This window comes from Mytilus californianus, unplaced genomic scaffold, assembly GCF_021869535.1.
Source record: "Mytilus californianus isolate M0D057914Y unplaced genomic scaffold, xbMytCali1.0.p SCAF_13, whole genome shotgun sequence".
Taxonomy (NCBI): Eukaryota; Metazoa; Mollusca; class Bivalvia; order Mytilida; family Mytilidae; genus Mytilus; species Mytilus californianus.
This window is the reverse complement of record NW_026262615.1, coordinates 44753703-44897881: the sequence shown is the minus strand read 5'-3', so window position 1 is coordinate 44897881 and position 144179 is coordinate 44753703. Positions and strand designations below refer to the sequence as shown.

The window sequence follows — 144179 nt, the reverse complement described above, 5'->3', positions numbered from 1 at the left end:
ATATCAAATTATCGTGTTCTCGTCCTGAATATGCATTGATACACATATGCTTTGCTATTAGACGCTAAACAGTCTTCCATCATCATATTGCCGTCCTGAATTTGATTAAATATTTAGGTATTGGACAGTCATGAAACAACAGATAATCAATTAACCCTTTATTGATATTCATTTCTGTTATATTTGTCAGGTTGTATTTCAAGAATCCTGTTCGTCAGCACTTTCCTTCTTGACAATTTTTACTTTAAGTTTTAATTAACAAACCTTTATTTACTGGGTTTCCATACATGTATTTCAAATCGCTTTCTTGTATCAACTTAAGTCTTATGTCTCCGGTTAAACGTGCGTTACGACCTTTTAATGTTATTTCCGGTTCCTCTGCGGTGTCACACTTGACCTCAACTGGTAGTTTATGTTTAGCAATAACTTCATGAAACAATGCTGAACATTTCACTGAAATTGATATGAACAGATTAGAACAACCTCAGTGGTCGACTGGCAGCGTGATCGCCTAGTAGCGTGGTCGCCTGGTTGCGTGGATATTGGATACACCTAGCTGGCTTTGCAAAACCAAAGACTTTGACAGTTGACGATTCACCGCTAAGCTTGCGACATTCAGGAGAAACAACGAAAACTGGTTGGATCGGAGCAATATTATTTATGTATAAATATTAATTTTTATGTGTACGGAAAAAATGAGATACGTTTTACAGACTCTTTAACAATAATGTAAAAATAAATGGATAACGTGTCCATTGGACACAGATGATTACCCCGGTTGCACATAACGTTATCAAGATACATAACTAGAGAACTGTAAAATTGAAGCCATCCAAATTAGAACTTGATCTGTGTTTTATGGTAATAAGCATTGTGTATACGTAGTTTCATAACATTTGGTTGAGGCAAACTAATTTAAAAGTTAGAGAACGGAAACCAATTTTGGACGTACATACGTACAAATGGACGGACGGACAAAGGTAACGCTTAATGCTCCCTTCTCCTAGCGGCGGGGGCATAAAAAACGCAAGTTAAAAATCAGATTCAGCGTTTGGATATAGTTTAAAGCAAGTTCTTCTCCATATTATATTTGCCGCTTCACGTCCACCCATCCCTCCATCTATTGTAAATGTACATTTTTTTGTTTTTTTTTTTATCTTGAGTGAGGTTCAACACTTTGGTACTTAAGGATGCTTGCTCTTCCTTTTTCAAATAACAAGTTTTTTTTAAAAGACTGCTATAAAATGCATAGTGGTTAGATATTGGAACTTAAAAAGTAGAAAATAATGAAAGGACCGTGTCCTTGTTTTTGAGATATATAAGCAATTGGGAATTTGGCGGGAAATGATTCTCTCTAGATTTTCCATATATTTAACATTGACACCTTTCTTCTTTCAAAAACTGTGATAAAAACTGTGACTATTACACTAGTTAGTATAATAGTCCCAGATAAAAAAAAAGGAATTAATAATATTTTCAAAAATGTTATTTTAAACTATATGTAATAAAACTATTAAAAGAAAATTAGGGGTTAGTCGGCAAAACTTTTAATGACACTACATGGATAAAACAAGAGGATTTCGAATAGTCACATGACAAAAATTCAAAAACAAGAGTAGCGAACATCCTTGATCTCTACATTTATATTTTGATTTCTTTTGAATTTCTATAATCATTCAAATCTCATGAAGTAAAAGAAAAAAATATTATATTCACATCATTACTAATACCAAATGCAAACTTGACCGGTGTATAGAAAAAACAGTATCCTGAATACAAGTACTGCTCTTGGTTCTCAAAAGAGGCCGTGCTGATAGGGCTTCCTTTTGTGTGTTTGGGATGCATAAAGCACAGCAGTATCCGCCTGAGGATTCGCTTACTTATTGCAAGGGAAAATGTATGCCTTTTCCAAACATACCCCTTGTTTTAAGTGACAGTACAAATTTCCTTCCAATCATATTGGTCAACCAACTTTGTAGAATCTATCTTATGGATTTATATTTGTATCTGTACGGGTACTAAATAAGGATGAAATTTTCGCCACTATACGTTTAGCAAGCAACAAACCTGCATGCAGTTAATATAATATTTCGAAAGACTGATTTACATGTAAACAGTGTACATTTGAAACCATGTTTTCACAAAATGAACAAACCGGTTTGATTGCCAGTCATAATTACTAATCTATTTTGTATGAACTTGTTTTATTTGTATTTTTTTCCACGCTTTCACAGACATTTTGTTTTTGTAGATTGTAACGATTATCGTAGATCATCAGAAAAATATTTGTCATGAACATGCATACAATATTTGCCTTTGAACTTTAAGCAAGTCACAACCAAGCAATCAGACAAAAATACATTAAGTAAATATATAAAAAAAAAATTGATTATGGTTTTTCCTTTAACTTTTAACTGAGATTAAAAGAAGAATAATATCTACCGATATAATGAAACCATCGATTTAAAAAAAGGAATACTAACATTATTTAAACAAGTCATGTTAAATGATATTTAAGGGTCAATCACGATACCCATTCGACACATAGAACGTATATATTTAACAAAATACCGTAATATATACAAAAGATAAACGTTTTCATTACCTGGATTATTTCTTTTGATACGATACACTGGTATGTTACAATCTTGAGGGATACTGACTGAAATATCTCCATATCCAAAACATCTGTTGGGATCTTTTTTAACTATTGCTAATATTCTGGTTTGTTTGTATACACCATGAATTCTAAGTACCTGTATGAATACAATAAAAAATGAATTCATAACTTGATGTCGGTTGACTTTGAAGGTTATACATTTTATCTTTAGAGAAGGCAGATGTTCTGGTGATTTACAAACTCTAGCAACAAGTAAAACACAATCTAAGAACGTATTCAGAAGAAATGGGTATGACTTGTATCCAAGTTTAATGTCTTTTCGAACTTATTTTTCTGTACTAGTTGCGGCAATTTAACCCGATCAAGGTACAACAATCGGTGTACATGTACTTTGAATGACAATAAATTCACACCATAAAAATTATTCCAATATGTCCAATACGACACTACCTCGTTGGTCTAGTGTAGCTTGCTCTCCTTGGTTGCTAATGATTAACAATGTGTATTTTTGCTGTCTCCGCTGAGAATGTTACATTAAGGAGTAATACATGTAGAAAGTACTGGGTGGCTTGCAGTAAGAATAATAACTCCTGGTTTGAGGACGTTTTCATGCGTACTATTTCTTTGTGTAAAAGTCCTTCTGGGCGTGTTAGGATTGTACATAGCAGGGTTCATATTCACATGTAACATGACGTTATAGCGTGTAGTGTTGGTCACTGAATGAAGAGTATATCTTATCAGACACCAAGCAATCCAATTGAACAATGAGACAGTTACTTACGTCTACACCTTCATGTTTTATTTTAATTTATTATTTTGTTTTTTTTTTGTTTTTTTTGTTTTTGGTGTTTTATATTGTTTTTTTTGTTATTGTATACATATTTTTCTCTCGGAACATGTGATAAAACAGTTACTGTCTTTTGTTTCGGTTAATATGTGGTTAAATTTGACTTTTGAAAAACAAAGTGACATTCACTTCGGCCGTTGACCTCAGTGAATATCAGTTACTCAAAAGTCAACTGAAGTTAAACCACATATTTACCTCATCAAAATACAGTAATTGTATATAATCATTTATGTTTCAATTATAACATTAGATATTTCGGAATATTTAGTGTTAATAAAACAGTATCTGCATGAAGGGCATAAGTCGGTTTTGTTTAAGGCAGTTTCTAAATTTTTTTTTTTAAATATCACCGAATAGTTATCTCAATCGCCTTTCCTCGAATGAATGCGGCGAGGAGTAAAAAAATATAACGCGGTCATTTCAACATAGGTATTCTCAACTGGAATGCATTTTTCTCATTGTTGAGGGCCGTACAATGACCTGTAGTTGTTCAAATCACTTGGTTTTTGGTGAATTGTTGTCTCTCGGGAAATCACATCACATCTCTTTATATTCATATTGTATAATTTTGTATAATTTGAATCCTAACATCTCCCATACTCAATAATTTTTGAAAGCTACAATGTATATATTCAAGACGATACTTTTAAAATGAAACGAGTTCATGTATGTACAGATATCTTTTTACAAGACATAGCGCGAATAAACTCTATTGTAAAGTATCCTCGATGATTGATTTTGTAGTAGACACATGGTCTTCCATGGTTACAATTCGACTTCAACTTTGAATTTGAGTCTCATTTAGATTAAGATTTGAAGTTGAAATTCGAGTTATCTATTATGAGTTCTATTTAACTTTATTATCGCGGATCAAGGGCTTTTGCTCGAGCTTCCGAAAAGAGGGCTCATGAGTGGGTATGCGTACAAAAGATAAACAATGTTAGAGCATACAAAACACAGCATAGAAATTGAAATAAAGTTAAATGTGATGTGATTGCCAATAAGAAAATTATCCAACAGAGTTTAAATGCAGGGGATGTGACACAATAATAAAATAAAATTTATTAATGTAAGCAATCATAGGCAACCGTACAGCCTTCAACACACTGTATAGTCGGCTACAAAAGACCACCCCGTGGCAATGTAAAGCAATTCAAACGAGAAAACTAACGTATGTATTTGCATTCAGGTATCACAGATCAACTTTATTCGTTCACTGTGTGTTAATTTGCGTTATTTGATTGAGTTAAGCCTTCCAATTGATATTTTATAGTGTGTCTTTCTATGATGTGATGTTATACTATTGTTTCAGAAAAGGGGGAAGGTTTGGTACCATTAAAACGTTTAATCCCGCTGCAAATGTTTGCACCTGTCCTAATTCAGGAATCTGATGTACAGTAGTTGTCGTCTGTTTATGTAGTTCATACGTGTTTCTCGTTTCTCGTTTTTATATAGATTAGACCGTTGGTTTTCCGGTTAAAATGGTTTTACACTAGTAAATTTCGAGGCCCTTTATAGCTTGCTGTTCGGTGTGAACCAAGGCTCCGTGTTCAAGGCCGTACCTTGACCTATAATGGTTTACCTTTTATAAATTGTTACTTGGATGGAGAGTTGTCTCATTGGCACTCATACCACATCTTCCTATATCTATTAACGGTCTAATTTATAACTAAACAATCTACGAAAAACAAATACGACACACATGAAACAACAACAACCATTGAACTACAGGCTCCTGACTTGGGGCAGGCATACGGTATAAAGAAAGTGCGGAGTTTAACATGTATGTAAGCGCTAAACCCTAACCTAACCTCGGACTGTGGTGGTACTGTAACAGCACAATATAAGAAGAAAGTAAAGACAGTTTTGATTGGCTCAACTCAATAGTAATATAAATCCATCGGGTGCTCTCGGGTGCTTTGGAAGGGTAAGCGGATTCTGCTCAACTTGTGGCACCCGTCGTACTATTCGTGAAAGTACAAACCCAGTGATTTGGTTTTATTTGGTAGTTCACATTCGAGGAAAAGATGACGGCATACTGGTTACGACAACTGGAACATATCCGTCGTCACCTGTGACACATATATTCCAAAAAGTTTTTTTTTCAATTAGTGCGTGGTATATCAGATAAATTATGCAATTAATAAAAAAAAAGTTTGATATTCATATATGTTCAAATGATCATACACGCTAAAAAAAAAGGGAGAATTCTTATTTTATAGAATTGATGCTTTGTCGCTAAGTCCGCCTAAGATCGTTAGGTTTCTCGTTTAAATTGTTTTTATATTTTTCATTTCGGGACCTTTTTAAGCTTACTATGTGGTACGGGTTTTGCTAATTGTTGAATACCATACAGTCACATATAGTTATTAACTTCTACGTCATTTGATATGTGGTTGAGAGTTGACAATCATACCTCCTTTTTTTTTTTATTTTTCCTCTTTTTCATACCAAATAACTCTGAACAACAACTTACACTTTAATTTGAACTTTTACTTAATGGATAGCGGTACTTATCCATAGCGCATTACACAAACGACATATGGAAATCGGTCTAAAAATAGAACATATTTTTTTTCCGAAATGGTCACGTGGTTTTACCTGATCAAGTAATTGGATAACCACATAAAAAAAAATGACAGGACCACATCAAAGACTGAAACAAACACATCATGTAGTGTAAAATAGTCAAATTTTGAAACATCATTACGTAATTTTTAAGTCATATAAAGAATTAACAAAACCATATCATGTCACTGAATGTGAGACAATAAAAACAATCGTACCGACACCATAAACAGCACATCTAAGTTGTTTACTTTTGTATATTTTACAATGATTAATTAAATGAAAGTTCTTCCTCTAAATATATATGTTTGGCGGCATTCTTTTCGTGATATGGATGCTTAACTTTTGAAATCTTCCTTGTAATACAGTAAGTACGGTATTTTTCTTCTGACTACATGTAAACAGATAAGAAGAAAGATAGATAAGATACTTGACATGTAACTAGTAAGCTCGGTCACCGTCTGTTTTAAATGAAATATTTGTCATTGAACGTAAAACATACCAAAATCAAGCAATCGGTCTAAGTCCAATCTAAGTTTCACGTTCTTTAGTAAAATCGAAATATTTTTCTTTCTAATTTTGTGAAATAGATTTTCAGTCCATTGATTATCTTTGTATATATAACAATTAGAAGATGTTGTATAATTGCCAATGAGACAACTCTCCACAAGAGACCAAATAACATAGAAGTTAACAACTATAGGTCAACGTACGGCCTTCAACAATGAGCAAAACCCATACCACATATAAAAGCATCAGCTATAAATGCCCCGAAATGACGAAACGATATGTAGACAGCTCTCTAACAAGTCAAAGACCCTAACTGTAAAATATAAGGGATACACTACAGGCACGGGGACACATTCTACTACATCTACACAGCACGAGTAACAAATCCCTGTATCGTTTTGTTTCATTACATCTCTTTATTTGTAAACATAAATGGAGATAGATTGTGCGCGAATAAATACCTGTCCTGTATCTAAGGTATCATTTCAAGTTTCTCCTTGGTAACCATGTTTAACCATGACCAACTGTGGCATATCATTCTGATATTTGTCGATAAAACTTCCAACAGAATATTCAATGTCAGGTTGTTTCATAAAACATTGTTACAACTTCCGGGTTTTATTTTCACAAATGACATGTCGTAATACATATTAAAGTGTCCTTAAAATAGCATACCTTCAAGATATCAGTGAAGTATATACATGATTACGTAACAAACAATAAATCTATCTTTTAAAATCATGGGTATTTAAACTTTTATTTTGATTCCACAAGGACATATCATAATTTTCAATTGTGATAAATAATGGGAAATGGGATAATTGTCTACGATACCAGAACCAATTAAAACGAGATTTTGAAACATATATCTGTGGTACATTATGACAATTTTTTTCAAAATGTTTGGGGGTCGTGTCCGCAGCCAGGATGTCTCTGGGTGATATTTTCGGCCACGACGCTCTGACTATGACATGGCCGCAGCAAGGATGTCTCTGGGGGATATTTTCGGCCACGACGCTATGACTATGACATGGCATCAGCCGGGATGTATCTTGGAAATATTTTAGGCCACGACGATCTGACTATGACATGGCCGCAGCCAAGATGTCTCTTGGGGATATTTTCGGCAATAACGCACTGACTATGATATGGCCGCAGCCAGGATGTCTCCGGGGGGTATTTTCGATCACGACGCTCTGACTATGACAGTAAAACTCCAATCCTAATTTCGAGTTTAATTGGCGGTTTAAAAAAAATCAGAAGGGGTTGGTCCGACTCCCTCCGCCCCCCCCCCCCCCCCTGTTTTGTCTAATTGGTTTATATGCTCAACCCATCATCTCCATTCTATATATAATATATGTGTTTGTGTGTTACTAAACTTTGAACATACGCAAAGGAAAGATGTGGATGAAAGCAACTATGATAGGTAACCGTACTATGGAACGCCGTAACTGTCTTACAGTGTAAAGATAATGTGTTTTGTCGCTTTGTCTTTACGTCCTGTCATTTCTTCTTCATGTTATGTGTAAGTGCCTTTATTTCCTGACACAGCATCTCTGTGTTATGTCAAATTAGTTATTTGTTTTGTCAAACAATTGTATGATATGTCATTGCTATTCATTGTTATGTGCAATATGCATTACATTATGTTGTAACCAGGGATGGGCACGATTACTGACAAATGTAATCGATTAATAATCGATTACTTGGAGGATTTTTGTGTATTCGATTAATAATCGATTACTTTGATTTTTGTATGTAATCGATTGCAATCGATTACTTTATAAAAATTAATTACATTACTTTTCGATTACTGTCAATTACATGCTACAAAATTAAAAAAGAATAATAAAGAAAGTTAAACATAAATATTGTTCAACGTATGTATAGTGGAAATTTGGAACTTTATAAAAACAGCATTTAAAGCATTGTGTTTCAAATTTTAAGTTGACAGTTATTTTCTAGATGGAAGCTCTTACTGAGGATCCGAAATATTCAAAAATTCTTCAAATTTTAGTTTTCAACATGAGTGAGTGGTGATAAAGTTCTTGCAATGACATCACATGCATATGGCTTCAGTCATTTCTTTATATTTTAGGTTATTTTCTCCATATTTTGCAAATTTTTACTGTCATACTGACTTAAGTTAGGTATTTTGTATTTACTCATTTTTAACTTTATTTGAATATAGTTCATTACAATGTTGGAAGTTTCCTCTGGAAAAAATATAAAAAAGTAGAATAATTAACTAGTTCAGCTAATTTCAAAGATATAAATTTATAATTAATACATACATGCATTAATACTTTTGTTTGGATAGCCTCCCTAATTACAGGTTATAAAACTGCCAATAGGGTACATTTTATAACTTGGGGCAATATAATGTAAATCTCCTCTTAATTAGACATAATTGAAATCAAAACAAGGTTGGCATCTCATTGATTAGAAGTCCTTGATCATCTGATTAGTAAAGACAAAAAGATTGTTGAAAATGTGTTATGCTCTATTCAAAATTATAAACAATCTATATTTTTAGTGTCAAAATGGGATACATGTTTTTATTTCTAAACAAGAAATTGAATGCATAGCCATTGGTACATTATCAAAAGAATTTTGTGTACTTTCTAATTTTTTATATCATAATATTATGACGAATCAACTGTTTATCTATTCTAGCTAAAATTCCAACTCTTATTGAAAATTACGCTTCAATGTCAATGTAGTACAGAACTTATCATAAGACTCATTTCTTATTTTAATCTATTTTCTTATTTCAAAATAAAAGGTCTCAAAATTATTGACAAGCATTGAAGACGATAAAGTCAATTGTTTCAAAAGCTGGATATACAGTAAAATTTGGTAGGAGATCTGGTTGATCATAACGCAGCTTGAGACAATAGATAGAAATAAGGCATTTGATAGACTCTGAAGTCTTATTAATACATGCTATTTTATCTGTACTATAAAGTGATGAATACATACATATTTTCATTTAAAATAGGTTATATTTCATCAAACTGTTTTACTAAAGTAATCGAATGTAATCTAAAAGTAATTGATGATTACATCATAATTTTTGCTGTAATCGATTAAATTACGATTACATGTAATCGAAAATGTCTTCGATTACAGATTACTGTCGATTACTGGAAAAAATGTAATCAATTACAATCGATTACGATTACAGATTACGATTACCCCATCCCTGGTTGTAACTACTGTATATTCTGTGAATACCCCTAAACTTTATGATCAACCACCTTTACTTTCTTGCACATTTTCTCTATGTTGTGTCTATTCTTCCTTTAAGTAAGTCAGTTAATAATTGCGTCCTGTCTCAAATGGGATTGTTTTGTTGAATGTTTTAAACTTTTTGTTTTTATACATCTTTGTTCTATGAAAACCTCATAATATTATATTTTAATGGCTTTATGTTTTGTTTATACATATGTACCTTTTGTGAAAAATATCATATATCATGGTATGGTAACAGGTATTTGCCAAACAAATGATACTTTTTGTAAACATTCAAGATGTTATGTGAATCTACTGGTACGTGACGTGAAAACACGTATTACATTATATGCAAACACCTATAAAAGTATGTGCCAAGACCTATTACATTATGTACAAACACCTATTACATTATGTGCAAATAAAACATATAACATTATATGCAAACACCTGTTACATTATGTGCAAACACCTATTACGTTATGTGCAAACACCTTTTACGTTATGTGCAATCTCCTATTACGTTAATTACAAATACCTATTACATTATGTGCAATCACCTATTACGTTATGTGCAAACACCTATAACATTATGGGCAAACACTTATTACGTTACGTGCAAACACCTATTACATTATGTGCAAATACTTATTACGTTACGTGCAAACACCTATTACGTTAATGGCAAACGCCTATTACGTTAAGCTCTGGTCACAACGAACCCACGACACATCTTTGCAACGCCACGACATGAAATTTGGTCAAATCGCGGGTCATCTGTGATTGTCGTACGACAGTTGCACGACAGATGCACGATATTTTGAGCATCGTGGCGCTGTCGTGTGTCGTGGGACGAAAATTGGACATGCACCTTTTTTGCTCTACGATTTTTTGTCGTGTCACTGTCTTGTGGCTGTCATGAGAGTGTCTTACCACAGTCGTGTGACTGTCATGCGATTGTCGTGCGATAAACACATTGTCGTGGGTACCAACATTAACCATTTAAATAAAACAATCGTACGACTGTCGCACGACACTCGTGATACAGTCGCACGATTGTCTCACGAATACCAAATTTCGTACGATGCTCGCACAACATTGATTGTCTGCCGTACGACAGTGGTACGTTCGTCGTGCAATATATTTTCGTTTTATTTAGAATAATACAATTCGGCGGGAATGAATGCTTGGAAAAACATACCGTCTGCCGTTTAAAGAGGATGGATATTCCACCAGAACGATAACGCTTGGCCCTGCTGAATAGGCGCCTTGCTGGACTCCAACAAGAGCAAAATATGGTCCTGTTAGCGTTGATTCGAGCCCGTGAACATTATAGGAACCAGGAAAACTCCCGATGTTGGTGGGTTAGGCCATGTATCAAACGGTGCCTGATGTTTGGGCAGTATAGTACACTGATGCAAGAGTTGGAGCGGGAATCCGCCGGTTATTTTATTTGGATTCATGCGGATGGAGACTGGCATGTTTTAAGAACTTTTGCTGAGAGTCGCCCCTCGCATCACCAAGGGTCGACTGCGAGGCTGCCGCACCCCTCTTGAGCCTGGACTAAAGCTAGTCATAACCCTGCGCAATATGGCTACAGGGAACAGTTACCGCAGCCTAGCATACTCCTTCCATGCCCCCAACAACACCAACTCAGGGTTCGTTCCGGAGGATGCGCAGGCCATCGTTGATGAATATCTTGGCGAGACGATGCAGACCCAAGCACACCAGATGAATGGCGCCAAGTGGCAGACAGATTTCGAGCGCGGTGGATTATCACCATTGCTGTGGGGCCTTCGATGGCAAACATGTGGCTATCAAGGCACTAAAGAACACCGGAACCAAGCACTACAACTACAAGGGTTTCTTTTCTATAGTCCTGCTTGGAGTGGTCGACGGCAACTACAAATTTCTGTGGGCAGACGTTAGCGCAGGGGGATCCGCATCTGATGCTGGCATTTTCAACAACGACCCACTAAGAGGTGACCTTGAAGAAAAACGAATGGGCTTTCCCGACCCTAAACCTCTTCCTGGCGATGACCACAATATCCCATACTTTCTGGTTGGGAACGACGCGGTTCCGTTGCGGCCCTGGATTATGAAGCCGTACGGGGGAAGGGTGCTCGACCATGACGAGCGTATATTTAACTACAGAACATCAAGGGCTCACCGTTGGCGTGTTCTACTCACCACCATTCAATTGTCACCAAGACGTGCACAGAAGGTCACATATGGATGCATAGTGTTGCATAACCTTATGCGTGATCGCTATCTCGGCCTCCACGCGGCTGACCTTGACCAGGATGATGGGCATGGAAATATCATTCCGGGTGCCTGGCGTCAAAACGCCATGCACGAGGTCAACCAGGTGGTCGGCCTCAAGTTACAAAAGAAGGGAAACAGATTCGTGTTTATTTGAAAAACTTTTATAAGAATGAGCAAGGAAGACTTCCATGGCAGGATGTTATAATCTGAACACTTAACTATGAAATGTTAACTGTACTTGTCAACTTTGAACTAATGACCGTATTTGATTGTATATGAAATATTACATGTTTGCAATAAATTAAATGTTTTGATTTCTTTTGAAACAGTCTTATGTCTTTGATATGAAGAATAATGATCAACAATGCCTATTGATAAGGATTCATATAGACTGTGGTGCCTACAATACCTGTCACAAAAAGGGACATTTCAACTGTTTTAAACGCAAGAATAGACAACATAATCGATAGTCAAACAGATGGACAACGGAACAACTAAAGACAAACCCGGAAACAATAAAGAGACAAAAACACAAACAATAGACACTCAATACTGAAAACAAAAACAAAAATCATAAAAACGAACCCCTACATGACTGGATTGGCCTCAGGAGTTCCGGACGGGTGAACAGATTATGCTACTTGCAAGACACCCGCTTTTCAAGTTCCACATCTTTTGGCAATTATTCGGAAAACTATAGCAGATAAATGTGATATTCATTGTATCAGTGCGATTTCTGTGCAAATAGCCACAGCCACTACCAGGACACCAGGCGAGCTATATCTAGGCTCTTGGGAGGCTTGCTATAGTATATGTTCAAATTTTTTTTTCACAATTTTAATGAAACTTTTATTATAAGAAACAATTAAATGTATTATTATTAATATACTAATAACAGTGAACTCATACTAGATTTAAGTCTTATTCACACAGAGAAACGCAGTCAAATTTATTATAGCTCACACTTCCAGTTCCGCCGGAGTGAAAACTATTGTCTGACTATGTACCAACACTGATATGCTATGAGACACTGTCTTCTATTCAATATCATCCTGTTTATTAATCGGGATATCCTGTGAGTGTGGAGAGTCTAGCATGGTGTTAATAAGGGAGCTGATGTTGAGCGAGGATACTCTTGATGAGGTCACGCTGCTGGGGTTTGCGCCAAGACTGGATACTGTTGATGGCGTGCTGTTATGCTGATGTTGAGCTGCTTGGTCTCGCAGTATCGTATGCTCGAACACAGTGGGAATGTTTGATTCTTGTTGCGAGGTGGACGTGAAACACGGGGTGCCCTGACTCATCTGCAACACATTACATTGTGAATTAGTATGTAATAGAATTTATACAAAAACATCCAGACCATACAAGTATTGGAACCATAAGCGCGTGGTCCGACCAAATAAGTATACCAAAATTGTCAAGATCACATACTTATGGTCTAAATGTTCTTATGGTCCGGGACATTTATATAACACATATATATATAAATAAACAAGTCTAAATTGAAAACATATACATACTTACGTTATACCTGAGACTTATAAATTTGAGGCATTTAACTTAAAAGAATATTTAAATTATTGAATTATTGAATAAAAAATATATCTCACTAATGACGACTGCAGCAGTGGAGGGCCTGGGGCCATATTTGTGGAGAACGGCCAGCTGTTGTCGTGCTGTGGGTACTGCTGCTTATACTGACGCTGATGTTGTGCCATCTGCAGGTGATGCATGAAAGACTGTGACTGGATCTGGTCGGGGTCCTCTTCCCTTTCTGCCATTCCTAAATAGCGGTTCATGAGTGCTAACAAGTCCATTTGAAATCGTGGAGATTGGAAGTCTCCGAGCACTGATTGCGAGGGACTCACCCCATATGGCTGCATGATCCCTCTGCTGTGTCAAAGCAGACAGGGAGTCTTGCATCTGTAAAACAGAGTGTGTAATTGTATAATATTCAATACATCACAATAACATTATTAGTGTCAACAGAACGTGTTTGTTCACAACCACTATAGAAATACATTCTCAAAAAAATAATCAAATTGTTTAAATTTATTTATGATTAGTGTATAATACAAACAATGACATAGACTATATTGTGCTGATATAAATCTTCAAACTAGCTCTTTGTGCATGTTGGCCGTTTCTGGTGCTGTTTTCCAGAGGTACTCTGACAGCGCGGAATCCAGCGTTGACTTGGCAACCTTGCTGCTGCTAGCCCGAACCTTCGTGAAAGAACAAGGTGCCTTGCCCTTCCCATAAACCATTGTCTGGATATCCGGACTGTCTCTGTGAGAACTCTGCAGCGCGGCAGAGGCAGACACTGCTGAGGACACTATTGAAGCCCCGTCGTCCTCGTCATCCAGGACTTCTATCTCCTCTTCTTTGTCATCTTCTCCTTCTTGTACTGTTGACACACCCTGTAACAAAGACAAGGACCAATATATTGAATGGAGCATGGAATAGAATAAGAAATGAACAGAAAGGACATTTTTTTTATTTTGTTTTACATATAACGGAATCGAGAGACAATGGCGAGGTAGTAATGCACTCACTTTTAGTCATTCATCCTTGTAAATACTCACCCTGCCCATGATGACACCGGGGGTCTTGTTCCTCACATAGGGCTTCAGGATTGCCATGTGTTTCAAGATCCAAACAGCCCTGTACTTCAAGACTGGAGGGGCATTGCCTCTTTTCTGAAACTCTCTCTTTATACGTCCGTAGGAGGACCGCATGCGTTTGTACCAATTGTCTATCCTGATCCCTGCAACAAAACGAAAACATATCAAAACGCATTTCACACACTGAAATAACATTTGATTTATTAAATGGTACTCACATTAACAGGTCAAATGAGTTCACAGATAAAATATATATGAAATGTACACTCACCACTCAAACCAATTGTCGCCCCCAAAATCTGCGAACATCCTGTCTTTCTTTGCCTTGTTTTTAAAATCTTTAGTTGTCTGGTTGTATAGCATCTCATTGACCTCCACCCAGGCCGCGATCTTTAACTCCTGTTCCTCAGAAATATCTTCTGGTAGGGCGATGTTGATAACAGTACCACCTTCGTTGTCAGTGGTCTTGTTCGTGGATTTCGCCTGGGTAACCACGGGTTTCTTCGCTCTTTTGGGGACAGCACCAATGTCATTGTCCGTAGACTCCTCCCCGTCCCCCGTCACAGTGACGACATCATCAGCAGGGTCGTCTCCAGCAGTTTCCGAATCGTCATATGTTTCAGCTTGTGGTAGGGGGTCCTCCGTCTGATCAACATCATCCACGTTTACTGATACCACCTTTCTTTTGTTAATTTTTCTTTCGGGGGCATCCTGGTTTAATTCGCTGAACAATTATAATATAAACTAATACGAAAAACGTCGTTTACTTGGACCGAACTTATAATGATACTGAACAATATTGAAAGCAAATGGCAAATGGCACGCAATAAATCGGGCCTTCTTTATATACTAGTGGTTCGGAGTCAAACGCGCAAGTGACCCACGACTGTTGTGCGACAGTCGTACGACAGTGGCACGACAGTGACACGACAGTAACACGCGCATCCTATGACATGAAAACATGAAAAATAGCCAAAACAACTCACAATTGTCGTACGACTGTCGTACGACTGTCGCCCGACTGTCGCATGACGGACTTGAGACAAACCCACGACAGTACAATTACACTTCTTTTTTTTTCTGTCGTGTACCCATCGTGGAGCCATCGTGGACATGTCGTAGCTGATGTGACCACTCAAAATATTTATTGATTTTTTGCACGACAGTGCCACGACAACTATTCTATAGATATTCCACGACAAAAAAACGTACGATCTGTTGTGACCGGGGCTTTATGTGCAAACACCTATTACATTATGGTAAACGCTTTTTTAACACATATTAAAACAAAACACATCGATGATATATCACATGGCATTTAGTAATCCGTAATATATATTCATAGGCACTCTTAGACTTATTATATATATTTTTTTAACTGAAAATGCCTTATTCATCAAAACTTTCCTATGATTTGTACAATTATTGCACAGTTGCTAGACTTGCAATACAGTTTTTGTGTGCTTGTTTAACGATATGGTAATACTCCTGAAAAGCATCTACAAGCATCTATAAATTTGACATTAACTTAAATATCAACTGATACATAGACTAAGCCCAAAAGTTATCAATGAAACAGGATAGACAAAACATGATAGTAAAGATTAGATCGACAGTCATCTTTAACCTGTTGACAAGATTTCATTTTGTTATTTGTATTGTATTTTCGATCCCAATATTTCTTGGGATTCATTTCCTTTATCAAGAAATTGAATACAGAATTTATCACTATAAGTCGAACATGTAACACATGTAAAATTTGCACTTATTTTTTGTTATGATGAGCAATTTTTGTTATTTGAAAACTCCTCCAACTCATTTTTTGCTAATTATTTATTACAAAACATGTAAGTTTAAATATAAATTTAGGAAGGTGTGATATGGTTTGAATGAGACAACTTTATACCAGAGTCCGATGAGGTCAACGTACAAACTTCATATCGTATAGTACGCTATAAAAGGCCATAAAAAGACGAAGCAAAATGCAAACCAATTGAAGTCAGAAAATCAATGGCCTGATTTATATACTTATTTGACCTACAGAAACAAACGATAATTAATGAATTGGACTACTGACCTTTGAACAGGAACGTACCGAATGTGGCGAGTTAAACATGTTTTTGAGCACTCTGTCTCCTTAATAACATGAAACTTGGCGTAACAACACAACAAAAGAACCGCATTAATATCAGTAAAACGTTTGATTGACCACATAGACACAGAAAACACAAATAAACAAACGAAAATAAGGGACAAAGTACTTAACTTAGAATCCAGCAGTTACCGAAAACGAATGACAGACAATAACAACAAATATATCTAATATCTCAGATTATAATTCCAATCAGTACACACCCAATTGAGTAAGTTCATTATATTTTTCATTGTTTAAGAACAGTTATATGCAACCCAGTCGTTTATGTCTTTCATAAATCTATTTAATCGTAATGTCAAGAGTGTAAGTTTTTGTTTATAATCAATAACAGTTTTTTTTCTTTCTTAAATTGGACAAAAACAAGTTATCATGTTTTATTATCGATCATTTATCAAATCAGATTACTTTAAGGACAACTTTTGTATTTGGTCATAAATAGACTATACATCATCGAGACAGCAACTACTCAACAACAAAAAATATCTAAAACACAACAACATACAGCAAACAGTCTCCAACGCCATACCCCACACTTGCTTTAGTTTTTATTTGTACTTTAGCACTTGACAACACGTATTGAAATAAGCAAACCAATGTCACAATATTACAATCAAACAATAAATATGACACAATTGCATGTTTATAGTCAAATCAATGTTGCATTGCATTTTTTTTTTGTTCGATTTGAAAGTATACTTTTTTTCAGAGAGATCCTAACTGAACTTTTAAAAGTGAGTCAATGGTTAATTTGTTTGCGGCATATGCAGGAACTGTTTTTGTGTTTGTATTAAAATACAACAATCATTCAATCATTCAATCAGTTTTTCAAAATCCCCCTTCTTATGATTTAAATTAACAGATGATCAAACGCATGCATAACAAAACATGTATCTTTCTCTCAATAATAATTATTCGTGGCGAAATAGTTCATACAATGCATATGTAAATAGTTTTCATTATATCTAGACCTTCCGTATCATCATCACCGACGTCTTCACGTAATGACCACTTATATGATGCCAGTACCATTTATCTTTAGATGGACTGTTCAGAGCACTGTAAGAACATTCTTTAAACCACAACGGTCCAAGAGTCTTGGCACAGTTGCTACTGTGTAAATCATTATCCCTTTCAACAGTAGAGAACTGTATTCCGTTGCTGTAGGCCAGCGAATCTCCTTAAATTGAAATATTATATAAGATCACAAAAACATACATGAACGTTAACGATATCAATTGCATCAAATACGTTCCCACTTCGCCGTATGTAAAGTTTGTAACTGTGACTCAAGTTGTAGCTGTAAGTAAATCTTTATATGTGTAAGTTATTTACTTCGTTTAGAGGTTACAATCACGCTTTTGTTGTTGAAACAGTCATTCATGACAGTTCATTCAGTTGCAAAATTGCTTTTAAGCCTTTTTTGCTAACGATACAAATTTAACTGCACTATTGTGCATTTCGACAATTAAAGTCTCTTCAATAATGATAATGCACGAGGCGAAAATATTTAAAAATCCAAAACCCAGTGTTGAAGAAATGATAATACAAAAAATAAATAAATGTGAAGCGAAACTGTATTAGTGTAATTAAGATTGGAAGAAAAACACAACTGTTAAATGACAACAAAGTAAGGAAATGATTATTATTTTCTGTTAAGCTACTTGGGTTAAAAAAAATATCAGATAAAACACATATCCGCTTTCGTGTCATCACGAGTTGATTGACCATTATCGAATATCTGTTTCACAGATGACAACAGATATGTTCCAATTATCGTAACTACAATCCTGTCCCCTTTATCCCGAATGTGACCTTCCGAATTAGACTCATCATGGGACTGTACTTGCATGAGCAATACGACAGGTGCCACATGTGGAGCAGGATCTGCTAACCCTTCCGGAGCACCTGAGAGCACCCCAGTTTTTGGAGGGGTTAGTGTTGCTCAGTCTTTAGTTTTCTATGTTGGATTTTGTGTTTTGTTTACTGTTGGTTGTCTGTTGGTCTTTTCCTTTTTTAGCAATGGCGTTGTCAGTTTATTTTCGACTTATGAGTTTGAATATCCCTTTGGTATCTCTCACTCCTTTTGGCTAATAATAAAAATACAACTATCAAACCATAAGGATTTAAACAACTACAAATTATAGTATGGTTTCAACTATGAAAAAAAAAAACATACCGTATTCTAAGACAAAAAAAAAGCCTCTAAAATTCAGCTTACAAAAATATTTTACGTGCATTTCCGCTATAACCTCAAATTGTCAGCTTGCCCTCTGATTTCCAACGACAAATATCTTACCTGAATTTCCGCTATAACCCCAAATCGACAACTTGTATTGTGATGTTGCATCTCTAACAACAATTGTCTTACTTTCATCACCGCTATAACCCCAAATCGACAACTTGTATTGTGATGTTGCATCTCTAATAACAAATGTTTTACCTACATTTCCGCTATAACCCCCAATCGTCAGCTTGTACTGTGATGTTGCATCTCCAACAGCAAATGTTTTATATTTAGCATACTTCTTGTTATTGTTTTTATCAGTGAGGTCTATTCTCAGCTCGTATGTACCACTGGACGTCAAACGTTGAATATGTTTGTTGCCTAAAGACAGACGTATAACAAATAATCCCGGTATTTTAGTATATTGATGAAATGCTTTTAGTATATGTCTGGCGTTAATATTGGACAAATTGATGAACGTTTATATAAAAATAAGGAGATGAGGTATGGTTGCCAATGAGGCAACTATCCACCAAAGTTTAAATGAAGTGGATGTAAGCAATTATAGGCAACTGTACGGCCTTCAACAATGAGAAAAACCCATACCGTATAGTCGGCTATAAAAGGCACTGACATGAAAAATATGAAACAATTCAATTGAGAAAACTAACGGCCTAATTTGTAACAAAACAATTAATGAAAAACAAATATGACAGACCTGAACCAACGACAACCACTGAACTACAGGCTCTTCACTTGGGACAGGCACATGATGAATGTGGCGGGGTTAAACATGTTTGTGAGCGCTCAACCCTCCCCTAACCTGGAACAGTGGTGTAACAGCACAACATAAGAACAAGCAATAAAAATCAATTGAAAAAGGCTTAACTCCTCAGATCGATACAAAGCAGAAAAATATCAAACATAAACACATACTGGACGTGGCAGGGTATTTATCAATCACTCATCCATAACAACAAAAAGGACACTAAGTACAGATCTGAGAGTACTCGCAGTTACTGACAGCTAGTTCGAAGCCAATAACAACTGATAAAAAATCCAATGGATTTATGCCCGTGTCTGTAGTGACATAACAAAACTATTTAGTATGATTTAAATTTACTGATAACAAAATTAATATTTGTACCAATAAAAACAATATTCAAAGATCTAATTACAGTGTTGAATTGGTAACCTTTTAGAATAAGTTTTTTTAAAGAATTGATAAGTTTACCCGGATCGTATATACATTTCTGGGCTCGGTAAACAACATCACCAAACGGTACAGCCAAACTTGCAAACCAAATCTTTGTATCTATGGAAGAATTTAGTAAAGGTTTTAAGTAATTTGTGGTAACGAAATCCCTGACTTAAAAATTTACCAGTTATACATAGATTACGCTCATTGAAATCCAAAATGTCACTACAGACACGGGCATAATGAACGAGTTGGGATATATAAACATCGTAAGATGGTGCCAGAGTTTGGTTTTTATTAATAATTTTATAATGACGAGTTTACTTGAGAATCAAACAAATAATGAATAAGAACATGTCACAAGTACAAAGCCACACGATTGCTATGTATATTTGTTTTTCACACAAATGACATTTTGCCGATAAAAAAAACGTTTTTCTACAGAAACACAATAAATCCAACCGATTATTGAAATCGCTTATTATGGAATAATAAATGTTAGTCGGTAGAATTAAATTTAAGACGTTTTAATTATATGTTATTATACTTATTGGTTATATGTTTTGTATATACATACCAAGCCAATATTCCCCATTTACGTTACCGAACACGTTTTCGCGTTCTGTCCAAGTTCTCTGGAAGTTAACAGAATCGTCATATCGTTTCTGGATAATCTTCAATGGATTAATGAGATAGATATTTAAACTAAAATATTTATTTAAATATTAACATTTGAATTAGAATAACGTCACAGGTCCACTAATTTCTTACAGCGTAATATTAATTTTCAACATTTGCATTATCAAAATAACAAATAGGCGAGACATATCTCTGTGTTAACAGTTTATGATATCATAGTTCTATAAATTTTATGTATGCAGTCCATCATTTTACACAAATGGCAAAGAGGGACGAAAAATACCAGAGGGACAGTCAAACTCATAGATCAAAAACAAACTGACAATGCCATGGACAAAAATAAAAAAGATAAACAGACAAATAATAGTGCAGATGACACAACATAGAAAAATAAAGACTAAGTAACAGGACACCACCAAAAACTGGGGGTGATCTCAGGTGCTCCGGAAGGGTAAGCAGATCCTGCTCTACATGTGGCACCCGTCGTGTTGCTTATGTTATTACAAATCCGGTAAATAGTCTAATTCGGTAGGTCACATTCGTGAAAAGGGAAAGGTATTGTAGTTACGACATAAGGAACATATCCGATATCATCTGTGAAACGCTTATTCCATAACGGTCAACCAACTGGTGATGGCGTCCGTAAAATTTACGAAGGGATGATTTCAACTTCACCATTTGGAACTCTTAGTTTAATAGCTTCCTTGTGAGCAGCAATCGTCTATCAAGGAAATCATGATAGGAAATACAACCTGTGACCGTACCATGTGCCGGGCATCAAACGGTGGAATTCAGAGTTTTTATTTGTAAATGTTCAAGTGATCGATTATTCTCACATATTTTGTTCCAAAGACTGTTATAGTGGTTATCAACAATTACTGATTAGGGCATACGATGTAGTTGCATGAACAGTTAATAAGTTTACTCATCTATGTTTAACACGTTGTTTTTGCGACGTAACTAATAATATACACCCGAATTTCCCGGAAATACTCAGACTTTATCAAATCAGTTGCGTGAATATGATGCAGTCTTACAGGAAACCAACAGAAATACTGTTTATTAATACACGTAAAGTCAACTGTAGGCATATAGTTGCGGTTAAATAAACAACTGGTTTCTTTTCTGTCACCAAAAATATCCAACAAATGTCAGAGATTCTTATAACTGTGTGGTATAAGGCGGGAATGCTTGCTGAAAATATCTGTTTTCGTATAAAGTTTTTTTCAACGAAATATTGAAATATGAAAGTTGATTTTTTTTTTCACCAAAAACCAAAATAGTTCGAAAAGTAAGTCGTTAAGGTGTTTTTTTCTTTGTTCATCGACTCTGAGTCAAAATTTTAATGAAAATCAGCGATTATGTATCGTATGTCTTTAAGTGGACGATAGAAACCATCTTGATTTTGCTGTAATGTGAAACCTTTGAAATTATTGGCGAAAATGTTCTGTTAACTGCAAGGTGAGGACAGCAGCACAAGCTTTGTCTTGTTGGTTCATTATCGTTATTTCATAGTACAAGTATCTTCACTTGACATTTGTCTTGTTGGTTTATTATTATAGTTATTTCATAGTATAAGTAGATTCACTTGGCATTTTTTCTTGTTGGTTTATTATAGTTATTTCATAGTTCAAGTAGATTCACTTGACACTGGTCTTGTTGGTTTATTATAGTTATTTCATTTTACAAGTATTTTCACTTAACATTTTTCTTGTTGGTTTATTATAGTTATTTCATATTACAAGTATCTTCACTTGACATTTGTCTTGTTGGTTTATTATCGTTATTTCATAGTTCAAGTAGATTCACTTGCCATTTGTCTTGTTGGTTTATTATAATTATTTCATAGTATAAGTAGATTCACTTGGCATTTGTCTTGTTGGTTTTTTATAGTTATTTCATAGTTCAAGTAGATTCACTTGGCATTTGTCTTGTACGTTTATTGTCGTTATTTCATAGTACAAGTATCTTCACTTGACATTTGTCTCGGATACACATATCCTTTTTCTTTAATTGATGTGACCCCTTCTTCCGTGAAGAGGTTTTATTTGATATTTTAAGAGTGACAAAATATTAATAAGGGAAAAAAGTTAATGTACTTGTATTTATTTGTAGATACAAAATTAATTACTGATATTGCAGTGGAAGAGAATAGAAGCACGTCTAAAGATATATCAACAGAGTGTTCGGATCTTGATGTGACTGGTGGTATGGAACTGAAAATAGAAACGGCAAAGGACATTGTGATCGATACCCAAGGCAGAAGTACAGTATATGTTTGTAATGTATTATCAGAACCATCTTCAATTTTCAATACAGCTTCAATATTAAATGGAACTACAATAAGATTTAGAAAATTCCGGAGTTAGCGTTGTCAAAATCCTTAACAACACAAAGACCATTGGATTTGGCTATGAGAAGTATATCCAATAAGGGTAAAGATAACTAACAAACATTAGATATCTGCTTGGTTAAATGCTTATATTTAGAGTAACATGCTGCCGACTACCATATCGTTGAAATGTCACTTGTTTTCATATTCTGAGGTGTTATAAAATTTCATATACACTCAGTATCCAGTTAGGTATCGACATGATTTCAATAAAACTTTTTGAGATAAATTCTTGTCTTATGAATTATGATAAACATTAGGTTGCAACACCCTCAAAGTGGGGGATTGATTTCTGATGGTATTATATGATCTGTTGAGGGCGTTTGGTTTTGATGATACCAATCGACGTGTTGTGTATTAATTATCCTTCTATGGTTTTATGCATCGTTACTCATTAAGTTGTCTCCCTTTCATAAGCATACTGTCCTTAATGGGACACCCATAATTGTAATGGATATATTGTGGTTGTTTACCTTCCTAATATTGTCTTAACAAACGGCTTCATGTCTGGCATAGTACAGAAGTTTTGATTTACTCAATTCTTCCTACAGAGTTGAATGTACTTTCAAAAAACATCTTTATTCCTTTGCCAGTAGGCGTGTACTATAAATAAGATATATTCAATCATTATATTGTTTGACATGTTTGCATTTTATATCTGTTTGCTCACCCATTGTTGTCAATATAATGGAATTCTACTGTCATACAAATGAGAGGTGTAGCTAGCTATAAAACCAGGGTTAATCCATCATTTCCTACTTAAGGAAATGCCTGTACTAAGTCAGAAACATGACAGTTGTTTTCCATTCGTTTGATGTGTTTGAGCTTTTGATTTTGACATTTGATAATGGACTTTCCGTTTTGAATTTTCCTTGGAGTTCGGTATTTTTGTTATATTTTTTTTACAAATAGTACAATTTTGGTACATTGTGTATTACTATTCTGTAACAATTAATTGTTCTATTTACTTAATGTCTTTTTTTTCCCTTAAAATTTTGAGAAACTTCTAATATGATTTTTTTGAGAAACTTCTAATATGCATTCAATAGGACAATAGTTTAGTTGCAAGATTATCTATTAAGATAAAAAAAAATATTTTTACTAGACGTGTTAGATAAATGATTACTATTGACAAACATCAAACGAGAGTCAAGAGACGATAAACATTTTAAAGGGGTCGTCTCAAAAGACGTATTAATTTTTTTGTTATCTTTACCATAATGCATTGTGTAAAGTAATATGAAACATGATAAAGTTCGGATTTTATTGTTTTCAGTCAATTAAATTTTGCCATCTTTCTACCAAACCAGCGCAAAGTTCAACAATCTGATTTATTTTCCAGCGCGGATGACGCCATATTGTACTTTATAACATTTAAGTCTGCGAACAGTATGTAAGATATGGACTTGAGATAAAGGATACACCAGATACAGTTGAGTCTGTCTCATATCTTGACTTACATCTAGAAATTAACAATGAGGGTCGGTTGAAAACAAAATTTTACGACAAAAGATATGATTTCAGTTTCCCAATTGTGAACTTTCCATTTCTATGTAGCAACATTCCAGCAGCGCCTGCATACGGAGTATATATCTCCCAGTTGATATGATATTCCAGGGCTTGTATATCCTATCATGATTTCCTTGATAGAGGGTTGCTGCTAACAAGGAAGCTATTAAACCAAGAGTTCCAAGTGTGAAGTTGAAATCATTCTTTCGTAAATTTTACGGACGCCATCACGAGTTGGTTGACCGTTATAGAATATCTGTTTCACAGATGATGGCGGATATGTTCCAAATGTCGTAACTACAGTCCCGTCCCCTTTTTCCCGAATGTGACCTACTGAATTAGACTTATTACCGGGTTTGTACTAACAACGGGTGCCACATGTGAAGCAGGATATGCTTACCCTTCCGGAGCACCTGAGATCACCCCCAGTTTTTGGTGGGGTTCGTGTTGCTCAGTCTTTAGTTTTCTATGTTGTGTTTTGTGTACTAATCTTTTTTTTTAATGTTGGTCTTTTTTCTTTTTTAGCCATGGTGTTGTCAGTTTATTTTCGATTTATGAGTTTGAATGTTCCTTTGGTATCTTTAGCCTCTCCTTTTCGACATTAACTCTACATTCTCCAACGCGATGCGATGATTTGGCTTCTTGCATTTAGAACGGTTTCTTCTTGTTTCATGACGCAATTAGTGTCTTTTGTAAGGCGTCATTATTGGATAAAGGTTAACATATAGTTTATCTGATAATATAAAAAAGCTTCTATCGGAAATCAAGCTGAATTCCGTGTCCTTCCTAGAATAACCACTCGTTATGCGACGGCAAATGCAATAGAGAAAATATCTCCCACAACAACGGTACTATACCACCAATCGTATGTGACACAGTGAATGAAGAAACATCAAACAACAAAGACAAACTCGAATAACATGGATGTGGTCTTAGCCACAAATTACCATCAATAGGGGATTTCTGGGAGACCAGTTGGCATACGACCGATTCATAAGGAAGCAAGTGCTAAAATTTTAGAGGCTTTTGGCATTGTCTCAGAATCTGAATCTGATTCTAATTAAAATAAACAGAATATCCTAGTATATGACTCGTTCATATTTTTATATATCGCTATGTCATAAAAAAAAATATAGATAAAATACAGACGTTCTAATTCATGACATGTAGTTTGAGTCTTTTCTCTGAACTGCAAAACATTATCGTCGAGTGAGGTAGCATTGGCGTATCCAGAAGAGGTGGGGGGTTGCTATTTATGTGAACGTTTCAAAGTGTTCCAGGTTTTGGAATACCCCCACCTTTTCAAAATGGCTGTATCCGCGCCTGGGTAGCAATTTTAAACAGTTATTATTGTACTGAGTAAATCAATAACTAATTTAATCTTTTGAGATGGTCCCTAATTTAAATGTCTCAACTATAGACTCTCGACTCTCAATTGTCAACAATAGTTATTTATCTAACATGTCTACTAAATCGTCAAGTTTAAGCGATAAAACATGTAAACAACACGTTATAACTTTTATGCGTCCTAAGCGCTTTTCTTGATTTACTTTCATCAGGAACGCTAAAAGCTGAATATATAAAAGCCAAGGATGTATAAAAGACCGAAACAGTCGAAGATTTTCATTACCAAAAAGGACCTAAAACAATAGCCAATATAAAAATATGGAGATGTGGTATGATTGCCAATGAGACAACTATCCGCCAAAGTTCAAATAAAGTGGATGTAAGCAATCATAGGCATCCGTACGGCCTTCAACAATGAGAAATCCCCATACCGTATAGTCGGCTATAAAAGACCCCGACATGAAAAATATGAAACAATTCAATTGAGAAAAAATCAATCTGAGGTCAACTTTGCCTGAATGAGTTGAAACCTTAGTTTCTTTTTGATTTCAAAATTTATCAACGGATAATTTTAGAAAGGTTTGTTTCAAATCATGTCAGTACCGAAGTGCTGAGCTGATGATACCCTCGGGGACTGATAGACCACCAGCAGAGGTATCGACCCAGTGCTGTAAAAAATGAAAACAACACGTTATGTATTTCATGCGTCTGATAAACTACTGGTAAACTATTGTCGCCTTAATATGCAACCTTGGAAACAAGGTTCCAGAATGCAAAAGGTATGCAAATTAAATATGCAGATTCCGTATATCATCTCCTGTACATTGGCTATGACGTCATGACATTTCTGTTATATTCCGATGATGATTTAGTTGTGTAAAGATTGATCTGACACTTTCATTTGTTATTATTTAATTTATATCTGTTAAATCATTTTCATCTTATGCATAAGATTGTGCTAGTTGATTGATGTTTTGCATAAAATGTATCGAGCATGCTATGAAATTATTTAAATGAAATATTGTAACATAATATATTTCTTCTCTTTTTTTTACACATTTGCTACCTTTTGTATGGCGTCAATTCAAACGTTACGCCCGTGCATGTTAACACTATACGGACTTCACAATCAGGGGTTTGCTCTTGATACAAAACAGCTCTAACAGAGTAATGAGGAAAAACGAGTGAATTCGGCACAACATAAAAGTTTACTGTCACCTTCGCGAATTGGTTGACCAATACAATATGTCTGTGTCTCAACTCACTCGCAACATATTTTTGCAGTCTTAGATTTTTATATAACCAGAAGCTCGTATGATATGTAAATTAACCTAATTGTTTCCTATTCCCGATTATGAAACTTTAACTGAGTATGGAATCACATTGTAGGCTATGCATGCATCGCAGGAGAGGGTTACTCTGTCAACGCATATGATCAAAAGATAATTGCGACCCTGTTCAAAAGCGTCGGTAAACTACTGTTGCATCTTTTATTTGTCGATTGTCCTTGACCTCATTTTTCACTGTTCAGGAAATATTGCTTAACAAATTGTTATTTTTTTTTCTCACTGATTTTGAGATACAATATAACTTTATTTGGTTTGTGGGATCTTTGCAAGGTCTTCATGTCCGTCAGACAAGATTAATCTGACCATGACCTTATTTCATTTCTAAAATACGATAAACAGTAAGTAAACTATATTGGTGAATGGAATGATTGTAAGGTGTTCATGTCCGGTTAATCTGACCTTGACCTCATTTTCATGGTTGATTGGATTGGTCATTGTTAAGTTATTGTGGTAAGGTCTGTTTTCTCAGATTATATAAGCAATAGGTCAACTATATTCAGTGAATGGAATGATTGAAAGGTGTACATATTTGCCTAGCAGGTTTAATCTGACCGTGACCTCATTTTCATTTTCGTGGTTTGGTACATTGTTTTTTATATATTATAAGGAATATGCCACTATTATTTGTTGTATGAAATCATTGTTATGTTTGCATGTCCATCTGGTAGGGTTAATTTGACCTTGACATCATTTTCATAGTTTTGATTTCTTAATGTTGAAGTTTTCATATTAAAGTTTGTTTCACATATATAATAAGGAATAGCGTCAACTATTTGGTGTATGGAATAATTGCAATCTGTACATGTCTGTCTGGTAGGGCTCATTTTGCTTGACTCCATTTTCATGGTTCATTGATCAATATTAAGTTTACATGGTTTGGTCTGTTTCTCAGATACTATAAGCAATATGACAATTATATTTGGTATATGGAATGGTTGTATGGTGTACCTATCCTTGTGGCAAGGTTCATTGGTCAACGTTAAGTTTTCATGGTTAAGTGTTTTTAAGATTCTATAAGAAATATGTGTATTATATCTAATGTATGGAATGATTTTATGATGTTAATGTCTGTCTTTTATGGTTTATCTCACTTTGACCTGAGTTACATGGAACATTGTTAATGTAAGATTCATGTAATACTTGAAGTAAAACCTTTATCTTAAAGACTATCAACATAAATTCAATCATGATAATGATGTAAAGTAGGCGAGACATTTCAGCGTGTGCACTCATCTTTAAACGTATAGACTATGTTTCACCGTATATAACTTTATAAACATGAAACGTGTATAACACATTTTTGTGTATAAAGGTTGTACATATCTATAAATGTTTTGTAATACTAGTATATAAACCTCTCGCGGCATGCTGTTGTTTTCCCTTCAGAACGCACAACGTCCGGAATCAACTGTACTGCGGGGTTGATTCGTGATTTTGGGGTTTTTGTGTTTGCTTTTAATTTACCATACTCAGGTCGATACTTCTGGGGATTGGAATCAAACAACAAAATTGACAGGAAGTAATATTTGATCATATTTGCATTTTTGTCATTAGATAGTATCTGAATATTTCCAATTTGTAGGGTGAGTTATAAGTATAAACATACAGATCAAATTATAAAATTTACACACAATTTCTGATGTCCGTTAATATAGAAGACATATCTTGGCTATTTTAAACCTGGTTAGGCGTATGATTGAAAGCATCACGATCTTGTACAATATTTAGAATTAAAAAAAAAAAAAAAAAAAATGAAATATGACTAAATAACACAAAAGTAGTATAATTATGTGTTTTTTTTTAAATTATCCAACTAAGTGGTCTTCTAAAAATTTATGTCCTATTTTATCTATTACTCTTTTCCGTTCAGTCATCTCATTTTAGGCTTATTACATTTGTCAAAAATGATAAATATTGTAATTGTGGTTGTCACGAACTAATATAACAACTTCAAAATAGACCCTTAATACTAGAACTATAAAACGTTGGGAAAAAAAAACAAGTTATAACATTTAATTTCCATGGAAGAGTGCCAAAGAATAGATTTACTAATAGTGAAGAAAAAGTTCATGATATCAGCGACCGAACAAAACTGCAATCTAAATTAACGTGCTTTGCTTTTTAATAAGCTGTGTGAAAGAAATGATTGGAAATAAAATTCCAAGATGGGAGATGCAAAGGGTTACATTAAAGACAGACAGCCGTAACAATAACAAAAACGACGAACAGAAACGTCGAACAGAAAGCTCAAGATGGATGAAACTCTAACAAAATCAAGGTTAACAAGGGTGTCTAGCACTGAAGATGTAAAGCTTTCAGCCAGATTGTAGTGACTATTTCTTAAGTTAGAAAACTACCTGATACCTTGTACAATATTTACTCTTAATAAAAAGATTCTTTAACAATTTAAGAAGAAGGAAATATTAAAATTGAATCAACGATCTTCTTTTATCTAATGCAAAAGTATACTGATTGACTTATAATGTCCATCTTTTATTTTGTATCGTATGGATATTAAAGAGCAAGAACACATTTAATAAGTGAAAGTTAGTTAGAGTATTAAAAATTATTTACAGAAAAAATAAAAAAATATGAAAAGTGGGGCTATGCCATCAAGCGCTTTTAGTAAGAACATGTTGTGTAAATGGTTATATAAGTGTTTATTTGGCCTTTTTACTGACTGTTTTGATTCGAGCATCACAGATGAGTTTTTTGAAGACGAAACGCATGTCAGGCGATGAGTTTATTCAGACCATAACGAACCTGCATAATTAATACACATCGGACACAGCACAGACAACCAAAATTAGGAAAGTCTAAAGGTTTGTGCAACGATATTGATAAAAGATAAAAATATACTAACAAGATGAAATGAATCGTACTAACAGATATTCATGCACAACAAATTGTCTTCACCAGTGCCAGTCCCTATTCAAAATGTGATAACAAAAATGAGTTCTTTGTGTGTTAAAAGCGATCACTCACTCATACAAGTAATCTTGTACTTTGTCAAATTAAAAAAATATATATATTACTGCCTATAAATAGCAACGCATGACATACAAACCTATTTGTGTGTGGATTAATTAGTACAAAGAATAATTCAATTACAAATATATAATTATAGTTTGCATAAAAATGTAATTTTAATACACTATTTTGTATGCAAATATATTAAGAATATATTTACAATGCGATAACAAAATGTAAAAGCAATGTATCGCTAGACAAACTAGCTTCAACAGTCTTGCATTTATCCAGCTGAAATCGGATGCAGGTAAATATTTGCAGCTCATTGCACATTTTGGTCAATAAGGTCTAATTGTGCTGCGTGAAAATGTGTTCAGGATATTTCGTTGAATTTACGAAATATCTTGCTGTATTAGAATAAGTTTGCAATGTCCATTGAGCAATATTACAAAAATATTAAAGACGTTGTCACATAATATACTTTATATTTTCTGAACCTTTTTTCATATTTTTTATCTAAACCATCAGGTTCATGGAGCGGGAGGATCTAAATTTTTTCTCTTCTCCGTCTCGCCGCGGTTTCAAACGTAGCGTTCACTTCTATAATTTGAAAAGTGACGTTGCAGGCCGAGTTATCACGATGTCACAGAAGCAAGGTTCCAAATCCCACTGAGGGAAGAAAAAAAATTTACGAACGCAAATTTACAGATCTATAGAAAATGAAGGGATATGGAGTAAATGTACATGGGTAAAAAAATGGCACACAATACATAGAAAACATAGAAAATTGTCAATGAACAGGGCTTTTATTCCTGTTCTTCATCTTGACAGTTGACGTAGGGTCTTCAACAATGAACGAATCATTCATATCCTACAACAAGGTCAAGACGGCCCCTAGCGTCGACTTAAGCGGTACTATTGATAAAAATAAACCACAGTTCACCTTCTTGCTCCCCACCCGCCTCGGAGTGCCAACTTGTGCGATGCTTGTGTACGACGGTTCATTAGTCGAAAGCACCAGGGATACAGGAAAAGTGCAGTAATTATGAAAGACATCGATCGCCGCTGAAATATGCCTTGAAGTTACACATATCGGGAGCGGTCAATTAATTACATAATTTATAATTACGGGCGAGGTTTTTCAACATATATTTGTCATACATTGCCCAACAAAAGACCAATAACTTAGAAACAACAAATGATAAACAATACATATTAAACTAAAAAACAAATGATAGACAGCACGGGGCACATCGAAATATATGCAAGAAAACCAAGCAGTTTAAAATAGTATGAAAGGGCAATATACAAAACAGATGACCAGACCAGTATTTTGAGGAAACTTAACCAAACATGAAATTTTGACGGTGTATTAATATGAGACATTCTCACATGAACAAGCACACCATAACTGTAAATATTATAAGAACATACACCTCAAGCACGGGGAAACGTTCTACTGCCTCCACACAGCACTAGAGACAAACTCTAAAATCAACAGAAAATGAAGGGATATGGAGTAAATGTACATGGGACAAAATCGCACACAATACATAGAAAACATAGAAAATTATCAATGAACAGGGCTTTTATTCCTGTTCTTCAACTTGACAGCTAACATTGTTGGGCTAAATTTGAGACGAATTATTCCCAGCAGATTGGCACGAATAGCAAAAAAAAATAATATACAGAAAAAAGACACAAAATACTGATGTGATTTCCGAGTATTATCACTCAATACTAATACTACTAATACAATTCAACGCCTCTAATTGTACTAACTCACCGAATATCTTCTAATATAAGTCTGCTCTGGCAATATTACATGCGTTCTTATTCCCGCCAACACGCCAACTCTCGTTACCTGGTAACTATCTGAGATCTTATCCTGAGCTGGGTAGTTTACCATGGATCATTCCGGGAACCGGGCTACGCGGTATATCTTACTACCGTACTGTCTACATAGTAATGTCACGTCCATTATACTATATTACACAACACTCCCCCCCACTTTGAAAAGAGGGAGTTTACTTCCTATTCGAATATTCACTATATTTTTTAGTCCACCCCGTCTGGTCGCACCACGGGGATACAAATAAATCTCCAAATATATATTTATATATATTTTCCAATGTTGACATATTAACAACATACATATATTTCAAAATTCCACAATTGCTCCGTTGTCGCTCTGCGGAGTTATTTTAAAACTAACATATCATTCCTTGATATATATATATTACACACAATCTTCACTGTAATGTCCAATCAAAATTTACAACTGATTTCCTTCTGCTCTATATGTACATCATAGTATCCTATCTTATATATGAAGTTACCTTGCGGTATCAGAGTCCTGGCACCGTGGACATCTAAACTTTACCATAGTGTCAGCCAGTGCTGGTGTCAAATCTACACAAGCTCCATGGTACCACTTATCGCAAAAATCACACTGTATCATAAACAGTCCATCATCTGGTTTTCTGCACAAACAGTGTAAGTCTGGGTTAGTCGCCTTGGTCACATCTTCACCGTCCTGTAACCGGTGCTGGCACTGTTTTAACCAGGGTGGTACTTCTCTGTCTTTACATGGCTTTAAACGGTCATGATTTATTGTCAGTACAGTTTTTTGTAATTTTATCTTGTACACATACGAAGATAATTTGGCACATACAAGTCCTGGACCTTTCCAAGGTGGGTCCAATTTCTTCGTCCTACCTTTAATTTTTGCCGTGTCTAAAACATAAACTAAATCTCCTATTTTGTATTCTCTCTCCAGAATACGTACATCATAATCACGTTTCATGGTATTCTGTGTAGTTTTTAGCGTGTTGCGCGCTATTTCATGTGCAGATGTTATGGCATCTCGGAGTCTTATCACATACTCATCTTGTGACTCGTCTGTTTTAGCACCAGGTACGCTGTACAATAAATCAACAGGCTGGTTAACCTCTCTCCCAAGCATCAGCATGTTTGGCGTAAAACCAGTACTTCTGTTAACTGACGATCGAACAGCTCCTGCCAACTGTGCCAAGTGTTCATCCCAATTGTTCTGTTGTTTAGAAACGAAGCAACGGACGGCGTCCATTAAGGTTCTGTTGCAACGTTCTGCTTGTCCGTTTGATGATGGTCTGTACGGAGTAGTTCTCGCTTTGTGCATTTGCAAGATTTCACAGATGGATTTGAAAAGCTTACTTTCAAAATTGCGTCCTTGGTCTGTAAAAACCTGAAATGGGAATCCAAAACGAGAGAAAAACTCGTTCACAGCAGCTCTTGCCGTATGTTCTGCAGTTTGTGCTGGTAACGGAATACATTCCATCCATTTGGAAAACTGATCAACCATAACTAGTACATGTGCATTCCCAAATTTCGTCTCTGGCAGTGGTCCTAGAAAATCTAAGTGGACACGCTCCATTGGTGCACCTGCATGAAACTGGGTAAGCGGACATTTAGCCTTCCTGTTTGGCTTCTTGTGTAAATTGCATGTACTACATGTTTTGACAAAGTCTCTTATTCGTTGTGTCATACCATACCATTGATATTTCGCCTTGATTCTCAATGTGGTTCTATTCATACCTTGGTGACCTGCAGCAGGAATATCATGACATAATGATATCACTTGTTCAACAAGATCTCTTGGTACCACAAGTCTTGGTGTTCTGTCTTTCTTGTCCAAATTTCTCAATATTCCATTATCATCTAGATAGAACATATCTTTGTTTATCCAATATTTCTTGGCTATTGGACTGCATCTGAATATTGTAGCCTCTGATGGTTCTGTTTTGTCCCTGAACCATACCAGTATTAACTCCAAGTCTGGGTCTTTAGACTGATAATCTCGTAATTGCTCTGGTGAATAAGCACTAGCTTCTATACCTGTCTCAGTAATGGCATTTACATTTGGAAGGTCCAAATATGTCGCGTAAACTGACATACCAAGTGGTGTAGTGACTATTTCAACTGAACTGTGACAAACATTTTGGTTCTGGCTTACTGTATCTTGATTGGTACTGTCAAATACTTGTGGCTGGACCGGAGATGTACCTAAATTCTCATTCACGTGAATTGTCACGTTCTGGTCCCCGTCTTGTGATATTGAACTATCTGGTCTAGCATTGTCCTTTATAATCACATTTGTATGTTGTGCATTGTCCTGTTTCATTAATTTGTTCTCAGAAATCAAAGAACTCGGTAGTACTGTAAGTGGTCCTGTATTGTGTGTTTGCTCAAAAGTTTTACAGTCTTGATGTGAAGCTAAAGGAATAACGTTATCTACGTCTTCTTGAAAACCAAGCCAACTTTGGTGAGCACGAGTACAATAATCGCATGCTCCACAGGGTAGATTGTGTTTTAGCACGTTCCCAGCTGCTAATCTATTCTGTGAACAAGCTAAATCTGGCAGACGTGATAATGCATCCGCATTTTGGTGTCTTTTACCTGGCCTGTGCTTTACTGTCATGTGATACTGGCTTAGCTCCTCTAACCATCGAGCTAGTTGTCCTTGTGGCTCTTTAAAGTGCAATAACCATGTTAAACTGCTATGGTCTGTACGGACTATAAACTCTCTTCCTAAAAGGTAATGTCTATAATGTCTGGTGAATTTCACTACTGCAAGCAATTCTTTCCGTGTCGTGCAGTATCGTTTTTGCTCATGGGTTAATGAAAAACTTCCGTAGGCAACGGGACGCTCTACACCATCTTGTACTTGTATTAATTCTGCGCCAATTGCGAAATTGGAAGCATCTGTGTCCAAAATAAACGGATCTTTACTGTTGGGTAATGCCAATAACGGAGTTGTTGTCAATGCCTCTACAAGTTTGTCAAAAGCCTCTTGCTCTGAATCTCCCCATTTGTACGGTTTCTTACCGGTCAATTGATACAAAGGGTAGGATAAATCCGCAAAATTCTTGATGAAAGTTCTATGATAATTAGCAAAGCCAAGAAATTGTTCAACCTCTCTTGTTGTTGTAGGTTCTTTCCAGTTTTTAACAACTTCAACATATTCACTGCCAATTGCCATACCATCTCTATTGATTGTTCTGCCTAAAAAGTCTATTTCCTTTTTAAAGAAATCACATTTCCTGGGTTTCAATTTGAGCCCATACTCTCTGAAACGTTCAAAAACTGATCTTAAATTCTGTAAATGGTCTTCAAATGTCTTTCCCATTACTAGAATATCGTCCAGGAAGGCGAGTACAACATTCCATGTTAAACCTCTGAGAACGAGATTCATTACTCGTGAATATGTTCCAGGGGCGTTGCAAAGGCCAAAACTCATACGTACAAAGTGGAATAATCCATATTTAGTGATGAAGGCAGTCTTTTCCTTGTCTGAGTCCTTCACTTTAATCTGATAATATGCACTATTAGCGTCCAATTTTGAAAACCATTCGTTTTCCGCCAAAGTGTCCAAACATTCGTCTATCAAGGGAAGCGGATAGACATCTTTTTTCGTCACGGAATTCAACTTCCGGTAATCAATGCACCAGCGCACGTTGCCATCGCGCTTGCGCACAAGTACTGGGGCAGATGCCCATTCTGACATAGATGGTTCTATTATACCTGCATCTAACATTTTCTTCAAATGGTTTTCTTCTTCGTGTGCAAAACACATGGGTGTTCGTCTTATTCGTTGTTTGATAGGGCGCGCATCGCCTGTATCAATCTGGTGTTCAATATGGTTAAATGTTCCCAAGTCAAAATCATCTAGTGCAAAAACATCAGCAAATTCATGAAGTAAATTTGCAACTTTGGACTTTTGGTCTTCAGCAAGTGTACTGGAATTATCCAATATGTTCTGCAACTGTTCCGGTAGTGTATTGTTATCTCTGGCTATTCCAGTTGTTGCTACTGACGGGGCTGGCCCCGTTTCAACAACATCAGCTTCAATTGCTTCGCCTAATAGAGTTCCTTTTTGCAAAACTATCTTGTTGTTCGTTACATTAAGTAAACTGACACATGGCAAAGAACTAGCGTTGTAATAACCACGTGGGATTAACAAATCTATCTCTTTATTAGGTTCAACTATAAAATCAGTTAATTCCGCTGACAAATCTGACTCTAATTGTACGACTGAATTAGGAGGTATGACTGTTCTATGTGGAACGGTAATTTTAGCTACTCTTGCTATAACGTTCACAGGCGGTACCAGTCCAATATGTCCATGTACCATAGGTAGTGCTTCTCCATTGATGAAGAAGATTAATTTTCTGCAGTCCAAAATTACTTTTGCTTTGACTAGAAAATCAAGTCCTAACAGCATGTCATTATCAATAGGCGCAACATAAATATCTGTCCGATATGTTCTTTCACCAATTTGTAATTCAACTGGTCCCACTACAAATGCATCCATGTGCATACCACGCCCTGCTGCATGCATTGTTGCTTTTCTTTTCATGGGTGGTTTTTTGCTAAGAGATTCATAAACTTTGTCAGAAATGATTGTTACTTCTGCTGCGGTATCTACTACCGAAATGACAGGCTGTCCATGCACTTTTAAAGTGAATCGAAGCATAGATGCTGAGCCTAACTGGCAAATAGTTCCTCCTAAGTGTACGGGATCTTGCAACTGAAGGTCAATTACTTTCTCTAAATCATTATCAGGCTGCGTTGTGTGCAATAGTGAATTAGACAGAGTATCTGTGGATGTTGACATATCACATGTTTTCAACGGGGTAATCCCCGAAACAGGTGTCTTGTTTCTTTCGTTTGAAATGGTGTTTAACGTTAGGCGGTTAGGTGTGGTCTGAGTCAGGGTTCCGCCCTTTAGCCCGACTCTTTCTAGTTTAAATGGTCTGTGTAATTTTTTCCTGTTGATGAATGCAAGTCAGGACAGTCCCGTTGTATATGGCCAAACTGGTGACAGAAATGGCAAGCCATATTTGCTAATTTTTCAGGTGGAATAGGTCCCCAGCGCCTTTTAAATTGTGATTGTCGCTGATTATCTTGCCTATTTTCCCTGTTACGCCATTGTTGGCGATTACCTTGATTTTGTTGGCTGAATGGTTGGGTTGCTGGCTGGACTTCATTTTGTACAGGAAACTGTTTTGCCTGCTGTTGTTTTTGAATCTGCTGTTTAATGTCTCCAATTTCCTGCTTATGAAATGCTTCCATAGCAGTCATCTTCTCTAGCAATGTTTCCATTTGGTTAGACAATTCGGACTTTGTGTCCGTCTTACCCATGGCGTGAACAGCTAGGTCGCTATCATAATCACTTGGTCCATCCTGATTTGGTGTTGGGTCACGTCTACCGGTTGGTTTACCAAATATAGCTGTGTGGTTATGTTGGAACCATTTTATCTGGTCAATTGCTGCTTCAACAGATGTTGGTCTGGCGGTGGCTCCATGTTGACCAGCTTCTTTATCTGAACATCCCTGGCATATTTTTCAGATAGCTTGTGTATACATATAACTGTCGGGAAGATTTCTAAAGGCTTTACAGGCTAACGAGAGAACTCGGCCTGCCCAATCTTCCAATTTCTCATTTGTATTTTGTCGTGCACTCATGAACTGAACTTGCAACGTCTCTGGTAAGTCTTGAAAATTGAACCTTTTCTCTAATTTGTGAATTAATTCAAAGTAATCCACACCTTGGTCTCTATCCAGTAAATTTGCATAGTAATCACCTGCTTTACCATGTAAACACCAACACAGTTGGTCTTTTCGTTCCGTGGTAGTCCACGATAAACGATCAGCATACCTATGAAACTTGGTGTAAAACGTTTTCCAACTTGAGGAACCATCATACTTCAGTCCTTTAGGTATTTCTAGGTTCTTTGATTTTGGCTTTGCTGGAGGCATTAATTGCGGCGACTCCCCATAACTTAAATATGGTCTTGGAGGGTACATATTTCTGTTTATTGTAGAAGAGTATGTTGGATTTGGTGTTCTCAAGGAATATACTGGTTCCCTAAATATTTCTGGTGAAGGTATTCTGCGACGGATTTCAGGTATAGGTATTCTGCGTCGGATTTCTGGTGAAAGTATATGTGATTCTACCTGTTGACGACGTCTTGGGACTGGGACTGGCCTTTCTGATCTAGGTTCGTGCTCGTTGGGCCCTTGCTGCCATCCCAATTGTTTTGTCTGCTGTTGTGTATTTTGATTACGTGAATAATCACGTTTTTCAATGTGCTCATTGGGACCTTGCTGCCATCCCAATTGTGATGTCTGCTGCTGTGTATTTTGGTTACGTGAATAATCATGTTTTTCAATGTTTTCCTCAACATTTAATCTGATACTTGGTTTCGTGTACCCTAATTCATCTGTTCTATGAATTTTGTCTGGCTTAAACTGTCGATCAATTGAAAAATCTTGAACTTTATCCTGGTCATCATACTTGGTTTGTAGTAATGGTTTTCTTTCATCAGGTCTTGACAATTTTGTTGAATACTGGTGGTCCCCATACTGCAAAGTGTAATTTAAAGGCTTGCTCATCGCTGAACTGGGACGTGATAACTCACGTTTGACTTCCTCAGGCTCAGGTTTAAGCAAACATTCATCAGAAGGTGTGTCAGAATCCGAAAAGTCATTGATTTCTGCTTCTCGTCTTGCATATTCCGAATGAAATCCAGATGTTTTAACTTCACCATAATCAACATAGTCGTGTAAATCATAACTTGACTGAGTCCGTGATTTGTATTCTTGTAGCTGTGTAACTGGTGAAAAATCTATCAAATCCATCAAGGCTTCAGTTATTCTTAGTCTGGGTATTTCAGAAAGATGCTCAAACTGAATATTACCATATGTCTCTCTCAAAGAGATAATCTTGTCAGCTGTGACATTTCCAACACCAGGTAACAATAATAATTCTTCATAAGTACAGCTATTAATCTTTGTACGCTCCTTCTGAAAAGCTAAGTCTGCCATTATGTTATGATAACACAAATACAATTCAATTTAATCACTGGTTGCTGAACCAGAAAAAAAAAAAAATTAATGTGTATGTGCTATGTGGCTAACCACACAAAAAACGGCTAATTTTTCCGTAAATGGCTAATTTTATCCAAATTGCTCTGATAACGGCTAATTTGACTAATTTCTACATAAAACGGCTAATTTTAGCAAAACGTAAAACAATTTTCGAAAATAAATTTGCAAACACTGTAATTAACGCAAGTTTTTATGCTTATATTATCTCCGTGTTCAAACACTTCATAATATACCAAATATAGCAATATGAACTTCGCAATTACACGTGATGTAATCACTTCTGTTTCTCGATTAATTCGTCTTTTTAACACAGGAAACCCTGCTCGCCAAGCGCCAGTGATGTGATTTCCGAGTATTATCACTCAATACTAATACTACTAATACAATTCAACGCCTCTAATTGTACTAACTCACCGAATATCTTCTAATATAAGTCTGCTCTGGCAATATTACATGCGTTCTTATTCCCGCCAACACGCCAACTCTCGTTACCTGGTAACTATCTGAGATCTTATCCTGAGCTGGGTAGTTTACCATGGATCATTCCGGGAACCGGGCTACGCGGTATATCTTACTACCGTACTGTCTACATAGTAATGTCACGTCCATTATACTATATTACACAACAATACCGAGCAAGAAACCAGTGAGTTATGTTCCGACTATGTACTGGTTACCAGAATTACACAAACAACCATTTAAATTTCAAAAACTTCCCTGTTGATACGTTTATAATAAAGATAATCCCTCATAAATATCGAACGCAAATTTCTTCTATAACAATTAACCGCGGAATAAAAAACCCGTCAAAAAATATTAATAGCAAACGAAAAAAAAAACTTTCTGCAAATGCGGAAACATAACTCTCTGGTTTCTTGATAGATACATCGAGTTGTTACTGAAAAATATTGACATGGTCAAGGATTTATCAGGTTCAGATCCAGGATTTTGAAAAGGGGGAGGCGGGGCTGGCCTGCCAACGTTTTAGAGTAATACTTGTAAAAAGTCTATGCATTTATCATATATGAAGCTCCATAAGGAGAGCGACTCCTGTCTCCTAAATCCGCCTCTGTTTATATACTATATAAAATGTGGAAATATCTGGACGATGTCTGACCAGAAAGTCACATTCCTTTATGATAAAAAAACTGATAGTTTGGTCACAAGCATTTGATATTTTCAGTGGGGAGGGGTAGGAGGATAATCTGACATTGCAACTACACAATGATTGTTTTGAAAAAAATGCGTTCGATATTTATGGATGATTCTAGACTTGTAAATCTGCCTTAAATCTGATCGATTGAGCGTCAGTATCAATTTAGGGAACAGAACTCGTCAGGCTATGCGGGATTATCGTTGTAATAAACGTATCGACAGGGAAGTTTCCGAATGACAGAGTAATCTCCCATTTCGTTTTTGTTGTTTAAAAACGACACGTTTGCCATTTACGTTGCTTTCGCCGGGAAATTTGATTTTTTTTTACCTAAATGAAACGATGACTGAATAAAGGTGTCGTTGATCGGAAAATCAATACATGCTTGTGATAGAAAAATCATCTAGGAAAGACATGAGTGCCTTTGTTAGTTATATAGTCACATAGAAAATTTTTAAATATTTATTTATCTGAAGAAGGGTAGGCTATTCAAAATGGCGACTTAGATCCCTTTAGGATTTTTCAGTATAATGATATGGATAGTAAACTGCACATTGCTAGAAAACAAATAAATATTGATGTCAACGTTAAAAAATTTAATAATGAAATACAAATAGGCAAGAAATAGGGGGGAAAAATGCAAAACATTAACAAATTTTAATCTGCTAACCGAGTCCCTGTGTTTTAATACTCCTTTTTGAACAAAACGATGTGTTACTTTTCAGTCGAAGTTGAACATAAATGTCCAATTTAAGATATATGCAAGTCGGCAAGTGGCTATATACACATATCGTTGGCCAAATGAACGTCATGTCCTAATTATTGTTTTTAAAACTTCTAGAAAATATTGACGGAAATGAGGGATGAATAGAGAAAAATAAATGAAAACGGAACAAATCTGATTATAAAAACGGATGTTAGATATACTGTAGATTTGGGTTGATATAAATATAAACAATGTTATATTTTTGTCCAGTTTCCCATGTTAAATAATTAAAATAAGAAGGTATTCACCTTACAGCTTCACTTTCCGGCGATGCTGAAATATATAAATGATATAAAACAGGATAAGCGTCTTTGACCTACTTTATCTCTTTATTCTGATACTTGCGGATATCTTCTCAAAGCTCAACGGGCAACGGGAATATTAGAAAACAACCCGGATAGAAGCAAGAAGTTGGATTCTTATAACCAAACATCCCGGATGTTGAACCAGTTACCAAGGTTTCGAACCTAAGAACCCGGATAGAACCAAGGTTCATAATCAAAAGACCAAGATTGAACCAAGGTTTTGAACCGAAGTGCCCGCATAGAACCTAATTGCATTCGGAAATCTCATGACCTCTTATACCTTCAACGTATTTTCCAAATCATTTATTTATTTAGTATATTTATATATAATTAGATACATTGGATAAGTCCCCGAGTTTTATCATCAGGTCAGTAGTCAGTACTTCGGTATTCACATGATTTATAACAAACCCTTCTAAAATTGTTTACCTCCAAGGGGGACTGTGGAATAGAAATATGTCCATATCCAACATACCTTAATTTTCAGTGCAGCCTAAGTTCCCGACCTTCATCCTGAACGTCCTCTGTTACATGACCTACATATTGGAATTATTGTTAATTGGTTCTCGTCTTGAACATGCATGAAATATTTGCAACTGGACGACGAGCAACCAACAGTCAATCATTTAAAATTGTCCGTTTATAAATTTTAGAATTATGAAGGAACTAAAGTTTCAACTCCATCAGTCAAAGTTGACCGTGAGGTCAAAACTTTTCTTTAGAAAGGACCAAAATATCGTCCTACATCTATAATTAATTGGAAACAGTGTCGTCAGGTCACTAAAGACGCTTTGTCTGCTACTGTAAAGATTGGTGTAAACGTGAGAAATCTGATAAAAAATCTCTAGACAGTTATTTGAATAAAATTATGAATGCTGTTGATATTATTATATCTCATTTTGAAAACAATTCTGAAATTAATAATACGGCCCATGGTATACCCACTTCTAGAATAAAAAAATAAACTCCAAGTACTCGCAAAGCGGTTTGTGTTCGTACCAATAATGAAATGGTGGTGTGACGCATATACTACACGGAAGTTCTCCAAAACGAAATTATCAATACGTCTACATGCAGGCCCGTACGCTCCACATAGAGTCAAATTGTAAACAAGCATATCACTGCCACTACCCAGCTTAAAGCCTCCTCCGAACATTTGAAAGTCCCGACCGTGTATTGGTTACCTAAATTACACAAACAACCATTTAAATTCCGTTTCATCTCCGCATCTAGTAAGTGTTCTACTACTAATCTGTCAGTGTTTCTAACTACCTCCCTTACTACCATCAAAGAACTTGTTATTAACTTTTGTAATAAAGTTTATGAAAATAATGGTAATAATTATTTTTGGAGTGTTGGGTTTTAGATAAAATACGTGCTTTTGATGGTCCTTTTAATTCTGTTGACAGTTATGATTTTTCTACTCTCTACACTACACTTCCACACAATCTTATCAAGAAAAAGTTTTCATATTTAATTAAATGGTCTTTTGAAAAATCTCATTACAAATTTATTTGCTGTAACTCGTTTAAAGCCTTTTTCTGTAACGAAAAAGAAAAGTATGCTAGGTACACTTACTGGAAATGTAAAAATATGATTGAAGCTTTAAATTTTCTCCTGGACAACATATATGTACGTTTCGGCGATAAAATGTATCGACAGGTAGTAGGTATTCCTATGGGCACTAACTGCGCCCCTTGAATTGCAGATTTATTCCTGTATTGCCATGAATCTCAGTTTATGACCAAACTCAGTAAAGACACGTCATTGTTACATTTAGTCGATAAATTCAACAATACCTACCGTTGTCTTGATGCTATTTTTTCGTTAAATAATTCAGAGTTCTCTAAATATACTACCGAAATTTTCCCAAAGGATCTTACTTTAAATAAATCTAACATAAACAGCAGTAGTTGTCCTTTTCTAGATTTAGACATTTCAATTTTTAAAGGGAAACTCCATACTAAAATTTACCATAAAAGAGACGATTTTTCATTCCTAATTGTTTATTTTCCTTTTTTAGACGGCGATGTTCCTTTGGCTCCATCATACCATGTTTATATATCCCAACTCATTTGTTATGCCCGTGTGTGTAGTGATGTCATAGATTTTACGAACGTAATCAATGCATCACTGGTATTTTTTTAAGTCAGGGATTTCGTTACCATAAATTGCTTAAAAGTTTTACTACATTCTTTCATAGATACAAAGATTAGATTAGTAAATTTGTCTGCACCTGTAGAAAACTTATTAAAACGGTATTTCACATCCTAAATTTTACGGTAATATTGTACTAAAAGCGCGGAAATCACTATGTGATCCGTGTAAACTCATCGAACCTTCAAACAAACTTATTAGTAAAGGTTATCTTATCAATGTTGTAATTAGATCTTTGAATATAGTTTACATTGGTACAAATATCGATTTTGTCATCAGCAAATTAAAACATAACTAAATTTGTATTTATTTCAACCAGTTTTTTTGGGATGTATAAATACACATCCACGTAACTCTATCTATATATTACACTATACATATTTATTAACAGGTTAACTCCTAACTATCCGACTGCCTGTCGATACTTTTATTTTGGCATTGCATAAGTTATGTCTTCTTTGACTGTCCATGACGTTGAAATACTAAATCCCTTGGATGTGTTTTAGCTGATTTTAGTCTCTGATGCATGATTTTTTATTATTAATTTTTTTTTGGCTTTTAACTAGCTTTCAGTAATTGTGAGTACTCTCAAATCATTCTTTCGTGTTAATTTGACCTGTTAATACAATTTGTTATGTATTTTTGTTATTTAATGTTTACTTATTCAGTGTGATATCTAGTCTCACTTTTTAACATAAACCAACTTTGATAAGTGTTTAGTATGACGAAAAATTTTCAAATTTGTTCTCATACTAGGAACAACAAAATTATTTATTTTGTAAAAATGATTTCCGTACTCCATGTATACCTTACAACAAAATTATTTTTATTTACCTGTGTACGTTATTTTATTTGGCGGCATTTTGTCCAAGGTTATGGTTATCTTTCTGATATTGTTTTAATCTAACCGCGTTGTTTAATTAATTTTATATTTATATTGTGTCATCGATCAAATTTATTCGTTCAGTGTATGTTCACTTGTTTTTGTTAATATGTCTTTTGATTGAGTTAATCCATTGCTATTGATATTTCATAGTGTGTCTTTCTTTGTTGTGATGTTACACTATTATTTCATGTATGGTGAAGGTCGACGCCTATTAAAACGTATAAATTCGCTGCATTTTTTTGCACCTGTCCTAAGTCAGGAACCATATGTTCAGTGGTTGTCGTTTGTTGATGTGGTTCATTAGTATTTCTCGTTTCTCGTTTTTTGTAAAGATTATACCGTTGGTTTTCCTGTTTGATTGGTTTTACACTAGTCATTTTTGGGGCTCGTTATAGCTTGCTGTTCGGTGTGAGCCAAGGCTCCGTGTTGAAGGCCGTACTTTGACCTATAATGGTTTACTTTTACTAATTGTGACTTGGATGGAGAGTTGTCTCATTGGCACTCATACCACATCTTCTTATATCTATTCTATGTTGTATCTTGAGGACTGTATTTTCGACGTTGTCTTTCATGGCTTTGTCATTTTGTCTTCAATTTATAAGCTTGAATATTCCTTTGGTATCAATCTCATTTGTCGGTTATTTACCCGATGGAAACTTTCATTTTTCCCTACTTTATTTACAACTACATGTGTTTTCTAGTCGTCAAACCCAGGGCGTTTATCATTGATTTTGATCTGATTTGTTTACAGAGGCTCCGTGTTGAAGGCCGTACTTTGACCTATAATGGTTTACTTTTACAAATGGTGACTTGGATGGAGAGTTGTCTCATTGGCACTCATGCCACATCTTCTTATATCTACTTAGATTGATTTGGCTAATTTTTAGGCTCTTTTTGGTCATATAGCTCTTCAAATGTTTCGGTTCTCATACATCCTTGGCTTTCAAATATTCGGCTTTGAGCGTTCTGGATGAAAGAAATTCGGAAAAGCACTTCGAGAGCATGAAATTTATAAGGTGTTGTTGTCCCCCGCGCCACGCATTACTGGGGACATATAAATACCGGGCGTCCGTTCGTCCGTCCGTCCGTGCTGGCGCTGTTCGTTAGGTCTTATAAGCGCTCACACGTGTACAATTCTTGCCAGATTTTTATGAAACTTATATCATAGGTTTATGTCATCAATATCTTATTAGAGTTTGAAAATCAGTGCGGATCAATTATTTTTAAAAGAGTTATACCCCTTGGAAACATAAATTATATTGAAAATTGCATCGTTAGCGCTCTCGTTTGTACAATTATTACCAGATTTTTATGAAACTGATATCATAGGTTTATACAAGCAATGTCTTGAACGTGTTCGAAAATCAGTGCAGATCAATAATTTTTAAAAGAGTAATGCCCCTTGGAAACATTGATTATATTGAAAATTGCATCGTTAGCGCTCTTATGTTAACAATTCTTGCCAGATTTTTATGAAACTTATATCATAGGTTCATCAATGTCTTGGACGAGTTCGAAAATCCATAGTTTTCCATAGTATGTTCAACCCAGTAGTATTGATTTGGCATGTTATTTTGTCCTTTAGATTGAAATAAAATTATTCAGGTGAAGACATAAATCATATCCAGATTAATGAAAATGTGTGTACTTGCACAACTAATCATAAGTTATGCTCTATCATAATGTTAACGAGGCCGGGATAAAGTACCGGTATTTGATATATCTATTAACAAATGTAAATATGTTAATAACATTTTGTTTTAAGAAAAAAAAAGATTCAATAAGCAATATGTTTATTGATCTTGATTATATAATTGATAACTTAATAAACACTAAACGTGTATGACTTTGAGATGAAGATCAGCAATAAAAGCGCTGTGCGCTGTTCCTTTGCTTTTTGTGTTTTTGTTTTTGTGTTTTTGTTTTTTTTGTTTTTGTTTTTTGTTTTTTGTTTTTGTTTTTGTTTTTGTTTTTGTTGTTGTTGCATGTACTGATTTTGTGTCATGGATGGATACCCCATATCCTTCGTTTTTCTATTATAATACTTTTTAGTGTATAAAATGTGTACATGTCTAGTCCTTTTTTACAATGTAATACTAGTATTTAAACCTTTCGCGGCACGCTCCAAATGCACAACGTTCGGAATTAATTGTACAGCGGGGCTGCACCGTGAATTTTTGATTTTTGTGTGTGCTCTTTATTTACCATACGCAGGTCGATAATTCTGGGGATTCGGATCAAACAACAAAATTGACACGAAGTAATATTTGATCATATTTGATTTGTTATTATATAGTATCTGAATATTTCAAATTTGTAGGATGAGTTATAAGTATAAATAGGCAGATCAAATTTAAAAATTTACACTGAATTTCTATATCCGCTAATATAGAAGAAATATCTTGATTATTTTAAACCTGGTTAGACGTTTGATTGAAAACATCACGATTTACTACAATTTTTAGAATTAAAAAAAAAAAAACGAAATATGACAGAATAAACACATAAGTAGTATCATTTTGTTTTTGTTTCAAATTATCTAACTAAGTGGTCTTCGTATCATTTATGTCCAATTTTATCTATTACTCTTTCCGTTCAGTTATCTCATTATATGTCACAAATGGACAAATATTGTAAATGTAGTTGTCTAAAAAAATAAATGTAACAGCTTCAAAATAGATTATAATACTAAAACTATTAAACGTTGGGAAAAACAAGTTATGACATTTTGTTCCACGGAAGAGTGCCAAAAGATAGATTTACTAATAATGCAGCGATGTCAGCGACCGTATAGAACACAACTGCAATATAAATTAACCCGCTTTGTTTTTTAATTCGCTGTGTATAATACATGATTTGGGAAATACAATTTACTGAAAAGTAAGTAGATGCAAAGGGTAAAATTGAAGCCAAAAAGCCTTAACAACAACAAAAAGAAAACTAAAGATCGATGAAACTCTAACAAATATCTAGGTTAACAAGGGTGTGTAGCTCTGAAGAAGATGTATACCTTTCAGCCACATTGTAATAACTATTTATGATGATAGAAAACTACATGATACCTTGAGAAATATTTACTTTTAATAAAAAGAATCTTTAACAATTTTAGAAGAAGGAAATATCAACATTTAATCAACGAACTTTTTCTTATTTAACGCAAAAGTATAGTGCTTGACTTATGATGTCCATATATTTTTTTATATCGTATCGATAAGAGCAAGAACAAATTTGATAAGTGAAAGTTAGTTAGAATATTAAAAAAAATTACAGAAAAAAAGTAAAAAAAAAAAAAAAAAAAAATTGGAGGTCCATGCCCCAAGCTCTTGTAGTGGGAAGATGTTGTGTGAATGGTTATATAAGTATTTAGAACATAACGAAACAGCACAATTAATACATATAGGACCGTCTAACGACGACATCTCTAGAATACAGACAAACAAAATTATAAAGTCTTAAGGTATTGCAGGGGTATTGATAAAAGATGAAAATATACTAACAAGATGAAATGAAATCGTATTCATAGATATTTCGGCACTTCAAATGTCCTTCATCAGTGTCAGTCAAAGTGTGATAAAATAGTGAGTTCTTCGTGTGTTAAAGGATATCACTCACTCATACAAGAAATCTTGTATTTTGTCAAATTAAAAAAAAAATTATAAGTGCATTATTATAGATAGCAACGCATGGCATACAATATAGAAATAAGGAGATGAAGTATGATTGCCAATGTGACAACGAATCACTAAAGTTCAAATAAAGTGAATGTAAGCAATTATAGGCAACCGTACGGTCTTCAACAATGAGGAAAATCCATACCGTATAGTCGGCTATAAAAGGCCCCGACATGAAAAATATGAAACAATTCAATTGAGAACGGCCTTTTTTATAACAAAACAATTAACGAAAAGCAAATATGACAGATATGAACAAACGACAACCACTGAACTAGAGGCTCTTGACTTGAGACCGGCACATAAAGCATTTGGCAGGGTTAAACATGTTTGTGAGCGCTCAACCCTCCTCCTAACCTTGGATAGTGGTGTAACAGCACAACATAAGAACAAACTATAAAAATCAGTTGAAAAAGGCATAACTCATCAGATCGATACAAAGCAGAAAAACATCAAACATAAACACAGACTGGAGGTGGCAGGGTATTTATCCATCACTCATCCCTAACAACAAAAAGGACACTTAATAAAGATCTAAGAGTACTCGCAGTTACTGACATCTAGTTCAAATCCAATAACAACTAAAAAAAATCATGTATCTAAGAATAAAATATCAATCAGCACACATCCAACATCCAATTGTTTAAGTGTAAAGACGTCATTAACAGTCAAAGAAAAAACCTGACCTTGTGCAATGCCAAAATAAAGGTATCGACAGATTGTAGTACCGTTAAAGTGGATACTCTTTTTTGGTGTGGCTTAATTAGTACAAAAATTAATTCAATTACACACATATAATTACAGATTGCATAAAAATGTAATTTTAATACACTTTTGTATGCAAATATATTAAGAATCATCACCCCCTTTTAACATTGGATAGTTAGATTGGCACGTATAACAAGAAACTAATATAAAGGGGAAAAAAAGACACAAAGTACCAATCTAAGAGTTTTCGCAGTTACTGAAAGTTAGTTCAAAGCCATTAACAACCAATACATAAATCATGTTTCCCAGACAGTATCAGTCAGTACACATCCAACAGATTTAGTGTAAAGATGACATTAAAAGTCTGCGAAAAGCATACCCATGTGCAATGCCATAATATAAGTGCATTATATCGACCAGATTTAGGATCATAAATTTTGCATAAATGCATAGCAATACAAGCCTCTAGCCTTGGTTAGTCTTGTATGTTTTTTAATTTTAGTTCATTTATATGTTTTGGAGTTTAGTGTGACGTCCATTTTCACTGAATTAGTACACAATTTTATTTAGGGGCCAGCTGAGGACCATCTCTGAGTGCGGGATTTTCTCGCTGCGTTGAAGACCCATTGGTGGCCTCCGGCTGTTGTCTGCTCTTTGGTCGGGTTGTTGTCTCTTTGACATATTCCCCATTTCCATTCTCAATTTTATTAGTTATGTTCCAATTTATTACAAGCAATTGTCTATTGTATCTGGAACCAGGACTACCTTCATACATATTATGTGTCATTATATGTCTGCTTTTACTCGGACTCAGGACTACCTTCAAACGTATTGTTAATTTTACTCGTACATTTTGCTGCTGGTTTGTCGGATCAGGATTACATTCATTGTTTGATTGTTCTTCTTTTCGCAATGTTTTTTATCTGTTTTTTCTTAAACCAATGAATGTTTTTGTTTCGTGATACCTTCTCACCTTTTATTATTTAAAAAAAATCAAATTATCAATAACTTTTGCAATGTCAACACCCATTTGTGAATTGAATAAATGCGGCGATTAAAAGATGTTAGTCTGTGGTTCATGCACACAAATAAATTATGATGGAATCTCAGTTTTGTCCTGTAGCTTAAAACCTACTTTGATTGAGTCTACATCGAGTTATGATGCCTCAGTCATACACCTGCAGTTACATATGGAGAAAATAAAAAAATTGTTTAATAATTGTTATCAAAGGTACCAGGAAAATAATTTAATACGCCAGACGCGCGTTTCGTCTACAAAAGACTCATCAGTAACACTCAGATCAAAATAGTTATAAAGCCAAACAAGTACAAAGTTGAAATTTACAAAGAAACATCAACTCTCCGATTGTTGACTGTTCGATGTTATTATATCATCATCATCATTAATATTGTGTACTAACATATAGTCAAATGTCATAGTAATTTAACGATTATTATCATTGCTATAAGTGCCATTAATTTCAAATTTTCTATACACAGTTTAGTTTTAAATTTGAGGTAATTGATTCGTTTAACAGTATATATACATCCCCTTATAAGAGGATACTCAACAAAGATAGATGTTTTATAGTTCAAAGATGATGTCTTTTGTTAAATTGTTGGTTTTGATGTTAGCATGTAAGTTACTTTTTATTTTATTTTTTTCATTTTGTTTGTTTTCATTTGTATTTCTTTTAGTTTAATAAAAAGAGGTGAGAAATGCGTCAAAATTTCATTTCATTTCAGTTCTATAAATCTTGAAAAATAATTTACTAAAACTTACCATCATAATTTATTTTTGTACAAGAAAATATACCGACGTCTTTTAATCGCTGCATTTATTCCACTAACTAATGAGTGTTAACATTGCAGAAGTTATTGATACTTTGACCTTTTATTTTATTTTTTAATTTTTCAAATTTATAATGTGGTAGTTGAATTTACATCCCATATTTTACTAATTGATGTATCAACTATGTTTTGTTTTGTTTTGTCAATGAATAAAAAAGGTCGGCAATTTATTTCCGATAGTAAAACGTCATCAAAGATAGTAAATTTGTATTCCACAATTAAACCTATAGAGAGGGGATACAGCTTATCATCACAACAACCATTCAATTAGTCCTTTGCATTTCTATTCAATCAAATATAAATTAAAGACCAGTGACCAAGGAGATCGCCATAAATGTTTTAATTCTTTTTTGTCTAAAAATAAAACACGTGATAAGTTGCTGTTACGGTCAATACATTCAATCCGTAACATTTTTTCACTTTGTTCAACCTTTTTTTTTATCATAGAACCTCACGTACAACTTTCTAATTACAAACATTCTGAAAGGTTTTGTCCGAATTAGTAAATACTACATAGATAAATATACATAGCAATATAAGAAACTAATTGATAATATATTTTTGAAAATTTATAAAGCTGAAACGGACTAGTGGGCTCAACATATGGTAAACTACCATAGGTTTGTTTTGTTTAGTTTTCTATTATACTGTTCTTTTTTTATCAAAAGCTTCAGATAGAATGTTTCTATGTTCGGTACTTTGAAAGACGTTAAAAAAATGTAAATAGGGACGAATGTCATTTTGTCCCTTTCCTTATTTTATCACCAGGGTCGAAATCTTCAGGTTGATTTATTATTCTGGAATTTGAATATGAAAATATCTATATCATATACGTAAAAGACTTTTATATATTTCTATGAGATGTATCCATAGCTCTAGTGACTGATGAAGGCATTTTGATAAAATATTCCTGTCACAAGTCGGGAGCCTGTAATTCAGCTGTTGTCGCTTGTTGGTGAATAACATACTTGTTATTTGTTTATTGTTTTGTACATATGGGTTTTAGTCATTGTTGAAGGCCGTACGGTGATTTTAATAAATTACATTTTAGAAAAAGTTCTGTTACAGCCTTCCAAGCATGACAACATCGACACCTAACTTTATTATCGCTAGTCAATTGATGCATATATATTAACTGCAATTATCTCCATTTTTGGAAAACAAATAAAAAAGTTCGATATTATGTATAAATTTCAACATCATATATTCGCAAAATATAATTTAAATGTTAAATGGATCTTATATGTGTAAACAGATATTTGATTACTTTGGCAATTGACATTTATGTAAAAAAAAAACTTTTCTAATAAGGCTGAAAGCTGTCATAAAACAGAAACGTATAGTAGACCAGTTTCTTCAGAAATGTCATCTGTTAAAGATACCTTCAGATGCAAAACTGAATGTAAGATTGAGAAACATTCTTATGTTCTTATATTTCAGATTAATATTAATCAGTCCTATATTTACGTCAGTGCTCTGTCCACATTTGTTTTCTATTTAAAATTTGTATACGCATGGTTTTTGCATATTGTATTTTTGTTATTGTATTTCGGTCCCAAAGTAATGTGCTGTATTTAGACCCCTCTACCAAGAAATTTGTTTTTCATGCACACGTATAAAAATTGCGGATTTTTCAAACGAAATCATAGGTCTGAACGTTGTTTTCAATTTAGACTTATCTATATCTTTAAATATATATAAAAAGAAGATGTAGTATGATTGCCAATGAGACAACTCTCCACAAGAGACCAAATGACACAGAAATTAACAACTATAGGTCACCATGCGGCCTTCAGCAATGAGCAAAGCCCAAACCGCATAGTCAGCTATAAAAGGCTACGAAATGACAAACGTAAAACAATTGAAACGAGAAAACCAACAGCCTAATTTGTGTACAAAATAATGAACGAAATACAAATATGTAACACAGTAACAAACGACAACCACTGAATTACAGGCTCCTGACTTGGGACAGGCACATAAAGAATGTGGCGGGATTAAACTAGTTTGAAAGCGCCAACCCTCTCCTAACCTTGGACAGTGGTGTAACAGGACAACATGTACTTCAAGCAGAACTTGGTTTTTGTTAAATACAAACAGGAACACAAAATTTGCCAAAATCCTTAAAAAAATACGTTTTAGCTACCTTAAGGAATTCATGATAAAGTCACCGGTTGACAATTAACTGTTGTCAAAAGGTCAAGGAATACAAATGAAGATGGCAAGCTGCGAACTAATGTCTAGACTTGAAAATTGCCCAGATGTGTTCAAACTTAAAGATAACACTTATTTAAACCTTAAAAAGGGAGTTGTTTTTAAAATTTTCTCCAAAAGAGCAGTAGTCGTTAGCAAAATTTATGTTTTTGATCGGTTGTTTTGACAACAGACAGTCGGCATTCCAATGGGTGCTAACTGTGCATCCCGTTAGCCGACTTCTACTTGACCCATATGAAGCAGAACTCATACAAAAACTTCTCATAGACAAAAAGAACAAAAACATTTTTCATATATACATGTATTGATGATATCCTGTCATTTGGTAACCCACATTTCAGTGACTGTGTGCATGTTATATTTCAGTGAACATGGGATTAAGGATACTACCTAACCGAGAAGGGCTGCTTAATATTTTGATATTTTCAAAGAAATTCACACAAATAGATGAAGTCAAACTAGAATCTATAACAAACGTTATGATGTTAACTTTCCAAATTTCAACTTCCCATTTCGAAGCAGTAACATACCTTTCGCACCATCGTATGGCGTTTACTTATCTCTATTAATACGTAAGGCTCATGCTTGTTCACGCTATTCTGATTTCATTAACAGGGGTGTACTCTTTACACAAAAAATGCTCCAATAAAATTATGAGAAAGAACGATTGAAATCGATACTACATAATGTTTACGGTCACAATCACGAGTTTGTTGATCTATACGATATGTTTGTGTCTTAACTCAATAGCGACATCTTTTTTGTGGTCTTAGATCTTCAGTCGTCTGATCTGTAATACTATCGAGTATGTTCTATACCCGATATTTAACGTTTATATTGGGCTATAATCGGTAGCAACTATCTCTGTTTTAGTAGTAAGATATATATATATATAAGTAAAGACAACTCGCACCAGAGAATATACTTTGAAATTCTTTTAAAGATAAATTTTCTATCTAAAACTTTTTACTGTTATCTTAAGTAAGGAAAAATGTGATGGTAAAGGCACGATAAGCACGTTACTGAATTTGTTTGGGAAGTTTGATAAAGTTGATTTAATTAAAGTGATACTTTTAGACCTGAAAAGGGGTAATGAATGGGTAGGACAATAAGTTAAATAACAACCCGTAACAGGTAAATGATTTGACAACACAATAACATAACAACTTGCAGCTGGTAAATTATTTTGGAGACAAGAAAAATAAAATACTAAACTGTAGCAGGTACAATATAAGGTACGACAATAAAATAAAATAACAATCTGCAACAGGTAAATAATTTGGCAGGACAATAAAAGAAAATACCAACCTATAGCAGGTTCAAGATTTAGTAGGACGATAAAATAAAATGACAACAGGTTAGTGATTTGGGAGTATACATGTAGTAACATAACAACCTGTAACAGGTACATGATTTTGGAGTACAATACAATAAAATTCGCTGTCGCAGGTATATGATTTGATAGGCGATACAATAACAAACCGCTGTAGTGGGTACATGATTATAAAAGGACAATAAAAAAACAACCTGCAAAAGGTAAATCATTGGAGAGAATAATATGATAAAAAGAACATATAATAACGAACAAGGACAGGTAAATGAGTTGGTAGGACAATGAAATAACCCGTAGCAGGTAAAAGATTTGGGAGGACAATTAAAGTAAAACCTGCAGCAGGTAAATGATTGAGTAGGACATTAAGATAACATCCTTAAGCAGGGTAATAACTTGAGAGGACAATAAAAATAACAACCTCTACCAGGTAAATGTGTTGAAAAAAATAAAATAACAAAGAGAAGAAAGAGGATAGTCATCGGGATTAAACGATGCAATTTACATTGAAAAAAGAAATGTTTCGAATATGTCTTTCTTAGTAAATGAAGAATTTATAAGGCGCTAATTAGTAAACCCGTACTCACAACGTGCTACAATCAAGTGTATTTGTAATAGGGGCAAAAAAACGTTATCATACATTTACAAGGCGAAAGTCTCACAACGTTAGAAGTGATAGAGTGGTAACAAGTGATAACATGTAATCGCATATACACCTGCATATCTTCTCATTGTAGGTTTTGCCAAAGCAGTACCTCCACCTCTTCCATCACAAACATGTATAGATAGACTTCAGGAAAATTGTAGAAGAATTCTCTTCAAAGGAGACAGTACCAGATATTCGATATTATATACATATAAATAGGAATTCGCAGTTGTATTATTTCGATGAAAATATCGTAGATGATTATTGTAGGTGAGAATTCATTCAATTCAAGTATTTTCAAATATTTTCAAGATCCATTTTGTTACATCTGTGATCCGTTTTTTTGGCAATCGCCATGGCAGTCAGCAAGGTTTAAGAACATCCGTTGTTCGACCTGCTAGTCAAATGCGTTTTGTTAAAATATACTTTTTCACTTTTTTGGTCTTTTGGAAAATGTTGTTTGTGCTGTATTTAGACCCCTCTACCAAGAAATTTGTTTTGCATGCACAAGTATAAAAATTGCGGTTTTCATCCAACGCAATCATAGGTTTGAACGTTGTTTTCAATTTAGACTTGCATTACATTTGCCTTCGGGTTTATATAATCCGTTCATCCTATTTCGACTCTTCAAAATTAAAGAGTCAATCCCAAATTGAGGTAAATAAAACAGCCTTCGAAATACCGTTTCGATTCCTAACATCACTGAAGAGACATTAATTGTCGAAATCCGGATAGGGCGTACAAACTTTTGCACCTCATGTTTGCGATATATCATCTTTTCCGCTAGTTTATTGTATCAAATTAATAATTAAGATCCATTTTGTTACATCTGTGATCCGTTTTTTTGGCAATCGCCATGGCAGTTAGCAGGGTTTAAGAACATCCGATGTTCGACCTGCTAGTCAAATGCGTTTTGTTAAAATATACTTTTTCACTTTTTTGGTCAATTAGAAAATGTTGTTTGTGCTGTATTTAGACCCCTCTACCAATAAATTTCTTTTGCATGCACACGTATGAAAATTGCGGTTTTTATCCAACGCAATCATAGGTTTCAACGTTGTTTTCAATTTAGAATTGTTAATATTTTTTCGTTTTGGCTTGTATTATACTTGCCTTCGAGTTTATATGATCCGTTCATCTTATTTCGACTCTTCAAAATTCAAGAGTCAATCACAAATTGATGTAAATTATATGGCCTTCGAAATACCGTTTCGATTCCTCACATCACTGAAGAGACATTAATTGTCGAAATCCGGATATGGTGTACAATTTTTTGCACCTCATGTTTGCGGTATACCATCTTTTCCGCAAGTTTATTGTACTAATTTAATAATTAAGATCCATTTTGTTACATCTGTGATCCGTTTATTTGGCATTCGCCATGGCAGTCAGCAGGGTTTAAGAACATCCGTTGTTCGACCAGCTAGTCAAATGCATTTGTTAAAATATACTTTTTTACTTTTTTGGTCTCTTGGAAAATGTTGTTTGTGCTGTATTTAGACCCCTCTACCAAGAAATTTCTTTTGGATGCACAGGTATAAAAATTGTGGTTTTCATTCAACGCAATCATAGGTTTGAACGTTGTTTTCAATTTAGACTTGTTTATATGTTTTCGTTTGGGCTTGTATTATATTTGCCTTCGGGTTTATATGATCTGTTCATCTTATTTCGACTCTTCAAAATTCAAGAGTCAATCCCAAATTAAGGTAAATTATATGGCCTTCCAAATACCGTTTCGATTCTAAACATCACTGAAGAGACATTAATTGTCGAAATCCGGATATGGTGTACAAACTTTTGCACCTCATGTTTGCGGTATACCATCTTTGCCGTAAGTTTATTGTATCAAATTGATAACTAAGATCCATTTTGTTACATCTGTGATCTCTTTTTTTTGGCAATGCCATGGCAGTCAGCAGGGTTTAAGAACATCCGTTGTACGACCTGCTAGTCAAAAGCGTTTTGTTAAAATATACTTTTTCACTTTTTTGGTCTTTTGGAAAATGTTGTTTAGGGGCCAGCTGAAGGACGCCTCCGGGTGCGGGAGTTTCTCGCTGCATTGAACACACATTTGTAGCCTACGGCTGTTGTCTGCACTATGGTCGGGTTGTTGTCTCTTTGACACATTCCCCATTTCCATTCTCAATTTTATTTGTGCTGTATTTAGACCCCTCTACCAAGAAATTTCTTTTGGAAGCACACGTATAAAAATTGCGGTTTTTATCCAACGCTATCATAGGTTTGAACGTTGTTTTCAATTAAGACTTGTTTATATTTTTTCGTTTTGGGTTGTATTATATTTGCCTTCGGGTTTATATGATCCGTTCATCCAATTTGACTCTTCAAAATTCAAGATTCAATCCCAAATTGAGGTAAATTATATAGCCTTCCAAATACCGTTTCGATTCCTAACATCACCGAAGAGACATTAATTGTCAAAATCCGGATAAAGTGTACAAACATTTGCACCTCATGTTTGCGGTATACCATCTTTTCCGCAAGTAAAATTGTATTAAATTAATAATTGAGATCCATTTTGTTACATCTGTGATCCCTTTTTTTGGCAATCGCCATGGCAGTTAGCAGGGTATAAGGAAATGTGTTGTTCGATCTGCTAGTCAAATGCGTTTTGTTAAAATATACTTTTTCACTTTTTTTGGTCTTTTGGAAAATGTTGTTTGTGCTGTATATAGACCCTTCTACCAAGAAATTTCTTTTGCATGCACACGTATGAAAATTGCGGTTTTTATCGCAATCTTAGGTATGAACGTTGTTTTTAATTTAGACTTGTTTATATTTTTTCGTTTGGGCTTGTATTAAATTTGCCTTTGGGTTTATATGATACGTTCATCCTATTTCGACTCTTCAAAATTCAAGAGTCAATCCTTAATTGAGGTAAGTTATATGGCCTTCCAAATACCGTTTCGATTCCTAACATCACTGAAGAGACATTATTTGTCGAAATCCGGATATGGTGTACAAACTTTTGCACCTCATTTTTTTAAGGTATACCATCTTTTACGCAAATTTATTGAATTAAATTAATAATTAAGATCCATTTTGTTACATCTGTGATCCGTTTATTTGGCATTCGCCATGGCAGTCAGCAGGATTTAAAAACATCTGTTGTTCGACCTGCTAGTCAAATGCGTTTTGTTGATATATACTTTTTCACTTTTTTGGTCTTTCGGAAAATGTTGTTTGTGCTGTATTTAGACCCCTCTACCAAGAAATTTCTTTTGCATGCACACGTATAAAAATTGCGGTTTTTATCCAACGCAATCATAGGTTTGAACGTTGTTTTCAATTTAGACTTGTATATATATATTTATTTATATTCAATATTAATAATCACAATTTGTCGATTAAAACATAAAATTGTTCTAAAATGTTCGCAATAAATTTCTACCGGTTTCACTGTTTCACAGATATTCATGGATATAGTTGCCTTGGACGTCTTCGGGAATAACACCTATTAGTGACATCATTATTAGATCCCGAATGTCATAATATAGTACAACGTAGGTTCTTAAAACGAAAGTAAAAGTAACAATTTGAAGTAGCCTTCGGATTCTCATTTTATCGATTTAATTTTGGATGGTATTTCTTAATGAAATAAATTTCTTTATTAATCTCATTGGTCCATTGTTTTGTCTGATCACTGATAAAATTGAAACATAAAGAAATTTGGATGATTTGATCCAGCGCATAAATTAATATATTCTCTAAGTGTCATTTATCTTGTACAAGGGGCTCGAATTTGCTGTCTATGTACTAATGGTGTTGTTGGTTTGTCCAATATAATTTTCTTGGCAACCACTGCAAGTTATGATATAAAAAAGGTTTTCCAATGCACATGTAAAACTGTTCTTGATTTTAGACATGTGTCCGGATGTAAAAACGAATTCTGTTCCTTCGGATAAGTATAAACAAGATTCACAGTTTGGTCGTCCACATTTTTTTTTTTTTTTGTTAAATATTTTCAGATTGGAATGTGGCGCAAGTCATCAACTTTTTCAACGGTTTCGGTTGCCGTTTGCTTTTGATTACATTATGCAAATTAAATTATTTCAACATTCTCTGATCGCTCTGTAAAAATGGTAAATTATTATGTATTGTATTGAACGCTTCATTATTTCTGATATTGTGAGTTGAAATGTACGGTAAAACGTTTTTTTTTAATGTGATTTAGTTTTTCTTAATTCCTGTAAGCTAATAGATTTCGCTCTTGTAATACCGTCATCGATTATTCTCTTCGGATATTTTCGGTTTAAAAACATGTATCTTAATTCATTTAATCTTGTATCCCTTAATTCTGGATTTGAAATTATTGTACATATGCGTTTCGCTAGGACAAATGTTATGTTTACTCTAGTATTATTAGGATAACATGATGTAAAATGATAAAGATATTGTTTGGAATCAGTTGGTTTATAGAAAATATCGGTTTCTATGTTTCTTCCGTTCTTTATGATAAGAATACCTCATGATATGTACAATTATGTCAAATCCAGAATTAATGGTTACAGTTTATTGATTCACTTGATTAGCAATTTTATATTTGATTAATTAATATACCATAACACAAACAAAAAAGACATAAAGAGTTTCAAGCCGAATGTATAAAATTTATATTGGAACGAATCGTACACAGGGTTAGTCAATAAAAGCTGATTGAACCAAGCGTTCAACTATATCAATCTACGGTACGACTGCAAAACGACTGCAATATTTCTGACGACTGAAATCAACACTTCATAAGTTTTATAGTCACCATCACAAATTAATCGAAAAATAGTGTGAGCCTGTGTCTCAACTTACTAGCGACAGGTTTTCACGGTCTTAGATCTTTAGATATCAGTAAAGTCGTCTGATCTGTAATTTTACCTATTGTGTTCTACTCCCGATTGTGACATTTTGACTGAGTCTACTTATTCCTTTTTGAGTTCATGCGAATTCCTCAGGTTTTTGTTTGTTACCTTGTTTTGTTTCTTCCAAATCAATTTCCGAGATTTGCACATTGGTAAACTAATGTCGCATTAATAGGAACAGCCATTTTCCCAAACAGTCAATATTAAGATATTTTCAGTACCTTTAAAGCATTTGTGAGAAACTGTGATTACCTATGTACTTAAAATAGGAATAAACAGTACTTGATTGGAGGAAATCGACATTCTTAACAAACATGAATTGTGAAAAAAATGTGCTGGTTCAATACTGGGAAAACGCCTGAAATATAAGTTTTTTTCGTATTTAAAATAAAATTAACTTTTTTTTTTTTATTACACAAATCAGAAGATGGATATGAAAAAACAAAAAAATAATAAAGTCCACAAAAGATTAGAAAACCCCAACGAAAAACTGCAGGTGAACTTAAGTGCACCGGAAGGGACGGCAGTTCTTCCTCCAATAGTCGTTGCATTCGTCGTGTTAAGTCGCATTTAATGATGTTACAATTGAAAAAAAAGGGCGGGATTGTGGACTTTGGCTAAGGCATGTTGAAAATACCCGTGGTCATCTGTGATATAAACATTCCATAACTGTCATCTAAATAAATGATAACGTCCGTAAAGTTTTCCAAGAAATGACTTAGAGAGGGTGAAAATGTGAATTTAATTTTACTTTGCCTATAATTTGGAGTCGGATTCACAAGGGTTTGGGTGGAATTGCATACTCAGTCTATGGAAAGTGCGAATCGAGAAATCCGTTTCTTATGTGGAGTAGCGATATTTTCTTTTGTAAATGAGATGCATTGTTGGGAAATCTCAGACGACTTTTGACATTTGTAAAATGCAAATTCATCTGAAAAGTACTTGTTTATTCTTTTTAAAACATAGACGTATTTAACAGAACAAACGTATATGCAACTTGCCATGTATTTTGAACATTTTATCCCAAGTATGTTGTATTTATACAAGTAAATATGCATTTGCATCAAATAAAACATACCGCAACTACATTATAAAATGTCGCATCTACAATGAAATAAATGGCATTCAATTATCTATTTACAAAAGAAAAACGTAGCAGTGGAACTTTTACAAGGACATAAACTTTTGCTATTACTTTGATATTGAAGACTTAATTTTTGTTTAAATATTTGTGCTTGTTTAACTGGTCAATTTGACTGTTTTCATTAAAAACGACCTTGAAAGGCTGATAATAATGGATTTCACACTTTATTGAAAAATGGTAAAACACAAATCTCTTCTGTTTGTTGCATGAATTAATTTCGGTCTGAACGTATTTATAAATTTTAATACTAATTTTTGTTTAATGCAAAAATCATCTTTTTCTGGAGTGTCTACATATTTAAAATTTCATATTTGAAAAAAATCGCGACTCCACATACGAAACGGTTTTCTCGATTTGCACTTTCCATAGGCTGATATTTTATAAAATGTAGTATGACAATATTAATAGTTTCACCATTAAACATTTTACTTTAAAATGTATGATTTTTACAGGTAAATAATATTACACGTGACTAATTTACACCACAGGTGCCGGGGCCTCGGTTGCCGAGTGGTCTAAGTAGTTTCTACTGTAATCACTAGCCAGTCAACACTGAGGTTGTGAGTTCGAACCCCGCTCGTGCGGGTGCACTCGACTCCAATCTTAATTGACTAGGATTATCAGTTTTCCTATAGAAGTTCGGTGGTTTTCTCCGGGCACTCCGGTTTCCTCCACTTATAAAAACTGGCCGCCACGAAATAGCCCAAAAGCTGTGCTTAAAAGTGGCGTTAAAACACCAAAAAACAAATCAAAATCACTACAGGTGCCTTATTACCCTTCACCTGGTAAAACATGCTATAGGTGTAAAAATTTAATCACTAAAACAACAGCCTCCAATATATGTTGACATAATGGGGAAAAGATAACAAATTTGTTATTTGGAGACTCCCCAAAGCAATACAAATGTGTCTTGTATATTCAACTGTGAGACAAAAATCTTTCAAATGCAGAAGATAAAAGTCGTAAATGTCCAAGTATGATGAATGGTTTCCAACCAATATATATATATATATATATATAAATTGATGCATAAATTTTGATGATTATTCATAACTGTTAAAAGTCCTTCCGTAACAAAAAAAAATAATAAATAAAATCAAAAAGTATCATTTGCGAACGCCTAATTTGACTATTACTACCTTTTTTTCTGCTTACAGTGCACACCTATAACGTTACTGAAACAGGAAAAAAACGGACTATTTGATCATCAATAATTAGAAATGTATACTATCGATCATGACGGAAAGTAGCTTTATTTGGAAAAAACGGCAGACAGCGCTTTGTAAAGTTTATTCATCAGACGAAACCATATGTATGGCAACAAGCCGATCGGTATTGACTGAAAAATCGTTGGACTCTTCGCATGAAGAATTAATGTCTATTTTCTTAGTTATTTTCCGCACTCAAAAGCTCAAGTTGATGAGGTTAATTGTCTTTAGTTTGACAGTAATCGGGAAAACTACTGTCAATACCGTCCATCGTGTAATTGTGCACAAAAAGTGATCAATATCGTCTAGTTTAAGATATTTTCTCAGCTTGTAACCTATGACGTAAGCACGATCCCCTGACTGCTATCTAATTAAACGTCATTGATTATGGCCCTCTAGATTTCTAGGTTAAATCTAACCACCTTGTTTTATTAATTTTGTATTTACATTGTGTCATAGATCAAATTTATTCGTTCAGTGTATGTTCACTTGTTTTTGTTAATATGTCTTTTGATTGAGTTAAGCCATTTCAATTGATATTTTATAGGGTGTCTTTTTATGTTGTGATGTTACACTATTGTTTCAGGTTGGGTGAAGGTTGGCGCCTATTAAAACGTTTAAACCCGCTGCATTTGTTTGCACCTGTCCTAAGTCAGGAACCTGATGTTCAGTGGTTGTCGTTTGTTGATGTGGTTCATAAGTGTTTCTCGTTTCTTGTTTTTTATATAGATTAGACCGTTGGTTTTCCTATTTGAATGGTTTTACACTAGTAATTTTTGGGGCCCTTTATAGCTTGCTGTTCGGTGTGAGCCAATGCTCCGTGTTGAAGGCCGTACTTTGACCTATAATGGTTTACTTTTACTAATTGTGACTTGGATGGAGAGTTGTCTCATTGGCACTCATACCACATCTTCTTATATCTATTCTATGTTGTATCTTGAGGACTGTATTTTCGACGTTGTCTTTCATGGCTTTGTCATTTTGTCTTCAATTTATAAGCTTGAATATTCCTTTGGTATAAATCTCTTTTGTCGGTTATTTACCCGATGGAAACTTTCATTTTTCCCTACTTTATTTACAACTACATTTGTTTTCTAGTCGTCAAACCCAGGGCGTTTATCAGTGATTTTGATCTGATTTGTTTACAGAATCTCTGGTACTACTAATCTAAATTGTCTGGAAACACATTCTTGATTGTTTTTTTCTAAACGTTTAAAAATGCATTGCATGTTCAGATAATGAATATCTAGGGAATTTATCTGTTTGTGAGGCAATGTCGATAAGAGAAACTGATTAGTAGAGAAAATTATTCTTTAATGGTTACGTGGTGCCACTATACACATCTTACGCCTATACTTATTATACTCACTTGAGCTGAGTATATCATTGAAGTCATAACTAGTTGATGAGGGAATGTTTCAAATATAAAACTTTTTAGAAATCAAATAATCAAGTCATGTATATAATTATTGTTGCTTAAGTAAATTTTTACCATGTTCTTTTCAGCTTCGTTGATAAAGTGATTCAATATTACCAAAACAACATTGAAGCTTTGAGAAGTTTGTGCAATACTGATCAAACAAGATACTATGTTGAGATGATGCCGCATATAAAGAACGTTGCCATGTCAGTGTGTGATGACGAGAATAAGAAAGGTATCATAAAGACTATTTTGAAAAAAAAATCCTTATTTGTGTTCTTATACGATTCCTAATGTATTAAGGAAGCAGCATTTACACTCTTTAATAACTGCAAATAGTTGCAATAAAAACTAAATTATTGTGAACGATGCTTGTAAAAATGAACCTTGTTTTTTACGTCTTATGTTACCTTCGATTGATAGATTCTCATTGTTTTTCTCAATCGATGGTTTTTATTCTCCTTAAAAGAACCTATTATAGTAATTAAAACGTTAACATGTATTTCAAATGGATCAAAATGTTGGGTTTGTATTTTTGTAATGCACTAAATGGTTCCGAGTTGATAACAAATGCGGATAAACGAACAGAAACTCTTAAAGATCTGCCATCAACATCAAATTATTCAAAATAGGAAAAACATTATGATATAAAATCAGAGAATCACTACTGAAGTTCCTGACTTTGGACAGCCACATGAATATGTGGTGGGGCTACACATGTTTTACATTCAATCAGAGAGATGTACAAGAGGAATTATGATAATTATGATAGGTAAATGATACATGTTGAAAAAATCATAATATCTGTATGTATTCACATATCTGTTCCTAGAAATATTAGAGAGAAGTTAATTTCAATATGCTATTGTTCGATAGTCTAGCTTCCAATGTATGTGCTGTTCAAAAGCCTGCCAACCCACTCAGTTAACTTATTCTGACTGAGCGAACCACTCTTTCTAAGATTTTTTTTTCTTCATAGAACTGGTCTTCAAACATAATACTAGAATCACATCTGACCCCTGTCTGTTCAATATCTGCCTGTCCACGGCAATGAGCTGACACAACAACTGCATATCTGTATTACCATTTTTTACTAGACGTTTACATATCGATTTATCTCATTTGCTTTTAAAACGTTAGGATCATTGTAGCGTCTATATGAGAGAAAAAATCAAGGCGAAACATATTTTGAAGCGGCATTGGGACCAAAAATAAACGGAAGTGGTAATTTTTAACTAAATTTTTTTGTCGTTTTATGTTTAATTTGATGTAGAGAGTTTTTGACACTAAATCATAGTAGTTTTTGGTTAATTTAAAATAAATAATGACTTTCTCCTCTGGTAGTTTATAGTCAGGCAGCTTTGACCAATATATTGGCATAATTGATCACTTAATGTTTAAATCATAGCACTTAGCACATTGTTAGCTATGATACCAATGCACTTTTTTGGATATAGAGTCATGAAAAAAATCCAATATGGCCGCCATAAGGTGCTGGGAATACAACACCATACACTTGATTATGTCTAACAAGATGCCATCTTCGCACGCCAAGGGTTACGACCAAGCCAAATACTCTTCATTCATAGCAGATTAAGCAAGAATTTCGGATCCACGAAGTAATGATGTCCATTGGTCGCAGTTGTAACTAGCTGCATCCAATCAAAAAGCGCCTCTTAGATAATCACATGTAAATATAGAAAATAAAAAAATTGCTACGTGCAGATGTTAATAAAAAAGATTACATTCAATTCGTCCATTTTTGTTTTATAAATAGTATGATTTCATATGTTTTACAACATGTCTCCACAAATGTGCATTCGCAAATCCCTTTGCGAGTAAATAGCGATGTGCCTAGAACTTAGTTTTTTTGCTAGAAATTTCGGTAACATACTTATTATATATACTTAAAAATAAGTTCGAATATGTCTTTTTTTTGTCCATTACGGATAATATTCAGATGCTTATTAATTTAAACACAGACGTGTTATACTATATTTGTATTTCTCTAACCAATTAATTGTGAATTTTGAGTTATTAATGCATTTGTAGAACATGATAACAGGGTTATTTAAACTCACTTACACTACCTTCTATTTAAGAAAAGGCTTTAATTTAAGAGATATCGACACAATAGTTTAAGATATAGACACGATGTATAACCGTTGATTCATCGCTTATTCATTGCATCTGTAATGCATAAATCGTTTGGATAATTTTGACGTTTAGTGAAGACCTTCTCTGTCTGTTACCGTTTATAACAATTTTGCTTACCATACTTGATTTTCTATTACAGATTTAAAAGCACTACTGACATGTTATAACAACAACACTGTTGCACAGATTGGGTTTATGGGTTGTATTGAGGCTAACTGGAATTATTTCCGTTTCTATTTACCCGATTCGCCGCTCACTTGTACGTAAGTATATTTGTCATTTCAAGAAGTAAAGGTTGGTGTATATACATTTCTTGAAATAAATAGATTTGTGCGTTATCGTTTAATGCATTATGTATTTATCTATTCAATTTTGAATACTTCTTGTCAGTGACACCACTAACGGATCTCGTTTTACTGCATTTCTGTCTCTATGGTGTATTCTTAAACAGATATTTTGTAAACGTAAGAAGCTTTCATTTTCTGATAAGATACATAATATTATTTGGATATAAGGATCCTTAAAATTGTTAATCCCTTCGTAAGGTTTACGGACGCCATCATGGTTTGGTTGACATTATTGAATATCTGTATCAAATATGACTCATGTCGAGCAGAAACTGCTTACCCTTTCGGAACATGAGTTCTATATAAAAATAAGGAGATGAGGTATGATTGCCAATGAGACAACTATCCACCAACTTTCAAAAGAAGTGGATGTAAGCAATTATATGCAACCGTACGGCCTTCAACAATGAGAAAAACCCATACCTTATAGTCAGCTATAAAAGCCCCCAACATGAAAATTATGAAACAATTCAATTGAGAAAACAAACGGCCTAAAATATAACAAAACAAATAACGAAAAACAAATAAGACAGACATGAACCAACGACAACCATTTTTTGGTTGAGGTTTGTTTTGCTCTGGTAGCACTCCGCAGTTAGAAAATAACATTAAAAGTGAACCTCAAAATTTTTAATCATTTTCTATTCCTGACTTTCTAATACATTAAGCCAACTGTTTGTGTCATACATGTGCATGTGTATGTAATCAGTATCTTCCATGAATTTTGTTTTCAAAAGTTAAAATGGTAAAATATAATTCCTTTTTTTTGTATCTATGGCAACATTCTGCATTTATTTACCATAAAATATTGCAAAAAGGGGAATGAAAATGTCACATATTCCCCATAAATTTGTTTCAAATTAAAATTTCAATTCCTTTGATTGATACGTTTTCTGAAACTATTGACAATAATCTTCCAAATGATCAAAGAAAAAATTGGTGTTTTTCTCCTGATTTTTTCGTAAAATTTAATCACAAAATTCGTGCGACACAAAATTAAACAAAAAAAACATTGGTCTGGTATGAATATGAAAATACGGATTGCCATTAAAAAAAACAGTTCATTTTAAAATATTGTACACAATCTTGATAGTCCTATAAACCCAATATGAAAGCTGAATTAATCACAGCTATCCAAAAATGAATTTTATTGCACACTAGCTTTCATATTTGAAGAATCCTCAGAGCCAAATTGCGAAACTACAATCTAACGGTGGAATGCTATCTCATTTATTTTAAATGTGTATTGTTGTTTATCCTTTCGTCATTTTTAATTTTGGTAATGGTATTGTCTGTTTTTATTACAATTCGAATGCACCTTTGTTATCTTCTCTGTCTTTGTTAAGACGTAATATGACGAAATAGTTTTGAGATTGTGATTTTATAGATTATGTCTATCCTGTTACATCGTAGCAATAATACTACAAATGCATTACCAAAATAAAACAGTACTGATAGTCTTTGTATTCGATAAACAGGATATACACATATATATAAAACGTAAATGTCAATTGATCAGTTGCATATGTGTTTAGATAGAGACAGATATTTTGACTTGCAACAGGACACTTTCGTACCACCCAAAGAGTTGTTCCAAGGGTTTTTAGCGTGCAAATAGCCTGGTGCTCTCTCTTTGCGAAGTATTGGATTTAACGTCCCCATTCTGACCGGACGTGGCTGCGTACTTATACATCCCGCACAGGCAAACGGACGTCCCGCTTTGGCAAGAGTTTAACTGCCGGTCAGAAGAAGATCAAAGGGACAGACCATATTTCTATTCCCGAGTCTCCCTGGAAGCTTTGTAGATATAAAAGCATATGTCTATAAAATCTGTTTACGGAAAGGATACTCAATCGGAATTCTGGGTGGATTAAATAAAAAAAAAAGCCTACAAAAACTATTTTTTTAAGAAGAAAATATGTTTGTAAAGAAATTTGATGAATTGGAAATTATACCGGCTGTTCACTCTATATTAGTGAGAAGGGAGTCGTGGAAATAAAAAAAACTGCAATGACATGGCGAAAGAAAAATGTGTACACATATACGAGATAGATAAAAATGTCTGAGATCAAAACAGTGATAATGAATATGTTTTTACTTTTGTTTTTTTTGTTTTTTTTTTCAGAGAAGACGATCACCAATCTTGGTTCACATCTGCAGCCACCGGTATCAAGTCATGCTTTTGTCAGTTTGATTCGTGCGCACCAGAAAGTACAAGTTCAATAACAGAAATGCTGACAAGTCATCAAACTGACGTCTGTAAAGTTCTTTCGTATTCCATCTCAATCAATTGATAAGATAATAATGAAAAATAACAAAATTCTGAATAAATAAAGTTCAAAGAGAAGTGCATTGTATCTAAATTAATTTTAATAATTTTGTTACCTCATTTGTAATTAAGCCTCTCAAATTTCTCCTTGCCACAGCTTCACCAGGTTCTACCCACCCTTTTTTTCTTAAAATGTCCTGTACCAAGTCAGGACAATGGCCATTGTTATATTATAGTTCGTTTCTGTGTGTGTTACATTATAATGTTGTGTTTCTGTTGTGTCGTAGTTCTCCTCTTATATTTAATGTGTTTCCCTCAGTTTTAGTTTGTAACCCGGATTTGTTTTTTTCTCAATCGATTTATGAATTTCGAACAGCGGTATACTACTGTTGCTTTTATTTAATGGGAATCTACAATTTTGTGCTTTTTGAATATGTTTAACCCGCCGCATTTTACATGTGTCTGTTCCAAGTCGGGAGCCTGTAATTCAGTATACTTGCTGTATATAATATTTGTTTTCGTTCATTCTTTTGTACATAAATCATGCCGTTAGTTTTCTCGTTAAATTGTTTTACATTTGTCATTTCGGGTCCGTTTATAGCTGACTATACGATATGGGTTTTGCTCAAGACTGTACGATAACCTATAGTTGTTAATTTCCATGTCATTTGGTCTCTGGTAGAGTGTTGTTTCATTGGCAATTATGCCACATCTGCAAAAATTTTTTATATCTTCACCATAATCCGAAACCGAAACCAAGGTTAGTTCATAGTGTGAATTAAATACTTACCTTTCAATGTATCATTTTACCTATTATGTCTGTTTTGTGCACGCATCGATCGTTGTAAATATAACGGAATTTGATGCGACTGTCATACAAGTGAGAGGTTTAGCGCTATAAAACCAGGTTCAATCCACTATTTTCTACATTTGAAAATGCCTGTGCCAAGTCAGGAAAATGACAGTTTGATGTGTTTTATCATTTGATTTTGCCATTTAATTAGGGACTTTCCGTTTTGAATTTTCCTCGGAGTTCAGTATTTTTGTGATTTTACTTTTTTCAAAACAAATACATGTTACTGAAAGCATTTTTATTTCGTGAACAAAATTTTTGTTGTTCTATAGGTTATGTTTTTTATTTTGCCATGGCATCGTCAGTTTGCCTTCGACCTTGTTACCTCTGCCTATCTTTTTCATCTGACTCTGAAGTTTGTGTTAATTCGGCAAAATAACTGTCCGCAGTTTGTTATGCAATTTATATTTTCCCTCTCCTTTTGTTTACAGTTTCCTTGAAGCTGGAATTGTTTCTTCTCCACGGTCGACCCATTGCAAAATGCCTCTGGACTAGTCCAAATAATTATGACGTTATGAAAGTATCTTTCAACTTTTTGTTGTAACGTCTTCCTACGAATCGCAGCAAACAAATAGTCTTTCAAGACGTCATAATTATTTGGACAACCTCGTGCTAGGTTTGTGATTTATGTTTCATTCTCAACTGTAAGGTAAATTATGGTTGAAATATTTATCAAACAAACATTAACATCAAAGTTAATAAGTAAGAAATGTACACTTGGTCTGCATATAATTCAAAGTAGACTTCAGAGCTCTGAACACATTAGTACTTACTGTTTGTTTAGAAGCTACTTTTGTACAAAATTCAAACACTTTTCAACCACATTCATTTAAAAGACGAGTATATACAATGTATTTGTCGGGTTTGATCTTCAAAACTACATTATACTAATTATCGTGTTAGTCTTAAACAACCCATAACAAAAGATACCAGTCCATACTATAGACTGGAATTGAAAGCAGTAGGCGAAATGCAGGAGTCTGACAGCAACAGTAATAGTAACTCTTACGTGCGCTTTCCACCTTCTTGCGCTGCTTTCTCCTCCTTATAGAATAAACAAAACGTCGATAATCTAACCTTTCAATCAACTACTTTGACAAACACATTTTTTGTCAAAATCATTATAAACATATGCATGGCCTTAAATGTCCATCAAAAGCATGAAATGAGTTTTGTCTGGCTTAACATTTATTTGATTAAAAATATCATACCAGCATACAACGGGATCATAGGACATTGTTTTAGCAACAAAATGACATTGCGATAAATAAACAATATCGGAAATCATTTTTAGCATACAAGTGACACCATACAACTGTTTTGGACCTGTGTAATGGGAATTTTAGCAGATTTATCCGAGATTTTTTTTTGCTGCGTATCTGTCCTGCGTCACACACTTCCAGTCTAAATTAAATTTATAGAAATGCATAAGTTGTTATTCAAAGCATTTACGAAATAATGTTTTATATATATATTCAAGTTTTTTAAAAAATGATGATATTTGATTTTTAATTTTATTAAGTCACAATATTTTGGTTAAGGTGAAGTAAATTCATATTCAGTTTGATATATATATCTTGGTCGACAGTGAAACAGATGGTGAGTCCGTTGTTTATGCACGCACAGCTGTGTTTTTGTTAGTTATTGATACACTCATCAATGAGGAAAAAGTTTTGTATAACTTATGGTATTGTTTCCAAAACCAAAATATAATTAGATACATTATTTCATCATCTTGGATATTCTTCATTTGGAAAGCATAACACAGTCTGGTCTCTAAGTTTTGCTTTCAACTAGTTATAAGGGGTTCTAAGGTAGAATTCAGCTAACCTTGAAGACGGAGGTTTCTTCCTATTTGAAGGTTTATACACACTTTTCGGGGATGTCAATAATATCAATGGGGTTCAATTTTACAGAGGAATTATATATCAATGGCGAGTAGTTGTTATGTTGATGGGTCATGAATTATCTTTTTCTAGTAGGGCGTCTGCAAAAAACTATGCATCACTCCTTATATCTCACTAGTATGATTATTTCCATATGTTTATCGTCTTAAGTGTTTATGTTTTATTGTCGTAAGTTGCACATTTCTTTTCAATCTAATCAAGATGGAAAATAAAATTGAGAATGGAAATGGGGAATGTGTCAAAGAGACAACAACCCGACCATAGAGCAGACAACAGCCGAAGGCCACCAATGGGTCTTCAATGCAGCGAGAAACTCCAGCCCCTAAACAAATATGTATACTAGTTCAGTAATAATGGACGTCATACTTAACTTCAAATTATACACAAGAAACTAAAATTAAAAATGATACAAGACTAACAAAGGCCAGAGGCTCCTGACTTGGGACAGACGCAAAAATGCGGCGGGGTTAAAGACTGTTTGTCTGAAAACAGAGAAATATATGAGTGGGTAAGGACGTATTGGTCAGGATGTTTCACAAAACATTCAATAAATGACTGGTTGATGCATATTAACCTTGTTCGAAGGTCAGTGCCATCACTTTGTTTCCGTCTACCGTTGTCGTTTCTTTAAAAATCTTCTCCGCTGAAATTGTTCAACGGATTGAAGCCAAAGTTTGTCTGCTTCATCTATATGAAGTTAACTCAATTGTTTTTTTTTTCAATTTTTGTCTTGGTTGATCAACCAACATGGCTGCCTTGTCTAAAATAGAACATACTAAAGTTTTGGCTAGTATGTATAAATCTATAGCAATTAGAGAAAAACTGTAGGGGTAAAAATAGTCAGCACAATAAAAAGTTTGGAACCCGCCTATTTTGGAATTATTGCCCGAGAAATGTGTTGATTTTTTGGCGTTTCCTTGTCATTGTTTCAACAACTATAAGACTTTTCTTCAAAGTGTAAAATGCAATAATAATAAGCATCCAAAAAATATTTTATCTTTCTCAAACACAAAATGCATTTAACTTTTATATATCTAGTGGATGCCAGGCCTTAAAACCTTTTCAACTGGACAGGTTAGTCTGTACTCAGAGTAGTTTTTGAGATGTAAATACAGCCATTTTTGTCTATTTGTTATGATGAACCTTAAAACAAGCCAGATTTAACACAACTGGGTGTTAGATTTTGTTCGTGTTACATATACTTGTATCCCGATTTCATGCTCTCTTCGTGCTAATTCTAAAAAGGGAAAAAACAAATATTCTGAATAGTTTCTTTAAAAACTGTTGAAGAATAATCTGCTTTTCCGCGATATACTGCGAAAGTACTTTTGTTCGTGGGGTACTAATTTTCGTGGTTTTCGTGATTGGGTTCAACTACGAATTCAAATTCCCAACGAAATGTAAAATTTCCATTTAAAACTAAAATGCTCTAATAATATCCACGAATTCAAAAACTCACGAACCAAATAAATTTTGAAAATCAACGAGAATCGATACCCACGAATAAAAGTACCTTCACAGTAAATGTCGTGAAAAAAGATGAAAAAACATAGCATTTCCATTCATAAACTAAGTTATACAAAGTGACCTGTATTTATTTTTCATACACTATAACAATTCGTTTGTGTCTTGCTTCAAACAGTTATAGTTATATTTGTATTGTAACAGGATAATGATTTTTAAAGTTCATATCTAGATCAATTAGTGCGTTTTATTTCACATTATAAATGAGCCATGGGGAGTACTAAAACCTGAACACACCAGAAAATAATATCCCATTTTAGTGTGGTCGGTAAAATAGGACCCAATCATGCAAATCTTTACAAAAAATAATATTTTGACGGTATATAAGTCAGATAATGCATAATTTAAGGGTTTTCTTGTCGTATAATACGTTCTTACGGGTTTATACTCGGTATGGTTTGAAAATATTTTTTTCAAAGAAATAAATATCTGAAAGCCGGTTTGTGAAACAAATAGGAAAAATATAGGAAGGCTGTCTATACGGGTCTTCGTAATTATACTGAAAAAGATCAATATCATTCCAAAAAAAAAAATAACAAAATTATTATCGCCTTCAAACACCTTCACACATCTGTTTTTTTTTTTTTTTTTTTTTTTTTTTTTTAGATAATAAAAGAATATACAGTTATGTAATAATACAAACATTACGTCTATATGTGTTAAGATAAACAAACCTGTCAAGTTTTAATTATAAACTTGAAAATTCCGCAAGATATAAATACTTTTGGCACAAAAGCATGTGAAAAGAGTCAATCAAAGTTGAGAAACAAAGTAATCAGTGCTGGTTATAACTGACTCTATATCAAATGAAAATGGGCGATCCTGCTAAACGACAAAAACTGAAGCTTAAACCTTCAGACGTTTATTTCAGTCAGGAAACTATAGAGAATCGATTCGAAGATGGAGAGTTAATTGGTAAAAAGCTTGATAATTTGGTTTTGGAAAAAGAAAACATTTCTGGTATAAGGACAATACGTGTGAAGAATGTACACGGAAGATGGTATACATTAGATAACAGACGACTGTGGGTGTTCAGAAATTATCAGAAAATCACACAGTCAAACATTTATACCAGTCTTAGTATGGGATGATTTCGAATCGCAGAATCAACTTATATTTGCTGCAAACAACACTGGGGATGATGTAAAAATTCATAATGGTCTTCTTCCAGGAGGAGAAACTTATAAGAGTTGAAAGCATCCATGCCTGTACGTATTCTACACCATCAAGCCTACTTGTATATCATATTGGCATAGTGTCTTGGAATTGTACAAAAACTATTGCATCGTTTCTTTGGAAAGGTGTTTCCGGTGTTTATAGATACTGGAGAGGAGGGGAGAGAGATGTGGACACCATTGTATAATTTAAGTTGACATTCTGTGTTATTGATTGGCTATTACTGAGGAAATCAATGTATTTACAGCAGAGACATATTGTGTTTACAGTTCTTTTCTTTTCCTAAAATTGAAGTGTTAATTCGTTTTTCTATATGTCATGGTTTATTGTATAGACTTTGTCCGATTTTGGGTATATATTTTAACCGCCGTCATTTTTATCTTACCGCTAATAAACTAGAAAAAGTTATCAATGATTTGATGCAATTTATTCAATCGTTCTTCAGATGATGCACCACCTACAACAAAGATTGCAGCAGATTTGATGTATGCTATGTACGGATTTAAAACCATTATGAAAATAACTGAGATTTATGAAAATGTTCCTAATTCACATGGATTCCTGACAGCATGTTGATGTCTAAATTACATTAAACTAGGCGTTAAGAATAAAGGTTGTGCATTGTATAATAATATTTGTTTTGTATACATCAAGTCTCTACGGTGTTGATTTCATTAAATGCGTGGAATGTCTAGCTAATCCTTTTAACTGTGTGGGTTATTATTTATTGCACTTTATGCATAAATGAAAAAAAAAGCGTGAGCTTTATGAAAGAGAGAACATTTAATAACCATGGTAACATGTATGGACAAACAGACATTCATAATTTCATCTTTAATAAAAACAGAAAAGCTACTTTTTGAATTTTGACCAAGAGGATAATATATTGCAAATGGGGAAGAAATAATGTAGATACCAAAGAGACATTCAAACTCAAAAGTCGCTCCTTTACTGACAACTTCATGGCAAAAAGCAAAAATTTACCAAAAGACAAAACACAGTATACAAAAGCAACATAAAAACTTAGCAACATGAACCCCACAATAACCGGGGTTGATCTCATGTGCTCCGGAAGGGAACCAGATACTACACCACATGTGACACCCGTGATGTTAATTCTCAAATATGTTGATATGTTATATCAAGAGATAAGACGTCACGCAATAGCGGATTGGTTTATTGACTCCTATCTAAGCCTTGGACATTACCAAAATTGTAAACCATCTGTTATGTTAATGTTTAACCCTGAAACTTGACCGGTTAAAGAATTTTGAAATTTAACAACGTTTTTTAGGACAAAGGACAGACAAGACTATTACCGTAATAAACAACACATTGAAAAGCACAACGTACAACACTGTAAGATAACGCAAGGGGGGAACGGATATCTTTGAAACAAAACTAGGAGTTATCGTAGGTGCTCCGGGAGGGTCAGCAGATCCTGCTTTACATTTGGCACCGTCGTTTTGCTCATGTAAGTACAAACTTGGTGATTTTATTCAGCGATGTCACGTACAAGGAAAAGAGCACGAGATCTTGGTTACGACAATTGGAACATATCCGTCGTCATCTGTGAAACAGATATTCCATAACCGTCAATCAACTCCTGATGGCGTCCGTAAAATTTTCGAAGGGATGATTTCACTTCACCAGTGGGAATCCTTGATTTGATACCTTTCGTGTTCGCAGCAACCTTTTATGAAGGAAATCACAATAGGTGAATGCAGGCTTTGGAATATCCGCATCTTTTTCACATCACCCCTAGAGTGGTGGTTTTATATTAACTCTGAATCCCGACTTTAATTGCTGATAAAATTGGTTTTAATAGTTCAGAAAAAAGGTTTATTGGTACACTTGGGAGACCCACCAATATAACGTTGCTTGTAGTAACAATTATGTAATTAAGGAATTCCATAAAGTGGAGGAAGATCCAGTTCTTCATCACTGGTTGAAATTCCAAAACAAATCACAATCACATAGAAGAAGGGTAAGATTGAACAGAAAAAACAAGATATAATTTTTAAGGTTTGAACAAAAATTAAAGACAGAACGTTGACAAAAGAAACAAAAATCAGAACTTGCACGAGATAAAAAAAATATATATATATGGTCCTGTGAAATCAGAGAAAAACAATTACGAAAAATTCACATGGTCTACTTTTTGTCATAGGTCAAAACATATGCTGTGCTTATACTCAAATTATGTACCACCCCTAACTTCACTTTGAGTCTTCTTGAGAGTTCAATTTGGCCGCTTTCCAGCTATTTCTATACTGTTAAATTTTCCAACGTATGTCTTTATGAGATGAAACGTGAAGATCTTGAAACCAGTAGGTAAACAAAACAGAATATAAATGAATGTTTAAAATATCTCCCCAGAAAGGCTTGGTTTGTGAATCGGTTATATTTAAGTGCAATCTTAACAAGTGTATACAATTAATATACCGAAATATTTTCAGACATCACCGGCAAAACAAGCAAATATAAGTGGGAATACAGTTTAAACTGCAAAATTGAGTTTAAAAAGGTGAGAGGATTATTATTATTTGAGAGGCATAGCGTCTGAAATACGAAGGTAGTACACCGTTCAACTGAAATACGAAAACCTAATGCTGCCAATAAAATGAACAAGATTCTTAAATATTAAGACATATGGACCAGAACTGATCATGTAATCATTTAAAAGAAAACGTTATGACTTCGGCAAATCATTTTGGAAACTATTGATCTTTGAATGATTTTGCAGACAGATTTTTAATACTCGAGAACATAAGACTTGTCATCTTTATGTTAATAATCTGAATTTAATTTTCAAAAGCATAAATATTTGCACACAAGTTTGGTCAGACCAAATTAGAATTGAGGGCGATTTATTGAAGTTTTTTAAATTAGATTCAACTGACGTTTCGCTTTTCAACCACATTATACATCTTCACTTAACAGATTTAACAGTTATGTTATAATACAATCATAATGTGCAGATGTGTAACGATAACCCAAAAATAACTAGACCTAATTGTAAACTTTGAATTTCCGCCAGAGGAAATTACTCTTAGCACAGAATCATTTAAAATTGTTTTCGTTAAAATCCAAATGTATTCATTTTTGTGCAGAGTTCACTTATTTTGATAACTATCAAGTGAAAAGCTAAAAAAGAAAAGAAAACTGGAGATAGATAATGAGGCAAACCAATTTGGAGATAATGTCAAAATACACAATTATCCTCCTTCGTGAGGATAAACGAACACAAGTGTTGACAAAACTAAATTTGCATTGTGATTTACTACACCAGTACACCTACTGTGTCTTATCAGCCTATTTTTGAAATAGTATAACACTATTGCTTCGTTTCTCTGGAAGTGATTCATCAATATATATGTAAATTCTAAAGGCTTTTGGTAAGGGGTAGAGAAAATTAAAAGTTTGTGTTGACTTTGTTTTTATACTGACTGAAATAAAGATGTAGCAAACAAAAGATACGCGTTTTACTTTTATTTTTTTAAAGGGAAAAAGAAATTCATTGCACTACATGTTTTCGTTTGAAATATAGATTTTTTAAAGATGAACGGGATATGATCATTTATAACAACCTATCATCATTTTTAAATGATCCAAAGTGCGATATGTTTTTTTAGAATACGACCGTTAATTCAGAACGTTAGAAATACAAACGTTACAAAAAATCGTCAACATCAGACTTCATGCGCTGGTTTGTTGTAAAGAGATAATAGACGATTTACTCTGTTGAATATTGTGTTCGCTAGATATAATTCTTAATGTGTTGGTTTAGAGGGAAGGCTATTTTTTTTATAGTATCAAGTACAAAGGATTTGCAAAAACTGTACTGTAGCAGATATAATGTCTGCAACGTCAGAATCCCACAGCGTCCCTATTATATATCTGTAAACCATTGCCGTGACGTAAGACTATTCATTTACCATGGTTTCGTTTTCTAGAATCAACGCTTCCTAGATCTATTGCAGAGATAGACTCACCAACTTTATATTCAATTGTTTCCATTGTGTGCTTAACTTAATTAAGTTTGAATTGGTTTTTAATTTACTGATTTCTGTTCAATTTTAGAATTAACTAAAAAAAAATCACCTTATACTTATCTATAAGTTTTATTAGCCTTCTCAGGGAATCGTACCCCTGCTGTTATGCGCGACTGATATCAAACAGATCGACGAAAGATATCGCCTTCTAATTGCTTGTTATTCAGAGGTTTGTATATATCAATGAACATAACTTAATTTGGAATTATGATACACACCGGTTCAATGGGCCCACATTTATATTAAAGATAGACATATAAGTTGGTAGCCGCGATGTGTAGATGAATTCATCAAAAGTCAAAGTTAAAGTAGAGATTTGTCGGTAAAGGTTCGATTCCCTGTTTTCTCATTGTTGTCACTTTGCATTTGTTTTTCGTTTTTCTTTTTTTTTTGGGTGCAAGTGTTGATATTTTTGCAATAAATACGATTTTCCCGTTTATCTTTGGTTTATTGATAATGTTATGTGTTCATTTTTTGCACATTTCAGAAGAAAATAATGACATGCAATTTGTCCATTTTTTGTAAATATAGTCTGATATTATCTTTGTTGATGCATTTCTTCAAGTTGCATATAGGCAAATCACTTTAAGAGTAAAAAGTGGAATCTTTTTAACAAACCAATGCTCTTTTTATTTTGTCATATGCACATTCGCGAAAAACAAACTTGACTAGGGCTTCCTGGTTAGCTTTTCCGGTAAAATATATCACAAATATAATAAAGGTAGGTCGACTTTTCAACAATATATTATTAATCTTTGAGTTGTTTTGTTCTATACGAGAATGTCACGCAATAGATAACAAACCAATGCTCATTCTTTATTTTGTCATATGAACATTCACCTTCAACACGCTTGGAAAACTATCAAATTTCAACCAAATGGTTAAGCGAAAAACAAACCTTACTAGGACTTCCTGTTTAGCTTTTCCAGAAAAATATATCAATATAAATAGGGTAGGTCGACTTTTCAACAATATATTACCAATTTTGAGTTTTTTGTTTGTTTACGATAATGTCACGCAATAAATAACTGAATGAGAGCGTGTCTTGTCTATTACTCGTACCAATGTAACTTAAAATGACATTGGAATGACTTTCTCCCGCCGGTAATCGCAGTCATCACAATCAGTTATTGAAAATGAGAGCATTAATAGAGCTTACATATTTATCATTGTATTAGTATTTTATTTTGGTATCAATTTAAACGTATAAAAACAGTTTTATCTATTTCTTTACGAATATAACTGAATCAACATGAATATACTTTACAGTATCATGAGTATGTCCGGTTAAGATAATCTGGTACCAGCTGTGATATTCTGAAAAAAATGTTGACATATCCTGTCAAATAAAATGTTCAACTAGCCAAGCAGGGATGTGGTAATCGTAATCTGTAGTCGTAATCGAATGTTATTGATTACATGTTTCCACGTAATCGACAGTAATCTGTAATCGACAACATTTTGTTTTTGACCTTGGGGAAATTTTGTATGTAAGGAAGATGTTAAAAATCAATAGACCAAGTGCTGACCTATCGGTGTTGTTTGTTTTTTATTGTTTGTGACGTTTTGTTGCTTTCTCATTGACCTGCAACCAAAACCGATTTAATCTTACAATATCATGTATATATAAAATCTTAAAAACTCTGACTCATTTACACATTTTTCTCGTGTACCTGCACTTGTTAAAATGATTGCTTACCGATTGTTACAATGGTGAGCTTTAAATGTTCAAATTTGGTGCTTTCGGATAATCAATTTATTCTGTTCCAACTTTTATATATAATATTTCTTTTTTAACAAAAACAGTGCATATTGTTTTCTTAATTAGCATTGAATTTACTATGTTAATTAACTTAACTTATATTTCAGAAAAATGACGAGTCAATTACCACACTGTGACATTTACACTCTTCGTGATATTTTCAAACCAGCTACTGTTTGGTGTTCTGAATGTGATGAGTCAGAAAACTCGTATATTGCATTCCTGGAAAACAACCCAGAATCTATACAGTTTGAGCTGCAGTTTGTCCCTTCAAGTAATTTGAACATCATCCTTGACTTCGGAACAATCAACGCATTGTCAAAGGCATTAAGCATTAGGTTGGATCAAGATAACAAGGCTCAAATTTCCATCAGAAATTCCAGCCGTCAGAGACATTGATACAATCTCTCTTAAGAAAAGAGGCCGTGGTAAAGTAATTGAAGTTCTTGACTTCTTACCTAATGACACTTACCTTGTTCGTGTTGGTAAACAGCTTTATCGATTTTCAACATCGGGTAAATTAATAAATCAATACGACATGCTTTGGGAATCGAAACATGCAATACATATTGATGATCAAAATATAGTTGTCTTATTTAGTAACACAAACAAGATGTGCATTTACAATATGACGACTAAAACAATGAAAAGTGTAAATAAATGTGTAACAAATGATGTTAAATCAAATATAGTATTAAATGACAATTAGCTTTTTATATCTCTTCTGGATACATGGGAAATGTGATGAAAATTGTCAATATTTCAGACCAATCAATATCGTCTCATGATTGCAGAATTTGTTCTAAAACGGCACACATTTCAAAATTTAAGGACATGCACATTTATTATTCTAATGGTAGGACAGTTACTTGCTGTGATATAAAGGGCAATGTAATATGGGAAAAAACAGACCCCCTTCTTACAAAACCCGCCGGTATATGTTGTGATAGTAATGGTGTTGTTTACGTTGTCGATGTCGAAGTAGAACTACTCTTTGGATTTTCCCCTGATGGTAAAAGAGTGAAAGTACTTCTGGACAAATCCGCTGGACTTAAACGTCCATACTCAGTTAGAATAGGGTCAAACAAAACCCAAATCATTATAAATTGAAATAAGGAGAGGTATCGTTATAAAATCGTATGACAAATTTAGTTTCTTTGTTATGTTTTGCTCATTCAACATTTCTAAATATGTGTGTACACTTTGAATAGACTAGTTAACAGTTGTATTCTTGTTAGACACTACAATCGAGCAAAGTTAGTCAACATATATGAAATGGGTTTTTCACAAATATATGTGCATGTATAGTACTATGTAAAGTTATTAAAACTAGATTGACCTTTGCAATTGTCTTTCTTTTTATAATTAGTGAACACTAGGATTCTGATAAAGTATTAATTATGTCCTTCTGAAATCATTTCTGTGTATCACTTCAAATGTCCTTTGAAAAAATCATACAACAAGTACGGCTATTTTTTTCTCTTGCTAACTGAAATGTGAAAAATGGTAGGTCATAATAATGGACAGGTTATATCACCTGTTGTTCTTATTCATTAATGTCACGCAATAAAGGTCGTTAAACAAAACTAGTATCGAACAGTATTTTCAAAGAACGAACAACAGATGAGAAAAAAAACCTAAGTTAACAATATCAGTTTTGTCCTTTTTTTTAACCCAAACCTTTTCCTTTACCTGTTTATCCTTATCTGTGGAACATTGGAATATCGATTTGGTTTACAACACAGCGCAGACTTTTGCCAAGATGTGAAATATAAAATGTTTCACTAGCAAAGGAATCGATTGATGGCGAGAATATTTATGAAATTGTTAATGAACATATACATGATATATGATAGGAATTTTTAAACAAATAATAAAGTACAAGGGAGAGAGTCAATGTTCATTTTATTTTACAACTAGGTTGGTTTTTTTCAAATATCATAATTAATAGGCGAGTGACATTTATAAAAAAAGACGCTTAGTTAACGACTTTAATGAACCCACCTAACATACAGCTATGTTATATATCATTTGAAAGCTAATTATCTGTACTTTCTGTTTGCCCGGTCGTCAATAATTCGTACGGTGCATTTTTTGTTAAATCCAAATCAAAGGTCAAGAATGAACATTCCTACATTTTTGAAAGAATCAACGTAGAACAACAAAAAAGCTATCTTTTTGCAGATGGTGGTATTTTGGGCAACTGCAAGGATTGTTATAATTGGCTGTTTTATTAGCAGGAAGCGTGCTTGCAGTAATGTGATGATGTCAAAAATTTCCTTAGCACTAAATGAAATATGTTATTTCGTTTTATGATGATTAACAATTAAATCACTAATTTTTATCATTTTCACTAGAAGTACTGTAAAAAGGCGTTTTTATTACAAATACGTCATTAATATTTTCAAGTGAGTTTTACAAATGAGTAATAGTCCCTGTTCTAAAAGTTTTTCATATTTCATACATAAATTTATTATTTAAAAGACAGAATATGCAAAAATGCAAAAAGGATAGTACATATGATATGCTTTCGAATGGTATATGATTTAGCCGTATGTTTGGTGGGTGCATTAAAAATGAAATCCTATGGTTGATGTCATTCGACTATAAGTAAATACTAGTATTGTAGTTTACATAGGGGGTTTCGAACCTCTCATTTACGCATTAACTTTCAGTAATCAGATATAGGGCCATTCTAGTAAAGCGTACGAACATTTTTATATACATTTATTCTTTCCATGACAGCTTATTGGATTGGTGCAATAGATTTCGAAACGGCAGGTGTTTGGAAATGGGATACTAGTCAGACGGTGAATACAGTAACTGACTGATCCCCGGATCAGCCAGATAACTATCTTGTGAATCAGGATTGTGTGTAAATTATGAAGGCAGAAGGGTACACATGGGATGATCAACCTATATGAAGGTATGAGAGGTTTCATTTGTTAAATACCGTCATTTTTGTAGGATGTTCAATATTTTGAAAATAATTTATTTATGATTAAAGAATCAAGGAACGGTGAATTTTGATCGCCAACAGTTTTTTTTTTATTGTAAATAAAATACTGAAATAGCACTTATCTTGTGTTTATAAAAACTTTTTTCAGAGATAATAACAACTAGAAAATACGGTAAAACAAAATGTATATAATGGTTACTCTAAGGACCAGGGAAATCTTGTCTGATATTTTTTATATGGCATTGTAAGTTTGTTTTCGAATCATATGTTAAAATATTCCTTTGGTATCTTTCGCCTCTATTTCAAAAGGATCTGTTATCAACTTCAAATTCTTTAAACTATCAAAAAACACATGCGAAAAATATCAAAGGGATATTCAAACTCACAAGTTGAAAACGAATTGCCCATGACATGGCAAAGAAACGAACAGCGACGAAACGACACACAACAGTACATAGAACACAGCATAGACAAGTAATTACTAAGCAACACGAACCACGCTAGAAACCGGGGCGATCTCAGGTGATCCGGCAGAACAAGATCCTGCTCCACATGTGACATTCGTCGTGTTGCTCATGCAAGTACAAACCCCGTTTCTAAGTCTAATTAGGTAGGTCACATTCGATGAAAAGAGGACGAGATTGTGGTTACAGCAATTTGAACATACCCGTCGTCATATGTGAAACAGATAACGATCAGCCAACTCGTGATTGGATAAAGACATTACTTGATACAACACAACTACTGCCGAGATAGATGAAGGGTGTTCTCGTTTTCATGTTTGTGTTTACTAATCTAAATCCAAGAGAAATTATGTCGACACAATCTGTTTGATTAATTGTCCTTTAGTCGATGGTTTCTCATTGAAAATCATCTCCTTATTTCAAAGCTTATTTACAGTGCGTTTCTTTAATTGTGTTTTCGTCAAAAAGATGAATAGATACTGAAAAAAACTAAGGGAAAATAAGTTTTTTATCAGTAACATACATTGTATCAGCAAACAGATATTTAATCAACCGATTGAACAGCACGCCACTACATTGTTTTTGTTCTTTTAGTTTCCTTTTCGGTTTTTTTTTTAAAGTTCAACAGACATTATTTATTTATATATTACGTTTAATTGAATAATTAGAAAATTAAAATAATTCATTAACTTCGCTTCATTTTTAGGAAATACAGGGCCAAATAAAATAAATGTGTACATGTTCTTCGTTATAGCGGGCTCTACACACGCGCGAAGAATATTATGTTGATGCAATTCATACAACTACGATTTATATCATAAAAATTGTTCTTACAAAATATTAAAATTCCGTACTACTAAGATTTACTTAAATAGACAATAATTATCATTTTTCAACGAATTTTATTGAATACAATTATTATAACTTCAAAGCGGTCTCACATTCTAGATTACTAGAAACATTGTCTGAAACTTGTACTTCTAACACAATTACATTATTTGCAAGGTATTTGACGAGTACATTTTCCAGTAAAGGTGATCTAAAATGTAAAAAACACAAATTTTGATAAAATAGCAAAGTAGATGTTGGCAATAGTGGAGCTATTTAAAATAAAAAGCAGTTTTCAAATCCTGTTATGTTTACATTAAATGAAGAAAAAAAAAATACCAAGATCAGAAATTCCTATAATATGAACATGAATACAGAAACTGTTTATTTTTTTCGAGCAGTAGTTCATTAAAGGTGACTGTAAAAAAAAGGATCTTTTCTTTTTAGTATCGGGTGTTTGTTTGTCTTGTTTTTTTTTTTTTTTTTTTTTTATTTTCTTAATAGGAATATTATCATGTGGTTGTTCTATTTTGATTTGTTTGTTGATACTTTTACCTCGACACTCTTGAAAAACTTATAGCCATTTTATTTATCTAAATTAAAAATATATTAAAAGACAAAATCAATATCTAGTCTCATAAAACTTAAAACTGGTCAAAATCAGCATAATACAAATCTATATGATGTGTTGAAGGAATAACAAAAAGATGCAAAGGGCCGATTAAAATTAAAAATACAAGCGCATAATCAGTTTTATAAAATTACGTTGCTGTATTTCAGTGGAAGGGTTCAAAGTCGCACATTTATTTATACTTACGAGTTTTTCACAATTAACAATGTTTCATCCAATCCATCTTTCTTCATAGTAAGATAGCAGTGGGTTAACAAAAGATAGTGATCGTAGTGGTCCTCATTTACAGCTATTCTGTACACAAATTTCCCGCTGAACTGTTTGTCGTCCGTTTGTGTCAGTTCAGAATCATAGTACAGGTCGACATGAAATAAACTTTTTTCAGAGCCATTTGCTGTAAGTATTTAATATTTGTGTTAATATTTCAACATACCAAAGCGGATTATGCATTATTAAATGTATTGACGAGTTTAATTTGACATTCAAATCAAGATGATAATATTTTGATGTGCTATGTATTAGAACCTTGTTTGTACCAAACTGAATCACTATTTTGGAGTTTTTAAAGTGTTAGTTCAAAAGGTAACAGTTCACAGGAAGTCATGTAAGTCGTTGTTCCTTTGTTTTTTTGGGGTTTTTTTTTGGCTGTGCTGATTGTGTTATGGATGGATACCCCATATCCTTTCTTTTCTAATATATGGAAAATGCATGGGGAAAAAATATGTTCAAATCGTTAAATACTACCGATTGATCATAAAAAGGTACCGTCTAAGTTTCGGAACATTTCATATGGTCTGACAAAGTTAATGATGTCTGACAAATTTTTGTTCCAGAGTGATCTAAATGTTAACTACAAAAATCAGTAAATTCCGGAAAAGTGGAACAAAACTTCAAAATGTGTCCTTTACTCATAAACAGCTACTGTCCAAGTTCCTTAAAAATCCAGTCAAAATTTTGACAAAGTTTTTGATGTCTTGAAATATTTAAAGCACATAAGGAACTCAAATCAATACGCCTCTAACATCGACGCCGCCACCTGATGACGAAATATAGGATAGTTTTTTCTCGACAAAAAGTAAACGTAACTATGACATCGTAGAAGAGTACTTTGTTGGGAAAAAAAGGGGGGGGGGGGGGGGGTAGTTAATAAAATAGATAAATAAATAAGTAAATAAATAAAAAGAGCTTTTCAAATTGATGTGTTAGATCGATTGATTATTGGTTACGATATTGCAGAATAATCTATTTTTTTTATTCGAGCGTCACTGATGAGTCTTTTGTAATTGAAACGCGCGTCTGGTGTACACAATTGTACTCTTGCTATCGATGTTATAGAAAAACTGAAAGCTCTTTTGAAGATATTGTAAACATTCTTACCGTTGTCATCATCTAATTCTAAATTTCCATCGATCTGATGGTAATGAAGGATTCTGTCGTCCTTAAAAAGTTTACACTCTAAAGGAATGTCATGTGTAACACCCTCTGATATAAATGTTATGTTGTTTTGATAAGTAATGTAGAAATGGGATATCTGAAAGAAGGAAGGCCAATATCATCATTTTCTTAAGATAGTCCTTGTACTTTTTAAAAAACTATGTTTTAACTACAATTTATTAAGAATTTATGAATTGAAGATAATCCTCCAAATGGCCAGTGATATTGCTTGTATTATTTAAAAAATATACATAACCAATATTATAAAATATCTCAACTTATGCATAAATTTTTAAGTGCAAAATGCTTGACTTACTGAATTGTTATATGTATTGATCAGATCTCTACATTGTATACAATCAAACGTTTAGCAACGGGGATTAAAAAATGTCTTCTGAGTTGATTTTTTTTTCTTATGCACTATAAAACAATATAATAACTATACATCATCTTTTCCAGTAAAATTGGCTTAAAGTGATAATAAGAAGATAATTTTTTTATGATTCAAATAACTATGTAACATTTCACCGATCTATTATATTTCTGAATGCAGAGCACACGCCCTTTTGAAATGATTTTCATATGGTACATCCGAAGTCAAACCCGTTATAAGGCATAACACATTTAAAAAAAAGTATAGTTTTGCAAAATAAGGTGCCAAAGATGTAGAATGAGACAACTATCCAACAGAGTTAGCCGTGTAATCTCATTTCCGAACAATTACAACCCATAAGGGTGACTGGGGAATAGAAACATGGTCAAAGCAGGTCTTCTTCCGACCGGCAATAAAACCCTTGTCAAAGTGGGGCGTCCGTTTGGATGTGTGGGATGTACAAGTACGCAGCCATGTCCGGTCAGAATGGGAACGTTAAATCCGATACCTTGTGTACAGAGAGAGAAAGTGTGCCACGCTCTTTGTTAAGAACCCTTGCAATAACTCTTCGAGGGATCCGTATGTGGCCTGTTACATGTCTGTGCCAATCCAATCTTCCCACAATTTTCCAGTGGCAGTCTAAATTTCCAAGACCTTCATCCCGGACTACCTCTAATACAGGACCTACCTATTAGTATTTTATTTATTGTTACATACGTCCTGAACATGCATGAAATGTTTGACACTGGACGTTAAGCAACCAACAACCAATCAATCAATCAATCAATAATTACATAACTTGATTTACAAACTGAATGTTTTCAATAACAACCCATTACTAAATCCTGTTTAAATTGGATATGGAATTTGAGCGGAGAGTTTCCTTGGCAACTGACAGACCACTAACAACGGTACCGACAAGTTTCAGAGATGAAAATATGCTTGTTTTGTATGCATGTCTTGAATAATTATCAACCGTCTAAAGGTAAATATGTGTATTCCACGGGAGAGGAGATACACATTTTAAGTTTGAGTGATGAAAAGAAAGCATGGTCATGTAATTTTCTACACTTTGGCAATACATTGCACGGAATGTCAGCACAAGTATAGGACGATAATATCAAAGGAACAGTAACCAAAGAACACAAGAAATCTCAAATACATAAAGAAGTTTGGTTATATTGCCTAAAATAAGTTATATATATTATTTACTTTTCGTAGAATTTGTTGTAGCGAGTGTCTCTGCTCTAAATGATAATCAAATACTATATACATGATACACATTATGAGAATTTTGCGCGCATTTATTCGTGTCGAAGAGAACTAAGAAATTTAACAGGCCAATCGAAAACTGTGAATTGTAAATTGAATACAATTTTGCTTTGTAATGTCCCGAACTAAGTGCGACAAACAACGTTTAAAAAAACTAGGATTGCGCCACACGAAAGCCAACAAAAGTGATTGCAATCTTGTCCCTACTTCGCTTGTTTGTCCTTCTTGATTACTCTGTTAAATCCTTCGATGAAAGATGTTCGGTAATAAGTCACGCTCATTACTTAACCATTAAACACTTACCAATACCAACAACAAGCACGCTTTGATTCTTTTACACAAGAAACCTATTTGATAACGGAATTAAACATTTTAAAATTGGCACGTATTTTTGTTCTGATAAAGAATAGACTTGGTCGTTGCCAAAAGAAGAAGGTGCTTTATATGGGTACGCAAAGTTTATTTTATACATTTTGATAAGTCTGCATAATGTGTGGTCGCAATGCTACGGGTTTTTTATGAACAACAAACATAATTGTCAGATTAATGAATGCGATCTCTTGAACTGCTGTATATAAATAATGCTATGATAAGTTAAAATGCAAGTTCTTACCAAAACAATGCCTATTTTGGCAACCACACGACACCCTTTCTATTAAACATTAAAATTATCTCACATTTTGTTTAATTTACAATAAGCATCGTACAGAGACAACACATGATGTGCTGTTAGCAGGCCACACCAGCGTTTTCCATTAGCATCCTAAAAGAGTTGTTGCATTAATTTTAGTCTTACAGTTTTACATTCAAAGTTTTACCATATTCACCAATATTAATCTGATTTTCTTCTTCTTTTTTTGTAACATTCTAGTAAGCTTAAAACAGTTTTATACAATATAATAATCAAGAACTTGTATTTACATTTTTGGTTGACCCACATTCACTATAAGGCTGATTAAACAGAAGTGTGTCACCAACTATTTGTCCATAACAGTCAGGATCCATCATGTATATGTCAGAGTAATTGACTTGTAGGTTTGCCATTTTTAATAATGTGATGTTGATTGCTGCTCCCCATCTATTCACTTCACAGTTCAGGGACAACAGATCTTTGAAATCAAATGCTGAAAAACAAACAAATTATTCAGATGATTTGCGCTCAAAAATAATTAAATATATCAAAATACATTACTATGTTTTCAATTATTTCAAGGTAAATGACTCCTTAATAATAAAGTGAACAAAATAGATATTTCTGCTTTAAACAAATCTGCGTGCGGAGGTAACACAGTTATTTCAGTTTCTCACCTCCAATAAAATAAGTAGAGAAACAGTTATTTAATATAAAATATATATTGAGTTCAAATGAATGATAAGGTGCAACAAATGCAATACGATTCAGTAAACAATTGTGGCACAAAAAAGAAAATCTAAAAATTCCATCGTACTATATTTTTACATGCAGAAGATGTACTAACGCACATTTGTGTTGAACAACTAAATAAGAATCTTGATTGGTGCTATGGCACATTATAAATAATTACAAAAAAAGAACATCTATGAACATACGAAACGTCATAGTGTGACAATGGCCCTCAAGTAAAACTTTCTTGTCTATACTTTAATAATTTATAATTTTAAGCTTTTTTGTTTGTTTCTCTGATAAAGAATTATTCTCAAAGATGCTCACAAAATGTATTTCGTACGGCAACACTTAAACAATAGAATAAAGAAACAACATTAAACGAATTTTCCTTTTAATTGATCCGTTGGTAGCCTTTTCAAACGCCCTACATCTGCGTCTGACCAATACTCTCTCTCTTTCAGTGTCAGCAACTTCTTGTCCAGCTTGTTCGAGTCACTTTTTAGAACTCGCGTACTGGATTTATTATTTGTCCATGAAATGTTTGCAAATCAATGTTAAGGCAACAACAATTATTTATATTTTAACATGTAATGGCGTTACATATTTGCATATACATCATAACAAAATGCCGAGAAGTTGCTACATAATCATATTTTCTTTACTTATTTTTCAAAATAAAATTGTTTCCATCAACATTCATGGATGTTGAACATATCATGTCATGTATGATTTTGAACTAAATGTCAATAAGATCAGTTAATATCCGTAAATAAACTTAATGGCGATAAGTACGATGAAAATCCGTATGTAAAATAATGGCGATAACTACTGTTAAAATTCGTAAATGGCATAATGGCGATACACACAGTTAAAATAGTTAAATGGATATAGTGGTGTTGCGTACAGTCATAATCAGTTTTAAATAACTTAATAGCTACACGTACAGTTAAAATCCGTAGATACCCTTAATGGTGATGACTTTGGTTAAAATACGTTAATACACTTGATGGCGATAAGTACATTTTTTTCTACAATCAAAAACCGAAAATAAACTCATTGGCGTTACGAACGGTTGTACTAGGTTAATTGTGCGAAAAATAATAAAATTCAGATTTTGTAATTATGAACTGGCATATTTTCATTGCTAATTGTAAAATTGCAGCTCGAAAAGAGAGAAGTTTTTTTTTACGCCCGGTCCTATATAAATAACTAATTTACTGAAAAAGATTGATAAGAAATGAGGAAGAAATTTGACAATATATCACATTTAAACAGTCACATAATTGTCACATTTGAACTGTCACTTAATTGTCACATTTGAACTGTCACTTAATCGTCACATTTGAACAGTCACTTAATCGTCACATTTAAACTGTCACTTAATCGTCACATTTGAACAGTCACTTACTCATTTGGTTGAATAGTATTTTTCAAAGTGTTGATAAGCTAATTACTGTTGTGATTGTTTCTAAAAAAAACCTAGAGGCTCTAAAGAGCCTGTGTTGCTCAAATAGGTCTATGTGCATATCCAACATTGTAGACGAAAATAGAATTCATAACAAAAATCTCTTTTTTGTTGATCTTGTATTGCTGATCGTTTTGTCTGTTTAAGTTTCTCTCTATCTTCTTTAATTTTTACTCAAAACACAACAGAGGGTACAATAATCTTCATATAAAGGCAATCACTTTTATAAATATTTATCAAAGGTACCAGGATTTTAATTTAATACGTCAGACGCGCGTTTCGTCTTCCTAAGACTCATCAGTGACGCTCAGATCTAAATAGTTATGAAGCCAAACCAGTACAAAGTTGAAGAGCATTGAGGACCCGAAATTCCGAAAAGTTGTGCCAAATACGGCTAAGGTAATCTATTCCTGAGATAAGAAAATCCTTAGATTTACGAAAAATTTAAAGTTTTATCAACAAGAAATTTACTTAAATGACCATATAATTGATATTCATGTCAACACCGAAGTGTTGACTACTGGGCTGGTGATACCCTCGGGGACGAAACGTCCACCAGCAGTGGCATCGACCCAGTGGTATAAATAGATTTTAAAGGTACTAAAAAGAGTGACCTTCTAACATCTGGATGGGAAAAAATTAACCTATTTGTAGATCTTGCCTTGCTGATCATTTTTGCTATTCAAAGTTTCTATCTATTTATTATAATTATTAAGATATAAGGCAACAACGCCAAAAAACGGTCAAAAACGTCATCAAAGGGCAATTACTCTTAGAAGGAGTCGACTGGTGATTTCGACTATGGGACTTAATTCATGGTCTCGTCTTGGTAATGTTTTTTGCAATATATATATATGATATAGTTTTAGAGATGATAGGCAAAAATTAAAAAAATGGTAAAATTTGTCATTTAAAGGCAATAATTTATATAAGAAGTCCCCTGACAGTCTTGACGTAATTAGTAAATTGGCAGAGCTCAGTAATAGTTATCCCATGAGGACACGCTGTGTCAGTGTTAGATCACCCCGATGGTTGGAGGCCGGAGGGTGATCGTCCACTGACACACCAGTCCGAGTTGGATAACAATTTTACATCCCAGCTCTTTTAAGACTGTACAAAAAAAACGTTTACGCTTCATGAAATCTCGTTCAGAACACCATACAATAATTATGATATGCTCTATATAGTATATACTCTTTATGATTCCCGGATACAATGTTTAAATATGTTAAATTAGCAGTGAGTTTGAATCCAGTCGTCCTGGTGTAGGGGTATGAATCGTGGCTTCATATGCTTAAAGTCTTGAGTTGGATTCCCAGCATAGACACTGGCAATTAAATGAATGTTTATGCCCCGCCTACAATAGTAGTGAGGCATTATGTTTTTCTGTCTGTTCGTTCGTTCGTTCGTTCGTTTGTTTGTTCGTCCGTCCGTCCCGCTTCGGGTTAAAGTTTTTGGTCAAGGTAGTTTTTGATGAAGTTGAAGTCCAATCAATTGGAAACTTAGTACACATGTTCCCCCAGATATGATCTTTCTAATTCTAATGCCAAATTAGAGTTATGAGACAATTTCACGGTCCACTGAACATAGAAAATGATAGTACGAGTGGGGCACTTGTGTACTATGAACACATTCTTGTTTCTACATTTTTGAAAGTTAGTCTTTATGTCACATAATGCGGAAAAAAATATAACCAAGTTTTAATGTGTGTTCGACATTCCCGCCAAAATGTTACAGAACAAAAGAAAGCATGCAGAACAAAGAAACTCAACGTAGGGTGATCTGGTAGGGGTAGATTTTCTCTAATTATAACGGTTTTCACAATAATAGACAAAACTTGCATTTTATACCTATGTTCTATATTTACCCATGTCGGTTATCTTTGTTGGAAATCGGGGTTATATGACACTTTTTTAAAACTAAATACCCAAATGATGATTGTGGTTAAGATTGGTTTAATTTGGTCAATTAGTTTCAGAAGAGACGACTTTTGTAAAAGTTAAGGGACGATGGACGACGACTGACGCCACGTGATGAGAAAAGCTCACCTGTCCTAAGGGCTAGGTATGCTAACAAGGATGTTACGATGTAAACACATCATTACATATATATATAGCTCTTTATTTGAAATATGGCAGATTAAAAAAATCAAAAGTAATCTAATTTTTTCGAAATCTTTTTGATCCATTCAACAGATATCTGGGATAGTAATTGTACAATTAGAACACATGGCTCAGAAACATCAATAACGCGAACGATATATTTTTTTATGCTATAATTTTAAACCACGAATGTAAAAATCGGTGACATTTTATCATATTTGACGACTCTATCTTTCATTAAATGAATCTGTATATGCGTCATATAGTTTTTTTAACAAATTGTTTATGTCGAACTAAGCAAACACATGCTAGATATAACATAGCCTTAATTTATCTTCAAATCAAGACATTTATATGTAAAGAGACAAAAAAGGAACAAAAACAATACATAGTTATTTCCAGAGCTAAGTGAACAAAGGTAGATGTGTGATAAACGTCAATGCGACAGCAACTCAACGCCAAAAACAAGTGGATTTTGCATATAATGCTGCTAATTGCATTATATAAAGCATGATAATAATGCTACAAAACAAGGAAATTTCATGTTAACAGGAGTATTTCTGCATATTCTTTTTAAAAGATTAAAGAGAAAACTCACTTCCCGGCTGTTTGGAACCCTAAATAGACGTTTTCACTATATGTCAAAAGCGAAACACGATTCATTTAAAAACACATTTAGTTTACTAAACAAAAATGTTTACTTCTCCAAACATTGTTGAAATCTTATGCCACTTACGAGACCAATGGAGTTTGAAACCTCTTGCTGATTTCTGACCATTTGTCTTGAATCTTATCCAAAACTGATTGGATAAAGCCACAGGGATATATGATGACACGGAATATTTTCCTAGTTCCTTTCCAAAGGGTGAATCTTTTATCTACAATACAACGGAGATATAATGTACTTCAATTTTTTTTTTTTAGTAAAAGAAACTAAGATATATAAAATCATTCCGGTACATAGAATTAGGTTAATCGTGCAAATGGTTTACATTGCATTTGAGTTTGAAATATATAGAAGTAAAAGAAAACCAATAAAACAAACAAACAAACAAACAAACAAACAAACAAACAAACAAACGAACAAATAAACACAAACAAACAAACGATACGATATATCTGAAATATGTCTTTCAAAAGATAAATGACCAAAATTATAGAATCCCGTATATCTTAACCCTTTTCAAACATTGTAAAAGTATAATTTGTAGCATTACGTAGGTTAAGGGTATAAGGTAGTACATTTTTATGATCTAAAATAGCGTACATAACATCGATTTAATATGGAATAGTGCATATTAGTGTCGAGTTTAGGTGTCCAAAGATATGTAAATTATAAATGGTTTGAATTCCATCTACTGTAATCAAAAATGCATTTTTATTATTTTAATGCAGCTTTTGACAATTAATGACATTACCATAGTCCTTTTTTGTCTTTGTTTATGAAGATACCGAGAATAGATTTGAATAATAAAACTTAATATATTTTTTCTAAATACGATTTTACCCCTTGAATCGTCCGTATTGTTATAGTGTTTAAGAATGATAAGTATAGGTTTCATAACTAGTGAAAATGAGATATCGCTTGATATCAACTCGAGTTATTTAATTACAATATAAAAATAAACGAGCTTTGTCCAAGTTTATATTCAATTTGTTACTATTTGAATTAAATAACGAGAGTTTTTATCAAGCAATATCCAATTCTCAAGAGTTGTTAAAAACCTATTTCTCTTATGGCAAACATTCTCATTGTGTTAAATAAAAAAATCAACGAATCGTTATTGCACTTGCATACAAATATGACGTCATATATTTAGTTCCTGCATCAAATCTTTAAGCATCAGACATTTTATAACTTTTTGTACGCTTCAGAATGTATTAAAATTGAACAAATTAGCAGATTTTCAGATGAAAAGTGTGATTATATTGTATATAATTGAAAAAATCACATATCTCCGTTGCCATTAGTGAAATGTACATCTTCTAAATCTTCGAAAATCATCAATGACAAAACGAATAGCTAATAGAAATGTCGCTGTATCGTCGAATGATGCTGGATAAGCCAATCAATTTATTTTTAACTAATTTGTCGTATCATTTGTTCGTATCACACACCTAGCAATGTGGTACGAGAGTTATCTCTTTATGGGGGAAATAAATAACGGGCAACAACCATAAGAAAATACAGGATATTCAAAACAAAGAAGAAATGCAAATTAGTGAAAAGATCTATATGATAGTTTATATGCATACCAATTCTAGCACGTTAAACATTTACAAAAGCTTTGAATACTTTTGGACATTGAGTGATTGTCGCAGTTGGTTGCTGTCTGTAATATTAGTTTGTCGTAAAGTGTTCTGTCATAAATCAGGTCGTGTTGTTTTTATCGTTTGAATTGTGTTACGTTTTAAAGAGGACGATACGGTATAGGGTTTCCCAGTGTTGTAGGCAGTACGGTGAACTATAGATGCTTAAATCCACCGTCATTAGGACTCTGTTGTAAAGTTGGCTCATTGTCAATCATACCACATCTCCTTTGTCAATAAGAACAAATAATATCATTTGTACATGTACCTTAACTCATTGCGACAACTCGTTTCGATAGTTAAACAATGCAAAAATGTACACTTGTCAAGGAATGCACTTTACACAACGTGAAAGTAAACAAAACTAAATAGTATGCTTCAATTACATATAAAAAATCTCCTGGCATTCATTAATATAAGCAACTGTAAGTTGTCAATTAACTGTATACAAGAAGGATTACCTGGAGGAAATCACCTGTGTCCGCCATTTGAAAGACATCAACTGAAAGTGTGTAAAGACCTGGAGGTGGTTGTATGATGTACAAACAATCCGTATTCGGATTATAACGACCAGGATAGTTATCAGACATGACCGTACCAGTTGCAGAGTAATACTGTTGTACACAATCTAAATTGCAAAAATATATTATTTTCAAATACAAATAAGAGTCAATAAGGGAAAACGTTACACCAACATTTACTTTTCTTTAAAAAATGAAGTTCATTCAAAGTTATTTTTTTAACTATCTATTGTTATGCAAACATGAGGTTATGTTCTCATGTTTTACAAAATACAAGTTCTTTAGTGTCATAGAACATGTAGTAGAAATTAGCAGAACGACAGAAAGGGAATATCAAACTCATAAGTCGAAGACAAACTTTCAACAACATGGCAAAAAAAGAAAAACGACAAACAACTGTCTACCTAGAACTTTGAAAACGCCATAGTTTCTGAAAATGATACAACGAAAGAAAGGTTTGTATCCTCCACTGAAATGTAAAAAAAATTGTTGCAAACTGTATTCATCTCGTGGAGATCTTTTTTGTCACACCCATTTGATAGACTTTTTTATTTTGTTCGTTTTTTCCCGTTGATTTATGATACTATTTATCTTGTATTATCATAGTAATTTCAATGTTTAGATCCCTTAACAGTACATTGTACTAACATATTTCTTTTTTTTTAACCATTTCATATACACCCATTCCTGTGTTTCCGTATATTGTTTTTGGTTTTTGTGTTCATTTGATAAAAATGGCTTACTAAAACAATATTGGGATTTTCATTTAGACTATTTTTGACAAAGTATAAGCATGACGATGTACATTTAATTTTGAGTTTTTGCATCGTTGCAGGATAATTATGGATACTTCATGTGAAGCAGCCAGTGTGTATTAATGTTTGTTATGTTTTTTCATTAGTATTCATTCATATTGTATTTACATAGAAATTGAGAAAACCTGACATTTCCAAACTTCACTCAACGCATGCTTTCATATTGTTTGTTGTCTTTCATATTAATAAATTAAACCAGTAATGCTATAAATATTCTTACCAAAACATTTCAAATGAGCATAACGATGATGACAGGATGCTGTTTTTGAAATTTGACACTGAGCTATATGATCTTCCAATCCGCTGCATGTCAACTGATCAATTCCAAACGTTGCCCGATGCATTTCTAAGGAAGGCAAGTGATATAAGTAGGGTAGGGTGTCCCTAAAATACAAAAAAAAAAAAAAAAAAATAACGTCAACAATTGCTCAAGTTTTCCTCTCGAATGTGTTATCTTTCATTTCCCTTTTCCCTCTTCTTTAAATCTAGCTGACTTCCATAAAAAAGCTAACCAAACCTTTAAACAGACTTATTCAGAAGGACAAAGTTACAATACAGTTATGAGGTCGTTAAAGATGGCATATTTTGGTACTGATATTGATTCCCTCAAATGGTCTTTGCATCGGAAATAAACACATTTATTCTAAAACCAGTTGTTGGTATGATACGGGTTATGTTTTTCTCATATATTTTATGATGATATGATACTAAAACCTTAACGGGAGGGATTGTGCTTGATTTTCATATGATTAAGACATAATCTTTCGATCACTTTAATTGAGGTCTGGAGCTGGCATGTCAGTAACTGCTAGTAGTCCTTTGTTAATTTATGTATCATTGTCTTCTTCTTAGTTTATTTTGTTACCTATTCTGAAATCGGACTCAGACTTATTTTATACTGCCTTTTACTGTGTGTATTGCCTTGTGTTTGTTTATTCTACATTGGCTAGAGGTATAGGGGGAGGGTTGTGATCTCACAAAACATATTTAACACCTCCGAAATTTTGCGCCTGTCCCAAGTCAGGAGCCTCTGGCCTCTGTTAGTCTTGTATGTGTTTTTGATTTTAGTTCATTTATATGTTTTGGCGTTTAGTGTGACTTCCATTTTCATTGAACTAGTACATATTTTTGTTTAGGGCTTAGCTGAAGCTCGCCTCCGGGTACGGAATTTTCTCGCTGTGTTGAAGACCCATTGGTGTCCTTCTGTTGTTTTCTGCTCTTTGATCCGATTGGTGTCTCTTTGACACATTCCTATTTCCATTCTCAATTTTATTTCACAAATGGACACAACGATTTATTGTAGACAATATTCATTCGTATTTTCGATTGTAGTTTCAACCGGCACGTACAGTCGGAATTTTGCTTCAAGTACATTGACGTTCACATTGACGTTCACATTGAGGCGCATACATACAAAATGTGGCGGGGTTAAACATGTTAACGGGATCTAAACCCTCCCCCTAACCTGGGACAGTGGTGTAACAGTACAATATAAGAACGAACTATAAAAATCAGTTGAAAGAGTTTACTTTTATCGATTTTTGTAACGATTTATTAGAAGATTAGAAAACACTCAGACACATTTAAACGTGCAACGTGAGGTCAAATATATAATACAATCTATGTAAATAACATGACGGAAAAAAAAATTAACATATAAAAAATCAATGCACATAGCTCATTAGCATCAAACAGTGTGAATAATTTTTTCAAATAGATACACAACATATATCATGTATATGGATCGATATGACATAAATCAAAGAAATACATTAACTTTTCTGATGAACAATGATAGCTTTTTGCATAGTTCAGTATTACAATAGGAGAGTAAAACTTCAAACTTGAGAATGCTCGCTCAAGCTGTGTATTTGTTTCTTAATGACACAATATTTTAATTTTTGCATATAAACAACCACGTCCGATTAAACACATTAAGTATCAATAAGTGATATTCCAAACAAAACTGGTCACATAAAATTTGTTTCACAACAATTTTATCACAAAATGCAAGCTGCTTTTCAAAAATGTAACTGTATCAAACTTCGTGAAAAATAGCTTCTACACATTTAATCCATTTGAGTTTATATTGAGTTTTAATTTGAAAGGATAACATCAGTTGATATAAAATACTACTTAGTTTTTAATCACCTTGTACAAGTATTGTCAAGAATGATACCATTCTACGTTTAACTTTAATTTGAGGGGAAATCTCCCAAGTTCACCTAAACCCATAAAATTTGGCAAAGTGTTCCTTACTTTGAGTACTCTTTTACAAAACTTCAAATGAATTTGTTCGATAGTTTAAAGGTTTTTGTAGCCCCAAATTTGGGAACCATACAATAAAATTGCTTCTATGATCGAGTCAAATAACTTAAATTGGATATCAACAGGTAAAGACTCGTTTCTGATAAGTTTATAAACACAAACAAAATGCCTTTTCTGCTTGTTCTATAAGTTTTGTCTCAGTCTCAATAAATGTACCATTATATTTATAAATAACTTCTAGGTAAGGATATCGATCTACAATATCAAGAATTTGACCTTGTAATATAAAACTGAAATTGTGGTTTACTTTTCTTTTAGAAAAGATAATAACCTTGGTTTTATTTACATTTACTTTTAGTTTCCACAATGAACAATGAGACTGAAATATATCAAAAGCTTTTTGTGAACCATCTTTACTCTCTGCTACGATGACTGTGTCATCCGCAAAGAATATCAGAAAAATTTATAAAACTGTAATTCACTCTCAAGTTTCTCTTTGATCCTTTCAAACGGCAGTCCATCTAGCAGACAAAAATAGTCTTCACGATCATTTAAAAAGGTCGAGAATAGAAAAGGCGATTAATTCCCCCCCTGTCTAACACCTGTTGGACAATTGAAGAATTCTGACTGACAGTCATTAAACTGAACACAAGACTTTATTCAACTGTTCATATTATACACATGTTATACACAACTTTAAAACATTTCCCTTGAATTTCACTTTTTTGTAATTTTGTCAACAACCCTGTCCGCCAAACAGTATCGAATGCCTTTCTAAAATCCAAAATGTACAAAAGAATTTCTTCCAAAAGAAGTGTAAAGTTTAACAAGTGCGTATAATACAACAATATTATCTTGTGAAGAATATCCCTTACGAAATTCAGTCTGGTTCATGGATGTAATATTCAGTTCATTTGCAAAAATATTCAGTCTAGTATTTATAATGGACATGAAAAGTTTCCCAAGGCAAGTGATGAGAGTAATTGCTCTATATTTATCAGGATCAATTTGGCATTCCTTGTTTTTGAAAACTGGTTTAATGATACCAGAAGTTCAATTTTCAGGTATATAACCTGTATTCACAATGAGATTAAACAGTTTACAAAAAATAGATACTAGACTAGGAGGCGAATATTTCAAATATTCGTTCAATATTTTGTCCAAGCCCTGCTTTATTTTTTTTTTAAATCTATTATAGCTTCGCTCACTTCCAGTTTAGTTAGGACGCCGTTTTCAAGATTTCATCACAAATTGGATTATTTCAAACATCATTTATATCAAAGTCCTTATCAGCATTATCGATCATATCATATACAGCTTCCAATTTATAATTAAACTACATGCGTATCTTGTCAATATCAGTACTATCTCAATTATCCCTTTTATATGGGCATTTTCACAGTTATTTGGAAACAGCTTACCTGTACCCAAGCGTATTGCATAGCACTTGTAATTCTGAGAGTCCAAAATTCTTGTCGCACAGACTTCCCCATTGTCCATTCTCTTTTATATCGATTCGACCATCAGCTGGTGACGATCCCCCGGAAAGTCTAACTTCGATTCCTCCTTTGATTTAAATCAGAAAAATAATTGTGGCGAGGAGTTCACAAGGATAACATCAAACAGTATAATATGTTTTATATCCATATATATAAAATGTTACGCAAAGCGATGATTTTTTAGAAATAATGTATATTAGAGAGATTAAGTATTTCTGTACTAGACATCCCTTGTAGGAATATTTAAGTAAGGAAGCGTACAGATCGAAGTTTTCCTGGATGACTTTATAGTCATATACGTAAGTGATGATAAGATTTTATACATTTTCTCCGTCCGAAACGCTTTTATTGATATTCTTTCATCAGGAATGCTAAAATCATAAATTTGAAAGCCCAAAAAGTGTGAACTAACGCGTGACAAAAATAAATATGTACTAAGTATCATCCTGGATGACAATATCAGCATTATCAAGATAAAGGAGCGATTTATTTGTTACACCAAAGAAAAAAGGTCTTTTATCTTACACAAGCTACCAAACTACTGCGTGTAATACACGTGTAGTGTATTTTGCACATTGAAATCGTCAGAATACCAATTACTAGTATTTTTATAATATATTATAATATTATTAAATTTTCCCATTTTATTCGATCAAAATCTGAAAATAGCGATTGTTAACTGAAGACTGTTGCTCTGGACATATTAAAAGAATTAATATGAAAAATTCTTCAAATTTAATAATTTGTTAAGACGCGCGTTTAGCCTTCAATACCAGTTGCGCTTGAATCAACACAGCTGGACGGACAAATCAAAATTTAAAATGTCTAAGTTAAAGAGCATTCAAGAGAGAATATGGATCTTTGAAATATAAATAGAAGTTTATTTGCAGAAAAAATCCAGTAGCTGATATTTTGTTTGAAAAGGTATGCAGATGGTTGTGAAATTGGTTTCTCCTTTTTTAAACTCCCAAATGTTATACGTCCACATCTCCTTAACGTTATATGATCTTATATTCTTAACAGTAGTTAATGTACCTGAGCAGTCAATGTTTACGATGTCATCATTACATTGCGACTTATCGAGGTCACCTTTACAGAATCCGATATCATTTTCAACTCCAAGGCAGTCTAAAGATCCAAGAACAACGGCTGTGCCATTCCTTTGTATCGTGTTTGTCTCAATGGTACGATTTCTGCAACAACAAAATAAGTCGTAACATATAAAGTTGTAGTCGAGATACTTCTTATTTTATTATATTCCTATTATGCATACTTTCCAGTTATCTTTCGAATGATGTATACCTGAGAAATGATTTTATATAAGATTAATACCCGAAAAGAGTCATACGTTTAGACATCAGCGATGTTTCATTTTAAATATCTTACTGGTAACCCAACATTCTGCAAACGGCTTTTGAGTTCTGTGATGTCCATTGTTCTGAACACACGGTGCCCCATTTTCCGTTATACTTTATTTCAAGTCTACCATTGCCCTTTGATTGACCTAGAGTAAGTCTAATTTTATCAAGACCTGCAACAAAAGGAGAACTGTTATTTATGGAAAGGTAAATACATAAATCTTATTAACTTTAAGGTGGAGAATCGGTATATATTTCCTACGATAGAATTTTCTCACTCTTTCCCAAAATTTAGATTTTACCAAACTTAAAAAAAATATAATAAAAGTTATAGATCACCGTGTTATTTTTCAAACTACAAGTCGTGCAAACGATAGTGCATGACTAAAACGCTATTTTGTTAACATAAATAATCTATGACATAGAATTTTTGAAATAAAATATGAGAAGATAGGTTTTATAATATGTTTTTAGAAAACAAACAGATACATATAATGTCACCGATCTTGTTTTCTTGCTACATGTTAAATTTTTTTTTTTTCAATATTTCTTTAACGAGTTTTACTATTAGAGTTACCTCCCCTTAAATGGCTCAGTTGAAAAATGATTCAAACACAAACAAACTTTTAGTTTTTGATAAACCAGTGTTAATACTGCAATGAATAACTTTTTTTCTTTTTTTGTAACAAACAGACTTACACATTAATTGCCAATCTGTCTCAAAATTTGAAGTTTTGGGCAAAGAATTAGACCGATTGTATACTGCTATTTTACAATCCACGATTGAAGCATACGTTGTATTTACCTTAAACATATATTTACTGTACCAAATGTGGTCTATTAATTATTTACCTCGGAAATGAGAACAAACATATATTTGATGACTGAGGAAGAACAGTTGTACGTTACGCTGCAGTCAGAAAAAATCCAAGAACTCAACAATGACGTTAAACAGTTCTCGTTTGAAATTTACCTAGTGGTGTGGCTACACACTGAACACCTACATCCTCAGTATGCTGACAATTTTGTTTTCCGAAAGTATTCTTTAGAGGACAAAAAAAAATCTTTGATTCTTTTCCTGAGCATTCTGTCTGTAGATCAAATGATACTCCATTTCCTTGACCAAACCATGCATTTTTGTAGAGTATTGCTGTGTTCATCCTGAAACAATAATCTTAAAATGTTTAATACAAGTTAGTTTAAATACCTTGTACTCCTATTTTTTGTTTGTGATTATGTACCAGATCTGCTCTAAAGTACAGTCGGTTTTACAAAAACACTTTCATGTTCATTTTAAGAACTTAAGTCATTTTCTGTGCTGATTTTGTTGTATTGACTTTTATGCATCTTTCCACTTTAAAATAGATGAAAAAGAAGATGTGATATAATATTATACATCCAACGAATTTAGTTTAGTGACGGCATACACAGTCTGAGATGACCTTGTGCGATGCCAAAATATAAGAAAACAGGTTGTGAGATCATGAGTTCTGCACATACATATAGCGATATATATATTCAGTTATGGTTTTATTTTTACAAACCAAACCAATGTTAATACCAATAATAAGAATATTAAAAGATTTTATACCTGTATTAAATTGATATTCTTTAAGAATAAGTTTATTCAAGGAATAAACTAGTTTACATGATTGTATACCATAAGCGAGGATTAAAATGGAGATAAATCAGAAAATATTGCTTTCAAATCGCCTGATACCAACGTGCTTGTTTCAGTTTTTCGATATTATTATTATTATCTTTATTATTATTAGTAGTAGTAGTAACAGTAGTAGTAGTATTACTATTGTCAGTATTATCATTTAATTTTTATTGTTATTATTATTATTATTATTATTATTATTATTATTATTATAATTATTATAATAATTATTATTATTATTATTATTATTATTATTATTATTATTATTATAATAATAATTATTATTATTATTATTATTAGTATTATTATTATTATTATTATTATAATTATTATAATAATTATTATTATTATTATTATTAGTAGTAGTATTATTATTATTATTATTATTATTATTATAATTATTATAATAATTATTATTATTATTATTATTATTATTATTATTATTATTATTATTATTATTAGTATTATCAATATTATTATCTATTGCTATATAATTGCAAGGAATAGTGATCGTTTCCTCAATCAATCGGATTATTATTAATTTATTTATTGATGATTGCTTTATACATATTGTAATGTGAATTAAGAATATGTGCAACACGACGTGTGCCACATTGGAGCAGGATCTGCCTATCCTTCCGGAGCACCTAATATCACCCCCAGTTTTTGATGGGGTTCGTGTTGCTCAGTCTTTGGTTTTCTATGTTATGTTTTGTATTTCAGTGCTCTGCATAGCTTGCCTGTTAAAAGATTTTTAGAACACTAAACGTGCCATTTTAAATACTAGATTACTACGGAAAGGTCATGTGTAAACACAATGTTTCAACATTGGTTCACAAGTTTTATGTTGTTATATTAACAGTTAAATATAGAGATATGCATGGTTTTTATTTGGTTAAAGCAATGTTAACATATATAACACGACAATTGATTGTAGATATTTTCATAGTCATCCTTTCGTACTTATAGCATAATTTAAAGTTTCTATAGTCATTAATTATTTTTGTTTTATATTATCCATTTGTGTTTTGGGAGAATAAACTTGGTTTGCAGTACGCTCTTTGGTAGTTTTCTCCTGTGCTGTCGTTAAAGGGAGATGTCCGTTGTTATTCTGCAGTTTACATTATGTAATGTACTATTATATATATTATTTATTTACGCATTTCTAGTTGCTGAATGTTCTTGCGTTTGTTTTTACTGTAATCCTGTCACGTTATGTTGTCATTTTAGCGATATGTTTTTTTAACATATATAAGCGGGAGGTTTGGCTAGTCATAGTCTTAAGATGTCCTTTACCAAGTCAGGAAAATGACATTTGCTATCAAATAGTCCGTTTCTATGTATGTTGACGTTTGTTTTTGTTGCAGTTCAGTATTTCTGTTGTTCGGTTTTACTCTTATACATGTTATAGTTGATGTGTTTTCCTCGGTTTTAACTTGTTACTCGGATTTGTTTTCTCTTAATCGGTTTTTGACTTTTAAATAGCGGTAAACTACTGTTCCCTTTATTCTGTATACTTTATATACATTGTACATTGGTCAATAAGATAACACAAATCCTAATATCGTATAGGGAGGATGCTGTTTCATTGGGTCATTGGCGTATACCAAACATGCCGTATATTCCTATCGAAAACGAACAGTAACAATATTCCTAACCGTACACTAGCCTAAGTCCGAGAGTGTAAGTCCTCAGATTGGCATATAATCAGAATAAAACTTACATGCAAGGGTAAAGATAATGATGTCGCTGTTTTTTTTTATTAAATACTGGTTCAGATTTTAATAAATACAATTAATTATATGTTTAATATTACGAAATCTTATAAAGGTACGTATCTAACATAATAAGCATTCTGTAATACATAATTTCTCATCGACTTCTTTTGTTCAAAACGGTTTGATCAATTCTAATTACATGTGTTCTTTTCGCAATTTCTCTTGAAATATCTGTAAAGGATATAAGCAGATAACAGTCCATTCTGTAAAATATTGGACAGTCCAATATCTTACAGAATGGACTGTTAGAGGCTTATATCTTCCTTAAAACATTGTTTATCATGTCAAAAGGTGAAAAAGCAAACAAATACAAACTCATGTTCAGATTTATTTTCATCAAGTGTGTAAATTGGGTTGTGGATAAACTTATATACACTATCCTACATGTTGGTCTCTTTAAACAGTAGCTCAACTTAAACAATAGACAAACATAAAGTACAGTTGAAGGTACACAACATGTATTGCTACATGTTCATGAAGACACGGTGTATGCGTATCATGATTTTCGTGTGCGCTAGGACTACGTACTTTAAATATATTTTTCGTGAATACCTTCACATGCTTTTGGTGTCTCAAAATGGATAAAGACGATGAAAGTACATTCTTAATGCCAAAAAAAAACAACGAAGAAAGTGATGTCGTTATTAGTGAGTGTGTTTCAAACTTGGGATTAACATCAAATGTGTATTCAGATATATTCGATTTCAGTGGGGACAACGAAGATGATATAGTTATAGCAGCTAATAATGGTAAGTTTTATATTTATATATTAAATTGCAGTCCTCTCCTTTTACTTCCATTTTTCTTCTGGGGTTTTATTTCTTAGGTGAATGAGAAAAAAAAAAGAAAAACATGTGAAGACAGATTCACGTTGAAAAAAAAAGGTTCAACCATATCAATTGCCCCACTCTCGATTTTATTTCAAATATAACACTATAAAATATAATGAATGGGGACAACTAAAGAGATACCAAGCGTGCATCAATTTAAATTCTTTTGTTGTTCATCGGAATTTTCAAATCTTATATCATTTCAATGAATTTTAAGAGAATTATGATCCAAATATTATATCTTTTATTTGACAAAAAAATTAATATTATAGTTAAAATATATAAATTCACCGCCATGAATTGTCCGGAGATCAATAAATCGATTTAACATATTCACCTACTATACATGAAAAAAATTAAAAAAAAGTCTGAATTTAAAACAACGTTCAAACCTATGATTGCGTTGGATAAAAACCGCAATTGTTATACGTGTGAATGTAAAACAAATTTCTTGGTAAATGGGTCTAAATACAGCACAAACAACAATTTCCAAAAGTCCAAAAAAAGTGAAAAAGTCTAATTTAACAAAACGCATTTGACTAACAGGTCGAACAACTGATGTTCTTAAACCCTGCTGACTGCCATTGGCGATTGACAAAAAAATTGATCACCATATCTAACAAAATGGATCTTAATATTAATTTAATAACAAACAGAAAACAATAAACTTGTGGAAAAGATGGTATACCACAAAAATGAGGTGCACAAATGTGTACACCATATCCGGATTTCGACAATAAATGTCTCTTCAGTGATGTTAGGGATCGAAACGGTATTTGGAAGGCCATATAATTTACCTCCATTTAGGACTGACTCTTGAATTTTAAAAAGTCAAAATAGGATGAACGGGTCATATAAAACCCGAAGGAAACTATAATACAAGCCATGAACAAAATATATATTCACCATTTTCCCGTATGACAGAAAGACGCAGGCATCCTCTCCCCTTCCTCGATCAGTAAAATTTATCTCGACTCAGTGGTAGTCTTGCAAGAGACGGTAACCGTTATAGTTTACCCAAACGGTACCACCTGAATACCCCCCTTTTGTTCTCTTTTTTTTCTGCAAGGTCGTGTCGCTCTTCTTTTCTCGTTCATTTGCGTCTTGAAGTCCCTTTGGATTTTTTCATGTTCCCGAAACATTTTTTTTTCTAGATTTCACTTTGCTAATAACGTTTTTTTTTCTTCTTCTTCTTTAAAAACAAAGCATTGTACGTAGGTGTACATATCTCTCTTTCTGTGCTTAATGTATTGCATTCAATCAATTTTACCTATGAGATCTAAACTAAAGTGAAGTATCTGAAACTTTTTTGAAAGTACATAGGAAAGAAGCAAATGTAATTCGTATTTTGATGTTATATATAGTAAAATACTTTTATTAATTATCCCTTTTTCTATCAATTCAATGCAGGAAAGGGTTGTACGTTCAAATTGATATAACACAGTCACAATCTGTCTTAAAGCTATTCAACAAACATATGATCAAAGCTAGCACCTACGTGTATTTAATTTCAAGAGAGTACATCGGTTTAAAAAAAAACGATCACAACGAACACAGTGCGAAACGGACATATGATTGATTTATTTAACAGATAACCTGCGGTAAATTCTGCTTCCCATATTCATCGTCATTGATAAGCGAAGTTTTGCATTATATTCCAATACAAGCAGATTAGAAGAAAAAAAACATGTAAATCAACGTTGACACCTGAAAATTATAAAATCTATTGTAGTCCCCTAGTTCATGAAACAAGTTCTAGATTTGCACTTTGAACACATGTGAGTTTAAGGTTTTTAATCCAATTTTTGATCAGCTATTTTGTCCAAGACATAATATGTGGCTTGCACATCAACACTTGGTAAAACATTTACTTCAGATGAACGAGTTTCTCTTAATTATGATATTACAATTATTTTATTTGTGGTCCTTGTATTGTGACATGATCTATCGAGCGTTAGAAGCATTTTTTTTTTCATTTTAATTATAGCTGAAATAATGTTAGGCAGAATGAGAGCAACACCAGATGTCGATTTTTTATTTCCAAAAACGAACAAGGATAAATACTAGTATTTTGCAAAAAGAAATACCTAAAAGCAACAAAAACAAATTTACAACGAGCATTATCAACCAAATCGGTCCTAAAGGTGACAACCCAAAACATTAGAAAAATGGCAGTGAAATAAGTAATCAGTTTCATTTTTTTTCAAGAAACCGTCTTAATGAGTGACAAGATTATTGTATTGGAAGGTGACTTTAATAAAATGTGGGAATTGATTGATTTTTTTCAGTTCTTGAACTATAATTCACCTGTGATAATCAATTATGCTACCTTCAGCTGTCCAATATTTTATAGAAAGAGGAGGGTTATTCTTAAAAATATTGGACAGTTAAAGGTAACATAATGGTTTCTTACAGGTAAATGATAGTTCAATCACTGAAATAAAGAACGGTACAACAAAAGATTGACGTCACAACAGTGTTATAATACTTTGTATAAACGATATAACATGTTCATTTTTTCCCTTGTTTCATATTAAATTCCAATTATATTAACTTTTGATAAATATAAGTGGTAACCATATAAATGGCAATAGATGTCCATGTTTAAATCCCGTATGAATTAATGATTGCTGTCAAATCCATATTACATCTTAATGAATCTTGAATATGTCAACGTTTATTAAAACTACATTTGTTTAACTACGTTTTAATTTTTTTATATATCGAACTCTCAGTTGAAAGTTAGAATCATTTAGTTTAACGCCTTACCAATATCCTAAACTGTTGCATAAAACTGTACCCACAATATCGTGAACATTTCTTCCACAAATGCTACCAGAGAAATTACCAACATGCGTTTGTATGGTGCCTCTATATTTGTTGTTGCCATTTATATATGTTGTGGAATTAACTGAAAAAAGTCCAATTATATTTACCTTTTGATAAAGAGTTTGGCCATTCCTTGTAATATATTCAAGATAAAAAAAAAATTAAAAAAAAATGCGTCAACGGCAACAGGAGGTATAGTAACCGACCGATACTGTCCATCCGTCAGTAAGTCTGAAAGAAAACCTTCGCCAAAATGTAATTGGTAATTAGAAAAGGAATGATTTTAGAATTTGTCTGCTGCTTGATAGTGTTGAGTTTAAGCGTTTAGGCAATTTTTAGATACTGTTTGTCAATAATTGAAATCTCAATCATTGAAATGATACAATTATATACAAGCATATATGAAGCAGGTCTAAACCCGTATTTGGTTTAGTTATGAAAAGTGCATCTCTTATTGGATGGATTTTGACAAAAACAGCAGTTTGTCTTGTTATCACAAGGTATAGGAAGGTGCGTGGGGTAAGTTTTGTATTGTGAGCAACATCTTCATGTAAACAGTAGAAACGAATGTTTACTCTTTAAATTAGATATAAGAAGATGTGGTATGAGTGCCAATGAGACAACTCTCCATCCAAGTCAAAATTTATAAAAGTAAACCATTATAGGTCACAGTACGGTCTTCAACACGGAGCCTTGGCTCACACCGAACAGTAAGCTATAAAGGGCCCCAAAAAATTACTAGTGTAAAACCATTCAAACGGGAAAACCAACGGTCTAATCTATATAAAAAACGAGAAACGAGAAACACTTATGAACCACATCAACAAACGACAACTACTGAACATCAGATTCCTGACTTAGAACAGGTGCAAACAAATTCAGCGGGTTTAAACGTTTTAATGGTACCAAACCTTCACCCTGTTTCTGAAACAATAGTGTAACATCACAACATAGAAAGACACACTATAAAATATCAACTGAAATAGCTTAACTCAATCAAAGGACATATTAACACAATTGAACATGCACTGAACAAATAAATTTGACCTATGACACAATGTAAATACAAAATAAATAAACTAAGGGAAGAATAATAAAAGTAACATGTTATATCGGTAAGAAATGTTAAACAATTAAAAAAAAACAATATGCTCGAACAAAAATATCAGCCATTTGCACTAACTTTAAACACAGGTAAATGAAAATAATTTTGTTGTTAGGTATACGTGTATAGTACCAATGGAGAAAGGAAATATTTTTACAAAATAATAAATTTTGATGTTCATAGTACGAAATGAAATTTTATAGTTATACCAAACACTTTGTCCATATATGCAGTACATTATACAAACGCAATATTTGGTTGGAAAAGATATCAAAGTGAATTATTAAACCATATCGTAAAGTATACTCACATTATGATTTTAATTTATATTTAAATAAACCGAAAATGAGTTTAATATCAACATTAAACAGAAATTTAGATAAATACAAACAATAACCTTATATCCGATGCAATGAATGTTGAATGAAGAGGATATTAGGTGTGTATTTCAAACAACCCAAATTTAGTTCCTATCACATATCAAACATATGTATCTTTCTGAAATTATATACAATAAGATGTGTTATAAATATTTAAGGAATTCTGTTCACTGGATTTTGACCTGTGTACTATCAGGATGATTTATGTTGCTACCTGAACTATGCCAAATGCAATTTGATTGTAAACCGATACCGCTTCCTCGCGAGTCAGGCCTATTGCCTTAGTGAAAGCATTATGGTTCAAACTTAAATTGAATATACTCACGTGAACAAGACACTCCAGCATCATGATAATGGTCACAATGCGGACGCCCACCTCTTGTCATTGAACAGTGTAATAAGTCTACTTCTGTTCCATTGCATTTAAGATTTGATAACATGGCTGTACCACTGCCTTCCCCAAAATAACTGTTTGTGAATGCTTTGCCGTGAACTAAGCTGAAAATGTGATTGTGAATCAAAGGTCAATAGAAACTAATACTGTAAATTAGTTTTGTTGTTTTTAGTTGATGAAGTTTTAGGAAATACTGTCTTTATTGAATACTGTAGGTCGATGTTTTCATAAATTTTAAAATGTAGCACAAAGGAAATAAGTACTTCGTTTGAATAACTATATTCGTAATAAGCCCATACCCTCCGAAATTTACGCATATTGGTTACCCACTTATATTAATAGATCCATATTAGACGTTTAGTACCATTTTCCAATGATGATATGCGTTTCCAAACTAATCGTAATCATAATGACCAAAACGTTATAATTTTATGATATGTCTATATAGAAATAGCAACCAAATAAAGCCAAAAACGTCAATGCACGTGATCTCAAATATCGCATATTTTGAAAATTATGAAATATAACTTAAAATATGATCACATTTGTCCTAGGCAAGGTTAACCATAAACCTTTTGAGTGTTTTGAAAAAAATTTGATTTTCCGTAATATTTTCTAAACAGAAATAAAATGAGTGTATCATCATATCTTATGCACAAAAAAATCCGATATGTTGTAAAAAAATAAATTAATTCAAAATGTTTAAACTATGAGTGTAACTAGTTTGAACGTAGCTAATTCAGCCATTATAGTATGAGTCTTATCAAGCTTATGATTTTTTTCGAAATTCTGTTTCCAATTTTCTAAAACCATTTTACACAAATCTATCAGTATAAAAAAAAATTAAGAAGATTTTTGACATTTGAGCGAGCTAGCATTCGTGCCTTTGAAACTTTCCATTACATTAGTCGCCAGATTTGACTGCCAATGACAGTTTTAAAGAGCACTGTAGTATATATTGATATTTACATGATATCTGTAAGGAACAAATCGTTAATACTTTTAAAGAGGCCCTTAGTATATGTTGAAATATACATGATACATGTAAGGAACAAATCACAATATAAATAATTCATTAAATGAACCCTATCAAACATGTGGTTTTATAGAAGAAGCTTTTTGGTAGTGTTATAAAATAACTGCAATAAGTATACAAATGTCGAGTACGTTGTGTTGATTATTAGATGATGAATGAAAACTTTTATTAAAGCTGTTGGACACGTATCGTTTGAGAACAATAATGTCGAATAAATATACAAACATGGTCCGAGTCCCAGTTATACGGTATACATTGTTTTATTGGAATGTCTGTGTTATATGTTTCACTTCAAATTATAAAAACGATTCTTAATGATATGATAGCGTTTTTGAAATACAGTTTTTGAAAAGAAGTATTGACAATTTAATGCAAACGGACAAACAGACAAACGTCGTACTTTGACCTATAATGCATATTGTGACTTGGATGGAGAGTTGTCTCATTGGCACTCATACCAAATCAGAGTATGTAATACCAAAATTATACTAGATTTATCTTTTTATTTTGGATATTATTTATTTCTTTCCATAAAGTTGTTTTAAAATATTTGTAGAATGCCACTTAGGGAGTTTTATGGAAATCAATGGATAATCGTTGGTAAAAGAAAACTTCGTACGTCTGTCGGGAATTGTTAAAATTCGTCCGGAATCTTGTGTTTTGAAATACTTTGAACATATTTGACATTAGCTCTGCTTTGTTTCACCTTTGTGAATTTATCCTGAATTGTTGTTTGGGAACGACAAACAAGAAGCACCGTAAAAGTTCAGGAAATTGTCTCGAAGAACACAAAAACGTTAAAATGGACAATGAAAAATCACATAGGTGTCTTCTAATCATATAACATCTTCAGAAATGTATTTTCTTTTATGATATGATAATGTAAATGTTGTTGGATCTGGTTTAACTCTGTAATCAATTATATTCAAAAGGGTTTTATTCGATTATTGTTATTATTATCTAGCCCAAAATAATGATTGATTGATTGTTGGTTACTTAACGTCCAGTGGCAAATTTTGTGCATGTTCAGGACGATCCAAAGTAATGATGTACAGGGTTAAACATTTAACGACCCACAAATCGTAAAACGCGCAGTATTGTGTTCCCATTGTGTAGATATTTGTGTAGAGCCAGTACTCAAGTATCACTCGATATGTAATGCTTCATCGGGTTGACATCATTACTTTATATGCATACTAGGAAATCACACGGTGTCACTGCATATAAACGGTTAATGAACAGAGCAATTAAGAATAACATATTCGTGATCAAACTTTATTTAGAGATATGAGTGTAGCAATATTTAAATTTAGAATTGAGTGATTTGACTTATACAACCGACATGATACATTAAGGTATATTCTGTAACCACTCACTACCTAATTGTCAAAATAATGAACTCTATAAAGATAATGTATGCATTTCTGTTATATTACCGATTTAAGGGATATGCTGTTAACATTTTACAAATAATAGTTGCCTCATTATCATTCCATTCTTCATCACACAATGTTGACCATGTCCCGTCGATCTTTATCTCCACTCGTCCTTCCATCGTGTGTGATCCTCCAGAAAGTCTTACATTCGTTGCTCCTAGTTAAAACACAAATGATTATAACGATGTGGTTTGTGCTTTACTATTTTGGTTGTTTAGTTTTATCGGGCAGATGCTGATAAAAAGTAAAATCACAAAAATACTGAACTCCGAGGAAAATGATGTTACACTCCCATCGACATTATTTAAACTGGAAAAACAGTTTTTACCTAATTTCTTCTAAAACAAGGATTTGTTCTTAGTAAGTATCAAATATCTCAGTGCATCAATATGGAGTATGCGCAAAGAACATAATTTTTTAATCCCAAGTATTAGGTATGGTTCAATCTTTTACATTTCTTGTTGTCAGTTCTGCTTTTTGGAAAGAAATTTATTGGTATCCTGACCAGTTGTTATTATAAATATACCATTGTTGTTGTGCACATTTTTATTATTACTTTTGCTTTTCCGTAGTCTTTCGTGTTTATAAGAGATCAAAATTTCGATCCATTTGATAAACAACATAGAAGATATGGTGTAATTGCCAAAGAAACACCGGTTAACCAGAGATCGAATGACGGAGATGTAAGCACCCATTATCCATCGTACGACCTTAGATAGTTAGCCAAAGTACGAGCTTAGAGAATAAGAAAATCGCATATTGTATCATCATCTATAGCATTCATAAATACCCCCGACAAGAAAAAAAAATGATGTTTTAGGTTCACCTTAATCTGCTTCTATATGTACACCATACGATTAGAATGATTGACTTCTCTCTATGGAGGGGGGGGCATAAACATCCACGTTCGTGCATTTCGTTTAAACATTATTTTATTAACTAAGGTAAATCACATAATGATATAAATACAAACTGCACAATACTCCGGCTTCATTGTTATTGTCGCACGAATGATACCCCCATTCTTTAGTTCTGCATCCATTTATATCTATTTCTGTTCCGGTACATGATATTTGGTCTAGAAGAATAGGCATACTGCTTTGTCCATAAAAAGAAGTATTGCGAGCAAATGCGTCTGTAGTACTTAAATCAAATTTACAATTATAATTATTTTAAAGATTAGATACAATGAAAACTAGAAAAACTAAAAGATAGTAAATACTTAAAATTTAACTGTGGAGAGTGGATAAATATCGTATTACACGAGATTTGGTGGTGGAATCTGTTTCTCTAATGATTTTCAAACATTATGCGAGCAAACTTATTCCGTCTTTTCGAATGATCTGTAAAAAGATGTATTCTTTCTTTGTGACGTCATCAGGCATGGTCGCCTTTTTTCATGCCGTCACAATAGGAAATTCAGAGGAAAGCAAGTTAATTCGACGTCATAATCGGATTTTAACCAATGAAGAACTGAGATCAAACGAACCACACGTTGATTAAATTTTTTATACAATGGGTGCAGAAAGGGATAAATTGACGAAGAATTAGAGAAACATATATATACGAAGATATAGGTACATTATAAAAATTTGACTTTCGAAACTGATTTTGTATGATTTTTATCTGTTGTGACAGCATTGTGTTTGAGTTGTCAGTAAACAAAAAACTGTACATGTGAATTACATGTACCATAGAACGAGATGAAACATGACACTTTTAATTATTATATTTATAATACATATTATTTTATTAAAATGTAATATGTGTACCTTCCAGTTAATGAATACACTTTCGAATTGATTATAACTTAAATGATAAACAACATACCCATCAAGAAATCCTAACATTCTGCACACAACGCCAGCTGCTTCATTTCCAAAACCTGTGTCACAAACAGTTCCCCACACTCCGTTGTGAAAAACCTCTATCCGTCCTTCCCACGGGCCACCACCACCAGCTAATCGTACCGGAGTTGGCCCTAAAAAGATTTTACCAAATTTGAATGTATATTAAGGTTACCTTGTTAGGATTCAGAGCTCTTAAAAAAAACTCAATTCAAATATTTTGCATTTATGCTAAAATTTGGATTTAGCACATCATATTCCCTATACAGACCAAGTGAAAAATTTTGATACTACATATTGCATCCGACAAATAAGTTATGTAACTATGTTTGATGTTATCAAATGAGATATACAGTTTCTTCATTATTGTTCTAGTAATGTTATGACAAAGCTGATTTAGCATTTCAAAAGCTTTACGGTCTTCATTACAATGATTGACAGCTGGTTTGGCAAGTTATTTAGTTCAAACTTTCGGTCAACCGCGTCAAAATTACTGGTGATAAAATAACCATAATTGTAAAATATGCATGATGAATAAAACACAATTTCTTCTCAGCAGATTTGTTTCAGTCCAATACTTGATTTACCTTTCATATAATTGCAAAATGTCACATTTGCAGACCTTTATTTGGCAAGTTTTAAATTTATCTGGTATTGTTATTACAAATATTTTGTTCGACTTTTTGGGGTTTTTTATCAATACATACACTATTTACACACAATGCCTCATTTATTATGGGATATCATAATCAAACGTTCAGCAAATTCAAATGACGCCTTTATTAAAATTCAAATTACTGTGTACATGGAAGAAAAACTAGATCAAATACATAAACAAATTATTTATTGTTTTTATCACTTGAGCAAAGGACAACACTATCTTGTTAATTTAAATGAAAATTGTGCAAGCATGTTCATTTCAAAAACTGCAAACTTTAGATCTTCTAATTCTGGATCCTCATTTGATTAATTCCAATGGAATATAGCACGTCCAAAAACCTATTTTAAGTACAGAAGGTTTCACTATTGGGGCAGGATATACTGACCCTTCTGGGGCATTTAAGAGTAACCCTTTTTTGGTTTGTCTTGCCCAGTATTTTTAGTTTACTGTTAATTTTTCATCGAATTTCTTTTGAATTTGGTATCGTCTGTTTTTTCTTCGATTTATACGTTTTCATTGTGTCTGTTTTTGGTTAACATTTTTTCTATTTTTAATTTCATATTCCCGTTGAAGAAAATTTCATGCTTAGTCTTACCACATCTGACACCAACAGCAGACTGGTTAGAACAATTGTTTACTTTCCAGTTCAGCAAACAACCTGATATGTCATTCTCATTTCCTGTACAAGACATGTTCTGTAGGAAAACTGGACCATGTGATGTTCCAAATTCTTCATTAAGAAAAACCTGCTCCCTTTATAATTATAACGAAAAAATGATTTATCTTGAGAAGTGATAAAACATAAGTTGCAGGAGAACAAACAATTTACCAAAAAAATGTAGTTTCAAAAGAAGTAGATAAAATGATATGATAGTATGATTTGAAAGTCGTTCATCTCTTTAACGAGATTAATGCAATAATATACATTTTAATGGAACGGAAAATAATATCTCATGGGCAACTATTTTTTTCAGCACGCACTATAACATTTTTTTTGTCAAGAAATATTAATTAAGGTAACTGTTAATAATCCGCAATTATGGAAGCTTGTTATAAAAAAGCTAATAAACTCAGCTGACTATTGTTTTTATATTTCCTTAAATAGATGTATGTGTCAAGTGCACCAATAGCTAAATTTCGTACCACAATAAGAAATAAATAGTTTTCAATTTCAATAATCAGTATAGATAATTTGCATTGCATTAATCATACTCAGTCTGTAATCCAAGCATTCTACAAATAACGTTCGCGTCATCTTTTTTAAATCCTCCACCACATATTGTACCCCATTGACCATTATGATATATTTCAACTAATCCCTCGTTTGGTTGTTTACCATTAACTAGTCGTGCAGCTATTCGGGCTTAAATAATTCAATGAGATTAAGGTCAACAGATGATGTCATACATTATATAATTATTTCTGCAAAGTAGGACGTGTGATTCATTATAAAGGAAGTATGTTTATTGCTCATTCGAAAGATACCAAAGGGACATTCAAACTCGTCGAAAATAAATTGACAATCCATGGTAAAAAAAGAAAAAGATAAATAGACAAACAACAGTATATAAAACACAACATAAAGACAGAACGACACGAACCACACCAAAAAGCGGGTGTGATATGAGAGTATTCTTTTGAAATAATTTCAACCCCTTTAAACAATTCAAGTTTAATCGGTCAATCAATTGTGTGCTAGTTTTTTTACGAATAATATAAAGTTTAACATATTAAAAAAAATCAATATAAATATTACCCGAATTTGATTACCGAAAATAGAGTGCCTACCTTATAATGTTATGATTACATTACGTTTATACTGTTCGAAAATCCTTTTTTTTATATTTTGCCTGAATATGATCTTGACTTCTATGTAATATGTAACATAAAATAAGTATGTTCTTTCCAAAGTTTTCTCTATTAAATCAGTTAAATCATCTTTCAAATGTTTTCACATGATCGAATGTTTGTTTGTTTTACTTTCTTGTTTATAATAACTATTTAAATTAGTAATATTTTATCTAAATATAAAAGTTACTCACGACATCTTATGATTTGTTGTGAACAGTTGTTTGTTGTTTCTTTTAATTGACACAATCCGATATCTCCTTCTGATCCTGAACAAGACAGTAATTGTCCAGACTCAGTAATATTGTCAACAAAATAACCATTGCTACTGTTTAGTAGTTCCGGATCATTGCTGTCGTAAAAAAAAAAACAATCGATCGATCGGACTTTAAAAAGTTAAGAAAATAAACTTTTTGTTCGATTTCTTTCATTTTTATTGTTCTTCTGAATCATAGTTACTTACAGGTATTACTTTTATTACAATGTAACATGTAAGATATACAAAACTGTTGCTGATTAAATGAGGACATAGCTTGAGGTAACAGAAAACATCAATGGCTTAAAAGATATAACGAATAGAGAAAAAGAGCAAAAATATAAAGACTAAATAATAATGGGAAAATATAATTTGGTAATACAATACTTATTACAGCAATGAACGATGTACACAGTTACGAAAGTATCGATCATAAAATGTTTCGTGTAATCTATGTAAAACGCCTTTAAAAAAAATAACAAAAATAACCTGTCCGGAAAGCCAAGCGTTCTGCAAACCACTTTAGCAGCAGACATGCTAAAACCTTCTTGACATACAGGATACCATTTGTTTCCTTTAAAAATGTCAACATTTCCTTCATAAGAACCTTTTCCACCATGAATTCGGACTTGAATATCTTGACCTAGAATGAATATAACCAATTTTCTATTTGAGTCTTCAAAAGAGTGTTTATTTATGTTGATCAGACATTTTAATCTGTATGCATTTTCATTGATATATAGAGTTCAGAACATTTTACCTACAAGAAAGTACGTAACTTTAGAAAAGCAATTAAGATTTATTTGTTTCAGAAATAATTATTGTTTAACAATATGCATACCACAGTATATTGCTGCTTTTCTTTTATGGGAGCATGTCATCGATCCAAAACCATCCGATTTGCATAAAGCGACATCTGTTTCATCCCCATTACAATGCAGATTATCAATCCAAACTAATCCTGTTCCACTGTCAGTACTGTTCAGCAATCGTGGTATTCTTTATTTAAAGTGTTCAAATAAATTTTAGTATTTTTCGTATTAATTAGTTTGTATATAGTTTACCATAAAATTGAGAATGGAAACGAGAAATGCGTCAAAGAGACAATCCGATAAAAGAGCAGAAAACAGCCCAGTGCCACCAATCGATCTTCAACTTAGTGAAAAATACCTACACCCAGCATCGGGCTTCGGCTGGACCTTAAACAATACTGTATACTAATTCAGCGAAAATGCACGTCACACTAAGCTCCGATACATATAAATGAACCAAGATAAAAAAAAACATACAAGACTATCAATATTTTGTGAGATCTCAATCCTCTCCTATACCTCTAGCCAATGTGGAATAAAAAAAAACATACAACAATAAATGTTTCTCAAAAAGAAGTAAACATGGTCGATCTCCAAACAAGTATGCTTCATTTTCGTATTCATAGTTGATCTCTGGTGATCCACAAAGTAGTTTCGCGCGTTATTGGTACCAAATTATTTTTGCTCTAGGCTATCATTAAATGCAATGCATTAACTGTAGAGCACGATAAACACATTGTGTTTAAGGGTTGAATTAAGTATAATAGTTTCGAAATAATAATAGAAATTTTAAATATCAAAAATCATAAAACTTAATTACCCCATTTCCACACAGAAACGTTTCATTTTATTTCGCAAAAGATCAGACTTATGGGTCTTTATATGGCATTTTTCTACTCACATCACAAAACTTGGCAACGAGATATGTCTTACTACAGTTCTTCTTCTCGTGTTATAGAACAATCGACATCAATGAAACCGCTTACCGTTAAATTTCCAAACATTTGCAACTTAAGCATAAATCGGTGTTCTGCATTTTCCTCGAAAAAATGAAAAACATTTCTGTCATCAAACGGTTTTTTACTTTATTTGTGTTCCCGGAAACATAAGCTAAGTCATTTTCGCATTTTTTTTTTTTGTAATTCCGGTCTCGACCAGCTGTGTATCGAATAAGCATGAATAGTTCATAGGAACAAATGTTTGAAAAACTATATACTTTTTGCTATCTTAAACTAAATGTTTTTTGTTGTTCTTGTTACGAAACAGGATTAATTAAACCTGGACCCTGTTGATGCTTATTTGCCGGAGATGAAGCGTGAAAATCTTAAATGACAGTCTAGGATTTTTCAGTTAACGTTAATTGCAGAATGGTATTCTCCTTTTAACAGATAAAATGAAGACAATTGGATTTTCTCTATCATTAAAATCGCTTTATAGTCCTTTATTTAAACTTACCCGGCTGTATAACCTAGCATTCTGCAAATAACTTCAGCATCTTTAACGTCAAAGTTGGTATCACAAACTTCCCCCCATTTTCCTAAATGATACAATTCTACAGTACCTTCAAATGGACCTCGTCCACCAAGCAGTCGTACAGGAGTAGCTAAAACGAACATAAACTGATTGTGAATATCTGATTTAAAGTCAGCAAAATTGAAAAAAATATATATGCTCTTTGCAATACGATTCATTTAAAGGGTCATTAGCTACGAGATATAACAAAAATTAAACATGATTTTTTTTTTGTTCAATCATTATTGAAAGTGATATAGTGAAATAATAATTCGCTTTTAACAGACAGTTTGGTTCAGTTTTGTCATAATAAGCAAAGAAACAGTGCTAATGATTTATTCACTTGCATGTGAATAATTCTTCCTCATTGAATCTGTATTCATGTGAACCTTAATTGATCCCTAGAGCTAGAGATGGGTAACGAATGATATAGGCGTGTTCAGTTATTAAATGGAAAATAATGTAAACAACGAAAGTGAAACAAGGGTAAACCATTTGGTTGACTGGTTCGATCTATAAAAGCTCATTCTTATACTGGTAAAAGGGATTGTTAACATTTTTTATCCTGTAGTATGAAATCAAACACACCTAGTAAAATCCAATTGCACGAGTTCGCAATCTATTTATATCTATGTTTATGTTTAGTTCGGGTTATATGACCATCGGCAATCTTTGGAGGTCACCTCGATAGTTAATTAGATGGCGTCTAGACTAAAATACACACGAAATGCTGATATTTACTATCGAGTCTACGCATCGCAGATTGTTTATTTTAGTCTTTATATACTTTGGATATGCGTTTTAGTATGTTTTACGTCGAATATAAGAATTTGAGTAAAACCGGTGAACATGAAGTAACCTTAAATAATATTCCTTGCATTTTTGTATACCCCAGAACATCATCTTGATCATCATCGTCAACGTCATCGTCGTCGTCGTAATATGCCCATAAAAAAAAATCAATCAGACAAACATCCCCCTCAATAGTTATGCTAAACTGGCGTGAATTACAATAACCCATCATCTATATACTAGTTAAATAGACATTAAACCTCAGAAGAACATGAAGAAAGGTTATAATGTTTTCATGTTCGTTCAAAATAGGGAAGTTTAAAAAAATCAGATTATAGGAACAAAAACGAATGATTATAGGTTTCAAATTAAATAACTTTATTGAATTCTGAAAAAAAATGTGTGTGTGCGTTAACGAAGTAACACCACCCCACCGATAAAATAGAACAATTTGGTTAAAAACATACTGAAATTCCCATTTAGACAAGTTAGTCATATATTTATCGCACTGTGATACAGATATTGAGCATGGATAAAATTGTTAGCGTCATCATTTTGAAATCGACCATTTTGTTTTCCTGTATGATGGGTAGCCTTATTGATAACTGAAACTATTGTAATTATCAAGTAGTAGTACATGTAGCAACAGAAGCAGCAATTCATGTATGTGTAGTTGTACATGTAGTATTAATATTATATAATTATTATTATAGTGTTAATAACAATAACTTAGTTTTTTTGTTTGTTAGCCATTGTATATAATTTATAATATAGTTTATAATTAAAAAATTAACTTTATACCACAATCTATTGACATATCATTGTTATGAGTGCATTGTGAGTTATCCCAGGAAGAATATTTGCAGTTTTCTAAGTCTTTTTCTGTTCCAGCACAATGGAGGTTGGTGAAAAATATCTTCCCTGTTCCGGGTCCATATTGAGCATGTGGATACATGACTGCATCGCTAAAACAAAAATACTCCAAAAAGTTATATACATAATTACATACTTGTATATAAATGGAGAAGTGGAGAAAAATGTAGTTAATAAAAGTAATGTTAGTGGATTTCGAACTTTTTTTTCATATTTCTACTTGTGTGAATGCATATTTGCTTTTTAGTATTGTAAATATATATACTACCGAATGTAACTAGTTGTGTACACGCTATGATATTACAGCCATTAAAATATCTGCAACTTAACCCGAAAAAATACAAAGCCTTATTGAATATATATCAATATATATACATTTAATAAGGACAGACAATTTCAGGAAACTTGAATTTAGAGGAAATTCAATTTCCAAATGTCTTCTACTTGTGGTATCAGATATGTAGATCCAAATTATAAGCTGTAATCTGCATTTTTTACTTCAATTTCAAGCTTACGAGTTATTGTAACCTAGCATAGTACAAATGACTGTCGCTGTGGCCTGGTCAAAATTTGCATCACATATGGTACCCCATAGTCCATTGTGAAGTATTTCAATTCTACCATTTGCAGATTTAGATCCTCCAGCTAATCGAACCATTGTATCTGACATAAATGAAATAAAGAGTGCATCAGACATACATAGAATTACATATACAGTATCTAAAATATCGGTATAATATGTATTCTTTATGTTTCATACATTAATTTATTTTCCCCCAATATCTGGATGACGTAGATATATACATAGTTGCATGGTTGAAGTCATCGTAGTATTATGCATGATTCATCTTACACAGTGTAGATTCGGATACGACGAAAGAATAACTGAAATATCTGTGGTATTGTGTGGATGTGTTCATTTTGCATGTTCATCCACCTCCTTAACAGCCTTTTTATTGGTCTAACGGGTTAGTCAAGAATGCACTATGTAATTATGTCATCTTAACATGTACATGATATGTACATTGCTTATTGAACTTCATCAAAGTTTTTTTTGCCTGTAGCGCGTTGCTTCTACACAAAATTTACCACTGGCGTTCCAATAAAGGATTTGGAAGGCCAAATCAATCTATCTCGGTTACATCGCATCTCAGGGTTATTCTCCATTAATGTGACAGTATTCAGGAAACTCCATTAGGTTTTCAAAAACATAAACTATCAAAAACGTCGGAAGCGCACACAAGCAGTCTGAAGCCTACACAAATTCTAGAAAGTCTTGTACAAAGTTTGATGCTGAAAGCATTTGATCATTTCAAAGTGTTTTGATGAAAGGAAAGAGAAGAACCGTTTCACAGAATTTCAGATTTGTGAATTTTTGACACCAAAAAAATGAAATAATATATTTTTTAAGTAATTGTTTTGCATGACAATAGCTTTTAAATATTGTATGCTTAACTTATTCTATCCAAAAAAAGTAAAATCTGGCTACATGACACCACTTGGCCTCCCAAGGTAAACTAAATGCTTGACTGTAAAATCAATGTTCAATGTATACCAAGCTTAACATACAATATAGTTATTTATTTAATCTTGATTTGTCCTGCAGTTGCGAAATGTTTGTTCTGTATTGTATCTGAATTAAACAATGAATGTTTATACCTTAAATATAACCGGCACAGACTGTTGTAATGTACAGATTAAGGTTTATCGGCAACGCATTGCACTCAAAATTGTCTTAAAACCGTAAATGCCAATTGCAATATAACTGGTATGAAACTGTTACGGTGAATTGCACTGGAAGTGTTTCTAAACTGTGATGGCGAATTGCATTCAAACCTAGTTCTAAACTGTAAGATCCGCAATTAGTTTGCTAAGATGTGTGACCTGCGTTTAAAGCTGTGCTTTGCCATTTAGATATAAGAAGCAATTAAGGCAAACGATACAGTTTTGATCCTATGGTGATTTTTTTACGAACATTTGCATACAAGCTATTTTTCACTTAGACAATTCAAATATATAAAAATAATGTATATTCACGTTCCACATTTAGAGATAAATGGGGTCGAAATTTTGGACATTTAATCTAAAACTCAGTTTCCTTATGTAATAATTCTTTAGAAATAATTACTTTTTATTAAATTTTCATGATTTTATTAGAAAAAAACGGCATTTTTTGCTGTATATTTATCTAATTTAAAACTTTCCCATCTGTGATTTGTTCGTGAAAATTAGCACAAATAATCTTCATACATTATCAAGCCAAATGTTATTTTAAAGAAAAGGGGTCGTTTTCAAGCTACTGAATAAATTCAATCGAAAATTGCCCCCCCCCGCCCCATACGTCATAGTTTGACGTCGCGAAAACAAAAAAAATACGTTAACAACGTCATTACCTCCCCTGTTACTGTATCGTATGCCCTTATAGCACTACTTTATCAAATATATGAAGGGACGATGTGCAATAAATTTATATATTGTTTTTACAATAAAATTATGATCACGGTAAAAATTGAGCAATTATTACCACAAAGAATTGATACATCTTTTGAATGTCCACAATCTGTTCGACCCCAACCATTTGATCCACATTTATATATGTCATCCTCTGTCCCGTTACAGTTTATCTCATCCAACCATACTTTTCCTGTACCTTCACCAAAGAAAGCTTGTCCAATGGCATACGGATACCTTAAAGATTGTTTATATTAAAATGAGTATCCAATCTTCGGAACAACTACTGCAATACGATAAGTGTTGCTTTTCTAACTGTTCTACGTATTTCAGTTGTTTTTCTTTTATATTAATTATTGTTGATATTTTCATTATTTTGTTTAAACTGTATCATTTCTTCTTTTGTATTTAGGACATTTGGATCTACATATTATACTTTAGAATTAGTGCAAGACTTTGAAGTTTCCTGTCATGTTAAGGAAGCTACGTCATGCAATTACTTGCAAATGTAATGGCTGATATTACTGTGTACGACGCAGTTATTTTCGTTTTAACATGTTTGGTATCATATAATACAAAAGCGTATCTCTAAATCAGAGGCAAAAGACACCAAAGGGAAATACACTCATTAGTTTAAAATAAAATGGCAACGGCGTTCTTGTCATTTTAAATACCTATTACTGAGTTTGTGTACGCTGATTTCTCTGTATATCATTTGTTAATATAAATGTTATACAGACCGACAGAAAGGAATGGGTGTTGTAACCGACTACTAGCTTAGATTTGTAACCGAGCCAAATATTAAACTTCACTTGAACAGATGAGTTACACTATCGTATAACGATATGAATAATTTAGCACATTTATATTCCCCCGAATACATAGAGGTCATTTTTTAAATCTGGGCATACAAATTGAAGATTGTGCTGTATACATAACATGTATAACATTTAACGAACAAACAATTCAAACATGAGATTCCAAGATACAAATTACGACACTTGTTTCTACCAAATTCTAATTCAAGTGTTATTAATTGAAAGTAAATGTCTGGTAGCCCTCAATGCGTTGTAGTTAATTGTGTCGATTGGTCATTTTACTAGGGTCGTGTTTGCATTTTGAAATTTAGGAAATTACTATGCAAATGTATTCTTACGTCAAAATTCTAGTGGTTTCAACCTATTGAATCAGTTAAAATGAATCATGAAATAAAAAGAAATATACCTGGTCTCATATCCCATTATTTTACAAACAGTTGAAGCATCCAGTGTGTCGAAGTTGTCGCTACAAACTGTACCCCAAGCATTGTTATGAAATATTTCAAGGCGTCCTTCAGATGGACGGATACTGCCTGCAAGTCGCATCCTTGTTCCTCCTGAAAATTATATTTTTATTATTGAACGGATAGAAAAATACCACACAATTTTTCCCAACGAGACTTTTATTTGGCTGAAACACTAAAAAACATTAAAAACTCTTTGGTTTTTGTGATAAATACAATTGAAAGGTTTCTACGAAGTATACTTGTATGGACTCTTTTTTACACGACTTTAAATCGATTTAGTTATCTTCAAAACATGCATCTTAAGTCAATGTCTGATCGAAAAACAAGAATGTACGTATTTAAAACGTAATTATTATGATTATATTTCTTAACAGCAACATTCAATTAAAATACACGAAAGTCTAAAATGAAAACTTGAATGAATAACTGATCATGCTGATTTAAGCAGTAATATCATTTAGGCAGGATATTTATTTACCACATATAACACCGACTGCACCCCCGCTGATACATTCGACATGGCCCCAACCACGAAATCTACATGCTGCAATATGTGATTCTGATCCTGTACATTTCAAATCTTCGATCTCGATACTCTGATTTCCATTGCCATGTGTTGACGATGAAACAACTGTTACATTTCTAATAAGATGAAAGAAAATACCTTATTAAAATTAAAAACTTAATTATGTTACATCTCTTTATATTCTTACTTCTTCGGTGATATTTGAAACTTTGGAAGCAACTAAACATCATATATTTTTTTTTTAATTTCAATTTTGCACACAGTATATTTGTGGAATTACGAAACGATTCACTGATTTTTCTCAATCAAGTTGAATTTATTTATGAACAAAAAGAAAACTTTATTTGTTTATATTTTTTCTGCGTTTTGTTTAGTGGTTGCGCTGCAAAGATATTGCATACTACTATAAAGCAAAGCAGGAAGATAAGAGCTAATGAAATGCTGAAATCAGATTTAATACAGAAAAAAAAGAAACATTTCAAACCAAAAATAAGCGAATTTTAATTTATAAAAAAAAACTATGCACCACAATGTTTCAACAAGAACAGTATAATTAAGAATAACCTGTATAAATAGATATGTTCACCCATATACATATCTTTAAAGGACAATAATTAAACAAAAAGCTGGATGCAAGATGCTCATTTTTTTTAATTTTTTTTTTCATTGTAGTCATATAAGTGGAATCATACCGTCATAATTTATCCTATAATTCTTAATACAATTTAGTAAATCTTCGAACTGTTATAAATTATTTGGTCTGATAAACAAATTAGTAGTTCATTTAAATATTTCATTGGATATATATTCAAAATTGTACCAAATTTGTAAAACGAATATGTAGCTATCTTTTTCGATTCCAGTCAATTTCTTCATAAGTATAATAATGACAGACTGTTTTATCATAAGCTGTCGTGAATGGAACAGCGTTGATTATTTAAATTATTTAATATTTAGATTTATAAGCTAAATATTTGCGTCCAAGATTTATTTGTATTCGAATCCATATACTGGTATTATGAGAAACTAATATTATATAAACGGAATAAACTAATTTAATATACCAAATCACAGCGACACGGAAACGTTCTAATTTTCGCCGCGTTATAGCCTTTGTGTGTTCTTTTCATTATATATTAAAATCTCGGCGGCCTTATATGGTAACTAGAGTAAATGGTTTGGGTAAATGCTGTCTCCTAAAATAAAGCACTCAGCAGGAAAGTCTAAAGCTGCGCCAGGTCCAATTGGTCCTAGTTGCTGATACTTATGAGCGTCATTTTCGTGTCCAAGAAAATGACTGCAAAGGTTTTGCATGGATTTATAGGCCATATCAGCAGTGAACTTTGACTTAGCTTGTTCTGAAAGTTCAAACAAAGTAGAGATATCTTATCCTATCATATTTTGTGGACGAATAACACAAATTGAATTTTGAAAGTCACAGTGAAATGAATTTTTTTCACTTCATAAACAAAGGTAGTAAGAAAGGTCTAATACAAAAACTTGGTAACCATAACACATTTTTCATATTTACCGATTCAGGTTAATGCATGTATAAGTGTAAAGCAACTTTGATAAAAATTTATATTAATAAAAACGGGTAAAGAGATAAGATGTCGTTTACGGCATTTCAATTTCATAATTCATTCCCACATTTATTTGATAGTATTCAATAATAAATTTTAGGAATCACTCCTTACAGTAAGATAAGACGGTATGTTTTGTGCATTCTTTCATATATATGTCGTTAACACCGCTATTTATTTAATTTTTTTAAATATTTTTGGGAGTCAGTTACAGAAATATAAAGGTGCACTCGATCAATCGTAAATAATATTTTCTGCTCTTTGGTAGGGTTGTTGTCTCTTTGACCAGTGGCGGATCCAGAAATTTTCATAAGGAGCAGGGGGAGGCACTGACTGCCATTAGAAGGCGCCCGATCAGTCATGCTTCATTGATTACCTAAATAATCAACATTTTTTTTCCACAAAAGGGGGGGGGGGGGGGCGGGCACCCTGCCCCCTAAATCTGCCCCTGTTGACACATTCCCTATTTCCATTCCTAATTTTATTATGTGTATTCTTATTGAAAGTATGAGTGATACAACATACAGCACCAACAAAACTGATAGTCATATATTTATTATAAAGGTACATTGTTTGCCGAAAATAAAAAGTGACTAATAGGAAATATAAAAGCAGAAGAAAATATAAATAATATGCCATAAAAGCTCAACGAAGATAAGAAAACAATAAACAAAAAAGAAACAATATAAATTAATTTATACTTATATGTGTACGACAATAAAAACATACACTCAAAGAATAAGAAAGGCCATGAAACAAAACAAATTAAAAAAAAAAACAAAATCACAATACATTACAGAACACCTTTTTCAAGTTAACTGGTTTTTTTTTCAAATATTTATTCAATATTTCCCTTTATTTATCTTCCTGAGTATGCTAGTTTAGCTAGAATATAAAGCAGTAATACTCATTTAAGGTGAAGAAGTGATCATTTGTATTTTAAGGGTTGGGGACAACGAAATTATCTCTAATCCGAGGATTTTTTTTTTTTAAATTAAAAACCAATTTTTCCTAGAGGCGTTCACTCCTAGATTTGTTTTACCCCATTTTTGCGCAGGACTGTTTACCTTTGATCTGAGCCTAGATAAGTTTTCAAAAAAGATTCCTAGCCCTCTCATCCCCAAGTTCTACATAAACCCTTTTTCAGATGTATGTACTAAAATATTCAATATGATGTCATGTATATCAAAATCTCTTGTACGATTTCTGTCCTTGGTCTAAATATTTCATATTCTTCGCCAAAATTTATTGATAAATTAGATTTACTACTGTGTTGATTGAATCGTGAATTGTATATTATATATAATATATCAAGTCAATATATTTGTATGTCTACAACTCAAAATGGATTAAGAAAAACCTGAATGAATAGTTTTATGTAAAAGACATTTCTAAAGGGAGTGAACATCCGATTGCCCAATATTATTAGAATGAATGCTCCCTCTTTCCTCGTTACGGCAAGTTACGTCAAGTTAGGGCGACTTTTGTTCGTTCGTAAATTTTGAGAAACCTCTTGTATTACTTAACGCCATGAAAATATGAGGCTGCATCTAATGTACGAAACTATACCGCATTTTTAACTGTTGTTGTCGATTTCAGTAAATTGCTTCTACATTGTTACATCCAAGTTGAACGTTTATGTGTAAGAAATGAACCCAAAAGCATAATTAACACGTATAAATAATATATATCGACGCTCTTTTTATATTACAGTATCTGTAAGTAAACATTTAGCTTGTTTTGATAATTATTCATATCATACACGTAAAGTCAGAATAAAGGTGGTATAGGAGTTAAATTTTCGCACCTTCTACGCAATATGATACTATTATTTCTGAATCACTTATGAATGTACTTTTAACTTTAAAAAAAGCCAATTGGAGCATGTAACCACAGAGAAAATATGTGGTAAACCAGTCAATAAAGACAATTATTATTATTATACTGACTTCATAATATAAAAATAAGGACAATAAACAACTACATTTATCCACCAAAGGTAAAATGAAATGAAAGTAAGCAATTATAGGCAATCGTACCACCTTCAACAATGACAAAATCCATACTATATAGTCGGCTATAAGAGGTCCTGACATGAAAACTATGAAACAGTTCAATTGGGAAAACTAAATGTCTAATTATTAACAAAACAATTTAAGAAAAACACATATGACCGACATGGACCAACAACAACCACTAAACTACAGGATCCTGACTTTGGACAGGCACATATAGAATATGGCGGGGTTAAACTTGTTTGAAGGCATCAAACCCTCCTCTAACATGGGACAGTAGTGTAAAGGTACAACACAAGATCAAACTTGACAAACAAATAAACGAAAAACAAATACGAGAAACAGCAATTAACAACAACCATCCAATTACATGCTCCTGACTTGGGACAGGCACTTTTAGAATGTGCTGGGGTTTAACATGTTTGAAGGTGACAACCCCTAACCCGGGACAGTGTTGTAACAGTACAACATAAGAACAAACTATCAAAATCAGTTGAAAAAGTTCTTAACTCATCAGATCGATACAAAGCAAAAAACACAAACCGGACGTGGCATGGTTTCATACATCCCTAAAACAAAAGACATAAAGTACATATATGACAGCTAATTCAATTTCAAAAACAAATAATAAAAAAATCACAAATCTAAGACTAAAAAGATAAACATGTTGGAAATACATATAGACATAAATTTTGTGTCAGATATTTCCCCATATCGAGATTTAAATGCCATTTCACAATAGATCTGCAACATATATGATCCTTAACTCACTAATCACTTAATCACTAGCAAAGGCAAGCAGTATGGTACACAACATAACATTCTATTTTGATAGATTGATGTTTAAGGTATATAAAACATTAAAAACTGGTATTTAATCATCACAATTGAAGATATAAGAAACCAGTTTTTAAATTTGATATAAAACGTTTAAATCAGCAATGTCTCGGACAAGTTAAAAAATCAGTGCCGATCAAATATTTTTAAAAGAGTTATGCCCCTTGGAAATATTAATTATAAGGACAATTGTATTGTAAGCGCTCTCATGTGTATAAAATTTGCCATATTTTGATAAAATTTATATCAAAGGTTTATATAAAGATGTCTCGGACAAGTTTGAAAATTAGTACCGATCAAATCTTTAATACAGAGTTATGCCCATTGGAAATATATATTACATTTTTGAAATTGCTTTGTATTTATTCTCAAGCCTTCATTTCTCATACGGAAATTTCAAGTTTGTTTTTAAATTAAACAGATGGTTATTAACTAATTATTGATTACTGCATTTAGTTAACAGTTTATATTTCATGTCAGTCATCCACTGTCTAGCCAGATAATAAAACTTTAAACCTTAGAATTATTTTATTTTAAATATCTCTTTCATTTACTATTCAAAGTTCCGTATCAATGTAAAAAAAGAAAAACAAATGAAATACTTTTAAACAGTTGACTTGTACAAAATGAATCTTATTTTATATCAGATTTGTGACTTTTTTCTTTTGTGATCCCTTTTTTTCCCTTTACGCTTGATATGTACTGAGTGGTACGAATGAGTCGGTGATAATGGAAATTCTTTCAAGCTTGATAATATATAATAAGGGTGAGAAATTAACATGGAAAATATGATAAAAATATGATAAGGGTAAGCATTTTAATATATTAAAAAAAAATATACAAAATGTATGTGTACTGTATGTCGCAGCTGCTCATTCATACATTAAAAAAGATTTCAACACCCCCCCCCCCCCCCCCCCTAAAAAAACAACCTGCACACACCCCTACATAGTTAGAAAGTAGTAATAACAAGTATAACACAGCCTGACTGGGAAACTGGAAAGGTAAATGCTCAAATTAATAAGTGCCTATCCTGTGTGATAAATGTCTCCTTTACACCATATATCATTATATCATGATGGTGCTCCTCAGAAAGGAGACTTATATAGCGCACTCATAAATAGCTTAGTCCTTGTTTTACCATTGAAAGCTCTAAAGTCTGTATGATAAAACAAACTTAGGTTACTTGCACATCCACACATGCTACTCAATAATCATGCAAAGTTTCGATTAATTCTAATAGAAATTGTCTGAAATATGTTGCCGCTATCTAAAATGAAGAAATCGACAAGACCGTGTTTTACAACGGGTAATCCATTAAATCAACTTTCTCATCTGCATATAGTACTTAATTACCCTTCCAAATTTATTAAATTCTCATGGAAACTCCTAAAGATTTGTTTATATCAATCTGTATATAGTACTTAATTACCCTTCCAAATTTATTAAATTCTCATGGAAACTCCTAAAGATTTGTTTATATCAAACTTCTCCATAAGTATTTTTGTCTGAATTATAACAGTTACAGTCCGTTTCCATGGTAAACTGGTCATAAGAAGTAAAATAATTATCTTATATTGCCTGTGACCCCCACATTTTATTCCAATTTTACAAAATATAGACATCTGGCTATTCAATCATAAAAAATGGTGAACGTCTGTCATTTTTTTTTTTTGCTGTGAATATTCAACCAAAGAAGTTTTTTGCCCATTTTCCTATATTTCATAGAGAAATAACCCTATTTGAAACCGTGTTTCAGTCGGGGAAAAATCTCTTGGATGGTTGGTGACACCCAAATGTTATTGTATTTTTCAAATACCCATATAATGAGGTTTAAGTCCACAAAGTATGAGGAAAATCTGTCATTTTTGTTTGCCACCATTTGAGTCAATCGCTATGTCTGAATTGAATAATTTCTAGAAATATTGCATAAAAGTTTCCATGGTAACAACAAAAATGAGGTTTTTCTTTCTTTCTTATAAGCACGGTGACCTATTTATTTTTTTTCTGTTTTTTTTAAAGCTTATAATATAAGTCCCTACAAGAATATTGGTGCGTTTTTATTTGTTTCTCGGTTTCGAACATTCAAACATTGCAAAAACTCAAATTTACTAACGCTATTATTACTCTAAACCTAAGATGAGATTGTTGTAGTTTTCATACATCGTACAGACTTTTAAAAAAAGAATCTTTTACTCACTATGTACCTACAATGTACAGCTACGCGTATTTATTAAAATCTATAGCTTAATGTAAAACAATAATTTTACTCAGTGTCTAGGCCCAGCATACGACAGACAACCATTCCTTCATTCTTTGAGAAATTTGTTTCGCAAATAGTTCCCCATTCGTTTGCATGGTGAATTTCTACTCTCCCTTCGTTATAGGAAGCTCCTCCAATTAATCGTACACTGATACCTGAAACAATGAATACATAAACAATATATAAAATATGCAACGGTTATTATCATCTAGTTTGACCTAATTAAAACAAACGAATGTCAAGTGCATGCACACTTTACAGTTTGGCTGATAATATACAAATTATAGGGATACAGATACAAACTAACGTTTGAGAGAGAAACTATGTTTAACTTATTTAACTTCGTTTTCTGTCCTTTAATGGTATTCTTAATTCGTGAAAACGTCCCAAAAAAAATTAATTCATAAAATAAAAAATCGTACACTGCATTTAAAAAAAAAGAGATGTATGATACACGTCAATATGATATCAATCCAACAATTAACTGAAAAAACTTAAATATTTCGACAGATCAGCGTATGGTCTTCTCTGATCCTAGACAAATTGTAAATAATTTAAAGAGATCTGAAATCAGTTCATAATTCTACTTGAGCAAGAACACTGGGATAGAAATAAAGCCAAGTATTGATATGGTTCCTAACTTAGATGACGTACATAAAGGATCATATATTAGACGTAGTATGAAATTCAGTTTTTATTTACTCAGTAAATCAGTATTACAAAAGACGAATTGTACAAGTGTTAGTAAAACGATATGTATTGAAGTAATACAAACGTCCGCATTCAGTCAAAACCGGCTCAAATGTTTAACTCTCTCATGTATCTAACTGATGATCTCCCTGCTTTGATCCAGGTATTGTTTTAAAACGTCATTGTCATTGCAGAAATGAAGACGAACATTGTTTCCAATGTAAGTTTAAGAATAGAGATTATATTGAGTAATATACTATATACTACATAAAATTTATAATAAGCTTAAATAAAATGGTTCATCATCTAGCCAATTCCCAGTTCAACCACATACCTTGTTTATTACATGTAACTTTACATTATTGTTAATGCAAAAAATATCAAACATATAAAACTAACCACAAGCTATACCAACATCCTGTTGATGAGAACAATTATTAAGTCCCCAGGGAGAAAAGTTACACTGTCCAAGATCATCCTCAGTTCCCCAGCAACCTAGATTGTTCATCCATATCTTCCTACTTCCATTCAGTTGAAAATGATCCCCAATATATATAGACGGATTTCTAGGAATACAATGGATACATATGTAATTCAAATACAGTGTTATATATAAAATCTTCAAATGTTAATATGATTTTTTGGGCATTATAACTCACCAAAACAAGTTTATTTACACATGCTACACTTAATCATTAACATGACTTAAAAATGTTGTTGCTGACAAAGGATTTCCTAAAAATAAAGAAAGCGCTGCAAATTTTGGAATCATGATAATTTTTCTCTTAAACGTTCTCTTTGCTAAAGAAGTACATTTTGTTTGTTTTCATTTGTCTGAAGTATTGCGGTAAGTTTAACTTCTTGCCTTGTCTCGTTGTTAAATTCACAGTAAAACCTCTTTGCGATGTAAATCTGAATGTCGTGCATCAATCAAAAATTGAATAAAACAAATTTCTGAGAGTATATAACCATTTGGAACTTTTTACAGTTTCGTGTTGAATAATACAAAGGAAATAAAAATGTTTAACCATCATCTATTTCTAATTACACTTATAGTCTCGATACATCGATAGTTTTTTTTCTCTAGAAAAAAATCATCCCGTATTGCACAAGAGTTTTAATTTAGATTATTTTAAAACCACTCAATGTCAATTAAAGTTTGTAATGACATGAATAGGGGCAGTTTTACTTAATTTTGTCGCTTTTTACTGGCCTCAACTCTCGAAGACAGACATAATAATGTTCGTTCCATATTTTGATGTCTGGGCCCTTTAAAGTTAGCTTTACGAACTACTGGATTTGTCGAATTGTCACCACGGTTGCATACACATTATTCAGTGCAACCTCCTTTCATTTATATAAACGTTGAAAATAATCGTATGCCCACTTTTATATACTTACAAACAGTCTGTACATACATACTGTCTGTAAATTCAAATGTTCTGGTTCGACTGTAGAAGCTAGCCGGGCATACTATGTTCCCCACACTCATAACTACACCGACAAACAATTAAAGAAAATAAACATCCTGATAATATGCACTGTAAACTACTAGGACATAATAGGACTTGTCAAATGTAGAAAATGTTGAGATAATCTAAATGAAGATGATATGCAAATCTTACATAAACGAACATTGTGCCTTCTATTATTTATAAAACGTAATATACTTATTTTAAATAACTGAAGAAGTTTGTCGTATTAATCATGTACAAAGCATGCATAATTTCACAAACAATTGCACACTTATCGTATTATTGGAAATTTTAACAACAATCTTAATTTTTATTATGTGAACATCCTTAGTTAATATAGTACATCTTCAAACGTGTCCGTCCTTACAAAAGTGTCCATTTTGCTCAAACGTGTCCCTAAAATTATATATCGTCCAAACATGACCGATTCTGTTCTTCGATGAAAGATTTTGAATATACTGGTCTCGAGCATCACCGAAAAGACATTTATTGTCGAATTGCACATCTAGGGCAGAAAAATAGATACCGTTAATAGTATTGATACCTCCTGAAATTGGATATGGTCAGAGGGGTCACATTAAGGATATTTATAACATACATGAAATTGTATGTTGAACACGAAACCCAGACGCAATGAAGATCTTATTGTCAGTTAAAGAAACTGCTTGACAAATGAAGAAATTATGGCCCAAATGGTAACAACTACAATTTTTAAAAGTTATTAATGTGTTTTCGTCATGAATATACATGACATATTTACAAATGAACGTTGAGCAAGCAATTTGAATATCAACTACACTATCTTTCTATGACTTTCATATATATTTAAAAAAAGAACTAAAACAATTCTTATTGGAATAAGGATACCCATTTAGTGAATACCAATCTAATGACAAATCATGCTTTTCTATCAACTTTTGTAACACATGTATAGCATTTAATATATATTTTTATTTATCGTTCATATTAATGACATATCCTTAAATGTGTTCTTGGTTGCTTTATGTTTTCCAGGTATTTCGACGCCCCTTCTTACATTACGTTATAAATTCCTTGTTTGTAGACCTTGGAGATATCTGAAGATTATAAGAACAGTTTGGACAATGAATATATGCTGTTTGCTTTTCCTTAACCGAAGATAAGGCATGCGACAGATATTCATGAATCAAGGTATATATTTTTTTTTCTACAACAACGGTAACATTTTATTCTTTGAGACCTCAAACGAATCACTATAAGGATATTTTGACTAACATTCATTTTGGCCCTAACGGTAGTCGACAATGACAATTCGACGCCTTACGAGAAAAAGACATTCCCACCATGTATACTATATCATAGTGTGTAGCGACTAATTTTTAGAAAGGTGGACACATTTGTGAGTTATTAGAATATAAATATCATAAGGCATTCCCAAAAATCATATGTTTGGGTGCTCCATTGAACAATGACGTCATATTCACATGTTTAAGGAAATAATTACGTTGGAGGGGAAGGACACGTCTTTTCATCCTGAATAATAGTTATCAGTCTGCACAATAAAACAAATTGCATTGCTTTACAAGTGTAGGACGAATAAGCCGGAAAAGCCATGTTATATAAATTTCATTAAATTTATATATAATGAAAAATCTTGACTATAACCAAATTTTGAATATATGTGCATGCATTTCATTATAAAAATCTGGTAGCATTAACAAAAATCTTGTCAGAGTGAAAAAAATTGAAATGCAAAAGCAGGAAAACATGCACATCAGAAATATGTGTAATAACATAAGCATACTTAAAAAAGTCCCAGCTTTCAAATTATAAGGAAAGTATGACGAAAACGCATGTACTCTATGTGGGATTGACAGACGAATGACGGAATGAAGATAGGAAGGATGTCGGAAAGAAATCTTCAAATGAGTGAATAAATATATTCAAATATCTTCAGTGGCGTCAGATAAACATAATAGTGAACATACTTGGTGTGTACTAAATCTATTGCACACCAAGCGTACGACACAACTAACTACAACATATATAGAGTTTAACATTCAGATTATACAAAAAACAGCTGTTTTAACAATATGAAAGCTATAAATCCATGCCCATTTAATAAAACGCTATGATTTTAATAAACAGATACTATAAAATATCTGCCATCAATACTATTTTTTTTTTAAACAAAAACATTATGATGTATTCTGATATCCACTGACGTGTCTATCCATAAACGTATAATACATTGAACATGAAATAAATATAGTTCACATAATGTTGCTTATTCAGTTACCAATAACATTTAGGTTTAGCAAAAACTTACTCTGTATCATAACCAAACATGCGACAAACAACACGGCCATCCGATGCATCAAAGTTGGTACCGCAGACTGTGCCCCATTCATTACTGTGTTTTACTTCCAGTCGTCCTTCTGAAGGATTGCTACCATCCAGCAGTCGAATGTTAGTCCCTGGTTTAACAAGCAAGTAAACTTTAAAGGAATGACTGATTACATAACTACAGTCGACTTTGTATTACCCGAAACTTTCCGATTCGTAATTCGGGTTATTCAGTGGTGATATGAAGCTAATGCTTTTGAACTACTTCATTGCACTATTTATGTGTTCGACATAATATTATAATAATTCATATTTTCTTTTTTATTAATACTGAATGAACCATTAATTGATTTTGGTTTATTTTTTCATCATTTGAAATTGATATCTGTATGGAATAAGATTTGCGCATCAGATAAGACATTGGTCTTATTAGTATAAATATGAATTGATTTATAGATCAAAGTATAAATATATATTTCGTTAAGTCAACAAACTCATTTCTAATAAAGATAGAATATGGTGATTATAAAGGGGCACATTATATCATTCCAGTACATTATATGACCTCGTTGATATGTTAAAATATACTACTGCAGTAATCTATGCACCATTGAGCTTCAATAATGTTTATATATTAAGAATCTTGCTCTAATGTGGCTGAACATGTTTCGTAAATAAGGAATCAAAGCATCATGGATGTTGTGATCCAGCCATTTTTGTAGCTTGTCTGACATTCTTTCTGACCATACTTTCAATATTTCTTTTGTTCTTTTATTTCCATAATCTCATTTTATAATTTCTATTCTATTGCCCAGAGATGGGGAATTTTGCAATATTGATGCAAATTATTTTGGTATTTCAATTGAAGACCCTGTCAGATTTTTTTCATCTTCTTTTTTTTTTAGAAACATTTGAAATTCAAAGTTTTTGACAAGAATGTTAAGGGAAATCTTCAAACGTGTAGCATATTTATTGTATATACCATAAATAATAATTGGCTTAAACATTTCCCGAGAGAGGCATTAAAAATGCCCTTTCTCAACAGCATCAAAAATAAATAACTAATTCTAAATTGGTGTTCATTCTTCACTAAGGAAAAAATACATTTTCTGTATCTCAAATAAACATGTACAAATACCTATTACTGAGATATTCCCAATTACTGTTAAATAGCAATATAATGGGGAATATACAAATAAATGTATGGCAGAAAATGATCAGGTTAGAGTTAAGCAATTGTGTTTATTGTTTCAACCAAATTACTGATAATTGTAACTTAAATAGACTTTAGTTATTAACGTATGTCAGATGACTATGAATTTGATATTACAGGTGAAATAAAATGTGGTTGCTTTTTTTATACATATTTTATTTTTATTTTTAGTCTTTTCTTTGAAAAAAAAAACCAACAACATCTTATTAATAAGTCAGCTTTCACACAAAATTAACAGAATAATTTTATGTTGTGTTGATTAAATTAATTATAGGTACACCATTGAGGTCAAGATTTTGTGTATTCAGTTATATGTGTAATAAATTGAATACACAAATTGTTTACCTCAATACCAGTATGATTATCAACTGTTATGATAACTGTGACAAATTAAGACTGCATTTGAGTGGAGTTGAATTCGATTAATACTACACTTTGAGTGTAATTGTTTGAAAATTGTGACAGTTGTCTATCAAACTGGTATTGTATTGTATTTGCCTAATGAAAGAAGATGGATAAAAGCATTTAAAAAAAGTGTGGGAATCAACTCTGATTTTAATACACATCTTTAACCAAGTTTTATTCAATGGCTTATGGGAACATAAGATACTGATAAAACACTTTCATAATTCTTATCAACTGCTTAAATTTGATAAATCACACTTTCCACATTAGTTAAAATGGCAATTTGATATAATTTTTTGATTTACAAAGGAACTATATGCAAGTGTACTTTTAAAATAAAGAAGTTGTTCGCCAATCCTTTTCTTAATTTAAACATGTCAAAATTTGGCAGTTTATGATTAAAATGGTGTATAAAATTTCTGCAAGTCATACAAACACGTAATTCTTTTCATGATATGTCTTCAACTTAGAATTTTGCAACATCTCCAAATCCGGAGTGATCGCATAGATCCAGCATGGCTGAATAAAAAAACGGAAGATGGGTCTGAACTTTTAGTTGTTTTGGGTATATTTCCATTTTTTAAGTTTTGACGACAACGAATTATTTCAAAGAGAAACATTTTTACCGCATATACAAGGTAAACTTTAATCGAAAGTGAAAGTAACCTTATATCGGGAAGCTGATTATGACTACAACTGTTATTAACGGAATTGTAACTGAGTTACCACATAGTTACGTCCATACTACGATCATTGGCAGACTATAAATATCACTAACCATTCAAAGATTTTCTGTGAGCACTTTATGCCTTGCTTGGCTAACTAGACAAAATCAAACCATGCTAGTGACCGAGGGGTGAGGACAATATACGGTAACACGGTATTACGGTTTTAATGAAACAAATTGTCTAATTGAATATTATGTTACAAAATCGATATAACTATATTGTATTACTGCTCCATAGCTTTCCAGATGTAAATGAATTCATTCTTTATTTTTGAAAAGGGCAAAATTAGTTTTCTTTCCTTCCACACAACAAAAAAAAACAACTGTTCACAGGACGGTGTATTATTGGTTGTAGGGTTTCCTTGTCACTCCTTTTTCTCCAACACAAGTAATAAATAGTTGTTCTTAGATCTTTTTTGGGTGAATGTAAAAAAACACGAAAGAGACATAAATAGGATTATTATTTCTTAATAATTTGATAACTTAATTGATAACTTACTGCAAAATATTCCTAATATATTACTGCAATCTTTATCCCCTCTTTCGAACGAACACTGGGAAATATCAATCTCATTTCCTATACATTTCAAACCTGATATTACAGGTTTCAAATTTCCTATTCCAAAGCAAGATGTGTTACATATTTCTGGAAACCTAAAACGTATAACATGCATATTAGCTCAATTTAACATGCAAATCATTGATAGCTTTTACTTTAAAAATGTCCAAATAAGTAATACATATACGGATTTCTTTAGGATGCATACTGTAGTGTACTGTGTCCATCTAACAAAGAGGATCGCATCGCCCTGATTATTTTCTCGCAAACCAAAGTATTATAACAAATGATATTATCTATTGTCAAGAAAGATTATAAATGATCTTGTTAATCTCAGCATTTCATATTTCATAAATTTTTGAGCCATGAATAATATTATATATATATATATATATAAACAAGTCTAAATTGAAAACAACGTTCAAACCTATGATTGCGTTGGATAAAAATCGCAATTTTTATACGTGTGCATGCAAAACAAATTTCTTGGTAAAGTGGTCTAAATACAGAACAAACAACATTTTCCAAAAGACCAAAAATAGTGAAAAAGTATATTTTAAAAAAATGCATTTGACTAGCAGGTCGAACAACGGATGTTCTTAAACCCTGCTGACTGCCATGGCGATTGCCAAATAAACGGATCACCAGATGTAAACATGGATCTTAATTTATTAATTAAATACCAAACAGAAAACAATAAACTTGCGGAAAAGATGGTATACCGCAAACATGAGGTGCAAAAATGTGTACACCATATCCGAAATTCGACAATTAATGTCTCTTCAGTGATGTTAGGAATCGAAACGGTATTTGGAAGGCCATATAATTGACCTCAATTTGGAATTGACTCTAGAATTTTGATGAGTCAAAATTGGATGAACGGATCATATAAACCCGAAGGCAAATATAAAACAAGCCCAAACGAAAAAATATAAACAAGTCTAAATTGAAAACAACGTTCAAACCTATGATTGCGTTGGATAAAAACCGCAATTTTTATACGTGTGCATGCAAAACAAATTTCATGGTAGAGTGGTCTAAATACAGTACAAACAACTATATATATATATATATATATATAATACTTATTTTTGTGAGAAAAATCAGGGTGGTGCAATACTTTTTTTCCATGTGTATATAATGTAAGCAGAAGTAACCGACGTTTACTCGTTAGTCTATTTAATAAACCGACAAAGAGTAACACGTCGATATAAATCATGTAAACCTAAAATGCAGAATACCGAGTTTATGGACAGAGTAAGCATCTCCTGGTATTCATATATCATTCGACATGCAATTCCAGACTATTGAAAATAAAAGAACAGAAACGAAAGAGTTACATAGTCCACCGAGTTGTATATACATTTTGTTGCCATTACTTTTGTTTTTTAAAACATGTTATGAATTTCTTATAGAAATGTAGGCATGAGAGAGCTCACATTACAATTTTCCATTCAATCAATATTTTAAAATTAGGTAAATTTCGAAAAACTAGTTGGTCGGCCTTGATTTGCAAACATGTCCGAGACTTTGATGATATAAAGCATTAATATAAGTTTCACAAAAATGTAGCAAGAATGTAACATGTGAGAGAGCTTATAATTCAATTTTCGATAAAAGGGATATTTTTAAGAGGTAAAACTCTTTGAAAAATAGTTGTTCGACATTTATTACGTATTTTCAGAAAATTGTTGATACGAACCTTTGATATCAATCTGGAAGACATGTATACATGAGAGTTGTAACAATGCAATATTCCATATTATTGTTATTTACAAGGGGCATCATTCTTTGAAAAATAATTGATCGGCACTTACTTTTGAAATCGTTCGAGAAATTCCGTTGATATTATTTTAATAAAAATCTGGCAAGAATTGCACATGCGGGAACGCTTATAATGCAATCTTCTATATCATTGATATTTCCAATGGGAATTACTTCTTTTTTAAATACTAGATAGTTGGCACTTATTTCCGCACTTATCCGATACATTGCTGATATAAAAATTTAAATCTTATAAAAATTTGGCACGAATTCCTCACGTGAGAGCGCTTATGAACAGTCTTTCTATGTCCCTTAGCAAATAGAAAAAATCGATATCAAATCAGGCCAGTTACCTTATTTGGTGTCCTATGATTGCGCGTTAGTTGGAAAACAGACAAATTATCAATATGCAAATTATTTGTGTCAATTATGAAACTTTTGTAGAATTGAGGAAGACGGATTAATATATAAGAGCACTGCTCTTTTTTCCTAATCCCAAAATTTACTTTAAGTGTAAAACTTTTTAATTGAATGTCAACATGCAAGCACGAGGTTTACGTACTATGCGATATGCAAACATATTTTTTTAGGGCTGAGAGTTACCTTTCAGGAGTTGGGCATATTCTTTGTTAATTTCCAGGCAAATATCGAAATGTAAAGCAGGCTGATTTGTTAGGAAGGTATACTTAATGTCAAGTCAACCATTGATAAATGAGATGTTTTGTTAGGTTTCATGACGACTAACAATGAGAAAAAATTTGTATATTATAACTGTTAATTTCCAGGCAAATATCGATATGTACAGCAGGTTGGCCTGACAAAGGTATCAGTCACAATCATATTGTTATCATAATGATATTTTTACACTATTTTTTTTTTTGAAGCAGTCAATCATTGTAGGACTAATGATATTAGCATGCTAAGACTTGCATTTCTAACTAAAAAATAAATTGAATAGTTCTCACGGATTATCAAAACCCAACATCGAACAAATCACTCTGGCTTCCGATATGTCAAAATTATCTGCACACACAGTTCCCCAGGTTCCATTATTCTGCACTTCTAGTCTCCCTTCATTCTTGTACTTTCCATTTGCCAATCTTATTTGTGTAGCTATGTAAAGAAATAAAATACAAGTAGTCTGATGACTTAGTAATAGTCATTTTATTTTCAAAAATACTCCAACAAACCGTTTCATCTGGTTAAATGGTCGTTCAACGTTCACGATTATTTACTTGCTTTGTCATTGTCAAATTCTTAATGACAAGGTATTGTGTTCCCACAAAACTTCAATTCATTGCAGTTTTGCTATAATAATGTATTTGTTGAATAATATAATTGTTTACTTATTTAACTACTTACAGCAGGAAATTACAACCTCCTCTCCATTAGAACAGTTTGAATATTCTCCAACTCCAAATTGACATTCGCTAATGTATTTTTCAGATCCTGAACATCTTAAATATTTATTAATCGTGTGCTTAGTTCTCTTGATTCCATATTCATCTGAGTTGTACACCTCAGGTGCCCTTTAAAATAATAAACATATTTTTTTTAATAATTCTTTTTAATATTTTTTATTACAATAAATGTTTGTGCTGTGTTAAAAAAACGGAGCATTAACTTTGATCAGGTATGATTTTGTGACGCTGGAATAAACAACACGTTAGTCATGCCCGAAAAGAGGATATGACTGGACGGCTGGAAGAAAACTTGTATTGATAAACATTACAATTCATATAATTAAATTCAGTCTTATGAAAATTTTAATTACTTCTTTTATTATAGCTTATTTGTGGGAAAAAGGTAGAAAAGACGTTCACAAGTTAATAAATGGTATTAACACAAATATTATAGTAGTTTTGGTAAAAGTATACAGGACTGGTATCTTTTAACCATTTTGCACTTGTTAGAGAAACTAACATAAAAAATTAAAACAATAATTTAAACTACTCCAAAATGATAAAAGTAAAACATAACTTAAAAGTGTGCACATTTACATATAGAGGTGCTTTTTTGGGACTGTTCTATCAAAATAAAAAGATGTGGTATGATAAACTAAGGACAAGGACGGTATTCGCACACCCTAATACCGGCTATCAATACTGTATATGCAACAATATCGTTTGGTTCTACAAGCATATAATGTGAATTCATTCAACGGCTCTATTAATCATTTTTTTTTCGTTCGTTGACCATAGTTAAAGAAACGAGTAAGACTATAAAGACAAAAGGTTTCGGTCAGCAATATTTGAAAAGTTATATCAGGAGCACATTTGTCACCAGAATAAATGAGTTTGGTTGTAGACTACACTTACAGACAGGCCTTTAACTTTTATAGTAGCAAAACTGACATATTAAAGAATTGCACAATATGAGACTAACTTTGATGAATAACGAAATATCAAGAAATAACAATAGTACAAAAAAAAAACAAAGGTGACTGAGGAATAGAAATCTGGCCACTATAGGTCTTTTTCCGTCCGGCAGTAAAACCCTTGCTAATGTAGGGCGTCCGTTTGGCTGTGCGGGATGTAAAAGTAAGCAGCCACGTCCAGACAGAATGGGGATGCCTTGCG

The 144179-nt window shown here is 32.9% G+C and overlaps 1 protein-coding gene and 2 long non-coding RNA genes across 4 annotated transcripts in view; 1 reads left to right on the top strand and 2 right to left on the bottom strand.

The window, feature by feature from the left end:
- Positions 1 to 7171, bottom strand: part of LOC127723746 (uncharacterized) — a 17305-nt gene extending 10134 nt beyond the window's left edge. Inside the window, exons 1-3 of the long non-coding RNA XR_007992233.1 lie at positions 7007 to 7171; positions 2606 to 2756; positions 265 to 453 (exon numbers count right to left, since the gene is read on the bottom strand). This is a non-coding gene — a long non-coding RNA (uncharacterized LOC127723746). The remainder of the gene's footprint in view (positions 1 to 264; positions 454 to 2605; positions 2757 to 7006) is intronic.
- Positions 7172 to 50548: 43377 nt separating this feature from the next.
- LOC127723747 (uncharacterized) lies at positions 50549 to 68566 on the top strand. Of its 2 annotated transcripts, XR_007992235.1 has the most exons (5): positions 50549 to 50669; positions 55164 to 55342; positions 63802 to 63950; positions 66012 to 66135; positions 68345 to 68566. It is a non-coding gene; the product is annotated as an uncharacterized LOC127723747 (long non-coding RNA). The 2 variants fall into 2 exon arrangements; XR_007992234.1 differs by lacking the exon at positions 55164 to 55342.
- A 16263-nt stretch (positions 68567 to 84829) lies between these two features.
- LOC127723953 (scavenger receptor cysteine-rich domain superfamily protein-like) lies at positions 84830 to 133640 on the bottom strand. The gene is made up of 17 exons (XM_052230669.1): positions 133532 to 133640; positions 132450 to 132597; positions 121411 to 121574; positions 119761 to 119908; positions 118335 to 118492; positions 117701 to 117769; positions 114712 to 114862; positions 102404 to 102591; positions 101459 to 101576; positions 101108 to 101265; positions 99995 to 100139; positions 96526 to 96689; positions 95431 to 95597; positions 93396 to 93537; positions 88648 to 88850; positions 86025 to 86178; positions 84830 to 85041 (listed from the first exon to the last, which is right to left on the bottom strand). Exons 1-17 carry the CDS (start codon positions 133638 to 133640, stop codon positions 84830 to 84832), a joined length of 2598 nt encoding a protein of 865 aa, XP_052086629.1.
- Between the last annotated feature and the right edge of the window lie 10539 nt (positions 133641 to 144179).

What these genes read in the sequence shown, in the direction of transcription:
- LOC127723953 (XM_052230669.1), bottom strand. Translation starts at nt 133,640, where the DNA reads ATGAACAATCTAGGTTGCTGGGGAACTGAGGATGATCTTGGACAGTGT. An exon ending in ATGCTGGGCCTAGACACTGA is followed by an intron (nt 121,575 to 132,449) that starts GTAAAATTATTG and finishes TTTTTGTTTTAG; the next exon opens with CGATGCAGTCATGTATCCAC. An exon ending in TGCAGAATGTTGGGTTACCA is followed by an intron (nt 101,266 to 101,458) that starts GTAAGATATTTA and finishes TTGTTGTTGCAG; the next exon opens with AAATCGTACCATTGAGACAA.